Below are 144,179 nucleotides of genomic sequence, written 5' to 3'. Positions count from 1 at the left end.
AAGAAGCAATGGATGGAAACCAATCAAGGAGAGACCCAACCTAGGAGTAAGGAGAAATTTCCTGAAAGTGAGAACAATAAACCAATGGAAAGGCTTGCTCCAAAAGTTGTGGGAGCTCCAACAGTGGAGGTTTTTAAGAAGAGACTCCACAGTCAGGTCATCATATTTGATGCACTTACGACAATTTTAGTGTCTTTGCAGTCATGTTATTGTCATTTGCGATCTTCTGACAAGCAAAAAAAAAATGAGGACCCAGATTGTTGGGGGCAATAAGCTGACTTTGTAATAATGCCGCTGGGGGGGGGGTGTCAAAGCCCTAATAAGCAGGCATATACATAGGATGAAGGCTATTGCTAAGCACATTGATTTGTGCTTTAGACTGTAAGCCGCCCTGAGTCTTCGGAGAAGGGCGGGATATAAATGGGATTAAAAAAAACAACAACCATCCATGTGATGGTTTTCATGGGCTGTAAGCCATAATCATCACAATTATGACAAATCACGGCTTGAACTATCTTGCTTTGCATGTAATGAGTCTATCTTATATATTAGTTTCCCCTTTTAAGTTGCATTACTGAAATAAATGAACTTTTGCATGATATTCTAATTTTTCGAGTTTCACCTGTATATTTCATTTCTAACTCTCTTTCCATGCAAACCCAAATCTCACCCCCCACCCTTGGATTCTGCCATTCCCAAGGAGAAAAGGGAATAAACATGGGAGTTTATTGCCTCCATTTCCCCTCCTTAGATGTAACATTTTGTTTATCTAGCCTGCCTGTTGCCCCTCACAATAAGATCGATGAGAAGCAGTCTTTCTCTCTCTCTGATCTTACAAGCAGCTAAGAAAGGGGGTGGGGGAATTCTGGTTTGTTTCTCTGGATGGAATGTGAAGGGGAGGGAGTGATTGTGCTACGAATGGACTGATGGTTCTCCTTTTCCCACAAGGGGCTTGCCACCTGAAACTTGACTGATCTGGAACTGACCAAATGGACTGAGGGGTGGGGTTTTGCTTGAGGACACTTTAAAAATATCGATCGTTGAGGAGATTTTTCAGGTCCTGTCTATTATACCTTCTATCATCTATGTCTTGGCTGGTGACCCCCAGGGGGAGGGCCTTCTCTGTTGGGGCACCTGCTTGGTGGAATCAACTCCCCCGGGAGCTCCGGATGGCCCCAGACCTTCGGTCCTTTCGCCGTGACCTTAAGACATATCTTTTCCAACAGGCCGACCTGGACTGATGATAATGGGGTTTTTAATTATGATTTTAAATGTTTTTATTGGTTTTAGTGGGACTTTGACACAATTCAATTCTTTTTTAATATTTGTATTTATTTGTATTTTGTTGTTGTTAGCCGTCCTGAGTCCTTCGGGAGATAGGGCGGCATACAAGTCTCATTATAAATAAATAAATAAATAAATAAAAAGTTCCTGCTTACACAATCTTGTCTCCAAGAGTCTTTCTTTCTTAAGATGTGGATTGGAGTGGGTTCTGACACACAGTAAGCCAGGCCACAGGCCCTGTCTCATTGACAATCATGTTTCAGAAGACCAGTTCAGTCTAGGTCACAAGTGTTAGCAATCAAGTAAGAGTTTGTTTTTTAGGCCTCTGAGCTTGAGGCTGTTCTCTGATTGTCCTGGTTTTCCAGCACAGAGAATACTTTGGTATGGAGGAGTTTTCAGTCAAGATATCTCAGGGGCTGCCACAAAAAAGAGGGGGGGGTCAACCTATTCTCCAAAGCACCTGAAGGCAGGACAAGAAGCAATGGATGGAAACTAACCAAGGAGAGAAGCAACCTAGGAGAAACTTCCTGACAGTTAGAACAATTAATCAGTGGAACAACCTGCCTCCAGAAATTGTAAAAACCTCCAACACTGGACGTTTTTAAGAAGAGAAGGGACAACCAGCCTGAACAAGGGGTTGGAAGGGAATCTCTAACTCTGTTATTCTTATATTCTGTTAAGATCATCCCCACCCCTAGCAAGAGAGAGAGAATGATTCCTGATGAGAGACAGTCCACATCTCCATTTCACATGAGGTCCCTCTTGGTCCAAGGAGTTTTGTATCCGAGCTCTTAATTCATATTGGTGATTGCAGTCAATTGAACTATCACTTAAGTTTTCTTCTGTGTGCATAAAAAAAATACTTTGAGTTCCATTTTATTCTCCGTGTGGGTCAAAAATGTTATAATAAAACCTAACCATACCTGTACCTCATTCAAGAAACTATTCTAAAGCAGGCTTCGATCAATGATATGAGATCTTTCCACCACTCCTAAGGTTGTACAAACAGGCAAATACATAGACTTGTAGCTAGAATGTGGCCATAGAAATTTTGGTATGTATTTATGCATGCATAGTTGGGAAATAATTGAGACAGCAATCACAAATTTTGAATTCTCATATGGAAACCATATTATTCTGTTTCTTTTATGATTCTAGCTAAGTCACACCAAGATTTTACATCACTTAATGTTACATCCAGCTGGGCCAGGAGCAGTATAATCATTTCTTAAATTTAATTGCAGATTCCATTTTAAACAGCAGGGAAGTTGAAAGAAGAAGTTTTCTTTTTCATTGGAACTTTATTCACAAAGTAAATACTGAAAGAATGACTTAAAGAGATTGGGGGAAAGCCTGCCATTGTGTCTTTTAATTGTTGCAGCAAATGCATGTCTTTTCAGCATCTCTGGCAGCTCAAAAGATTGTTTTCTGGTAAATTCCCTGTAATTCACTTCATCTGAGGATAAGGTAGAGGCAGACTATGAGATAATTAAGGGTGTTTGTAGGTGTTTTCTAGGGTGGGCTGTGGGATTCAGAGACCAGTCATTGCAGGGTGTCCAAAATGGCTGTCTGCCTACGCAGAGTTTATTACTTTTATACAGTTTTAACAAGCAGGAAAGAGCACACAGCAAAAGCATTGTTTATTGGTGTATTCCCTTGTCAATCTTTAAGAACATCCCAGCCAGGGTAGAGTCTCACATATCTTGATGGTTCCTGGCAGTCCTTGGTGGTGCTAATTGGAGTGAGCTCATAGACATGCGGTAAACAAGATACTGAGGCAGGCAGTTTTCTGCACATGGTCCCTTCGTATCCTTGACCTCCATCTCTACAATGGGCCAAACCTGGTGATGATCACCATGCAAATATTGTGTCTATAGATGAACAAGAGTAAAGAAACTACAGGTAGTCCTTGACTTACAACAGTTCATTTAGTGACCGAAGTTACCACGGGTCTGAACAAAATGACTTACGATCGTTTTTCACACTTACAACCATTGCAGCATTCCCCACAGCCACGTGATCAAAATTCAGACACTTGGCAACTGATTCATATTTATGACAACTGTAGTGTCCAGGGGTCACATGATCACCTTTGGTGACCTTCTGACAAGCAAAGTCATTGGGAAAGACAGATTCACTTCACAACCATGTTAGTAACTTAACAACTGCAATGATTCACATAACCACTGTGGCACAAAATGTCGTAAAATGGGGCAAAATTCACATAACAACTATTTCGTTTGGCAACATAAATTTTGGGCTCAGTTGTGGTCCTAGGTTGAGGACTACCTGTACTCTGAAGTAACTCCTCATGTTGTTCTTGGTTCCTCAGATCTGTCATGTATAACATTTCTATAGGTTATCAGGAAAAAAAATCTTACAGATTGAGCATTTCCTGGCCCTATAGCACTGGCCCTATAATATCCTTCTCTTTTATTTTAATGGGAAAGGAAAACCACAATAATTGCCATCTCTTGGACCCAAACCTATTTAATTATTGAAGGCCACAAATTCCATGAGATCGTTAAAACATTCACAGAGGCACTCAATTCATGCCACATTATTTTTCCGTCACAGACATTGTTCCCATTGAAAACATGTCAAAACATCTTTCAGACAGTCCTTGCACTGAATACCTTCTGTGCTCATGACAGCACCGATGGTCCCAAAGGACATGACCACTGTTCCCTCAATGGCCCAGCTATCACACAGAACGTATTGCAACTTCCCACTTTTGAATAAATTGATCTGAAAGGCTCCATCGCTAAATGATACTTGAAGACCCAGCTGTTCAGTCCACCGTTGTTGATCAAGGATAGGATAAAAATGAATAGATTTCCTTTGCAGTGATTTCCATTTCTCACATCTGTCCCTGACCTTCCATTTTATGTCTTATTCAAGAACCAGCTGGAGAACAAACTAAAGAATATCTAAAAGACCACAACGCATCTTCTCCTAAGGTCCACTTACAACTATAAGAGTATACTTATCTGAGGATGCCTGTCTTGAACATAAGGGGGTGGACACTTTTAGGGCAGAGGTCTTCAAACTTGGCCCTTTTATGACTTGTGGACTTCAACTCCCAGAATTCCTCAGCCAACATGCCAGGCATGCTGGCTGATGAATTATGGGGGTTGAAGTCCACAAGTCATAAAAGGGCCAAGTTTGAAGACCCCTGCTTTAGGGGCATCTAATTATTGGGGGAGGGGCAAATTGCAGTTATCTTTAATCATCACTAGTCACTTAAATTCTCTGGAAATTACTTGTCTCATCCGAGGAAAGATCTTTACATTAACATGTAAAGAAAATAAAATAATTTTCTTGATGCCTTACCTAAAGCAAAAGCTTATCCCTGGTAGAACCTGACTGCAGATTTTGACAAATTAAGATTGCTATGAAAGGGTAGAGCAATAACTCCTTCTTAATTAGCATTTCTGACAAAATGCACCTCATCTGCTCATTTCTTTTGTGCTTTGTTCTTGCTTCCCCGGAGGGAAAGGGTGAAGGGCAGCCTTGCCAGCTCTCTCTTCAGGTCAAAATGTATCTGTTTCTGCCAATTAAGCCTCTAGGGATTATTATTATTATTATTATTTACAATTCCATTATCTCATGGTTTGGGCAAGCCTAATTGCCGAATGTCACTGCGTGTTTTTTTAGTTTTGCCAGCTTCGCTCATTTCTAATTGTACATCTCTTTCTGCTCTGCACCTGTGTTATTATCTTATCATGTAACCATAGTGAATCCAGCTATGTCCAGCTATGTTTTTGGTTTTAAACAGTTTTGTGCGCATGCCTAGAAAAAGTTTCTCACAGTTACTACTTTTTACTTTTCTCTTCTGCCTGATGAGAGAATGTAGTCAGTTTAGGACTTTTGTTTTCTCATTAAAAGTTTTACTATAGAATATGCCTTGGATTTCTTTTCTTTGATATTGACCATGCAAATGAACCACGGTCCATCCTCCTCTGGTCGGACTGTTAATTGTTCCACGACACCGAAGAGGGTAAAAAGATACTGCTTGAAATTAGATGCAGCTGCTGCAAAGTGGGAAAGCTCTAATGAACAATTACACCTCTATGTGGGAATCTAAGGGGGAATTGTCATTTGGTGATCAGAGTGGCAGAAAGGCAGGCAAGGGTCAGGATAGCATAGAGAAAAATTAAAATTTGTATGCAAAGATACACACACACATGCATATACATACTGAGAATTCTTTCTCTGAGTATGTTTAAAATTATCTGTATGTGCGTATCTATCTATCTATCTATCTATCTATCTATCTATCTATCTATCTATCTATCTATCTATCTATCTAAGTCTGTGTGTGTGTGTGTGTATATATATATATATATGTGTGTGTGTGTGTGTGTGTGTGTGTGTGTGTGTGTGTATACACACACACAAACACACACATATATGTAATAGTGTCATTGATGAACATGAACTTGGGCAAGCTCCGGGAGACAGTGGAAGACAGAAGGAGTGTAATATGCTATGGTCCATAGGGTCAGGAAGAGTTGGATACAATTTAGTGACTGAACAACATATATTATATGTTAAATGCTTGTTAACTATTTAGATTACCTTGCTAGGCCCCAAACATGTGTGTGTGTGTGTGTGTGTGTGTGTCTGTGTGTGTGTGTGTGTTGCCAGTGGCCTAGGGGTTAAAACAATTGCCTAATGTGCAATCAGCCCAGGTTCGAATCTCAGAATGGTATGGCTGACTGATGAGAACAAATAAGTTTGAAATGCATATCAGTCTCCCTTTAATATGTATTTGTGGCCAAGTACCGGTTCTCCAGTACAGGCTCAACATAGACATGACCCCAACTGAAAAGTATTAGGTTCAGTTTTGCTAAGAAAACCATCTGCAAATAATAAAGAAGAAAAAGGAGGCGAATATAAGAAAGCTAAAGGTGAAAATAGGCACAGATGAAATTTCAGTCGGGCAACACATTGTTCAGAAAACCATTTTCCTCACCTCTGCTGCTGAAAAAATGCTTAGGGAGCATTGCCTATTAAAAGCAAATAGAAAAATGTCAACAGAAGGCTGTATTGATAAGAGTCAGTGTGGTAAAAAGATATTAAACTTGGATTGAGGGGGTCATTTTTCCAGATGCACTGGACTATAACTGCCACAATTCATAGTCAATTATAGTGCAATACATTTGCAACGCACTAAATTGCAAAAAAAAAAAGGTTTCAGCAGATAAAGCATTAGGAGATTCACATCCCATCCATTCTTCAACAGAAAATAACCACTGAGCTACAACTAAAATTCCTTTGATGTTTGTTAGAACTAATCTTTGATTGATTCTCCCCCCCCAATTTTTTGCTCCTGTTCTTACCAACGAATGCTTTCTTTTTGAAATGTTCTCCATTTTTATGTTCTTCCTTTCTATATGTGAAGATTTTTGAAATGATTAAAATTTTTATTGCTTTAGCATATAGGCCAGGGGTGGAGAACTATGGCCCTATTATTGTAGATATCCCAGTCTCCCAAAAGACCTTTTTTGATTCCTATATTAAAAATCACAAAATTCTCCCTTCCTGTCTCTAGTGATAATATTTCTGCCAGTGTAAAATCTGCTTTCCTCTGCCTGCAAAAGACCTTCTTTGAAAAAGTTCAACACTTCTGTCTTTTCCCCAATTAGCAATCGTTAAGTCACATTCCTGCATTCAGTTTGGCACTTCTACCTGATCTGCAATTGTAAGGCCACATTCCTACATTCCATCTCTGCCTCTGGTGATAAAACTCTTTTCTTATTTACAACCACATTCCTGTCTCTGATTCACATGTGTATACAACAAAGACTTGTTTCATTTAAATTGCCCAGTATATAGTTTTCCTGTCTCCTGAAGTTGTCCTTGCTTCAAGATGGGGCCTCTGCCTTCCCCCATTTAAGTCTGCATTCCTGTGATAAACCTTTGCTCCTTGCTTCATTTATAACAAAGACTTGTCTTTTATAATTGTCTATGTTTCAAGTTATGTTTCAAGTTATGTTTCAAGTCATGACTTTCAAGTTATGACAACCCTTGTATTCTCTGTAATATGATAAGCTATGCTTTATTGTTTCCTGTGATGACTTTTGCTCTATTCATTAGCAGATGTATACAATGAGTTATGTTTTCCCTTTGACCTTCCATGAGTGTTCTTTCCCCCTCCCAAATGAAACAGCATAATAAAAAGAGGGTTTCCAGACCTGTTCAGGGGCACACCATCCACCCCGAGCACTCCATGCTCCCTCACCTTGAGCAAACTTGTATTGGTGCCTCAGTTTGTCTTACTCTGTCTCTAACTCTGCCTAATCATCGCAGTTCCCAAGTGTGACCGTTGGAACTTCCGGCATACTGGGTCGGTGGTAAAGGGCAAGATCCTTCCATATTCAAGGTGTTCACCCTTGCGAGGGTCCCTCTAAATTCTCACCCCTGTTACGGGGCTCTAAGAGTTGAGGCCAGAACCCTGACCGGTCGCTCAGCGCAACAACTGGGGGCTCGTCCGTTGGATCGCTCAGCTTCAACTCCATAGTACGACTCCTGTCTAGGGGTGTGCTACCTGCATTCCTGTTCTCATGCACCTCGGAGAAGGCTTTACTCGTGAGTAACGGGCTCATCACCTTTCAAAGTTTTGTCAGGTCATAGGGACGAACTTTTTAATATAATGCAGAAGGCTAATTTTGTTCAAAAACACAATGGCACCATGGTCCATCTTGTAGGAAGGAGACTTTTAACAAAACTTTTACAATATATTAATAAAAATTGTCTGGCTTATCCGGAATCAGGCACTTTGTCTGTTATAACCTGGGAAAAGCTAGGTAAATATCTTCACAATCATCCCAGGGCGCCTGCTGACATTTTGTCTGCGAGGCAAGCAATGATGGCAGCATTAAAACTCTTGCCATCTCCTTTAGATCTAACATCTTCTATCTCTAAACCTCTTGATCACTCTTCTGATCTTCTGCCTTCATCCGTGCCGCCCCCACCCTATGAAAAATCAGAGAAACTTCCTCCTATTGCTGTGCCTGTCCCCCCCTCTGCTCTGCCTCCGGAGAATCTTCCTTTTGCCTTTTCTTTTTGCCCTGCTCCCGGCAAAGAGGAAAAAGCCTCTGAGCTTGTTGCCATTAAACCCCCCCCTCCCCCCTTCCCTCCTCCTCCTTCTCCAAATCTCTCTCCTCACTCAAGAGGCACCTTTTGTTCACTTTATGCTTGTAGCTCATGCCTTCGGGACATTTCTTTTCCTCTTAATGATTCTCTTTTTCATTAAGCCTTTTCAGTTTCTCCCCCTCCCCCTCCTTATGAGGAAGATTTGTCATCTTGTTATCTTGTTAATTTTTTGCCGCCACCAGCAGCCGGAGGTTCACCAATCCACCCTTGCATCATGAATTCATCAACTATGTGCAAGGATTTTTAATGAGTATAGGTAAGCTACTCTATCACAATATCTTGTTTGGGAATCTGAATATAAATAAAAAAGAAATAGAGAAAAAATTCTTGCTGGATTACCTCAAGGAATAAATAGGGATCAATTATTTGGCACGGGACAATTCATTACTAATGACCAACAGGCTCAAAGCCCAAGGGAGGCTTTTAATTTGAAGGGGCTTTAGCAGCTTTCCACAAGATATCCTCACGGAAAAGCTAAAATGTCTTTTGCAAAAGTTTATCAAGATCCCAATCAGGCTTATTCAGACTTTGTGGATAGATTGCAGGAAGAAAATACAAGGAAAATAGACAATGAATATGCCCAAAATGAACTCCTGTTAAAATTGGCTTATGTGGGGCTTGAAAGAGCCTCTTGGGGCGAGCTGTTCTCAGTAAAGTCCAGGGGCGCGCCTGTTGATTTCAACTGCCTGGAGTTTTCTGGGATCTAGCTTCCCATAGCAGGCTCCAAGCCAAGCTAAATTGATAATTATGGTCTACCAAATCAAAGAATAGGAAAGTAGTTGTTGTTGTTAACCTAAAGAAAAGAAAAATCAAAGAAATAAAATCAAGTTTTTCTTCTATCTTTTTCTTTTAATCTAGCTCTTTGGATTATTGTTTTGGCCTAAAACCCCAAATTGATATGTGTGTTTTGTTCTGTTTTAAATAAATGTTGTTTTATATGTGTGTTTTGTTCTGTTTTAAATAAATGTTGTCTTAATAGTATCTGTGTATATATGTCTGTCTGTGTTGTTCTGTGTTATTTCCAAGACTTGGAAGAGGGTCAAAATCCTCTCTGATAACACCAAACAAAAAGGCCTTATTTAATAATGTATGGTTTGTCTGGAGAAAGTATGAAATGGAATTTTTGTAATGTATGGTTTGTCTGAAGACAGTATGAAATGGAATTTTTGTATGTGAAATTGTTTATGCAAGCAGTCAGAATGGAAGTGAATGAGTTAATTTGCTGATATGTAAATGTGAGTGTGTTACCCTCAAAACTGCAGATTTTATTGTTGTAAAAGCCATGGATGATGTGTGAGAGAAAATGCATGTAAAGGAGAGCAAACTATTTTTATTTTTTATTTTTTTGGTGGTGAGATTTTTGTAAAGTTTCTTTTACTCACCCCCCCCAACCCTGCTCTGTTACTTTAAGAGTGAGAAAGGGAGAGACAGCCAGAAGGAGGGGGGGTGGCTGGTCCTTTTAACCATTTTTTTTTCCTCTGCTTAGAATTCCAGTCTGAGAAAGGGGGGTGGATGTGAAACTTGATGCCCACTCTTGCAGTTTCAGCTTGCAATTTTTTTTACTCGAAAGAGGAGAGATTCTTTGTTGGACAAGTTTTTTGAATTCTTTGAGTTTTAGTTAAACATCACCCAAAAGAAGTTTTTGGAATTCTTTGAGTTTTAGTTAAACATCACCCAAAAGAAGTTTTTGGAATTCTTTGAGTTTTAGTTAAACATCACCCAAAAGAAGTTTTTGGAATTCTTTGAGTTTTACTTAAACATCACCCAAAAGAAGTTTTTGGAATTCTTTGAGTTTTAGTTAAACATCACCCAAAAGAAATTACTCTGATCTTTTTGTGGAGTTGTTGTTTTTTTTGTTTTTTGTTTTTTTGCTGTTTTTGTGTCTGTGTGCAGGACACATTGATAGAAGGTGATATCTGGGAGAATTTCCCTCCCTTAATCAGCACTAACCTGTGGATTTTATACCTTACAACAGGCTCTGAGATTGTTAATACAGGAAAGCAGGAACATATACACTGACTCCAAATATGATTAGAAATGTAGAGGATTGATTAATAGCTAAGAGAAACAGTTGGCTCATGCAAAAGTTGATAGAAGCTGCAGAAGTTAGGCCAGAATGGCAGAAGGGCAGTGAATGAATGGAAAAGAGAAGGGAGAAACAGAAAAGTGGTTTTTAAGTTGGTTTGCACAGATTTGTGAATTGCATGCATGAATTGTATGCCTTAACACAAGCCTTAGAATGCTGAAGGAACAAGAATGTACTAATATGGATAGGGAGAAACATGGGAAGTACAAGAAAGTGAGAGGTGGATGTTGCATGATGGGAAACACGCCTGGACTATTTACTGCTGAACCAATTGAAAATTTTAGAGTGGATTCATTTATCCCACACGCCCAAAGTTTCTGTTTTAACCAGAGAAGCACAATTGGCTCAATTGATTTTTAAATTTCATCACCGAACGAAAGCCTTGATTGGGCTGGAGATAAACACTCTTTTTGTGCCTATGTCTTTGCAAATTTGGGAATCATTTTTTCAAACCTCGAGTGAATTACAATTTTCCTTAGCTGATTGGCATGGCAAGGTTTCTTGCCACCCACCACCCGATTATCGTTTGCAATGCAAATTGTTCGCACTAACCAAGCAAACAACACCCCAGCGGTCAGCTCAAAAAGCTGAACTGGCTGCTTCAATTTTTGCTTGTCAACTTTTTTCCTTTCAACCTTTGAATCTTATTGTGGATAGCTTTTATGTTTATCACACAATTCAAGTGATCTTATTTATCCCCCTCCATTCAACCAGATTTGTTACAACTTTTTTAACCTTGCAAAATTTGCAGTGCTGGGATGTCCAAAAGAACTCAAACCAGATAATGGCCCTGCCTACAGCAGTCAAGCCATGGCAAAATTTTGTCATCATTGGCAAATCACACACAAATTCGGAATTCCATATAATAGCCAAGGCCAAGCCTTGGTGGAAAGGGTTAACCAAACCTTGAAACATGCTTTAGATCACTAAAAATCAGAACAGGGGAAAACGAAACCCCAACCTCCCAGCAATGCAAGAAAGTCTTAATCTTTGCCTCTACACTCTAAACTTTTCCAACTTGACTGGCTATCCCTTAACCACAGCTGCAGAGCAGCATTTTTCTTCTTCTTCTTCTTCAGATCTCCCTAAGCCACAGGTGTGGTATCGCCAACTTCCAGACCTAACTTGGAAAGGCCCTGCAGACCTTCTCACTTGGGGAAGAGGCTACACAGCTGCTCAACTGCCAGACAAAGTGCTGTGGATCCCAGGTTGCTACGTTCATCCGTATCATGCCTCCACAAACACAACTGCAGAACCCATTAAAGATGACAGCATGGTTTGTGACTTTTTTCAGCTTTTACACCACTGACTGATGCCACTAAAACACAATTCCATCTGAAAGCTAACCCCAGACGTCAAAGTCTTGCCGCCTCTCACACCTTTGACATTGCTTCCAGTCAAAAATGACTCTTTTCACACTGTTTTTGCCCATCGCATGGACCCAGAAGGAACAACCTGTTGTTAACAACGAGTCTACCATCATCATCTATGTGAACTCTGTAGCTCATGTTCCTGTCCAAACTTGAAATGGTTTCAACTTTCAGGAATTACTTGGCTCCTGGTTTCCCAAAGTACCTGGTTTACAAGCTATTGTAGTTTTTATTAGTATGATAGTATTAGGATGTATTATTTTACTTTGTGTCTTGCCTATTTTTATCAGAAGTATTACTAACAGTATTTCTTTGATTGTGCTTGACTCCATGGCAGAATTATACTTGGTATCAAGGAATGTTTAACTTTTCTCCCTGGCTGACCACCCTTTTCTCAGCTATAGCTGGTCCTTTAATTTTATTATTACTTGCATGTGCAATTGGCCCATGTGTTATGGGTAAACTTTTAGATTTTCTACAACGAAGGCTGAGCAGCATTAGCGATGACATTCTGTTGATGAAACACACTGTTGACAGTGAATACAAACATCCTCTTTTAGAATTCACTTCTGACCCAGAGACTGATGCACCCTCACACCAACACTCTTTGAAAGGAACACTGACGCCGGCACAGGAGTTGTCGGAGGATTTCTCTTTTTCCAGCGTAAGTATCCTAGAAGAGAAAGTTTTGGATCTTGAGGGGCCTTCTCAGTAATTGGCTTTAAAAAACAGAAAAAGAGGAGTTGTAGATATCCCAGTCTCCCAAAAGACCTTTTTTGATTCCTATATTAAAAATCACAAAATTCTCCCTTCCTGTCTCTAGTGATAATATTTCTGCCAGTGTAAAATCTGCTTTCCTCTGCCTGCAAAAGACCTTCTTTGAAAAAGTTCAACACTTCTGTCTTTTCCCCAATTAGCAATCGTTAAGTCACATTCCTGCATTCAGTTTGGCACTTCTACCTGATCTGCAATTGTAAGGCCACATTCCTACATTCCATCTCTGCCTCTGGTGATAAAACTCTTTTCTTATTTACAACCACATTCCTGTCTCTGATTCACATGTGTATACAACAAAGACTTGTTTCATTTAAATTGCCCAGTATATAGTTTTCCTGTCTCCTGAAGTTGTCCTTGCTTCAAGATGGGGCCTCTGCCTTCCCCCATTTAAGTCTGCATTCCTGTGATAAACCTTTGCTCCTTGCTTCATTTATAACAAAGACTTGTCTTTTATAATTGTCTATGTTTCAAGTTATGTTTCAAGTTATGTTTCAAGTCATGACTTTCAAGTTATGACAACCCTTGTATTCTCTGTAATATGATAAGCTATGCTTTATTGTTTCCTGTGATGACTTTTGCTCTATTCATTAGCAGATGTATACAATGAGTTATGTTTTCCCTTTGACCTTCCATGAGTGTTCTTTCCCCCTCCCAAATGAAACAGCATAATAAAAAGAGGGTTTCCAGACCTGTTCAGGGGCACACCATCCACCCCGAGCACTCCATGCTCCCTCACCTTGAGCAAACTTGTATTGGTGCCTCAGTTTGTCTTACTCTGTCTCTAACTCTGCCTAATCATCGCAGTTCCCAAGTGTGACCGTTGGAACTTCCGGCATACTGGGTCGGTGGTAAAGGGCAAGATCCTTCCATATTCAAGGTGTTCACCCTTGCGAGGGTCCCTCTAAATTCTCACCCCTGTTACGGGGCTCTAAGAGTTGAGGCCAGAACCCTGACCGGTCGCTCAGCGCAACATATTATGACTTGTGGGCTTCAATGCTGGCTTAGGAATTCTGGAAATTGAAGTCCACAAGTTATAAATAATTCCCCACCTCTGATATAGACGACAGAGGGAAGAAGCTGTGAATCCTGTAGGACTCTCAGTAATTAACAATGATTTTAAACAGAACAATGACCACAGAGTGTAACATTGGTCAATGATTCCATGTCAGGGATACAAGTCAGCTCATTACAGAGCAAACACACATCAATCCAAGATTGCAAATCTAAGGTAGTGTCATCTTTCTGTGATAAAATAATAATCTTTTTTCTCTCTTTGCTACACCTCATGCTCAGTGAATTCATAAGTTTTAATATAGTGATAAATTCCAAATTCATGTTCATATCCTTAAACCATATTGGTAAATTAAGGGATGTAATTTCTCTTCTATTATTTTACAATCCCAGCATACTGAAGTTAACAACTAATCCTTTTTAGCATTCATTCTGTGCGGTGTTCTAGTACAGAGATCCCCAACCTTTTGGGCACCAGGGACCGGTTTCACGTTGAAAGGTTTTTCCATGGACCAGAGAATGCATGGTTTTGTGTGCTGCCTACATCCCACAGGTGGGCCTTTGCTTGTTTGTGTGGACTGGTTGCTGGCATGCTGCTACTGGTCCACAGCTGGGGACCCCTGTTCTAGTAAACATGAAACTAGATCTTTCCTTGAATTAAAACCATCTTAAATTCACAGGAGACATACTTAATCTGTAAAATCCTTAACTAGTAAATTGTAATAATCCAACTTTTTATTCCAAAATTCTTAGAAAAAGTGTATATCTAGTTTAGCAATACACTTTAACTGTGCATAGAAAAATATGATCAATTTAAAATTGTCCAAAACATCTCTATGGTAATAAAAGATCAGGAGTGCTAATAGATCTGGACCAAATTGCAAAGATTAAAAGTGTTTTGAGAATTCTGCCATTCTAAGGTTTTAGCCAATTCAGGATTTCGAGACTGGTTGTTGTGTTTTATTAGTAAGAATGCTGCCTTCTTTATACATTTACTGGAATACGTCACTGCTACTGAAAACTACAGGCCACTTATAAGAGGGAGAAAATGTGCTATGAATAAAATGAATCAGATTAGATCTTTTGTGCACTCACCTAAAATGCAAATTAAGGCGACTGAAAGGCAAATATCAAATATCTCTTAGCAAGCAAAGAGGCCAATGAAATGAGCACGCTAAAAGCTAGCAAAAAGTTACATTCAGTGATACCAACTAGCTGAGATAATGCAATGCAGCTTTCCTTGGAGACCACTTGTAAGTTGCAGCTGGTTCAGAAAGCAGTGATATGAGTAATTATGGTTCCACTTTGGTATGAGATATAATTTTATTACTACATTGGTCTTCAATGGATTTCTGGATGCCATTCAAGATGTTGGTGGTCAGCTATAAAACCATGCATGGCCCAAAGTCAGGATATTTGTCACACCATCTCTAATAGTCTCTGCTTGCCCTGTAATATCTGCCTGGTCAAGCATGTTCCAGGTCCCATCACTGAAATAACATCATCCAATGAGATAAGGAGCATGGTTGCTTGTATAGTTAGGATGCTGGAGGTGAGCAAGCCTGCGTTCAAGACCCAAGTGCTGCCATGGGAAGGGTTGAGTTCCTGTCCTTTGCTCTTGGTCGTGTGCTCTTGATCCTGCAGGAGGCATGAAAGGAGCCCCAAACTGGGTGTCCCCCTGCAACGGTGATGTCACCGGTTAACCCTTTCAATCTGGAAATACCTCAGTGCTCGGTGGCTTCTGACCTGAGTGCAAGCGAACTTGATGAGATCCAAGAGAATGCCTTCTCAGTTGTCTTGTCCGTCCTTGGAACAGTTTCTCTACACCCCCCAGCCCCCCCCCCCCCGATCATGGCTGGGTTTTGGAAAGAAACTTAAGACTCTTCCCACAGTCTCTGGGCTAGGATGGTGTGCGTCTCCACTAATCAGCCTGTGCAGTTGATGGAGCTGTACTTGTTACATTGTGATAACTGATTTTAGTTATCATGGTTGTCTTCCTAATACAATCTTTTCATTGATCTTTTAATCCTCTGTAAGCCACCCAGAGTTGCAAGCACTCGGATGGATGAAATAAATAAAGTTCAGAGGGGAAAATGAATAAAAGGAAGTAGCAGCAGCTGAGAGACGATGGGATCCATCACAGACCGAAAAAGATGAACAAGCAGGAGAGAAAAGGAGCTTAAGGGTGCAGCTGTTATCAAAGTACTACTGGGAAGCAGAGTGGCTTAGGATGAAGGGATACCTGAGTTTGAGTTCAGGTTCTGTGGAGATGGCACAGGGGCATCTTTGGTGGGTTGGCAAAGAAAAGAGGGACCAGTCCTGGCACAACTGTATTACTGTTGCTGTGAAGAAGTTCCCCTTCTCAACAAGAAGTCCATCTGTTGAGACTCTAGAAAGGGTGCACAGAAGAGCAACTCAGACGATTAGGGGATGAGAGATAAAACAGATGATGAACTGGGTACATCTAGCCTAATGAGGAGAAGCACTAGAGGTGACAGTATAGCAGTCTTCCAAGATTTGAGAGGTTGTCAGAAAGAATCAATCAATCAGAATAGAGCTATAAGGGATCTTGGAGGTCTTCTAATCTAGTCCAACCCACTGCTCAAGCAGGAGACCCTGTACCATTTCTGTTATGTATGCAGGCATCTGCATAGCAACAGCCATCAGGGGGCGTGGCCTGGACACTTTCGGCGGGAAACCTAGGGCCAACCCCATTGGCTGTTAGCTTACCTGGCCAGGTATATAAGGAGGCCAGGTAGCCCTCATTCCTCAGTTCACTTCCCCTTCCAATAAAGAGCTGAACTCACACACCGGCTGGCATCTCTCTTGCGTCGGACCCACTACACAATAGTGGCGACGAAGGTGGGATTGCTGCCGACCAAGAGCTGAAGTCACTGGGGAAACGCTCCGCGAGCTGAAGGGAAAGGCATTTTTCCTTCTTCCCCCCACGACCGCCAGCCGAACCGGCAACGCCAAGCGCCACATCCACGACCAACTGCCGCCATGGCTAGAGCCGGACAACCCCGCGAATTCGAGACCCGCCGCCCCGAAACCTGGACCCGTTACCTGGCTCACGTTGAACTGTACATGCGGTTCAATCAGATATCGGAGGACGGTGCAAAGGTGGCCGCCCTGCTCTGCCTTGGGGGACCAGCGCTGCTGGAAGTCACCGCGAACCTGTTCCCCCAGGAGGCCATCAACACCGTCGCGTACCGAGACCTCGTGGCCAGGCTCAACGCACATTTCAGGCCCCGGCGCTCCAAGGTGGCCGCACGGTCACAATTCGAGAAAAGGGACCAGCGCCCCGACGAGACCGGCGCCGACTTCCTCGCCACCCTACGGGAAGCTGCTGTCGCTTGCAGGTTCACAAATTTGGAGGAGCGACTACGGGACCGGCTGATTTGCGGCCTACGCGACAGGCGGTTGCAGGAGCGCCTGTTCGAAAGAGAGGAGGTCTCTCTCCAGGAAGCCGAGGACGCCATCCTAGCCCACGAAGCGGCCTGCGGGGCCGTCCAAGCCTGCCAGGGAACCCGGCCCGGCAACCAGGCAACCAGCGTCCACCGGCAAGGGGCCACAGAGGAGGACGACCTGAGCATCGACCTCCTCCAGTGGAAGTCGACCCCCGACCAGCGAGCCAGACGCCCAGACAGGCCCAGGCCTCCCAGCAACACTGCCGTTCCCCAGAGGTGCGCAGGGTGTGGTGGGAACCACATGCGCAGCCTCTGCAAGTTCCGGTCCGCCACGTGCCAGGCCTGCAAGAAAACAGGCCACATAGCCGCCGTCTGCCGTAGCCGCCCCCGAGAGGAGATCCACGAGCTGCAGCCGGAGGAACCGCCGTTCGAAGGTACTGGGGCCCCCACCAAAACAACAATTGGCTATGTCGAGAGCCGGCTGGCCATTAACCACACGGGTAGCCGCCGGCTGCTCAAAACCAAAATTAGATTAACAATCCGTTTGCAAGGTGTCCCTTGCAGCATGGAGCTTGACTCCAGATCAGCGGTCTCAATTATTTCGGACGAGACCCTTAACGACATAATTAGCCGGAGCAAGCAACGGATTAAATTACGGCCTACTAAATTAACCCTGACCGATTTTCAGAATTCGCCGGTCAAGGTGAAGGGGGAGGCCACCATTTCAGTGGGGTTTAAGGGTCGTGAAGGGCACCTGGATGTTGTAGTGGTAGAGGGCCGCAGAGCCAGCCTGGTCGGGCTGGACTGGTTTGAGGCCCTGGGAATCTCAGTATCCGGGATCCATCGGATCCAGGGGGACTCCGTTGAGGCCGTTTGCCGGGAGTTCGCCGACGTCTTCAACGGGTCATTAGGCAAGTACACCGGAGCCCCCATATCGTTCAAGCTTAACTCGAACGTCTCCCCCGTTAGGGTCGGGCCGCGGCAAGTCCCGTTTGCGCTCAAATACAAAATCGAGCGCGAACTAGACAAGTTGGTGGCCCAGGGAATCTTAGAGCCTGTAGATGGAGGGGAGTGGGAAACCCCCATCGTGACCCCCCCCCAAATCCAACGGGGAAATAAGGATCTGCGCCGACTATAAGTGCTCGGTGAACCGCGCCCTAAACCCGCACGCTTACCCGGTTCCTGTGGTCAGCCACGTTCTTGCTTCCCTCCAAGGCGGCGCCATTTTTGCAAGGCTCGATCTTGCACAGGCGTACCAGCAACTCACAGTCACTAGGGAAACAGCTGACATCCAAACCATAGTAACCCATAGGGGGGCGTTCCGGGTGAACAGGCTGCAGTTTGGAGTCAGCGTTGCTCCCAGCATTTTCCAGGAGGTTATGGAAAAGACACTCAAGGGCATTCCAGGAGTCTGCCCCTATTTTGATGACATCCTGATCGCAGGAGCATCAGCAGAGGAACTGGCAGGGAGGCTTAGGGAAGTGCTGGCAAGGCTGCGCATAGCTGGCCTCAAACTCAAAAAGGAAAAATGCAGCATAGGCGTTCCTTCCACAGAATTTTTGGGGTTCAGAGTAGACGCCAGGGGAATCCACCCCACAGAATCCAAGGTGAGGGCCATAAAACTAGCACCCACACCCAAGAACAAAGCAGAGCTTCAGGCATTCCTGGGTCTGCTGAATTTCTACCATACATTCCTCCCACACAAGGCAGCCATCGCTGAACCGCTCCACAGGCTGCTAGACAAACAGGCAACATGGGCCTGGACGGCCACCCATGATCAGAGCTTCAAGGCCCTGAAGGCATTGCTGTCGGACAAGTCCACAGTAACCCATTTCATCGAGTCCAAGCCCATTTGTATCGCCTGCGATGCATCCCCTTATGGTGTGGGCGCTGTCCTAAGCCACCTTGAGCCCAACGGGGCACAAGTCCCCATAGCATACTATTCTAGGACACTGTCTGGAGTAGAAAGAAACTACGCCCAAATAGACAAAGAAGCCCTGGCAATCGTGGCAGGAATCAAGAAATTCCACGATTACTTATATGGCAGGGAGTTCACTGTCTTCACGGACCACAAACCACTCCTGGGCCTGTTCACCACAGACAGGCAAACCCCCCAGATTCTGTCCCCCAGGATGCTCCGGTGGTCCATCTTCCTTGCAGCATACAATTGCAAGCTGGTACACAAGCCAGGGAAGGAGATGGGCCACGCAGACGGTCTAAGTAGGCTCCCCCTAGACACACACGACCCAGACCCAGCACCAGCCACACAGATCCTAGCCCTGCAGGAACTACCCGAGTGCCCAGTTCTTGCCAAGGACATTGCCAGACACACAGCCACAGACAACATCATGGGCAGGGTGCACTCATGGGTTTGCACAGGGTGGCAGGACAAATCCCCGGGACCAGAGTTTCAGGCCTATTTCATTAGACGCGATGAAATCTCCACACACAAAGGGTGCCTCCTTTGGGGTAGCAGGGTCATCATTCCACCCGCACTACGCGCCAGGGTATTGGACTCCTTACACGAAGGGCACCCGGGGGTGGTCAGGATGAAGGCACTGGCTAGGAGCTACCTCTGGTGGCCCGGGTTGGACAAGGAGGTTGAGGATCGGGTCAAGGCCTGTTATACGTGCCAGAGATCCAGGCCAGAAGTGCCACATGCACCAGTACACCGGTGGGAGGCCACACACACGCCATGGTCCCGCATTCACATTGACTATGCGGGGCCATTCCAGGGTCAACTATTTTTAGTAGTGGTGGACAGTCACTCCAAGTGGTTAGAGGTAGTCCCTGTCCCCAACATGACCTCGGGGAGGACAATCCAGGTGCTCAGAGCTCTCTTTGCCACACACGGCCTCCCCGACGTAATTGTGTCTGATAATGGGCCTCAGTTTACTGCTGCTGATTTCCAGGCGTTCTTGAAGGCGAACTGGATTAGGCACGCCACCTCTGCGCCTTTCCATCCATCTACCAACGGGCAGGCCGAACGGATGGTAAGGACGACCAAAGATGCACTCCGGCGCATCATCAGCGGGGACTGGCACCACAGACTGGCCAAATTTTTACTAGCCCAACACACAACACCATGCGTGGCTACCGGCAAGAGCCCAGCAGAACTGCGATGGGGACGGCGCCTCATCACCAAGCTGGACCACCTACACCCAGACCGGGTAGCAGCCGAAACCGGTAGGGCAACATCACCATCATCACCATCATCACCATCACCACCATCATTACTACCATCACCATTGCCATCATCACCCACACACAGGGTCCTCAACCTGGGGGACCTGGTCTGGGCAAGGAACTATGGGGCTGGACATCCTTGGGTTCCGGGGACAGTGGTCGGAAAAACAGGACCCCTTTCATACATTGTAGGGGTGGAGGGGGACAGACGCATAAGGCGACACATCGATCAGCTCAGAGGAAGAGTCCCTGAGCACGTCACACATGCCCCTGAGCGCGTCACACACGTCCCTGAACTCAACGCACACGATCAAGAGGAGGACCACACTCCAGGAGGGGTCAACCCAGCTGAGGACGTCACAGGGCAGGGACCAGAGGAGGAGGACTTCCTGATGCCGGCTCCTTGCAGCCCTGCACAAAGGCCTCAGGAACCCACGGTCCAAGCCCAGGGGCCAAGCACACCCAGACGATCCACCCGTCCACGCAGGACACCAGCCTACCTGTCGGACTATGTGTGCAAGTGACCCTCACACAAGGACACCACTGTTTTTTTTTATATATATACTCATAGTTATAGTAGTTGCATGTTGTTGTTGTTATGTGGGTCTTCTCTAAGGGGGGAGGGGTGTTATGTATGCAGGCATCTGCATAGCAACAGACATCAGGGGGCGTGGCCTGGACAGTTTCGGCGGGAAACCTAGGGCCAACCCCATTGGCTGTTAGCTTACCTGGCCAGGTATATAAGGAGGCCAGGTAGCCCTCATTCCTCAGTTCACTTCCCCTTCCAATAAAGAGCTGAACTCACACACCGGCTGGCGTCTCTCTTGCGTCGGACCCACTACACAATAATTTCAGACAAGTGACTGTCCAGTCTTTTCTTAAAAACCTCCAAGCACCCACAACTGCTGAAGGCAAGCTGTTCCACGGGTTAATTGACCTCACTGTTAGGAAGTTTCTCCTTAATTACAGGTTGCTTCTTTCCTTGTTTAGTTTCCATCCATTGTTTCTTATCTTACCTTCTGGTACTGTACTTTGGAAAATAAGTTGATCCCTTCTTCTTTGTGGCAGCCCCTCAAATACTGGAATACTGCTATCATGTCACCCCTAATCCTTCTTTTACCTAAACTGGCCATACCCAATTCCTGCAACCGTTCTTCATATGTTTTTATCTCCAGGCCTTTAATCATCTTAGTTGCTCTCCTTTGCACTTCTTCCAAAGTCTCAACATCTTTTTTTGTAATGTGGTGAAGAAGAAGTCAATATATTCTTCAACGCACCTGAAGACAGGACAAGAAGAAATCCAACCTAGAAATAAGGGGAGATTTCCTGACAGTGAGGACAATTAATCAGTGGACTGGCTTGCCTTTAGAGCTTGTGGGTGCTCCATCATTGGAGGCTTTAAAGAAGAAATTGGACAGCCAATCCCCTATTCTATTCTATTCTATTCTATTCTATTCTATTCTATTCTATTCTATTCTATTCTATTCTATTCTATTATTCTATTCTATTCTATTCTATTCTATTCTATTCTATTCTATTCTATTCTATTCTATTCTATTCTTCTATTCTATTCTATTCTATTCTATTCTATTCTATTCTATTCTATTCTATTCTATTCTATTCTTCTATTCTATTCTATTCTATTCTATTCTATTCTATTCTATTCTATTCTATTCTTCTATTCTATTCTATTCTTCTGTTCTATTCTATTCTATTCTATTCTATTCTATTCTTCTATTCTATTCTGTTCTGTTCTGTTCTGTTCTGTTCTGTTCTGTTCTGTTCTATTCTATTCTATTATTCTATTCTATTCTATTCTATTCTATTCTATTCTATTCTATTCTATTCTATTCTATTCTTCTATTCTATTCTATTCTATTCTATTCTATTCTATTCTATTCTATTCTATTCTTCTATTCTATTCTATTCTATTCTATTATTCTATTCTATTCTATTCTATTCTATTCTATTCTATTCTATTCTATTCTATTCTATTCTATTCTATTCTATTCTATTCTATTCTATTCTATTCTTCTATTCTATTCTATTCTATTCTATTCTATTCTATTCTTCTATTCTGTTCTATTCTATTCTATTCTATTCTATTCTATTCTATTCTATTCTATTCTATTCTATTCTATTATTCTATTCTATTCTATTCTATTCTATTCTATTCTATTCTATTCTATTCTATTCTTCTATTCTATTCTATTCTATTCTATTCTATTCTATTCTATTCTATTCTATTCTATTCTATTCTTCTATTCTATTCTATTCTATTCTATTCTATTCTATTCTATTCTATTCTATTCTTCTATTCTATTCTATTCTTCTGTTCTATTCTATTCTATTCTATTCTATTCTATTCTTCTATTCTATTCTGTTCTGTTCTGTTCTGTTCTGTTCTGTTCTGTTCTGTTCTATTCTATTCTATTATTCTATTCTATTCTATTCTATTCTATTCTATTCTATTCTATTCTATTCTTCTATTCTATTCTATTCTATTCTATTCTATTCTATTCTATTCTATTCTATTCTATTCTATTCTTCTATTCTATTCTATTCTATTCTATTCTATTATTCTATTCTATTCTATTCTATTCTATTCTATTCTATTCTATTCTATTCTATTCTATTCTTCTATTCTATTCTATTCTATTCTATTCTATTCTATTCTATTCTATTCTATTCTATTCTATTCTATTCTATTCTATTCTATTCTTCTATTCTATTCTATTCTATTCTATTCTATTCTATTCTTCTATTCTGTTCTATTCTATTCTATTCTATTCTATTCTATTCTATTCTATTCTATTCTATTCTATTCTATTCTTCTATTCTATTCTGTTCTGTTCTATTCTATTCTATTCTATTCTATTCTATTCTATTCTATTCTATTCTATTCTATTCTATTCTATTCTATTCTATTCTATTCTATTCTATTCTAATTCTTCTCATTTGTGAACATAACCGGTGGGAAAAATTGCTTAGAAAAAAGATAATTTAACTCGGGGGAGGAATTACAGAGCTGCAGTTTGGAGTAGAGAAAATTGATGTGCTCTTCAAATGAGAAGTTTTGACTTCCAACCCAAGAAACTCTTGGTGACACTGCCCTTTCTTCTACATCTGGTAATATATCCCTCAGGGCTAAGAAGAGTAAATGTAGTCTTCTTTGTACTGTGGCTATGTTTTAACAGGAAAAGCTGAGGAGAGAGGTTGAAGAAGTGACAGTGCGGGTTTAGGTATCCATCCTTGGAGCTTCAATACTATTCCTGGCTTCTCTGAAAGAAAGCCCAAAAGAAAGTCCAGTTGCCTTTTGAAAAACCACCTTTGGGATAATAACCATGATCTGGATGACTGAGAATCTCCATAGACTACTCTGTTTAGTGACTGTTTGAAGTCATGATAGTACTGAAAAAGTCATTTAATGGCCAAACATATGGCTATCGCAGTGTCCCTGCAGTCGGGATCATCATTCAGGTGCTCTGCAACCAGGGTGCATTTGCAATAGTTGCAGTGTCCCACAACCTGGTGACTACCATTTGTGAGCTTCACAGCTGGTTTCTGGCAAGCAAAGTCAATGGCGAAGCCAGCAGTAAAATCAAAAGTTGAAGTCACATGATGTCTCACTTAATGACAGCAACACTTAGGAACAGAGTTGCTGGACCCAGTTGTGGTTCTTAAGTGAGGTCAACCTGTACTTTCTGTCCCATGATTTTTTACTTTTCAGAAGTTTGTGTACAGTGAAACTCAATGTTGCAAAAACACCTACGTCTACTTTGATTGCAGCTGGCTATATATATTTTTTTCTGAGCAATAATAGCAACCACATCCTTCAACAGCAGCAGACGTAACAGTTTACTCTGGAGTAAACTTGACATTTAATTAATTTACTTCTGAAATGTCAGTGTTCTAAGCAGCCTGACCCTCACCTTGCTGTCGTATAACCTTTCGGAAAACCAAGAAGAAAGATTTCTTTGGAAGTGGGAACATTGCTGTGCAACTAAAAATGTCCATTGTTGTTGCTTTCTGTATATTGCAGTAGGAAGAGTGGGAGATGCAAAAGGTATCTTATTGCCTTATTTAATTTACCAGGATGGCTTATTTACTATCAAGGATTGGCATCTTGAACATCTTACCAGTCTTCCACCAGCAAATACCTTCTTTATTTTAGTAACTCTTGTGTGGGAAAGGGCTTCACACTTGGAAAAAAAAATCCTCCATAGTACAGGTCTCTTATCAGTTCTAGTGCCATCCAGAGGAGGCAGAGGAGGACCTGGAGCTTATGGAGCGAAGGAACTGGATGAGGCTGTCGGCAGGCCCAGAGGAAGGGAGAGAGGCTTTTGGAGGAGTTGGTGGCGGCAGCAGCGTGCTCCAGGGGCGAAAAGAAGCAAGGCCTCTTTAAGGAAAAGGTGGAAGAGTCAGGATCAGAAAAAGGAAAGAAGGCGAGGTTGTCAGAATACAAGCTAACTTGAGGGCTAATCCACATGGAGCCCCATTTCCATCTGTCCTGTGTGCCATCGTTCACTCCCTAGAGACTAAAATGGACAATGTGAAATTTGAGCGGGCCCCGAACAAGGAGTATATATCGGAGGTGGTGACCCTTTGAGAGCTGTATGCAACGAAATTTCATTTTGATGTATGCCGATTGGTATACATTCAAAGTGACAATAAAGTTATCATCATCATCTATGTTGGCTTGGCAGCCCTGCCACTCAATCCATTGACAGGCAGGAAGCACTAGTATAGCCACACAGCCCAATAGGATTGTTTGCATTAAAGCTACTCAGTCTGTAACCCCAAGACTGCATTGCGTTCAGCCGGAACAGTCCTTGAAGATGTGTTGTCAAATTCTAATTTTGACTCTAATGGGAGAAAATGGATTAAAAGCACAGTGGGCAATCTTATTCACATTTCATTGCACTGAATTCCAATTGGGTTAAAATTAAACCTGTCAGGCCTCAAAACCAAAAGAGAGACACGGTGATTCTTTCAAGCTAAGTTCTTTATTTTCCATACCTATAGATGGGATCTTGCCAAACTTAAGCACTCTATCTGTATCTACAATATACTGTGAGATCTGTTAGGCAGGGGCTGTCTCTTTCTCTCACACAAAATATCCGGAATAAGCTGCCTCTTATTCCTCTGGAATGCCCCCTCCCTTCTGGGAATCCTGCCTACTACAATCCATCACAAAATCACATAACATTCTTGTTGTTGCTTCTAGTACTTTATTCTGGCCCAGCGCACCCTTTGAATACCTGTATTTATCCCTTTCCAACATGCTATTAAAAGGTCAAAAGATTAAAACTGACTCTCTTCCTCCCCACTTGGTGGTACTGAGACACCATTCCATTGTTACCTCTAATGGCTAAGATCACAATTGCCAGAACAGGAAACAAAAGCAATCAACCAAGAAACCATCTTACAAAATGGCTTCCTTTGTGGATATTTTCAGAAAACAATCTGTCTACCTCCCACTCTATTTGCACAGGAAAAAATAGGTCAGCATTGTTCAAAAAGAACTTTTATTTGTGGTTGAACATCATTTCAGGCTGTAAAATGACTGAGAGTGAAGGACTGGCAGAAATAAGGAACAATAGTCTTTAAAAGATTTACCTAGGTCAGGGGTAGGCAACCTTGGCTCTTTTATGACTCGTGGACTTCAACTCCCAGAATTGGCTCAGAAATTCTGGGAGCTGAAGTCCATGAGTCATAAAAGAGCCAAGGTTTATTTATTTATTTATTTATTTATTATTTAATTAAATTTTTATACCACCCTATTCCCGAAGGACTCAGGGCGGTTTACAGGGCAGCATAAAATACAATATAAAAATAGTATAAATTAAAATAGATTAAATTACTTAAGCCCAACAATTAAAACAATATTAAAAGCTAAAACCCCTTCAGTCCAGGCCTGATAGATCAAAAAACCAGGTTTTCAGGTCCCGGCGAAATGAACGCAGATCGGGGGCAGTCCGAAGTTCCACCGGTAAATCATTCCAAAGGGCAGGTGCGCCCACAGAGAATGCCCTCCCCCTGGGGATCACCCACCAGCACTCCTTAACCGCCGGCACCCTGAGAAGGCCCTCCCTGTGGGAGCGCACAGGACGATGGGAAGTTGATGCCGGCAGCAGGTGTTCCCTTAGATAATCCAGACCCAAGCCATTTAGAGCTTTATAGGTCATTACCAGCACCTTGAATCTCACCCGGAGGGCAACCGGAAGCCAATGCAGCTCACGGAGAAGAGGTGTTACACGGGAGTATCGGGAAACTCCCATAACAACTCGCGCAGCTGCATTCTGCACCAGTTGAAGCCTCCGCGTGGTCCTCAAGGGCAGCCCCATGTAGAGAGCGTTGCAGTAGTCTAGCTGGGAGGTCACGAGCGCATGGGTGACTGTGCATAGGGCATCTCGGTCCAGATAGGGCTGCAACTGGCGCACCAGACGAAGCTGTGCAAAAGCCCCCCTGGTCACGGCTCCTATATGGTCTTCGAAATTGAGCCGTGAATCCAAGAGGACGCCCAAGTTGCGAGCCCTATCGATGGGGGGTAACACCTCACCCCCCATCATTAGTGATGGAACAACCTGGTTAACCCGAGATGCCGGTATGCACAGCCACTTAGTCTTGGCAGGATTGAGACGAAGCCTGTTTCTCCCCATCCAAACCCGGACCGCCTCCAGGCAACGGGACATCACGTCGAGTGCATCACTGGGTTGGTTCGGGGTGGAAAAAAAAGTTGGGTATCATCAGCGTACTGATGATACCCCACCCCGAAACCACGAATGAGCTCGCCCAGCGGTTTCATGTAGATGTTGAACAGGATGGGAGAGAGGACCGACCCCTGAGGGACTCCGCAAACGAGAGATCTCAGGGCGGACCTCTGCCTTCCCGTCAACACCGACTGCGAGCGGCCCAGGAGGTAGGAGGAGAACCACCGCAAAACAGTGCCTCCCACTCCCAACCCCCTGAGACGCCGCAGTAGGATACCATGGTCGATGGTATCGAAAGCCGCTGAGAGATCTAAAAGGACTAGGACAGAGGAACATCCCCTGTCCCGAGCCCGCCAGAGATCATTCACCAGTGCGACCAATGCTGTCTCCGTGCTGTACCCGGGCCTGAAACCCGATTGGTACGGGTCAAGATAACCAGTTTCCTCCAGGAACAGAAGAAGCTGATGCACCACCACACTCTCAACAACCTTCGCCAAAAAGCGGAGGTTGGAGACCGGACGGTAGTTATTTAAAACAGCCGGGTCCAGGGCAGGCTTCTTGAGGAGGGGTCTCACCACCGCCTCCTTCAAGGCGGCAGGGAAGATACCCTCCTTCAAGGAAGCAGATATTACTGCCTGGAACCAGCCTCGTGTCTCCTCCCGAGCCGCATAGACCAGCCAGGAGGGGCACGGGTCCAGTAAACAAGTGGTGGAGCTCAGCCTTCTCATGATCCTGTCCATGTCATCGGGGGAAACAGGATCGAACTCAGTCCAGATAACATAGGTTGCCTACCCCTGACCTAGGTCTAATACCTAAGTCTACTTTTTGGCTTATTGCAGAGCTTTTTCTTCTAATAGTAAAGCAGACCTTTGCAGCAGATATGAAGATTGATGTGCAGGTTGCAATTCTAGATGTCATCCCTTTAGTATAAAAGATAGAGGTTTAGCTTAAAGTCGATCTTCAACATACTTACTTTTTAATGTCTAATACACGTGTGTCCAACTTTGGCAACTTTAAGACTAGTGGACTTCAACTCCCAGAATTCCCCAGCCAGCATTCTGGGAGTTGAGTGCACAAGTCTTAAAGCTGCCATACTTGGACACACTTGGTCTAATTATAGTATGAAACCACTCAAGAGGAAAACTTCATCCTATCTTCACTGATAGAAAAACAAAAACTCTTATTTTCTTCTAAACCCTTAAGAATTTAAGGTTTTCTTGGCCTATCCACTTACCCAACAGTTCAATTATTTGTTCCAATGATTGATCAGAACAGTAAATGCCACATCTCTGTAGCTCTTTCTCATCCATCAAAAATACTATCAATGGAAGATCACTTTGTCAAAGATAAATTAAGATGCCTCAACCTTTGTGTATTGGCAAGTGGATCGGGGTCACAAAGACTCTGTGTGTGTGTGTGTGTGTGTGTGTGTGTGTGTGTGTGTGCGTGTGTGCGCGCGTGCGCACGTGTGTCTCTAAAAGTGTGAGGTGTATAATGCAAAATCAAGGTATAAAGATTATATCAGTAGAATCCTTGGCTCTTTTCATGCAGGTCCTTATATTCAGCGCCTAATGTATTGGGCAGGGCAATGAAATTACAATTCCCACAATCCATGCTGAATTTGAATTTAACATTTGGGAGCTTTCTCATTCCATGAAGGCTTGGTTTATAGCCAGAATGTGCAAGGGGAAGGGGAGTACAAAAAGTCAAGTGGCAGTTGCAACTAGACAATCCATGTCCCTTTTTTACATGTACATATTAAAAGGGGCAGGGCTTCAGTCCCTTAGCTACAGCCATAATTTTGACATTTTTAATCTCCTTTATGGATGCCTGTTTAGAGATAATGCCTGTTTAGAGCCTTGGTGGAGCAGTGGCCTAATGCCTCCTTAAGTAACACCAGCTGCCTGCAATTAGTGCAGGTTCGCATCCCACCAGGCTCAAGGTTGACTCAGCCTTCCATCTTTTCGAGGTAGGTAAAATGAGGACCCAGATTGTTGGGGGCAATTAAGCTGACTTTGTAATAATGCCGCTTGGGGTGTGTGTGAAAGCCCTAATAAGCAGGCATATACATAGAATGAAGGCTACTGCTAAGCTTGTAAGCCGCCCTGAGTCTTCGGAGAAGGGCGGGATATAAATGGAATTAAATGGAATTAAAATAAAAATAAAATAAAATAAAAAAATTAAATTGTTTGGGAAGACATTACTGATGGAGGAAAAACATTATTGCTTCTCCTTCTATGATGTACTCTTTTCTTGAAAATTCCTTTCCGGTATTATATTAAGGTTTTTCTAAAAGTGTCCCCTGGTAGCAATCGAGTGTTCATAAATCCTTATTGATGTGTATTTTTAGTGAGATCACTGCTTGGGGAGAAAATAACAATGTAATCCCATTTTTTAAAAAAAACAAAAACAAAACCCTGCTACAGCAATTCAGCTTCTTAAAAGCTTGGTCTGATGTCAAAGCAGCTTCTGAAAAATTGAGTGGTAAGTGTTGGGAGAACTATGTCTATGGAGATTCTCAGTCATCCAGGTCATGGTTGTCCCAAAGGTCCTTTTTTTCAGGAGGCAACTGGACTTTCTTGTTTTTCTTTGAAGACGTTTCACTTCTCATCCAAGAAGCTTCTTCAGGTTTTTTTAATCCCATTTATATCCCGCCCTTCTCCGAAGACTCAGGGCGGCTTACAATTTAAGCACAAACCAATGTGCTTAGCAATAGCCTTCATTCTATGTATATGCCTGCTTATTAGGGCTTTTGGGGGGGGGGCCAAGCGGCATTATTACAAAGTCAGCTTATTGCCCCCAACAATCTGGGTCCTCATTTTACCTACCTCGGAAGGATGGAAGGCTGAGTCAACCTTGAGCCTGGTGGGACTCGAACCTGCACTAATTGCAGGCAGCTGGTGTTACTTAAGGAGGCATTAGCCCACTGCTCCACCAAGGCTCAGTACTGTCTGAATGGTGGAGGTTGAAAGAATTGATATTCCTTGCAGTCATCTTGTCGTTAGTACTCTTTCTGAGAGCTGTTGAGGCCACTTGGAGGTTTATCTGTGCCCTCAGGGTCACCTGAATAGTGCAAATGGGTGTGGAGCCTTCTTGGAATTGCTGAAAGGACTGTGTTGTATACAGGAGATAGAAGCTTCTTGGATGAGAAGCAAAATATCTTCAAGGCAAAACAAAATCCAGCTGCCTTTTGAAAAAGCACCTTTGGGACTATTAAGGGAAAAACAATGCCCCCATTATCCCTTACATGGCAAGCTACTGTATATAAACAGAATGCAAACCCCTCTTCCTTTTAGCACTGAAGATTTTAGCTAGTTAGGTAATGAAACATCTGCAAGAAAACAACCAAGCTCAGAGACCAATAAGGACTCCACAGGATGAGAGAAATATGGAGAGGAAGAAGACGGAAGAAAGAAAAACGGGAGTAGGACAGAAGAAAAAAAGATGTTGGTTAGGAGGCACATCAGTTTGAAAAAGGGAGGGTTATGATGGAGAACCTTGAAAGAATGCCAAGGAGAACCTTTAATTCTCAGACCATAATCATAATAGTAAAGTTGGAAGGGACTTTGGAGGTCATCTAGTCCAATCCCCTGCTCAGGCAGGAAACCCTATACCAGTGATGGTGAAGCTTTTAGAGACCAAGTGCCCAAACTGCAACCCAAAACCCACTTGTGTATCGCTGGGTGCCAGGTGGGCGTGGCCCATTGGGTGGGTGTGGCCCATTGGGTGGGTGTGGCTGCGGTGGTAATGGCAGACTGGGTGGGATTAAAAAGTTCAATCAATCAATTCCAATTTTGCATGATCTTTTTTTTTCTCAAGAGAAGTTGAAATTAATTGGTTGATTGAACCTTTTTTTTTTGCACATGGCAGCAGAGGCCTAAAGTGAAAAGGTTTTATAATAAGTTGGAAGGGACCTTGGAGGTCATCTAGTCCAACCCCCTGCTCAGGCAGGAAACCCTATACCATTTCAGACAAATGGCTGGCCAGTCTCTTCTTAAAAACTTGCAGTGTTGGAGCATTCACAGCTTCTGGAGGCAGGTTGTTCCACTGGTTAATTGTTCTAACTGTCAGGAAGTTTCTCCGTAGTTCTAGGTTGCTTCTCTCCTTGACTAGTTTCCATTAGTTTCCATCCGGTGCTTCTTGTCTTGTTGCTTCCATCTCTTGCTTCAGGTGCTTTGCTGATCCAACTTCAAGATTGCCTGAGTGGAACATTTTACCTGGACCCAGTTTACTCTAACTTTGGGATGGCAGTCTCCTTCTTAGCCTAGAACAGGGGTAGGCAACCTCGGCTCTTTTATGACTCATGGACTTCAACTCCCAGAATTCCTGAGTCAGCTATGCTGACTCAGGAATTCTGGGAGTTGAAGTCCATGAGTCATAAAAGAGCCGAGGTTGCCTACCCCTGGCCTAGAACAAGGTTTTTCCAGAAGCAAGATATATAGAATGATTTTGCTGAACCTCTTAGCAGCTTCTTATATTATTGACCAGGGGTGGGCAAACACCCTTTACCACCTGTGAACTTGCTTTAGAATTCTGGGAGTTGATTGTTATTGACTAAAGCAGGGGTAGGCAACCTTGGCTCTTTTATGACTCGTGGACTTCAACTCCCAGAATTCCTGAGCCAGCATGGCTCAGCTTGGAATCCTCTCCCTTTCCCCTCAGCGTGGCTGGCTCAGGAATTCTGGGAGTTGAAGTCCATGAGTCATAAAAGAGCCAAGGTTGCCTACCCCTGGACTATAGTATGCTTCTGAACAACCTTGCTGGACTGAAGCAAGATCCTGGGGGAGGATTTTTGTATGGTGATTCCACAATTGCCTGTGTGGATGGATTTTAGATAGTATGGATTAGGATTTAGGATTTATTAAATTTATCTGCCGCCCTTCTCCCCAAGGACTCAGGGCGGCTCACAACAATAAAAATTAAGAGACATAAAATACAAAAATTAAAAAAGAATTAAACAATGAATATAAGAAATACGGGACAATTTAACACCATAAAAACCAAATTAAAAACCATGGTCAGTCCAGGCCCGCTTGTTGGAACAACCATGTCTTCAGGTCATGGTGGAAGGATCGAAGGTCAGGGGCCGTCCGCAGCTCCAGAGGCAGTTCATTCCAGAGGGTCGGTGCGCCCACAGAGAAGGCTCTCCCCCTGGGGGTCGCCAGCCGGTATTGCCTGGCCAACGGAACCCTGAGGAGGCTGACTCTATGGGAGCGAACTGGGCAATGGGAGGTTGACATTGGCAGCAGGTGGTCTCGCAAGTACCCCAGGCCTAAGCCATGTAGGGCTTTAAAGGTAATTACCAGCACCTTGAATCGCACCCGGAGGGCAACCGGAAGCCAATGCAGCTCACGCAGGAAAGGTGTAACATGGGAGTATCGAGATACTCCCATAAGCACCTGCGCGGCTGCATTTTGCACCAGCTGAAGCCTCCGGGTGCAGTTCAAGGGCAGCCCCATGTAGAGAGCATTGCAGTAATCCAGGTGAGAAGTGACAAGGGTGTGGGTGACCGTGCATAGGGCATCTCGGTCCAAAAAGGGGCGCAACTGGCACATCAGGCAAACCTGTGCAAATGCCCCCCTGGTCACGGCGGTTAGATGATCTTCTAGGTTAAGCCATGAATCCAGGAGGACACCCAAGTTGTGGGCCCTTTCTGAGGGGGGCAATAGCTCTTCCCCCATCAAAAGAGATGGAACATGTTGGACAATACAAGATACTGGTATCCACAGCCACTCAGTCTTGGAGGGGTTCAGCCTGAGCCTGTTCCTTCCCATCCAGACCCGCACCGCCTCCAGGCACCGGGACATCACGTCAAGGGCATCACTGGGTTGGCTTGGGGCGGAGATAAACAACTGGGTATCATCCACATATTGGTGATACCTCACCCCAAAGCCATGGATGATCTCACCCAGTGGCTTCATATAGATGTTAAACAGGAGGGGGGAGAGAACTGACCCCTGAGGTACCCCACAAGAAAGGGGTCTCGGGGTAGATCTCTGCCCCCCTGCCACTACAAACTGCGAACGGCCCGAGAGGTAGGAAGAGAACCACCATAAAACAGTGCCTCCCACTCCCAACCCCTCGAGCCGTCGCAGCAGGATACCATGGTCGATGGTATCAAAAGCCACTGAGAGGTCAAGTAGGACCAGGATAGAAGAGCAACCCCTGTCCCAGGCCCGCCAGAGATCATCTACCAGTGCGACCAATGCCGTTTCCGTGCTGTAACCGGGTCTGAAACCGGACTGGTATGGGTCCAGATAGTCCGCTTCATCCAGGAAATGCGGAAGCTGACGCGCCACAACACTCTTAACAACCTTTGCTACAAAGCAAAGGTTGGAGACAGGACAATAGTTATTTAACGAGGCCGGGTCCAGGGCAGTCTTCTTGAGAAGGGGCTTCACCACGGCCTCTTTTAAGGCCGAGGGGAAGACACCCTCTGTCAATGAAGCGTTGACAACTGCCTGGAGCCAGCCCCCTGTCACCTCCCCAGCAGCCGAAACTAGCCAGGAGGGACATAGGTCCAATAAACAGGTTGTAGCGCTCAGTCTACGCATAATCCTGTCCACATCATCCAAAGACACAGGGTCAAACTCACCCCAAATGGTATAACCAAGACCTGCCCTCTCCACTCTGCCGGATTCCGCCCAGTCGGAGTCCAAACCAGTCCGGATCTGAGCGATTTTGTCCTGCAGATACTGTACAAATTCCTCAGCCCTACCCTGCAAGGGGTCATCCCTCGGTCGCTGATTAAGCAGTGAGTGGGTCACTCTAAACAAGGCGGCTGGGCGGTTATCTGCGGACGCAATGAGAGCGGAAAAGTAAACAAGCTTTGACGCTTCCATCACCACTAGGTAAAACTTAAAATAAGTTCTTAGCTGTGTTTGATCAGATTCGGATCTGCTGGACCTCCAACAGCTCTCTAGGCGTCTTTTCCGGCGCTTCATCTCTCGGAGTCCCTCGGTAAACCAGGGGGACACCCGGGATCTGCGACAGGTCAGAGGCCGCAAAGGCACAACTCAATCCAAGGCCCCAGCAGCCGCCCTCTCCCAGGCCGCCACTAGGGCCTTGGCAGAGTCGTGGGCAAGGGAAGCAGGAAATGTCCCAAGCTCCGTCTGGAACCACTCAGGGTCCATCAGGCGCCTGGGGCAGAACCACCTAGTCGGTTCCACCTCCCAGCGGCAGGGGGTGGCGTACTGAAAGTCTAGCCGGAGAAGGAAATGATCAGACCATGACAGGGGTTGGATGGTTAAATCTCCCCTACCCAGACCATTAATCCACTGCCCAGAGATAAAAACCAGGTCGAGTGTGTGCCCTCCATTATGAGTCAGGTCCTGAATTATTTGAGTCAGGTCCATGGCCATCATGGAAGCCATGAACTCCCGAGCCAACTCAGATGCCTCACCCATGGAAGGCAGACTTAAGTCCCCCAGAACTATGAGCCTGGGGTACTCAATTGCCAACCCGGAGAAGACATTGAGAAGTTTGTTTGGGAATCTTCCTGGACTTTGGTCTATGAATCTGGTATTTCAGTTTCTGCACAAAATCACTGGGAGAAACCACTTGATTTCACAAACTCAAGTTCTTTATTGTCAAAACACAGATTCTTGTCTATTACACCCTGAGAGGAAAAAAGAGAGAAAAGCAGGCAGGGAAGAGACATTTCTCAAGAATCTCTTACCCACCTTCCAAAAAACTACAATTAGCTTTACTATGCTACAGCTACTTACAATGAGAACTTCATGCAGTTATTTAAAAATTCTTTAAAATAAGGCAGCAAATAAACCTACTTTTACTAGGTATTCCTAAGGGTGTGCCAGGTTGTTCCATGGGCAAAGATTAAATATAGGTTTCCATTTAAATACACAACACAGTAACACTTCTTTCACATATCTGGAAGGAATAAGCAAATTATCATCAAAGTGATTGTTATCACCTGCAAAGTTCCAGTCCTTTTATTTTCTCAAATGGCAGTAAACTAAACTTATTTCTGATAAACAATAACGGCAATTTGACACTACTGTTCTTATCTTTAAACCAATCTTCTGATTTATTTATTTTTTAAATTCAGAAGTTGAAATTCTGTTCTGCTAGTTGGGAAAGAGAACACTCAAGGAAAGAAGGCTCCATCAGTAACCATTAAAATGAATATAAGGAGGGGGCCGTGGAGGTGTAGAACTTTATCAAAAGAAGCCACCCCTCTTTTTCTAAGCCAGTTGCTCTGTCACATTTGCTTAAATGTCTTTTGCTTCGGAAGTGGTTATTTGGTCTGTTCCCGTGTCACATACTCATGCATTCAAGCTAAGGCTGGCCAGTGAGGCAGGATGATATTTCACCAGCTTTCTGTCTCTGAGCAAATGTGTGTATGTGGGAGGGAGAGAATAAACGTCACCTAACTGGTCTTTCCAGGAAGTGCAGAAGCTGGATCAAAATCCCTTCCTAATTAAGCAGCCCAGCTCCAGCTATGCAGATGAAGAGGCTGGCTTGGTGAGGGGTCCATGGAGATTCTCAGTCATCCAGGTCCCAAAAGTGCTTGTTCAAGAGGCAACTGGACTTTCTTTGTTTTTGTTTGAGGATGTTCCACTTCTCATCCAAGAAGCTTCTTCAGTTCTGAGCCTGGTTGTCTTCTTGCAGAAGTTTCATTACCCTAGCTAGGTAACAGCATCAGTCCTAGTGACTGCCATGAATGACCTTACCTAGTTTGGGTAGTGAAACATCTGCAAGAAAACAAGAGAGAGCACAAAGGATCCCTCATTTCAATCCTGAGCTGCAAATATTCTCCTCTATAAGCTTGTTTGGTTTTTGAAGACTGGGATTAACTAGTCCAAACTCTGATGTACATCCTTTAGTTTTCTGCACAGAAATATCCAGCAACCATTCTTTGGATGAGAAAAATGCATTTCATACAGTCCTCAGGTAAAGACAGAATATGCATGATTTGATCCTGGCACTCAACTATGCATGCTCCACGTACAGAAATACACTGCAGTTCCCAATAAACTTTTATCGTTTAGAAATTTCCACTCCTTTTATTTTGAGAGTGGCATTTGGTGAGTGTTTCTAAAGATGCTTCTGCCACTACAACAAGCTGTCAATTCAAGTTGTAGTGTAACAAGGAATGAGATGGAAAGTAATCCTGGGCTTTTTTCTTCAGGGCGAGATTAAGAAACCACAGAGCAATTCATTTCAAGAAAGATACAGCTAATGATGCTTTATAAATAAAGGGTATAAAATCCATGAATCACCTTTTTGAGGTCACGGATTACTGGAAGCACAAACCACAGTAAATCAAATCACTGCAACAGATTTAAATATTGCTTCATACAGCACAAGAATTATCAGAAGAATTTACTTCCAGGTGGATGATAATAGTTTTGTATTAGAATTAGATTTACACCCTCTTAGTTTAGGTAGGCAAACAGCAGGTGGAGCTGGGGGGATGGAGTTAAATGTGTCATCAGCTTAGAGTTGTTATGTTCTCAGAAACGGTCTAAGTCTAACCCCTCTTAAATTCTGTTGTCGCTTATCGACAATTAAGTTCTGAACTTTAGTTGACTAGATTCTTGCATATAGGCTTGAATACATTTTTTTGTGTTGCAACTTAGTATATGGTCCTGATCCTTTGCGCCTGACAGCTAATAGGTTATATTTTATACTCTTGAGACTACATTAATCTTTAGAGTGGCTTCAAATCTAGATGTATAATTATCCTTGATACACTTGATTTAATTGTCCCTTGCAAACCCTGTAAGTAAAGAAACAAGTCCTCCTTGGGTTTCCTTGCATATAAGTAGAGAAGATAAAACACACACAAAAAATGGAATCTGAATTCACCCAAGTTGAAAATGGTTCTTTTTTTCATGAACTTGCAAACAATTTTCCAACCACAGATTGATTTCCTCTTTTCTCAGCTTTGCAAGGTGCCCATCTACACCATCTAGGCCCGGGGTAGGCAACCTCGGCTCTTTTATGACTCATGGACTTCAACTCCCAAAATTCCTCAGTCAGCATATGCTGACTGAGGAATTCTGGGAGTTGAAGTCCATGAGTCATAAAAGAGCCGAGGTTGCCTACCCCTGATCTAGGCACACAGTTGGTCACTTTTGCCCTTCCTTTTTATTTTATTTTTTAATTCCATTTATATCCCGCCCTTCTCCGAAGACTCAGGGTTATGGCCTAGAAAGGCAGTGTCCTCCCTTTTCTCCTTTTCATCATTGAAATGTGCCCTCTCTAGTCACATATTTTCTATGGATCCACGGTTTAGCAGATGACCGTTCTGGCTGCAACCACCGTCACTTTGCAAAAAAAAAAAAAATAATCACACTTTTTGCAACTCTGGAAGCTCATAAACCTAACTCATGCAGAGCAATGCAGCTTAGGAGTGTTTTAGCTCGGCAAACATGGCATTTCCTTTCCCTCTTTCACTACAACCTCCTACGGCTACAAATCCATCACTTCAGACTTAGGGAAGAGCTGGAGATGTCAGAAGATCAAACTTGATTAGTGGCTTGGCAATCACCCGAACCTCCTCATTTAATGGGTTGGATTTTAAGTTCACACACTGGAGAGACTCCATTGAAGCAAGTTTCTCAACAGGAACATCTGTAGGAAGAAGAAACATAACATCAAATGTAATTGATGGACCAATGTCTCTTTTAAAAGAGAGAAACTGGTTACTATTACTAACAATCAAGGTATGTATTCAATATATTCAAAACATTAATTTGAAGTGCATGTAATGCAGTGACTCACTGGAGAAAAGCCTAATGCTGGGAAAGATCGAGGGCAATAGAAGAAGGGGACGACAGAGAATGAGGTGGCTGGATGGAGTCACTGAAGCAGTAGGCGTGAGCTTAAATGGACTCCAGAAGATGGTAGAGGACAGAAAGGCCTGGAGGAATGTTGTCCATAGGGTCGCGATGGGTCGGACACGACTTCGCAGCTAACAACAACAATGCAGTGACAAAACTAGTGATATTTTTATATGCCTTCCCTGCAGAAGGCCCCAGGTTCAGCCTTGGACAGCTTTAGTTGGGCTGGGAAAGATTTTTACATTACATCAGGGTAGGTCACTGCCAGTCAGCTATTCTGATCTAGGATGCACCTTTGCCTCTCAAATATATTTAAGGACTCGTTGCATATTTCTCTTTTAAATTTACATCTGTACAGAGTTAGGGCAGGTGCAGCCACCTATGCATAGGAAGGTTATAAGCCGGACTCCTGGGGAAGCAATGGTAGATTAAAGACAGCTTTGCTTTTGGCAGAGTTGATGACTGCCTCACAATAAGACGCCAACAGATGGATTGACACATCAAAACCTCTCCCCAGATAAAGGACAGGAGCTGGGATCACCCATAAGTGCTCCATACAGTTGCTCCCTGCAAATAGCAGTCTCCTACACAGTGCTTTTTTTGTAAAAGAAAAAGGTGCCGGAACTCACACATGTCATACAACCCGCCTTGCCTACCCTACAAGGTTCCATCCAAAAAAAGGTGCCGGAACTCCGTTCTGAGCGTTCTATGAGGAAAAAAAGCCCTGCTCCTACAGATTAGTATCATTGGAAAAGACTCTGATGTTGGGAAGGGTTGAAGTCAAAAAGAAAAGGACACGGCAGAGGATGAGATGTTTAGATAGTTTAGCGATGCAATGAGCATGAATTTTGGCAAACCCTGGAAGATAGTGGAGGACCAGCGGGCTTGGCGTGCTATGGTCCATGGAGTCACAAAGAGTCGAACACAACTTGTGATTCAACAACAACGATGACACAGGTCTGAAGTACTGGGAGCTGAAGGACAGTCAACTTTGTCCAAGCTGCAGCTTGGAGCCTTCAAATGAAAGGCTGGTGTGATTTTTTATTTTTTATTTGGGGGGGGGGGGCGGACACTCTTTCAAGAGACTAAAGATGAAGATTTTAATTTGTTGCTATTTTCGATAGCTCCAAATGAATTTTTCTTGAATAAGTTCAAATGATGAGGCTTTAAATATTTGTTTATGCATAAGAGATAAGATATGGGGGCAAATGATTTTTTTTCTTGTGTTTTTAAAGAAAATAAGCTACTGTATTAAAAGTAAAAAATAATGAAACTGATTTATTTCATTAAAGTTAATATATATACATATTGTCATTTCTGGTAACTCTTAATGGAGTTTTGCTAAATAAAATTGAATGACAAGGCTTTATAATTTGTGTATAGATAAGAGATAAGATATGCAATGAAGAGATCTTTGGATGTCCCAAAGCTGCTTTTTTTCAAAAGGCAACTGGACATTCTTTGTTTTCCCTTGAAAATGTTTTGCTTCTGATCCAAGACACTTCTTCGGTTCTGGACAGAACAGGACAAAACCGAAGAAGTTTCTTGGATGAAAAGCAAAACATCTTCAAGGAAAAACAAAGAAAGTACAGTTGCCTATCCATGACCTGGATGATTGAGAATCCCCAGAGACATTTAACAATTTTTGGTTGAAATAAAATAAGATAACTTTTGTTGTCATTTTTTTACTGTGGGCACACTGGCATACAATAAAAATGAAATTCTGTTGCCTGCTCTCATACACCTACAAAACACACATATAAACATGCTATATACAATATAAGTATATACCACGGGTCGGTAACCCGCGGCTCCGGAGCCGCATGCGGCTTTTTCAGTCATCTCCTGCGGCTCCCAGTCCTCCTCCACCATGTGCAGTCCCGAAAAAAAAAGTGGGACTAAAAAAATTCAACCAATCAATTCAAACTTCTCACAAAAAAAAACAACCAACCTCGCGAAGTTTGAATTGATTGGTTGAAATTCTTTGGTTTGTGGGACTGCCCACAAACCTCTTTTCTTCTTTGGACTGCACATGGCGGCAGTGGAGGAAGAGACTGGAGGACTCTGCTGGAAAGGTGAGTGGGCCCTTTTTCCACCTACTGCGCCTTCCTCGGGCTCCCCTCCTCCGAAAATGCTGCTGCCGTCTTGCCCAACTCCCTCTCCACCCCACTCTTTTGCAGCAGCGCCATCCGGCCCTTTTTCTACCTGCTGCGCCTTCCTCGGGCTCCCCTCCTCCGAAAACGCTGCTGCCGTCTCGCCCGACTTCCTCCCCAACCCACTGGGTGAAACAGTGGAGGAGGGCAGCCCCAGGGTGGCTGAGCGCCCCCCGTGTCCCTATTAAGCTCTCCTCTCCCTCCCTGAGTCCCGGAACGTTCCCCCTTCCCCACTATTCTGAGCGCTGTTGCGAAGCTTCGGTGCAATTGTGAGGGGGGCAGGCGAGGGGACTGTGAGAGTGTCAAGGCGCAAACCCCGTGCGGTGCCAGGCTTGGGTGTTGTTGTTTTTTGAATGTGGCATAAAATCAGGAATGGGGAGCTGGCTGGCTGGCTGGGAAGACTCCCCTCTTTTGCCTGTTCCCCCCCACGTCTGCCTTCCCAGGAGGAAAACAGCAAATTCTCTTTCCAAACTGCAACGCCAACCTGACTTCTCTCCTGCTGGCGCCCTGCTCGCAGATCCCGACACCGCTATTTCGGTCTTTTTGGGTAGCCCCCGCCTGGCCAGGAAGAGAACTTCTGGGGACGGTGTCCCGGAAGTGGGGCTGAGAGCTTGGGCAGGCAGCAAGCTTGCGATCGTGCAGAGAGAGAGAGAGAGAGAGAGAGAGAGAGAGAGAGAGAGAGAGAGAGAGAGAGAGAGAGAGAGAGAGAGAGAGAGAGAGAGAGAGAGAGAGAGAGAGAGAGAGAGAGGCACTTGCATTTCCCTTCTCCCTCTCTCTTTCTTTCTGGGTTTTCTGAGGCGAAGGAGGAGGAAATGAAGTGCGGGCTGCTCACCATCGCATTTCGGGCACGGACACCGCAGGCTTAAGCGGCGGACAGAAAGGGCGAGCCGAGGTGGACTCTGCTTTCATTGTTTAAGTTTGCCTGCTTGGCTTCTCTCCAGCCCTCCAATCGCGTGGCTCTTCCCTCCTGCACAGTTGCGTAGCGTGGGGGGTGCAGGGGGGGCCGGCCGCACCGGCCGCAACATCTGGGGGGGCGCGCTCGCACTCGCAGCTCTCTGCCCCTGCCTGGCTCACTCACTCTCTCTCACTTCAGTGCTGGCTGTGTGAATCCGATCCGAGCCGCCGGGTCGCCGCCCACTGTGGAGGGGGGGGAGTGCCAGGCGTGCGGTGCGGTGCGGAGAGAGAGCAAGGGACTATCTGGGGGAGGGACAGTGCAGCGGCCGGGTGCTTGCCCCGGGTGCTGACAACCCACGCTACGCCACTGCTCCTGCAAGCCTCTTATTCCTTGATAAGATTAAAAATGCGAATCCCAGGCATATTAAAATTAACAAACTAAGCGAACACTGGGATGGAATGAAAAAAACTAAAAGAGTTTTTATTGCTAAAAGATCAAGCTTTCATTGGCTAACTGCCAACATCGTCAGGATGGAAACGCTGGGGTGGGGAGATTGCGTTTATACTGTTGGTGTCTGCACCTCTGCTCATGGAGCGCGTCACCGGTCTTTTTTTTTTTAGGCCAGCCGTATTGCTTTGAGTTGTCGCGCATCTGTTTTTGGGGGATGTAGTTGTCTCTGGGTGTCTGTTGTCAAAAGTGGATTGCTGACAGTTCCATGTGTTATAGCCATAGCTCTAGTCATTGCTCGTGTTCTTACATCAGAGGTTCTAAATAGTTGTTTCTCTTCTTCCCTGTGTTCTACAATGCAGAGTGGTTGTGTGTTTGTGCAATCTTGAATTTGATACAATGAGGTGCTCTGAAAGTGCTTGCGCTGTTTGCCTCCATATCGCGCACGTTGTTCCTCTTCCCAATTCCTTAGTGCCTGGTATGCAGGGGGAAGGTCTATGTGCCAGTTGATAGAGGAGTGGCTTGAAAACCAAGCTTCCTTAAACAAGCGGCCGCCTTTAGTGTTGTCACTGGCAATTGTCTCGGTCCCTGTTAGATTAAAGACATGGTTATGTGTAGCCATGTGTGCCCACACCTGTGAATGTTGTTCTTGTCTTCTAATAGTGAGCTTGTGTTTGTGCACAATAGTCCTCAGTTGTTTTGCGGTCTCCCCAATGTAATTGCAATTGCAATTTTGACATGACATCTTGTACACGACCGAGGATTTTTCTTCATTGGGGAGTGGATCTTTAGGGCGCATGACTACACATAACCATGTCTTTAATCTAACAGGGACTGAGGCAATAAATGCGATCTCCCCACCCCAGTGTTTCCATCCTGACGTTGGCAGTTAGCCAACGAAAGCTTGATCTTTTAGCAATAAAAACTGTTTTAGTTTTTCTCATTCCATCCCAGTGTTCGCTTAGTTTGTTATATAATATATACATTTTTTCAAAAATAGGAATGCTTTTGCTAGAATTGATGGGATGTCTTTATTTTTATTTTTAGGGCAGCAGAGAAAACCTCCATAGAAAAGGGGGGGAGAGTAAATAAAGTTGTGAAATAAAATTAAACTTCCTTGCATTTAAAGGTAAAGGTTTCCCCGCACATGCGTGCTAGTCGTTTCTGACTCCAGGGGCCATTGCTCATCTCCGTTTCAAAGCCGAAGAGCCAGAGCTTGTCCGAGGACGTCTCCGTGGTCATGTGGCCGGCATGACTAGACGCCAAAGGCGCACGGAGCGCTGTTACCTTCCCACCATAGTGGTCCCTATTTTTCTACTTGCATTTTTACGTGCTTTCGAACTGCTAGGTTGGCAGAAGCTGGGATGAGTAACAGGCGCTCACTCTGTTACGCGGCACTCGGGATTTGTTCGACCCGCCAAACTGCCGACCTTCTGATTCTGATCTACAAGCTCAGCGTCCTAACCCACTGAGCCACCGCGTCCCTTCCTTGCATTTATACAAAGCTAAAATACTTGGCTTTTGCTGACTTTTGAAGACTGACCTTTCCTTACTTCAATTACACAATTGCCTGCCTCCCCTCACTTTGAACTTAGCAGTTTTATCCGGTCAGATGACAAATTCTGAAAGAAGCGTTCTTTATTCCCTTAACTGGAAAATCATTTAAGGGCAGGAGTCATTCAAAGCTTTTTGTTGACCACTGCAGACATTAAATAAAAAAAAAGTTAATGGAGTCAAGGGAAGTGACAGGTTATCAATGACTTTTTATTGCTCCCTCAAACAACACATATTAAGACAGAGGACTCTGTGGTACAGTATCCTTTAAAGCTGAAATAAGAAATCAGAAAGAACAAGATGGAAACAGGTTATAATTGTTTAGCAGAGGAGAAAATTAAGAAAGGTCGTAGAAGAACATAAATAGTAGAGAAATAGATTATCTATCTAAAAAAGTGAAATGATGGCACCTGGAGCAAAATTTGTTAATCTGAGACATTCCATTACTCATCCAAGTAACTTCATTAGTCAAAATAAAAAAAAAATAGTACATTACAATTAGTACAATCCAATGACTTTCTGACTCTCTGCCTAACTATTTTTTTATTTGTGTCAAGGTAAAAATCACCTTTGTAGAGGGCGACGGACCGTGCTTCAGAGAATGCATGATACACTTGCAGGAAGGCAAGAAAAACAAGACGCATAATCTTACTAAATACCTTTTACTTACAAAAATATAAAAACTAAATATATATTATACAGAGCTAGCTGGGCTACATCCTAACGTAACAGTCAGTAACAGCAAAGGGAAAAAAACAATACAGATAATATCCCAGAACTTTCTCTAGACATGCGCACTAAACAGACTGAAACCATAACATAGCTAGTCATATGGGATTCACTATGGTTACCAGATAAGTTATCACAACAGGTGCAGAGAACAGGGGAAAATGTACAGTTAGAAATGAACTTTCTGACGAACATAAAAAAAACGTGCAGTGACATTCCCCTTCTTTCGTCAGCAAAGTGAAGACTCAAGTAAGGCACATCTTCTCACGCAGATACTCATGCTGGGCTGTAGGAAGTGGTTTGTTCAGCATGTCAGCAATTTGATCACGTGTAGGCACATACTGTAATGACACAAAACCTTGTTTCACCAGTTGCCTTATGTTTTGATATCGGATGTCAATGTGTCTGGACCTTGAACCTGTAAAACGTGTTTCAGAAATATAAACCACAGATTCATTATCTTCCATCACTGTGATTGGTCGAATCGGATGTGTCCAGATATCTGTGACTAAAGCATCAAACCAGGTTAAAGAATTGCATGCATCAGACACACAAGCATACTCAGCTTCTGTAGAGGAACAAGAAACAAGATTCTGTTTACGCACATGCCAGTAAACAGGACATCCATTTAAGAACATCATGTAACCTGATGTACTTTTCCGTGACTTCTTATCACTCGCCCAATCTGAATCTGCATAACAACATAACTCTGCATAGTCAGTATGTGTGGGTTCCAACAACAACTTCATGTCTTTGGTGTGTTTTAGATACCTCAATAACTTTTTAACACATGTCCAATGAAACTGTTTTGCCTTGCCTACGTGTCGTGATAAAAGATTAACACTAAGTGCAATGTCGGGTCTAGTCCAACTACTAATATACAGCAGCGACCCAATGACTGAGCGATATAGTGTTTGATCTTCGAACTCAGGACTTGGTTCATGTGCCAAAATGTGAAAGTCAGTTTGCATGGGTATACTCACAGGCTTAGCGTCCTCCATGTTACAGTGATGTAACAGTTGTTCAATCTTCTCTTCTTGTGTGAGACTAAACCCCTTCTGAGTTTTGGCAATTTGAACACCTAAATAAGTGTTAATACACCCTAAACACTTCAACGTGAAAAACTTTTGTAAAGCTTTAGCAAAAACCTCACTCATCTGCTTATTTGGACCAATATAAACAATACCATCGACATAAACAAGAATTATCTCATACCTATTACCGGATCTTTTAGTAAACACGCATTCATCTGTTTCGGACTTAATAAAGCCCATTGAATTTAGTTTGTCAGAAAGACATAAGTACCACATTAAACCAGACTGTTTCAGACCATAAAGACTTTTGTGTAGAAACCAGGTATCCCCTTCTTGCTGTCGGAAACCTGGAGGACCTTTGACGTAGATGTCCTCGTCAAGATCAGCGTGAAGATAAGCCGTTTCAACGTCGAACTGGAACACTTCCAGGCCAAGGATAGTTGCAGTGGCTAAAGCAATTTTCACACTTTCAGTTCGCACCGTGGGTGGGTATGTATTTGTATAGTCCTCAGGATAACGTTGAGCGAAACCCTGGGCTACGAGTCTGGCCTTGTACAACGACTCACCATTCGGCTTCTTTTTGATCCTGTAGACCCATCGAGTACCAATACCTTTCTTGTTTGCTGGAGGGCTTGCAGGCGTAAACACTTGAAGTTTCTTTAGACTGTCCATTTCAGCCTGCATCGCCTCAAACCATTTATCTTGTTCAGATTCAGGAAGATGTTTGATCTGTGTGAACTTCTCAGGTGGAAGTGTAACATTACAAATCAAAGGTACAGGTGTTTTTGTTACTTGCCACGAATACCGTTTTGGAGGGATTCCCTTTGTGGTCCTCTTGGAACGTCTCGGGCCAACCGTCCATTCTTCTTCTGTGTCGTCCTCGTCTTTATCATCGCCAGCAGCAACATCGGCGGCTTGCGAAGACGGAACAGTAGGTTGAGAAGAACTCGTGGAAGGAACAATATCCTGTGAATCTTGATCATCAGGTTGCGTGGCATCAGCAACATCATCTCTAGGAAAATAAACTCCAGGATCGTTAGAATGAATCCTGGACCAGTCAGCATCTTCCTCAAAAATAGCAGATTGTGAAACCACAATAACATGATGAGAGTCAATGTATTTGCTCCATTTTGAATTATCATCAATGCCCATAAATCTCATCCTTTTTGCTGCAGGACCCCCTTTCTTTCTTTGGGCTAAAGGAATATTCACCATAGCATATGAACCAAAAATATGGAGATGTGAGAGATCAGGCTTGTGTCCATACAACATGAAATAAGGGGTCTGATTTATCACACTACTCCAAGTACGGTTGATGATATGGTTAGCATATTTGATAGCTTCACCCCAGTATGGAAGACCAAGGTTAGCATCTTCAAGGAGGCAACGCATCATGGTTTGCAAAACTCCATTTCTGCGTTCTGCCACCCCATTTTCAGCTGGCGTATAAGGAGCAGATGTCTGCTGTACTATCCCATTCTCACGCATCCAGTCCTGGAAACGCTGAGACATGAATTCAGCACCACGATCACTCTGGATTCTGGCAATGTTGACCTCGAATTGGGTATAGACAAGACTAGCAAAGTCTTTAAAGATCTGAAAGGTCTCAGATTTTTCTTTCATAGGATATACATATCCATATCTAGAATAATTATCAACGATTGTCAAGAAATATCTTTTACCACCAAGTGTGGGTGCAAAAGGACCAACTATGTCAGTGTGTACCAAATCAAAAATGCGTGTTGACAGGCGTGTAGCGCGTTTTGGAATTGCTGCTGCCTTGGATTTGGCTTTCATGCAGACAGCACAGTCCAAGAACACCTTACACCCCTTTAGATCCAAACCTCTTGCGAACTCTGGCATCTTCTTCAGAACACGGAAACTGGCATGACCCAATCTTCTGTGCCACTTATGGATACACCTGGAATGCAAAGGTTTACCTGTTAGTGAATTCTCAACATTAGCATTTTTATTAGGAACCCCAGGCTTGCTGTGAGCAACCTGTGTCTTTTTTGTATTTTTATCATTATTAGGAACCTTTGGAGTAGCAACAGGATCTCTCTCTGGGACGTCTCTCTCTGGGCCTGTGCTTTTTGGAACGTGTATACTTGCCTGCTCTTGCTGCTTAGACTTTGGTTTTAAATAATAAACACCACCAATCAACATGGTTTCAGCAACAATATCTCCGTCTTTGACTATATAACTTGCTTTTTCAAGATGGTGGACCTGAAAATGAGAAAACCTAGACAAATGACTCTGACTAAGCAAATTACTACTGGCAGACGGAACATAGTAAACATTTGGAATGAGAGCACCGAGCTCTTCAATATAAACAGTTCCTTTTCCCATGACCTGAACAGGATGATTGGAAAAAGAGTAAAGTTCACGAAGTTCAGGTTCAGGCTCGTGCATCTCAGTGTAAAGCTCTTTTCTGTAGGTAACATGTAATGCTGCTCCACTGTCCAAAGTCCAAAGAAGTCGTCTGTCGTACTCTGGTTGAGGCTGTGGATCGTTGGTCACAACCAATGTGACAAGTGGAGCTTGTGAATCACGCCTAGAACCACGACCACGACCTTGTCGTCCGCCTCTACCTCTGCCTCCTCTGGAATCTGTTCCTCTGGGCTGGTATGTGACGGGCGCTGGAACTCGTTGGGGACAATCCCGGGTGGCATGTCCCACACGATTGCAGATGTAGCATCTTGGCATCCTTGGAACGTAGGTACTTCCACGGAAGGCACGCCTCGCTGAAGCTCTTGATGCAGGTGGTTCCCTTAAATGTGGCGCGGCATGCATAAGTGCCTCTTCTTCGGCTAAAATTCTGCATACATGATCCACTGTGCGTTGAGCAATAGGCACTTGATTAATCTTGGAAATAGCATCTTTCCACTCATGATTCAAAGAATTGATGATAATGCTGATCATTTGAAAATCATCAATAGGATAGCCTTTTTCACCCAGTTCTTTTCTAATACCTTTCATTTTAGTCAAATGTGCTCCAATATGTTCACCAGGTTTTAATCTGGAACCATGGAACTCAGACAAAAGTAAACATGTAGACTCAATTGATGTAGGCCGATAACATGCCTCTAACTGAGTCCAAATTTGTTGGGCAGTTGCATCATGTGAAAACGTGAGCTGCAATTCAATGTCCATTGACATCAATAATGTTGTGCATGCTCTATTATCCAAGTCCCATATGTCAGGAGTCCATGGCTGGGCAGGAGGATTAAACACCATCATGTGAGTACCTTCTCTGCGTAACAAAAGTCCAACCTCACTGACCCATGCCCTGTAATTCTGTCCTGACTTCTTTAATTTTGAATCACCAGCCAGTGGTACAATGGAAGGTGTTTGATGAGGAATATACAACTGAGGTACTGGCTGTGCAGGTTGTGCAATCCGACCATAACCTGCAGTGGGCACCAGTGGCGTCTGTGCCTGGACATGCGGCAGTTGCATTGAAGCTGCCGGTAGTCTTGGTGCTGGCTGTGCCTGTCTTTGAGCTGCTATTCCACCCTGGCCAGCAGGAGGCTCTGGCGCTTGGACTGGTGCATTAGCATAATCTGCAGATGACACTGGCCTTCGCATATAAGAACCCGGTGGCAATTGCATGTGGGTTAAATATGGCTGTGTTCTGCCAGGTAGAGGGGCTTGCATAGAAGCAATATTAACAGGAGAAGCAACAGTAACAGGAATCCTAGCACCATCAGGGGCTGGAGCCTCAGATAACGGCAGAAATCTTGTATCTCTGAGCAAAGACTCCTCCATAGACAATTGCGAGAGTGAGAGCTCCAATTCATGTCTTAATGCAGCTTCACCAGTAGATGGTGCTATAACATTTGCTTCAGGCATCACTGTGGCTCTGTATGGCCTTTGGGACAGCCCATAATCATGTGACATAGGAGCCTCCGGTTCCCAATCGTCTTGCATGACACTCAATGATGGGCGTGACTTAGGCTTTGGGGAAGAAGGAGGCAATATGGCTTCTCCTTGTGGGTGTGGCAATATGGCCGGTTCATGCTCATAATTCCTCTCATATTGCTGAACCATTGACACATATTTCTTTGCCTGCTGCAAACGCCTTTCAAAAACCCCAATTTGTTCACAGTAGCCTTGCATAGCCCTATCTCGCATAGTTTGCTTGGGGCTTGAAGGAGCAGAAGAAATTTTCTTTGGCTGAACTTTAGGTTTCGCTCCAAGCCTTTGAAATTCATCTTGAGCCCCTGGAGTGTGAACATTTCCAAAAGCAGCTGCCAGGGAGCTTGGAAAAGTAGAAAAAGGAGTGACTGACCTTGCATCGTAGACAGGAGCAGGTGCGTCTTCTCCAAGGCGTGTGGCCGAAGCTATCGGAGTTCTTAAGGTCGAAGGGAGATGCCCAACAGACAAGCTCCTGGCCTCCCGTTTCAGCCGTGGCTTCCTTCCTGACATGTTTCAGCAGTTAATCACCGCTGCCTCACTAGCACTAACTAACTGATAACAGCCGCAGAAACATGCATCTCCAAAAACATAAATCAAACCATCCTCGATACCAAAATGTCAAGGTAAAAATCACCTTTGTAGAGGGCGACGGACCGTGCTTCAGAGAATGCATGATACACTTGCAGGAAGGCAAGAAAAACAAGACGCATAATCTTACTAAATACCTTTTACTTACAAAAATATAAAAACTAAATATATATTATACAGAGCTAGCTGGGCTACATCCTAACGTAACAGTCAGTAACAGCAAAGGGAAAAAAACAATACAGATAATATCCCAGAACTTTCTCTAGACATGCGCACTAAACAGACTGAAACCATAACATAGCTAGTCATATGGGATTCACTATGGTTACCAGATAAGTTATCACAACAGGTGCAGAGAACAGGGGAAAATGTACAGTTAGAAATGAACTTTCTGACGAACATAAAAAAAACGTGCAGTGACAATTTGGACTGATGAAGTTACTTGGATGAGTAACAAAACATCTCAGATTAACAAACTTTGGTCCAGTTGACATAATTTAACCTTTTGAGATATTTTTCCCCAGATGATTGAGTCTTCATTGACATAGAACAGGGATGTCAAACTGCCGGCCCGCGGGCTGGATGTGTCACGCCAAAACCGTGCCCACCCCACTGCCGGCAATGGGGAAAAAGTCACGATACATCACGCGATGTCACATGACATCGCGAGTTTGACATGCCAGACATAGAGAAACAGATGTCACATGTTTCTGTGGCTCCACGTCACTAGACAGTACAATGGTTAAAGTGTTGGAGGACAGCTTGAGGGACACAGGTTTTCCTTAGCTATGAAAAATCATTTTTCCTTAGTTCAACCTTCCCCTCAAGGCTGTGGTAGGATTAGAATTTGGGGATAAAATTAGGTTCCTGGGGAAAAAAACTAAATAGACATGTAATCACTAAATATTTCCTATATCCATTGGAATTTTGCATGTTGGAGTCAAGAATGTGGTTGAGCCAAGACTTTGATTAATTCCCCTTTGCTAAAAAAATGAGACTAAAAAAGAAAGATGCAAGATATGAGCTTTGCATTTCACAAAGCTTTTTGTACTGATAGTGGTAAATTGCTCAGCCTCAATTATTCCTACTCTACTGTCACTACTACTTGGTGTTTTTTTTAAAAAGATCAGCTGTGCTAGAGATGCTCTTAGTCCCAGAATTTCAGGCAAATTTCAGGCAAACGTGATTCCCCATTCAGGTGGTCTTTGACTTACAACCATAATTAGGACCAAAATGTCCATTCTAACAACAAGTCGGTGTTAAGTGAGTTGCGCTCAATTTTACAACCTTTTCTGCCACAGTTGTTAAATGAATCATTCCACTTGTTAAGTGAATCCTGCAGTCATTAAGCAGATCTGGCTTTCCCCATTGACTATGTCAGAAGCCAGTTGGGAGGGTCACAAATGGTGATTACATGACCTCACAAGCTATAACTATTATAAATACATGCCGGTTGCCAAATGCCCAAATTCTGATCATGTGACATAGGGATGCTGCAAGAACTGGTCATCAGTCAATGTTTCAGAGCTGTTGTAATTTTGAATGGTTGCTAAATGAATGATTGTAGGTCAAGGATTACCTTTATAAGGATAAAGATCAGAGCAGAATCTATTCTCCAAGACCTACTGGCCCCCTCTGAATATGCAATTGCCAACCTCATTGTCTCCTAATGAGAAAAAGTGTGTGTTAGAAAGCAAAGGGTCCTCCAGGAGTTGCCATGCTAGAAAATGCTACAGACAATCCGAAAGAAATAAATTTAACTATCACTCAACAATTCACCAATTTCTTGCGCTACTTGGAGCATCAGATCTCCCTTGTTATGACACAGCCATATATTAATCCTAAAAGACAGATTTACAGTTTATGGGGATGTCTATGAGAAGACAAGAAGGCAGAATAGATTATTTCTCATTAAAAACACTAAAAAGCCTCAGATTTCTTCACCTATATTCATTATTTCAGGAAAAAAGTTTTGAGATTATCTATTAATTCTATAGGGACGCAGTGGCTCAGTGGGTTAGGACGCTGAGCTTGTCGATCAGAAGGTCGGCAGTTTGGCAGGTCGAATCCCGAGTGCCGCGTAACAGAGTGAGCGCCTGTTACTCGTCCCAGCTTCTCCCAACCTAGCATTTCGAAAGCACGTAAAAAATGCAAGTAGAAAAATAGGGACTACTATGGTGGGAAGGTAACAGCGTTCCGTGCGCCTTTGGCATCTAGTCACCACGGAGACGTCCTCGGACAAGCGCTGGCCCTTCAGCTTTGCAATGGAGATGAGCACTGGCCCCTAGAGTCGGAAACGACTAGCACGCATGTGCGGGGGAACCTTTACCTATTAATTCTATAGAAATATACAGAACAGATCAGTTGCTTTAAACAAGCCTATGAACAACAACAACAAAGCTGTACCTTGCTTGTCCATCTTAATTCCTAATATGTTTGTCTAATCCCAGACACTTTGTGGGTTGCGCGGTGGCTCAGTGGTTAAGATGTTGGGCTTGTCAGATGGAAAGCCGGCAACCCGGGTTCGAGACCTGAGCACCATACGATGGGTTCGTTCCCCCCCTTGCCCCAGCTTCTGCCATAATCTAACAGTTAAAAAGCATGCAAATGTGAGTAGGTAAATGGGTACCACTTTGGTGGAAAGGTAACAGCGCTGTGTGATGTTACGCTGCCCACAGGACCATGGAAATAACTTCAGGGACTCCTGTCTCTCTCTGTACCATCCATTTGGTACTATCCAGTACCAAAACTGCATATGCTTTGTGTATATTAAAAAAAATTAATCAGTCACATTGGATATGGTCTTAGAATAGATCGATTGAAAAAAACTCAGCAAATGGCACAGTTTGGTCTAGTCCTCAGGCACCAGGCTAGAAACCAGGAACTTTGGGCCAGTTACTCTCTATCAGCTCAACTCACTTGACAGGATTGTTGTTGTGAGGGAAATAGGAAGAGAAAGGAGTATAGGTAATCCTCGACTTACAACCATTCATTTAGTGACCGAAATTACAGCGACACTGAAAAAAATGACATGACCATTTTTTCACACTTACGACTGTTGCAGCATCCCCATGGTCACGTGATCATAATTTGGATGCTTGGCAACTGGCTCATATTTGTGACGGTTGCAGTGTCCCAGGCTCATGTGATCACTTAACAGCCATATTACTAAATTAACAACTGCAGTGATTCACTTAACAAGTGTGGCAAAAAAAGGTTGTGAAATGGGGCAAAATTCACTTAACAAATGTCTCACCTAGCAACAGAAATGTTCGGCTCAGTTTTGGTAGTAAGTTGAGGACTGCCTGTATTGGGTATGCTTGCTACCTTTGACTTATTTATAAAAATAATAAAGGTGGGAAATAAATAAATAAAATAAATAACATTCAAAACTGCCCACCCCAATACTATTTTTCTTGCTGAATAAACTAGCAGTCTGAGGCCCCTTTACAAATATCTGCACATCAGGTATGGCTGTGGAGAAACACAGAAGATAACTCATCAAGTGGTGTTAATCAGAGTATGTAGGCCTTATTCATCTATCACTAAAGGCACTTAAAGAATAAAGCTCCAGTCAGGGGAATGGAAGCAAAGAAAGTCCTAATCAATTTATTTTGAGTAGATTATCACTACCCAAACACATCTGTGCCTGGGATTTTACTCAGCCCTTTGTGAGATATTACATTCGCACCCCTCCTTAACTGTAGAGTTAAAATGGGCCAGGCTTGCCTGAGGCCAAAAAAAAAAACCTGCAGCAAAAGGAATTAAACCCATGCAATGAAAACAAATTGAATTACACAGTTATACAAACAATGCCTGAAAGCTATCATCCTCATGATGTTTGCTAGTGGGGAACACGTTGCCACATGGAAATGATGAGTTTGATTTTTTTTTTTGCAAGGTTTTTCAAAGTGCCAAAACTAAGAGAAATTGTGGAAGGGTCTCACCAAAAAATCTTCCTCAGTCAAAAGGCTAAGGATGGCTTGACCTAAAACTTTTCTTATCCTTCTAATCTAATCCATCTAGACTTCCCACTAGAAGTTATTTAATCTCCACTTCTGACTGGCTTTATGGAACCAGTCCATGTTCTTTAGAAACTTTTCATTTTTTCAGACAAGAATAAAAATCCATATGGGTTATGAAGTCCATGGTAATTCATGCCATACTAGATTTGCCCGTATTTAAGGTGCCAAAATCTGTCTTTCTTGTGTGCCCACAAATTAGTTCATTTACTTCTCAAGAAGATGTGCTTTTAATGTTATTTATTGAATCATAATTTTTAGAAACAATTTTAAAAATGAATGATTGAATGCCAATCTTTTTGTGATGACTTTGTAAGCTATGGAAGTCTCTGTTGGTTTGTATTCTCTCCTCAGTTCATAAAAGGATATCACTAGAATAAAATTAGGCTGTTTTAGAGGTAAAAATCAATACCTTTTATTGCTTAATTTAATTTTTAGGCACCCAATCCTCTTCAGTACTGTGTGTTCAGTTAATGTCTGATTTTATTACAATTTTCTGGAATTCAAGAGAACACTTTTTAAAGCAAATCAAAATGACCCCAAAATGCTGGGATTGATGTTCTGCGATTACCTGCATCAACTGCATAAAAAATAAGTAACTTTATTTGATTTTATAGTCCAGAATGATTCATGATTCTTAATTGAAGAAATAAAAGCATCTCTATCTCTAAATTATTTGATAAGAAAGATCAATATAAATAAAATCTGTGATTGCTCTCTGCCACTGCCACTATAACCTGGCAGGGATCAAAGATTTTTTTCACACAGGAGAGATTCGTTTCCAAACTAACGATGTTTAGCTACAACAAAAAAGAGAAAACTATACCATTTTTGCCATTTTTTTTACAATGCACCATGCAAACACTTATATTTTAGGAATCTACAAGCACAAATAAATACAATAAATGAGCAGAGTTAAATTTTGCTGATACACCTCCCACTGTGCTCCTGCTTCATGGCACTACAATTTTTTAAATAAACATTAGCATTTATAGCCACATAAATAAGTGATAGCTATGCTGGAATGAATGAATGAATGAATGAATGAATGAATGAATGAATGAATGAATGAATTTGATTTATTTATTTATTTATTAGACTTATATGACTGGGCGTTTTCTGCTGAGGTAGTCCTATATGTCAGGGCTTTTCAACCAGTGGTACGGGTACCACCAGTGGTACATTGGCACCTGGCAGGTGGTACGCGACCATGCTAGAGAAGTGGTAGCGGGGGAAGGGAATGAGCTGAACCAGTGGCAGCACTGCACGAGCCTGAGCAAAAGATGGCTGGATCTGCAGGGCTCAGTGGAAGTGCCAGGATCAGCGCCAGGCTCCAGCTGGAGCTTGGTGCTGATCCTGGAGCTTCTGAGCCCAGAAGAAGCGCCGATCAGCTGGAATGCTGCATCTCCAGGTTCTTGTGATTTACATTCAGATGCTTGGCAACTGATTCATATTTATCACGGTCACAGTGTCCCAGGGTCATGTGAAGTGACCAAAACCTGCTGCAACCACCCAGCATAGCGGGGGGAATAAAAACCAAACACCCCCCACTCCACTCCCACTGCTAATGCTCAACAGAAATGCTCATAACAATGAAAACCTTGGACAGGAGGAAGAGCGCCACCAGGCAGGCAGGCAGGTGTCTTGCTCGGCTGTGGCTTGGGGGCACTTTTTTCAGGTCCACCCGAACAATCACTAAGCGAACTGTTGTAAGTTGAGGACTACCTGTACTTCATCACTTTTTTCCTTTTTTGGGGGGGCATCACGTTTTTGACACCTTGCTAGGTGACTGGTGGTACTCGGATGTTGCCATATCCTAAAAGTGGTACAATGGGTGAAAAGGTTGAAAAGCCCTGCTATATGTAACTCAAACCCTATGCTGGACATTGAATTTAAATACTCTTTCATTTTAGATGACTATCTATAGTGCTTTAAGATCCAAAACCTGGTGTTAAGCAGTGTTACAGGAAGATCTCTTTATCACTCTCCCCCTCTCTCTTCCCCCCCATCTGTCTGTCTGTCTGTCTGTCCCTCCCTCTTTATATCTCTATCTAACTTTATCATCTCTCTCTCTCTCTCTCTCTCTCTCTCTCTCTCTCTCTCTCTCTCTCTCTCTCTATATATATATATATATATATATATATATATATATATATATATATATATATATATATATATATATATATATAATTTTTTTATTTTAATTCCATTTATATCCCACCCTTCTCCGAAGACTCAGGGTGGCTTACAATTTTAAGCACAAATCAGTGTGCTTAGCAATAGCCTTCATTCTATGTATAGGCCTGCTTATTAGGGCTTTCACACACACCCCAAGCGGCATTATTACAAAGTCAGCTTAATTGCCCCCAACAATCTGGGTTGTATGTATGTATGTATGTATGTATGTATGTATGAACAGGAAAGAAAGATTTAATTAGCAAGGCATATTCAAATGACCTGACAAATATTTAACACATATATCTCCCTTGCTTCTTAGCTAATAGAGAAAGAACCTGTGGCTCAGGAAGTTAAAGCAACTGCCTAATATATAATCAGCCCAGCTTCAAATCTCAGATAAAAAGGGTATGACTAACTGATGAGAACATAAGAAGTTCGAAATGATCATATTAGCCTCCCTAAAATTCTTTATTAGCAATTTGAATATGTGTGTGTGTGTGTGTGTGTGTGTGTGTATCATCTAACCTCTTTGTATCTCCATCTTTCTTCCATTGACCACACACACACACACACACACACACACACACACACACACACACAGAGAGAGAGAGAGAGAGAGAGAGAGAGAGAGAGAGAGAGAGAGAGAGAGAGAGAGAGAGAGAGATGTCACACCCAATGTAAAGTCTCCTATATAGACACATACCAATAAAACATTTGTATATTTCTGTCCCACAGAGCTTAAGGGAAAGTGGACTGTTTTGATAAAAACACTGAGGTATTTTTTTGAATGTTTACCTAATGTTTGTTTTTATTTGCAACATAAATATAAAGCAACTTTTTTTTTGCTTTTTATGCTCACTTTAATCAGGCTTGCCTCCCAATACCATGTTACAGACAGCATAAATCTCTGATTTTCTCCTCCCTAATGAAACAATGGCTATGGCTGCATGATACAAATTAGCTGACCACATTTAGCTTAGCGTGTTATACATTCCCAGTCCAGCTTTGTTGTGCAACCCCAAAACTGTGTTGAGTAAGCCATAGTTAGCAAACTGTACAATTGGGTAGTGTGTGACCTCTCCTTCTCCATTGGTTTCTTTGCAAGGTAGTGGCTTCTCGTATCATTTGATTTATCAGTTTCATGTTCAGTAGATCCTACAGCAGCCTCACCATTAAAAAGCTGAACTTAAAAAAAATGTTGTGAAAAGATAGATAAAAAGCTGTCATTCATGTTTCATGTTCTACTCAGCTCGATGTAAGAAAAACACGAGGCTATCTAGTTGTTCAGTGATACATTCTGCCTTCTTACAAATTATTACTCACATCTCAATTATGATTTGGCAGCTTAACTGTTAAAGGTCCAGTACCAAATATTATTACTATTTTTGACATGGTTCAGGCTTCCAGAAAACCACCAGACCAGACCAGTCTAGGGGAGGAATCCAAGTGCCTGGAATCTTCCAGGAAAATTCTGTTCTCAGAATGATAAGATTGAGTATAGCCCAGCGGTCCCCAACCCCCACCTAGTCCGTGGACCCGCACTGGGCCATGGCATGCCAGAAACCGGTCCGCGCAAAGCCCCATCTGCGGGATGCAGGCAGTACATGAAACCACGCCTCCTCCGGTCCACAGAAAAACCTCTCTCCACGGAACCAGTCCCTGGTGCTCAAAAGGTTGGGGACCTCTGGTATAGCTAATTCGGAATAGCCTACAGCAGGTGGCAACACCTAATCAACACTAATGCCAAAACCTAGTGTCAGCATTCCAGCACAAATTCAGTTGTAGCTACCGAAAAATCTTGAAATGGCAATGCTGCCTGATAAATTCCTTCATTACATATAAATTATTCTAAGCAATTGGCTGATACTGCTTATCTTCCTTGTAGTCTAAATCTAAGGTCTTTTTTTCTCACACATTTTGTGGCTTAATAGATATCTTGCCTTGTGTTTCTCAGTTTAAAAGCGAGATGGGTGTTCGGTGTTGACTTGCCTTGCTTCGCCTTGCCTCTTGCCTTGAGAAACTGTAGCTCCTGGATCTGTCCCAAAGATGCTTTTCCAAAAGGCAACCTGGATTTTTTTGGGTTATTTTTTTCCTTTTCCTTTCCTTGAAAACATTTCACTTCTCATCCAAGAAAGTCCAGCTGCCTTTTGAAAAAGCACCGTTGGGGCAACCATGGCCTGGATGATTGAGAATTTCCATAGACTTCTGGACCTGTGTTTCTCAACTTTGCTTCTTGAAGATGTGTGGACTTCCGCTCACAGAATTCTCCAACCAGCAGGGAGAATTTTGAGAGTGGAAGTCGACACAATTTGAAGTAGCCAAGGTTGAGAATCACTAACCTAGACATTCTTTTTTTAAAAAATTCCATTTATATCCCGCCCTTCTCCGAAGACTCAGGGCGGCTTACAAGCTTAGCAGTAGCCTTCATTCTATGTATATGCCTGCTTATTAGGGCTTTCACACACACCCCAAGCGGCATTATTACAAAGTCAGCTTAATTGCCCCCAACAGTCTGGGTCCTCATTTTACCTACCTCGGAAGGATGGAAGGCTGAGTCAACCTTGAGCCTGGTGGGATGCGAACCTGCACTAATTGCAGGCAGCTGGTGTTACTTAAGGAGGCATTAGCCCACTGCTCCACCAAGGCTCTGTTCTCCTGCACCTGCAGGATAACAGACTGTCAGAAAAATCATAGGACGATAGATTACATTGAGAAATTGAATAAAAACCACACAAAAAGATAAAATGGAAAACCACTTCTATCCTGTTGTTAAGAAGCTCACCATAGGAAGGTCATTGCAGAGAATAATATTTTTACTTTGCGAACCTAGATAGAAAAATGCAGGCTAGCTGACTGTAGCTCTATCTCTTCCCAGCTATCTCTTTTTGAAAAAGCAGCGCTATTTCCTTTAGTGTACATAATGGATTCAGAATCAATTGCTGTGTAATTCCTCTTCTTTAGCTACTGACAGATGCTGACCACATCATTTCATATTAGCAGAGCAGTCTGTTAGATGGGAGGATTTTTATGGAAATTGCAGTAAAAACAAACTGTAATTTAATAGGCCAGCATAATATTTGCTTAAGATTATATATCTGCTTTCATTTTTAATGTTTAAGACTGTGTGACACAGGAAGTCCTTTCTTTCTCTGTAACTTCTCCTGGCTGAGAAAACAACTTAGTTCATCACAAAATGCAGTGCTTCTATGAACTTGAGTTGATGAGTTCCCACTTTATCCCCATTGAACATGACAGCTGAGGACCCAGAAATACATTACTCTGCAGCTTTGGTAGTTGACCTAGATAAATAATGAGGATGGCATAGGCAAATATGCAATAAAGGAAAATCTTTGGACTTGTCAGGGAAGTCCAAAGGAAGGTCAGTCCTGGTTGGCAGGGCTGAGCAAAGCTCTGGAGCTGAAAGGCAATATCTGATTTTGGTTGCATGTCAATCACCTGCTGGAATGCTCCAATTCCTGAAAAAGAAGCGTATCATTTATGGTGTATCGGAGCAATACTACACGTACACCCGTGCGTGCTCCATCACATTTTCCTTTCCATTCCATATCTCTGCACAACCAAGTAGGTTTTAGTATTTGGATGGGAGATTTCTAGGAAACTCCAGGGCTGTAGGCTAGATTGGGAAGTCAAAAAAATGCTTAAAGAAAGGAATAGCAAACCACTTGCATGTTATTCTCGAGAAACCATAGGGATGTCTCTAGAATCTAGATAGTTTCCAAGAGTCCAATTGGATTCCAAGAAGCCTTCCCCCCCACACTTTTATAGGGGGGAAATCCTATTTGGAAAAAGGCAGCCGCACATTGTACTCAGAAGAATGACAACAAACAACTCAGAAATCCCTCTGCCTACTGATCAACATTCTTGCAACTAATTAATTTTGCCTAATGGGCTTTTCGTTCTCCATTGTTTATCTCAACAAACATTCATTACATCAGGAGAATGAAAAGGATGGACATTTCTGCTTTGAGGTACTTTTTTTTAGCTAAACAATGCAAGTCCAGAAAATAGGAGTGTATTGATAACACTTTGCCAGAAAATGTAACTTAAAGGTTGACACTACTGCACTACTAAAAAACCATAGCATTGAATAAAACCTATAATGTTATTTTAAGGCTTTGAAATATTTCATATAATCCCCTAGTTTGCGTGTAAGTGTCAAGTGCCAGGGAAATCAGGAGATTCAGGCAGTTCAAATGAGTGTAAAGATTTATTCACACTTTCTAGAAGAAACCGAGCTACTAACAGTGAAGGGAAATGAGTGGGAATTAAGAAGGCTTTCAAGGTCAGCCAGACTTTGATTTCATGTGGTTGTGCAAAGATTCATGACTTATGATGCATTTGACCCCTCCCTCGGGCTCAGCCTGGTCATCTCCTACAATATGCAAGGGATGGGATGGGATGGAATGATAGACAAGACAGACAGACTTTATTTTTTCCTGTGGGCACAATGGCACACATTAAAAATGAAATTTAGTTGCTTCCTCTCAAAGTGTACACATACATAACACACATTTAAAACATACTATATATGACATATGTATAGACCTACACCCTTACATATAAGTAACATATAAATATTATTCACTGCCCATCTTGAATATATAACGGAAGGAGGAAGCTTGAGAGTTCACAAGGTTAATGCTGTATGGAAACAAAGCTGTGACTAAATCTGGATGTTCTGCTTCGCATACCACGGAGACCCCTCCTCCCAGAAGGTAACAAGGAAAACAGGTCGTGAAGAGGATGTGTAGTGTCCCAGATAATCTTACAGACCCTGCTCAAGCAACGCTTCTGTGCTATGTCCTGGATGGAAGGGAGGGAACTGCCAATGATCTTTTCGGCCATCCTCACCACTCTCTGCACTGCCTTCCTCTCTGAAGCAGTGATGCTTCTAAGTTGTAAAAATGGAATGGAACGGAACGGAACAGAACAGAACAGATTTATTTGGCCAAGTGGGATTAGACACACAAGGAATTTATCTCCGGTGCAGAAGCTCTCAGTGTACATACAAAACAATATAATAATAAATAAATAAATAAATAAATAAATAAATAAAAATAATGGTAATAGTAATGATACCAATAAGAGAAGGTAGTAGAAAAGATGAGAAGAAATACATACATTGACTACTATTAAGTGTGTAAACCAGTGCTTTCTAAAGATAAAATGTTTGACTGCAGGGCCATTACTGTATTTTATGTTCCCTACAAGATATTTTCCCTCAGCCTTCCTGCCCTCCCCATCTCATCTGTCTTTTGTTGTCTTCTAAATTCTTAGAAGCAGTCTCATCTGGAACAGGCAGCTACAAATACAATTCAGGGCATTTCTTTTGTAAATTAAATGTTCTTTCCTTGACACCTGCCTTAGATTTGCTTCCTTCCTCACTGCTGGTTTGATTTAATGAGGATTTTAAGCGGTTGGGGAAAATAATTACTATGTTAGACACCAGCTAAGCAGAAGAAATGCACTCATACATAGTTTGAGATTGCAATATTTTGTCAACGCAAGGCGCGCGTAGGCAAGCTTTCATGAATCAAACACTACCCCCCAAAAAAATGTTATTGGGAAATCATGAAAAAAACCAGGCACTGAATAAAAAGGCATGAAAACGCAAAGGGCATGGAATAAGGGCTGCATGGAAACCAGCCCTGCCTCCTTGAAACTGGATGAACTAATGAAGGATCACTTTGCAACTGTTCCCTATTCATATTGCTTATGGAAAAGATGCTCTCCACCAAGTTCTTGTCTGTGCTTGCCTTCAATAATGATTACCTGTCCATCTCTGGCATTGCAGGCAAAAAACAATGTGTAAAACTGCAGTTGACATAAGAGGAAAATTTTGCATGGAAAACCAGGTAATGCTAAGGGCAGAAAGTCATCTCAAAGAGGAATCTGAAATTCCACTTCAAGATAATGCTCAATCTTTCTTGATGGGATTTCTTTCTAGTTGAAAACAGTGCAATTCTACCCAAAATTAATAGTCTATTTTCTACAGCAAATGGTCCTCTGGCTGTATTACAGTATTATCTATGCCTAATATGTTTGCTAAAGCTCAATATTTTCAAATAGCACTGGCTTATTTTCTTAATGTGGTATTATGCTTCTTGCTTCTGTCTCACAATAGGTTTCCCCCGCCCCTCTTTAACAGAACAGGCGACCAATTAATCAGCAGGTGGCAGAACTTAGCTACCCTTTTTTAAGCTTAGTAGCTAAGCAAAGTTGAGCCTGCATGATTAGTTACACCTATAGTTATAGACCAGAGTATTAACTAAAACATTCAAATCAAGCATTCAAATCAAAACCAGATACCGTAAAGAGATTTCTGGAAGAAACACATGGATTTATATGTGTGTCACATAAAAGATGTGGAACTTAGCTATAATCTTTCCTTTCTTCCACAGGCATTATGCAGCAGCTCCTGGGAGGACTTATAATTAAGAGCAATTGAACTATGCTGGATCATAGGGCTGGAAAACAACTCTGCTATGATCATATTGGGCAGGGGTCTTCAAACCTGGCCCTTTTATGACTTGTGGACTTCAACTCCCAGAATTCCACAGCCAGGCACGCTGGCTGTGGAATTCTGGGAGTTGAAGTCCACAAGTCATAAAAGGGCCAGGTTTGAAGACCCATGACATTGGGTAATTGCTGGTCATATTAAGCAGTACTGCAACAAAAGCCAATGATATTCTCAAGCTAACTGTAGTTGCAAAAATCCAGAAAGTGGGGGCAAAAGAAAAGATACAGAAAAGACCGGTCTTATTTTGGGGGAAACATGGTAGTATAGCTGTATTACTTTTATCCTTCTCATCTGTTCCACTACCTTCTCTTATTAGTATAATTATTATGAGTATTATTACTTTAATATTATGATTATTATTACTTTATTTTGCATGGGAGAAATTCCTTGTGTGTCCAATCATATTTGGCCAATAAAGAATATTCTATGCTATACTAGGCCACGCCACGTCATTCCATTCCATTCCATGAGAAGCTAAAAAGAAAGCTCTGAGTTTCTTATCTGCCTTCTACTTTTCAAAAAAACTGGGTAAGTTGAGGAAAAAATACAAGATTTCTAAGTTTAAAATCATATATAAGATGGTTACTATGTGAAAGAAATTGGTCATGAATAATAACATGAATGAAGAAATGGACATGAGAAAGTTAGGGATGCTTGTCCCATTTTTTTGTAAACCAGAATATACCAATTAAAAAATCAAGAGAAACAGAATTTCTGGAAACGAAAATATTTCTGATTCACAAAATAGCATTGTAGGGAGTCAGCACCCCCCCCCAACCTCCCAGAGTATGAAATATTTTGGGGAATATTAAAAAAGCAGGACAGAATATTTCCCCTGAAGGAGAAATGGAGAGAAAAAAATCTTCGGCAGAAATAGCCCCAGTCTCTCTTTTCTCAGGCAGAAACCTGAGGAGGCCACTCTTCAAAAATGCAGATTTGGTAATTCATTCAGAAAGACTAGGACCCAGTAAACATCTGATGGGATTAAGAATTTACTTTCGCCCACCCAGCTCCAAGGACAGGACATGCTTGTGGTGATGGTAGAAATGGGGTCATAAGAAAAGCAAAATTATTTGTAGTGAATGTCAAATAGAGTGCATGGTAAGGTATGGACTAGGAGTACATTTCCTGAATTTGACTGGGAAAATGGAAATCTATAATTATATATATCTCCAGATTCTATACCTCAAATAAAAATACACAATCATCTAGTATTTCCCCCGTTGAGATTAAATCTTCTATTTTGTAACCATGAATACCAGGAGTCCCAACTTTTATTGAAAAGTGATTCACTTTTCCCTTTGAGAATATATGTCATTCGATCTGACTCTGCGCATAGTAATACTTTCTCTATTACTTGATAGTCCGTTGGGATTTCCATCGTCTTCCAATATTGCGCATAAATCATACGCGCCGCTGTTGTAATATGTATTACTAAATACCAAACATTTTTTGGTACTTCTTGTGGCTTCATCCCCAAGAGGAAAATAGCTGGGTCCAATTGAAGATCATATCCTGTTATTTGAAATAACCAATTTTTTATATTGGTCCAGTAACGCCTAACCTTTGGACAAGTCCACCATTGATGGTAGAAAGTGCCCCTGGCAGAATCACATTTCCAACATTTGTCATTTGCATTGGGAAACATTTTTGAAATTCGTGCGGGAGCTAAGTACCATCTATACAACATTTTGTACATATTTTCTTTAAATGCTGTTGCTAACGTTAATTTTATATTTTTCTTCCAAATCTGTTCCCACTCTTCTAATTCTATAGTGCGACCAATATTTCTCCCCCAGGCATTCATTACGTCATTTATTGTTCCCCCTTCCATCCCATGGAACAAAAGTAGATTATAGGTCTTAGATAAAAATTTAGCATCACTTCCCCATAAAATCTTGTCTAATTTTTGTGGGATTATATTTATTCCAAATTCCTGCTTATCCCTATTAAACCTTGAGCTCATTTGAGAATACGACCACCAATCCAACTCTATACCCCCAGAATGTAACTCCTCCCTGGATTTAAGATTGCCTCTCAGATCTATGAGATCTTTATACCTATAGTTTCTGTCTGGATTATGTAACGTTGAGTAAGTTACAGCTTCCAAAGGAGTAAACCAGCCAGGTATCTTTGTATAGATCCACCCTCTCACCGTACGCCAAGAGTTTATCAATGCATCCCTAATATAATGATTAGAGAAAACTTTATATTGACTATCCTTCCTTGGCCAGAGATAGGCATGCCATCCCTGTGTTAAGTTATATCATTCAAAAGTTAACACCCTCCTTCTAGATAACACAACCCAGTCCCTAATCCAAGCCAAGGCAGAGGCATGGTAATACAGCTCCCAATGTGGGAGCCCCAGTCCTCCCCTTGTTTTGTGCTCCTGCAGCGTTCTTCTTTTAATACGCGGCTTTCGGTTATTCCATATGAATCTACCAACCATCTGTTCTAGTTTTTTTAAAAATTTCTTATCTAGTTTTGCAGGAGCAGTTTGGAATAGGTATAACCACTTTGGCAAAATATGAGTCTTAATCACTGCGATTCGTCCTAGGATTGAGAGTTGAATGTTTTTCCAGCTGTCTAATTTCTTCTCCATCTCAGTCATCAATTTTTGATAATTTAATTCCTTTATAGATGGACACCTTGAAGATAGCCAAATACCTAAATATTTAACTTTTTTAACTATTTGGATCCCCATCACCTCTTGTAATTGTACCTTGGATTCAGTTCCAATATTCTTTACCAAAAATTTAGTTTTATCTCGATTAATCTTTAAACCTGCTACTTCTCCAAAGGCACTAATTTCCTCCAATAATTTAGGGCCTGATTCCAACGGGTCTTCCAAAATAAAAACTAAGTCGTCAGCAAAAGCTTGAAGCTTATATTGCTGATCATTTATTTTTAATCCTTTAATATTATTATTTTGCCTAATTATGATCAATAGTGGTTCTAAAGTCAAAATAAACAGTAGAGGTGAAAGGGGGCATCCCTGTCTCGTACCTTTTTGTATATCAATTTTCCCAGTCATTTCACCATTGAATAATACTCGGGCAGATTGCGTAGTGTAAATTGTTTGTATAGCTCTTACAAAATTTGGTCCAAATCCCATTTTAATCATCTGACATATTAAAAATTCCCAACTAACCATGTCAAATGCTTTCTGAGCATCAAGAAACATCATTGCCAACTGTTTGCTAGGGTGCATCTCATAATATTCCAACGTATTCATTACTATTCTCAAATTATCTCTTATTTGCCGATTTGGAAGAAAACCATTCTGATCTGGATGTATAAATTCTCTTAAGAAAACTTTAAGCCTGCCCGCCAGAATTGAGGAAAAAAATTTATAATCTGCATTCAATAGCGAAATGGGTCTATAATTTTTAACCAAGGTATGATCTGAATCTTCCTTTGGGATCAAAGATATATAAGTACGAGAAAAAGAAATTAGGGGTAGTATTACACTCCCTGGTCCTGTCTAAAGTTGTTGTTCTTGTTTTTTTGGTGTCTAGGATGTCTTGGTGTTTTTCTATTTGATGCACCTTTTAGTACTTTGTAATAATGTTCTTGTTTTTTTATTTAAAATTTGTTTAATAAAATTTTTAAAAGACTGGGAAAATGGGAGTTTTGCAAGACATATGCAAGACATATGCCTGGTGCGTCAGTTGCGGCCCTATCTGGACCGGGATGCCCTGTGTACGGTCACTCATGCGCTCGTGACCTCTCGTCTGGACTACTGCAATGCTCTTTACATGGGGCTTCCCTTGAAGACCACTCGGAGGCTCCAACTGGTACAGAATGCGGCCGCGAGAGTTGTCTTGGGAGTTTCCCGGTACTCCCATGTTACACCTTTGCTCCGTGAGCTGCATTGGTTACCAGTTGTCTTCCGGGTGAGGTTCAAGGTCTTGGTGATGGTTTTTAAGTCCTTACATGGCATGGGTCCGGAATACCTCGGGGACCACCTGCTGCCGGCGTCGACTTCCCTCCGCCCTGTGCGTTCCCACAGAAAGGGCCTCCTCAGGGTGCCTCCGGTCAGAGAATGCCGGCTGGTGGCCCCCAGGGGGAGGGCCTTCTCTGTGGGCGCCCCAGCTTTATGGAACCAACTGCCGGTTGAGCTCCGGACGGCACCGGATCTTCGCTCCTTCCGGCGCGGGCTAAAGACCCATTTATTCGAACAAGCTGGCCTGGCCTGATGGGGGAACGTTAGGGTTTTAATGGGTTTTATATTGTGATTGTTTTAATTGGGCAATTATTTAATCCTTTTTTTAACTTTTGTATTTCTATTTATATGCCCTGTTCACCGCCCTGAGTCCTCCGGGAGAAGGGCGGTATATAAATTTAATAAATAATAATAATAATAATATGCAAATATTGACTTACGACCACAAATAAGCCCAACATTTCTGTCGCTAAGTGAGATGTTTTACAACCTTTCTTACCACAGTTGTTAAATGAATCACTGCAGTTGTTAAGTTAGTAACCCAATCTGGCTTCCCCACTGACTTTGCTTGTCAGAAGGCTGCAGAAGGTGATCATGTGACCCTGGGGCATTGCAACCATCATAAATGTGAGCCAGTTGCCAAGCATCTGAATTTTGGCGCAATAGTTGTGTGAAAAATGGTTATAAGTCGCTTCTTTTAGTGCCGTTGTTCACTCAACAAACTGTTGTAAGTTGAGAACTACCTGTACTGTAAGCAAGCAGATGAATTTATCTACCTCGGCAAAATATTTTTTTAAAGATGGGCAAACAGATGGAAAAATTGTGAGGTGTGTAAATTCTGATAAGAAGGTAACAGACCATATGTGGTTTACTGCAAGAAATGCAAGTTTGTCAAACTAAACAAAAATAGCTGCCTGTCAGAATACCCTTTCACCCACTTCATTATATTGGCAAAGACGTGAAGGCGAGACATACTTTGCTTTCCCCCTCCCCCCCCCAAAAAAGCTGTGTTTTTTATGTACTTTCTTGCTGTGGAAGCAGGACACCGAACGAAAGATAATGGATGCTTTTGAATTATGCAAGCAGGAACTCAGATACTTTGGACACCTGATGTGAAGGGATGATGGACTCGAAAAATGAATACATTTGCCAAGATAAAGGGAACTGGAAGCTATCTTAACAAGGCAACTGACAGCATCAAAGAGATTACTGGAATATCCTGGGAAGAAATTATTTATTGCTAAAGATGAGGGTGGGCTTTAATCCATCAGTCACTACGGAGCCTAACTCAGTAGCAGATAATAAATAACTATTAAGTATTTATTTCTGTTGAAAATCTCCAACTCCCATACATCTAAACAAATTATTTAAAACATTCATATATGTGTGTGTGTGTGTGTGTGTGTGTGTGTGTGTGTGTAAATTTTTTTGGCTTGCTAACAAAGAATAAAGGGAGACTTGTTAGCAAGCCAAAAAAATTTACACAAATATGAGCTGCCACTGCTGTGGCTACTGCCTGTAGATGGCCTTGGGCTAGGCTGAAACAGGAAATAAGATTTGTCCCGTGTCTGTGACTAAGCAAGTGTATTCTGAATGCTTAACAAACATTTAAAACATACATATATATATGTTATATATATATATATATATATAGTCTCCCTTTAATTCTTTGTTAGCAATCTAAAAAATTTACACAAATATGAGCTGTCACTGTTGTGACTACTGCCTGTTGATGGCCTTCGGTTAGGCTGAAAGAGGAAATAAAGATTTGTCCCATGTTTGGGGCCTAGCAAGGTAATCTAAATAGTTAACAAGCATTTAACACATATCTCCCTTGCTTCTCAGCTAACAAAGTGAGATAGAGCTTGTGGCCTAGAGGTAAAAACAACTGCCTAATGTGCAATCAGCCCAGGTTCGAATCTCAGAAGGGTATGGCTGACTGATGAAAACAAATAAGTTTGAAATGCATATCAGACTCCCTTTAATTCTTTGTTAGCAATCTAAAAAATTTACACAAATATGAGCTGTCACTGTTGTGACTACTGCCTGTCGATTGATGGCCTTCGGTTAGGCTGAAACAGGAAATAAAGATTTGTCCCATGTTTGGGGCCTAGCAAGGTAATCTAAATAGTTAACAAGCATTTAACACATATCTCCCTTGCTTCTCAGCTAACAAAGTGAGATAGAGCTTGTGGCCTAGAGGTAAAAACAACTGCCTAATGTGCAATCAGCCCAGGTTCGAATCTCAGAAGGGTATAGCTGACTGATGAAAACAAGTAAGTTTGAAATGCATATCAGTCTCCCTTTAATTCTTTGTTAGTAATCTAAAATATTTACACAAATTTGTGTAAATTACTAACAAAGAATTAAGGGAGACTGAAATGCACTTCAAACAGTCTCCTGTCCGGTGTGACTACTGCCTGTTCGATGGCCTTCAAGATAGGCTGAAAACAGGAAATAAAGATTTGCCCCATGTTTGGGGCCTAGCAAGGTAATCTAAATAGTTAAAGTATTTGACACACACACACACACACACACACACATATATATATATATTGTGAAAAGGTGCAGTATTCTAGGCTCAAAGTGTCCCACTCTAATCAGCTAATTAAGCCATAACACCTGCAAAGGGTTCCTGAGCCTTTAAAGGGTCTCTCAGTCTGGTTCAGTAGGAATCACAATCATGGGGAAGACTGCTAACCTGACAGTTGTGCAGAAAACCATCATTGACACCCTCCATAAGGAGGGAAAGCCTCAAAAGGTAATTGCAAAAGAAGTTGGATGTTCCCAAAGTGCTGTATCAAAGCACATTAATAGAAAGTTATGTGGAAGGGAAAAGTGTGGAAGAAAAAGGTGCACAAGCAGCAGGGATGACCGCAGCCTGGAGAGGATTGTCAGGAAAAGGCCATTCAAAAGTGTTGGGGACTTTCACAAGGAGTGGACTGAGGCTGGAGTCAGTGCATCAAGAGCCACCACACACAGACGGATCCTGGACATGGGCTTCAAATGTCATATTCCTCTTGTCAAGCCGCTCCTGAACAACAAACAACGTCAGAAGCGTCAAACCTGGCCTAAAGAAATACAGACCTGGTCTGTTGCTCAGTGGTCCAAATTCCTCTTTTCTGATGAGAGCAACTTTTGCATCTCATTTGGAAACCAAGGACCCAGAGTCTTGAGGAAGAATGGAGAGGCACACATTGCAAGATGCTTGAAGTCCAGTGTGAAGTTTCCAGTCTGTGTTGATTTGGGGAGCCATATCATCTGCTGGTGTTGGTCCACTGTGCTTCATTAAGTCCAGGGTCAACGCAGCCGTCTACCAGGAGATTTTGGAGCACTTCATGCTTCCTTCCGCAGACGAGCTTTATGTGGATGCTGACTTCATTTTCCAGCAGGACTTGGCACCTGCCCACACTGCCAAAAGCACCAAAACCTGGTTCAATGACCGTGGGATTACGGTGCTTGATTGGCCAGCAAACTCGCCTGACCTGAACCCCATAGAGAATCTATGGGGCATTGCCAAGAGAAAGATGAGAGACATGAGAACTCTCTCAATTTGCCAACCTTCGGCATTCTTCTTACTGGTTCCTGTGTTTTCCGGATCCTGCTTCAGGCTCAGGGAATGAGTCCACCGAGCACGAGGTTGCTAGTGTAGCTTGCTAGCCGACCTTGGGGGGGGGGGGGGAAATGCCTCTTCCCTCTGGTGTGTGCTGCCTTTCCCTCGAATACTTCAACTCTTTAGTTGGTGAAGCAGGATCCCACCCTCGTCACCACTGTTAAATAGCGATTTCTTTGTTGCAGGAATGAAGACGCGGAATAAGAGTACAGGATAACTCATTGTTTATTTTGTGCTTGAACTGTACTGGGAAAATGCCTGCAACAAGCCACAATATATAGTCTAGCCCCTAGGCGGCAGCCAATAGGTTTGAATCAACCATTGCTGCCTGGAGATAGCCAATTGCAGCACAGGAGACTTAAAGTCTGGGTTGCTGGAGAGCCGTTAGCTGCTCTAGCAACCCACGTGATGTTAAACAAGAGCCCAGTACATAACACTTAACCCACTACTTTGATTCTGGAGACAAATAAGGTTCCAATGCAGAATGTATTCTGGGCATCATCTTAATACAGGTTTAATACTGAAAGCTTTTTTCTGAGGTGCAAAGTAAAAGCAACATTTGGGGCTGCAAGAGGAATGCGTATATGTTTCATTATTAAATGAATGTAGAGTTGTTGAAAGGCAGGCAGCCTATAAGTGGTATAAATAATAAATTAATAAATTTGAGATTGTTAAGTCCTTAGGCAGCTATCTTTAGAACCTTTTTGTAAAGCACATGCACATTCAAGTGACCACAAAAATAATATATACTACAAACATACTACATACAAATAACTATTAGGTTGGATCCTGAATTATAGTTAAAGTAGAAATTGAGTCATGTTGATTTCAATAGAAATGCTCTAAAATGATTTGTCTGGCAACTTTGACCTAAAAATACCTATAAATTTTCCACAGATCTGCAATATTCCTACAAAATTCCTATAAAAATACCGTACTTAAAAAGTTAGGTACTGCCTCTTAAAAATAGTTTTTACTGATTCAAATGAATATGAGTATTCTGACCTTCAAATATTGAATCAAACTCACCAGTGCACAGTAGTCTTGATTACATGCTGTTTATTTGGACTCTGATAAATTTGCCATCTTAAAAAAGGTAATTTCAGTGAAAATAATTGCTGAGACCAATATCAGCACAGCAGGTTACCAGCAACTTAGCAGTTAACCAGAAAGCCTGTGATCCATTGGGTCATTGTTTCAGAGATATTTCCTTACCTAAACAGAGAAACAGAATGAACCCAGATGGGCAAAATAAACTAGTGGGAAAGGAGGCACTTCTGATTTCCTGCTGGCTTCCCCATTGAGTTTCCTTGTAAGAAGCTAGTAGGGAACATCTTCCTCCTCCTGGGCTGACTCAAAGAACTAATCACTACTTTGCTGGGAGGAGAGGGAACAAAAAGAGCTATGGACCATGAGGAAAACTGCATTCCCACTCCTCATCCCAGCATCTTCCCAAGAGCCCTCTCCTTCCAGGAAGGACAAAAGCTTATTCATCAACTGCTGGCTCCCTCCAGCCAGACCTATCATGCCAGCAGGCATCTGAGTAGATCCCTCATCTTTCTTTCAGAGCTTACTGTTGTTGTTTGAAATTTCAGCTTTGGTTCCAAAGCAACCAATTGCTACTTATCCATCAGACCTTACCACCAGCCACTTGGGGCAACAATGATAGCAGCAATGACTTTCTGTCTTCCTGCAGGCTTCCCCATTTACCTGTGGGAAGCTGGTAAATATCATTGGAAATCACTCCTCCTCTTTCTTGACTAACCCACAAAACTGCCTGTCACTTTGCTGTGGGGAAGGGAAACAAAGGGAGCTGCTGACTACAAGGAAAGCTGCATCCCTGTTTTCCACCCTGGTGTGTCTAGCACCCTCAGCCAGCTCCATTTTGCCAGCAGGCTTCCAAGTCATCCATTCATCCTTCCCTTGCTGCCCACCATCATTAAAGAGTTTTCAAATTTCAGTCTCAGTTCCAAAGCAGCCAATTGCTGCTCACCTGTCAGGACTTGGCCCAGACAATTGCCTGTGGGGACCAGAGGAGGAAAGAAAAGAGGCAGGGATAGACCCCTCCCATCTTTCCTTGTACCAAATAACCTACAGATTTCTGGGAAGTCCACAACCTAAGATTTCTGGGAAGGCTTGATGGTGCTGACAAGTTTCAATCTCATTGGACTAATGGGCCCCAGATTTTGTTTTGTTTTAAGTTGGCCCATTTGAAGTTTATTGATTAAAAACAATTGCCCCGTGATGCACTGTTTTTCCCAAATGAAGGTTACAAAAAGGCAAACACTGAGAGTTTTAATAAGTAGACCTGAATTAGGAGAAGATAACTACACTTAACTTGGTCATCTTCAGATAAAGTAGTTAAAATATTTCAAGAGAACATGATCAGAGTGAATACTAATATACATTTTATAATTATGATCATTTCTAGCTTTCAACTTTTATTATGGGCAATCTCTCAAAAATAACATATTCTAACAAAATTCAGTAATATTTCTCAGAAGTTGCCCTGGAAAAAAAGAAAAAGCAAATTTGAAGCCCAAACTATTTTAAACATCAAATGTGTAAATATTTCATATCAATACCCAATATCTTTTTCCTTTTTTTGAGTAACTTCCTGCAGCTTTTTAATCTTTCATCCAGTATTTAATATTTCATTCTCCCTCCTTCTTCAGGTGCAGATTCCATCACAACAACATCCTGTAATAACCCATACAGACACAATACTATATGGAGTTGAACTTGGATTATGCCCCAATTTAATACTGTTTGGACTTAATCAACATTCCTCAGGACAATCTTTAAGTCCGATCTATATAACAACTCCAAACACAAAAGTCCAAGAAGGCATAAAAACCCGCCACTCCCAGCTAAATGTGGTGAGCTTTCCCACAGCCACATTTCTGTCTGGCTCTGCTCTTCAATAAACTACAACTTTCTTTCTAAAGCAGTCTCCATTTTGTTTATTCCCAGCTTGGACTGGACCCTGATGAAGATTTTTCTTTCAACAGTATAGTTTCCACCCTCTGTCAAGATCAGCCAGGTGAGGCACAGCAAGGGAGATTGTTCTTTTAAATAGCTTGGGAGAAATGTTACGTGTGAAAACCATAACGTTCACATGACTTCTAGAATCTGCCTGCAAAGAAAAAACTGCAAAGAAAAAACTGCAATACCTGCCTGCAAAGAAAAAACTGCAGATGTTACAACAATGTTAAACCTTGAGGGCAAAAATTTATCTGTTTGAAAAAAGAGACATTTGAATGCAAAAGCACTTTTTTTTTACCTGTAATCTCATTCTCTTCAAGATTAATCACTTCAAGAGCCTGCAAAGAAGTCAGCTGGTCAGGAAAAGTGTGAAATTTGTTCCTAGACAGGTTGATAATTCTCAGATGTAACAGGGTTCGGACCTCTTCTGGCAAGTGATGAATATAATTCCCTTCCAGATTAAGTTCTGCAATTAGACAAGATGGACAATCAATAAAAATGCAAATTGATTCTTACAATTATTCCTAATTTTTTTTACTTTATATACCTATTTTTAATTATAGTGGAAGAAAGAAAATACAGGAAAATAAATATCTGCATATGTTTTTGGTTCATTTTATGTAGTCTTGGGATGTGTGGAGAACAGATGTCATTTTAGGTCATATTTTTGCAGAAATATTGAAAATTCAAAAGGTGTCACAAACACAAGCACCATTATAGAAGGCTTGATTTAAAAATGCTTAAAAGACAACCTAGTCCCAAAACCTCTTATAGTAAACTCTTGGAAGATAACACATTCTCTTCTAATATTATGTCTAATCAGAAATCATTGCAATGTAGGTCATTTTACACAATAAATACATTGTGTCATGGTTCCGACTAATGAAACACTTCAAAGAACATTCAGGTATTGTTTATCCTAAAATGTCTTTAGTAATGAAAGCAAAGTGTCGGCACAGCATGGTGGAATGCCAAAATCTGAATTCCCCTCCCTTCAGCACCTAATATTTGGGACAACTCCCCCCTCCAATTAGCAGTCATAAATCACATTCTCCAATCAGTTTGAAGGGCAAAGCTTCCCTTCTGTTCTGTAACACCATTTCTTATCTTATTAAAAACAACTGGGAGAAACATTCTCCCTCCTCCCCCCAGCTTCATCTAATTCTAAGAGCAAAACAATTTAAAGGAAAAGGCTGCCTCTTATATTGTCAAAGCAAAAACATCCAATGTTAGCAGCATTGACATCTGCCCCCCCCCCTTACAAAAAGGATAGATCCTGTAATGTAAACAAAAGCATATGTCAGGGATTATCTCTTGGTTTGTTGGGTTTTTTTTCATGAAACCTTTTGATGAGTCAGTCAGCCTTCACATTGCTAGATTTCACCCAAGTAGCTTCAGACAGTGAGTACCCCTTTCACTGTACTAGGTACTGCAATTTTCCTTTAAAAATTCTAGAGTCAAGAATACATTTCACTTCATAGTGTGTCTGACCCACTACTACGAGGGACCCGGGTGCCTCCTTAGGGGGAGGTCTTAAGATGGAGTCCCAAAAAGTTTTCAGCAGGCTGCAATGGAAGACAGGGTGAACTCTCCCTAAAAGCCTAGGGAGTTTTAATTCTACTGTGACGGGGTTGATGATCCTTACAATGGGGAAAGGCCCCAAGAATTTCAGTCCTAATATCTTTATTTTTATTTTATTTTATTTTATTTTATTTTATTATTTTAATCCCATTTATATCCCACCCTTCTCCGAAGACTCAGGGCGGCTTACAATCTAAAGCACAATGTGCTTAGCAATAGCCTTCATTCTATGTATATGCCTGCTTATTAGGGCTTCCCCCCCCAAGCGGCATTATTACAAAGTCAGCTTATTGCCCCCAACAATCTGGGTCCTCATTTTACCTACCTTGGAAGGATGGAAGGCTGAGTCAACCTTGAGCCTGTTGGGATGCGAACCTGCATCTTGCTGGGTAATTTGAGGCATAAATATTTAGTTGACAGATAAACCTTTTCCCCAACTTGGAATGTTCTTTGGGGAGCCCTCTTTTTATCAGCCTGCTTTTTGTAGGTCTCGGAAGACTTTTTTAACACTGTTTTCGTGTTTCTCCAAACCTCTTCCCACCCCCTCACCCATTGATCAAATGTCTGGGAAGCGGAGGGCACCTGAGGGTATTCAGGTATCGGGCTGAACTCTTTTCCTGTGGCTACTCTGAAAGGCGTGCAGCCGCTGCTGCTCAACAGAATTATTGTAAGCCACCTTGGCAAAAGGGAAGAGGTCAGTCCAGTTTGTCTGTTAGTAGGAAACATAGCATCTGAGATACTGCTCCACCATTTTGTTAACGGATTCTGCAGCCCCATAGGTAGGCGGATAAAAAGCAGATGATAAGCCTTGAGATGATCCAATTAAGAAAACTCCTCCAAAGTTTTGCTGTGAACTGCACTCCTTTATCCAAAATTATTTGCTTAGGGGTGCCATGCAGTCGGTAGATATTTTTCAGGAACAACTTAGTCAGTTGTTGGGCAGATGGGTGTCCTTTGCATGTGATAAAATGAGCCTGCTTCGAGAACAGGTCTATCACAGTCCAGATGATAGTATTTCCTCTACTTTCGGGTAAGTCTACTATAAAGTTCATAGCTATTTCTTCCCATAGTTGAGAAGGGTCTGCCACCGGCTGCAGTAACCCAGGGGTTTTCCCTGGAATTCTTTGCCAGCTTCTCTCAAGCCTAGAGACAGTGGCTGGAGCTCAGGATTCCAGATAGTTTGAAAAGAAAGTAGATCTTGGCATGATGTCATGGTTCTGACTAATGAAACACTTCAAAGAACCTTCAGGCATTGTTTATCCTAAAAAATCTTAATGAAAGCAAAGCATCAGCACAGCATGGTGGAATGCCAAAATCTGAATTCCCCTCCCTTCAGCACCTAATATTTGGCACAATTCCCTCCTCCAATTAGCAGTCATAAATCACATTCTCCAATCAGTTTGAAGGGCAAAGCTTCCCTTCCTTCTGTAGCACCATTTCTTATCTTATTAAAAACAACCGGGGAAAACATTCTCCCTCCTCCCCCCAGCTTCATCTAATTCTAAGAGCAAAACAATTTAAAGGAAAAGGCTGCCTCTTATAATGTCAAAGCAAAAACATCCAAAGTTTGCAGCGTTGACACACTGCCTATAATACAATGCTTTTTAAAAGCATTTATAATCAGCCATTACTTTGATGAATGGAATGTATTCTTGTATACTATTATCTGCCAACCATTTCAGTACAGTGCAATTGATGTAATAAACTAATGGGAGTTTCTTCATATCTGCATATTTGGGAAACTGCATATTTTTAGATAACAGATAGCGTCTGCCTTTTAGGATCAACCACCAACAGTAAAGGATCAAGGAGTCATAAAATATAAAATATGCTGGAGACTAGCACTTGGTAGAGCAGTCATAAAGGGCTTGAAAAGGTATTCAGATGCCTACAAAGATCAGAGCATTTCAAGTAAATTCCTTATGACACTCTGTTGAAGTCAGAATGGGACTTTGAAGAAGCAGAGTAGGAACAGCATGAATGTTTTTGAACTTTGGTATTGGGAAAGACTTCTGAGAATATCACGAATAGCCATGAAAACAAATCAATATACGGTAACACTGAACAAATCAACTCAGAGTTCTCACTAGATGCACAAATGATCAGGCTCAAATAACTACTTCAGACACATTATGTGAAAACCTAATTCTCTGGAAAAGCCTTTAATGCTGGGAAAGGTGGAAGGAAAGAGAAGAGGAGGACAAGCAGCAGCATAGTAGGTTACCCACAGTAGTGATGGGTACATTATTGGAAGTAAAAGGAACACCAAGTAGGCAGCTTTTGTCATGGTGAAGGTATCATCACCAAGAGTTGGCATTAATTTGATGGTGCATAATCAAAAATAATTCAAATTGGATTGCAGATGTTTTCGTTGTTATGGTCCTTCAAGGATGCCCTGAACTCATGGTGGCTAAGAGAACAAGTCCATGGAATTTTCAACGTTTTTCTAAAATGGCTTGCCAATATCTTTTTCCCTCAGCCAGATTTGGCACCATAAGAACTCTATTTTTTTTACAACCTTTTAATCCTTGTTCAGGGTGGAGTGAGGGCAACTGAATGGAGCTGAGCGTTTACTGGCTGGATGCCCTTCCTGACGCCTATGCGAAGTTCACAGCAGATATTTTCTATTTGTGCCCTGGTAGAGAAACATCTGCCGCTGCCTAGGAATGAACTCTCAAACCTCCTGAGAGGGAGGTGAGTATCTTCATTTCTAGGCCACGGCACCACTCCACCATAAGAACTCATAATTTCCCCTATATCAGTCCAGTACCTTTAACCACGACACCTAAATGGTTCCCTGCGTTTCAGATATACTAGCATTTTACTATGTGGATACCATAACCTCTTTGAAAAGCAAGGGATAAAACTGATTTAGATGTAGGCACAAGTAGTATTCTTTATAAAAGGTAAACTTCATAAATATTCATCTACTTTTCTCAGCATTAAAAGCGATATAAAAATATCTTAGAAAAAGAATAAATAGCAAGAACAGTATCAAAATTCTGTAATATGATAAAGCTAAACAGCAACAGTGATCCTTTATTAATACCAGTAGTTCAAAGCTTTGACTTCAATTTTATGTTCATTTTCAACAAGAATCATTTTTTAAAGAAACAAAATATGTATCTCCAGCACTTCTGTCCCCTCTAGAGTGTTCTTTAGATTTAGCACCGGCAGGAGTTTAATTTACCAGCTGGAGTGAACAACAGTACACTTGAAAAGTAGACTCAGGATTATATAGAAAAAATACATTGGAAACATCGTAGGAAGCCTGAAATGCTAACATTTTTATTTTCAGAAAAAATGAATTCCAAATACCCTAAGCGTATGTCCAGAGAAGGACCAATGTCTCTTGTATTTGTCCAAAAGAGATTTACAACCGGTCATTTAGGGACCATTACAATGGACCCTCCCCCAAAAGCTATTTATAATCCATTTTTGAAATTATGACTGCTGTACACAATCATGTGGTGACACATTCACTTGCTGGGCTTTTGGTAATCAGTTTATCTTTATGATTGTTTGCAGCATCCCATGGCCACACGATTGCAATTTGTGACATTTTTTAATCAGTTTTTGGAATAAAAAAACACACACACTGGAGAAAATGGATTCACTTAACAATCGTGCATTCACTTGACAACCACTGCAAAAGATGTCCCCCCCCCAAAAAAAAATCTGGTCTGGTTATTTGATCCCTCGATTTACAACCACAATGACTTAAAACTATAATTCTGGACTCATTTACAATTGTATGTTGAGAACAATGAGAAACAATGGTTGGAAACTGATCAAAGAGAGAAGCAACCTGGAATTAAGGAGAAACTTTCTGACAGTGAGGACAATCAACCAGTGGAACAGGTTGCCTTCAGAAATCGTAGGCACTCCATCACTGGAGATTTTTTAAGAAAAGACTAGGCATTCACCTGTCTGAGACGGTACAGGTCCTCCTGCTTGAGCAGGAGGCTGGACTAGAAGATCTCCAAGGTCCCTTCCAGCTCTATGCTAACTACCTGTATTGGAAAGTCTCTGAAAGTCAACAGTCTGCCTACTGGCAGACCATAGGAAAGAGGTCCAAGCAAGCCCACTTCTATTATCCATGTTGGCCACAACACTGAAGCAGACAGATAATAGAAAGATAAAAGAGGAAAATGTAATCACTGAGTGCCATTTCCTCCAGAACACTGATATTTATTTGCATTCCACTGACTTTCTGTTGACCATCTTGTTGTGATTCAGGGTCAGCCTGTGGGTTCGGCAGTTGGGTCGGACGACTCAGAGGAGGAGGAGGAGGGGGGTGTTGAAGAGCTTGCTGAGGGGGTTGGACAGCTTGATGAGAGCCCTCAGCCAGGCCCCTCTCACCTGGTCACGACGCAGACCCAGCTGTGTGAGCCTGACAGCGTGGATGAAGATGACCCACAGCTGGCCCTGTTCAAGGACGCCCGACGCAGGAGGCAGTCAATCAGGAGTAAACAGAGGAAGGCAATGGGGCTCCTCGGAAGGAGGCAGAGAGAAGCCACGCCCTGAACTGTATTTAAGGGGGAATGCGTGGGAGGGCTGGTTTGCTGAAGGCAACCGCTTGAAAAGCTCCTGTTTCTTGGTTTGTGTCTTGTTCTATTTGTTTTTGTAGCAATAAATTTGGCAGGCGTAATTCCAGCCTCTTGCCTTCTTGTAAAAGGGGTTGTCCCTGCCTTTTCTGCAGGGCCGGTAGCAGGCTGGTACAGAACACATCTCCCCTCCAGGGTCGCAATACCGGGTGTTAGGTTAAACATTCTACACGATTATATCAAAAGCCATCATACCATTTCTCTAGACTTCCATGTACCTATTATCATGTGGAATGCTCTACACCAGGGGTAGGCAAACCTGGCTCTTTTATGGCTCGTGGACTTCAACTCCCAGAATTCGGTATCCGGTAGGAGATATAGGAGTATAGCCAGCCGTACCAACAGGCTGAAAAATAGCTTTTATCCGTGGGCTGTTAGGCTTTTAAATGGGATATAATCTCTGTGAACTTATGCAGAATTGACTTGGGAGGCCGGTGTGTGGTGTAGTTGGTTCACATGGTGTGGTAGGATGGAGGGTTTGTTGTCTCTGTGTGTTGGGGGGAGAGAGCACGGGGGGAGGCTCAGCTAATCTCAATGTACACATGTTGTACTTTGACAATAAAGGTTTATTATTTATTATATTTCAAGCTTTTGGGCTATGCATGTATAGGTAATCCTTAACCTACAATGGCAGTTAGGACAGGGATTGTCATCTCTAAGTGAGGCAGATATAAAGTGTGACCACTTTGTTTAGCAACAGCAATCCAGGCAGTCCTGATGGCTGGTGTTTTGTGAGTGCCCCAGTTGTTAGGCAACTTCCTGCCGGCTTCCCATAATCAAATTGATTGAGATGGAAGTTGCAAGCTCCAGGCCCTGCAGGGTGGGGGGATGAAGCAGGTGGAGGTGTGGAGGTGTGTGGCAGAGTGCACAAAAGCCTTGAATTTCTGAAGCCGTCTCATTCTGGAGCTGAAATCCTCTATGGCTGAAAATTCTCCTTGTATTTTGGCATGGGGCTTTCTTAGCCCACAGAGATGAGAGGAAGTCCTTTTGGCAGATGGCAATGACATGTGACTGTTCCCTACTGGCTTCCCCACTGACTTTCTGGGGAAGCCAGCAGGAAAGAGTGCAAATGGTAATCACATGATCCCGGGGCGCTTGGCAACCAGGTGGAAATGCAAATGGAAAGCCCAGATTACAATGATGTGACAATGAGTGCACTGCAATGGCTGTACTTTCAGGGACTAGTCATAAGTCCCTTTGTACAGCACTGTTGTAATTTTGAACAGTTGCTGAACAAATGGTTGTAAATCGAAGACTACCTGTGCCAATACTCATGGACAGAGACATTTGTGCCCTTACTTTTACTGTGATATAGCATATTTTAAACAAGGTTGATTCTGTTCACTAGAACTATGGTGCTGTTGTACATTTGGTGGGTCTTACCACCACAATTGCAGCTGCATTTTTTAAAAGAAAATTTTATTGGTTTTCTATTTTTACATTTAAATATTTGAAAAGCAATGTGGTGGCTGAGTTGGTCAATAATTCAATAACATACAAATATATTTAGTACAGATCTCAAACTGTTATATTAAGTGTTTCCTCTCTTTTCCCCTTGGTATTTACTGTCTCATATTTAAATTAATACAATTCTTATATCAATTAAATAAAAAATAACTTCATATGCGGACGGCATGCATATGAATTTTCTCCAGTTCTTTGATGAGTCATCATTCAGGATTTACATCCATAAACAAGAGAAGAAATAACCATAGCTCTGTAGTCTTTCAGCTTTGTGGAGACGTGGACGTTGTGTTGACTGAACACCATGGTATGCAAAAGCCCCAAAGCCTGGCTGGCCATGCTGATCCTGGAGTCAATTTTTGTCCAAAGAACCATCACTAGAGATGATGCTTCGCAAGTATTTGAAGCTGTTAACATTTGTCATCTAGGTTCATCAACAGTTATTTTTGGTTCTCAAAGCTTGGTATTTGACATGGGTTGGTAAAGTACTAAAGTTTTGTTCAGGCTGATAGGTTGAAGAACATAGCAGCATCTGAGGATTTGTTCAGTATCAGGAGTCTGCAGTTATCAGCAAGAGCTTTCTTGAATGATTGCATGATCTAGTGCTTTGATCCAACCCTTTCATGTATTACATTTAATAGAATACATTTACTCCTATGTTCCACTTTGGTAAAATTGCAAGCCTGCAGCAATTTTGGGAACAGTGAATTTTTGGTACAGCCCTTGGGCTCACATTTAAGTTTATGTATGAAATTCCAGGATATAAATTGGGTCCCATCCTCTGGCACCAAGTCATTGCCATGTGCTACCTCAATTTCACCTTTAGAACAGAGGGTAACACCATCTCTCTTGAATGGGAGCAGAGAATGATATGGGAGTGAAATTTAAGAGAGATGAAGTGTAATTTTACTTAAGGACCACCACTCATAATTTCTGTCCCTTTTGTTGCAATACATAAAGCACTGAATGTTGGTGAGATCGTCTGTCTAAAATGGCAGATGAAGCATTTAAAAAGTGAGATTAACTTGCCCAAACAAGTCTTTATATTAGGAGATAATGTCAAATCTCTGGTCTGTGTGGTGGTGTAGAGCAGGGGTAAGCAACCTTGGCTCTTTTATGGCTCGTCGACTTCAACTCCCAGAATTCCTGAGCCAGCAGGGTGTGAGTCATCCCTGAGAATCTTCCTCACTCTTCCAAGGCAACGAGCCCTGGCGATGTCATCCAGTGGTGTCAGGGAACAGCCCACAATGTCTTGTGCTGTGCTCACTACCCTCTGTAATGCTTTTCTGTCCGCGGCTGTCAGACCAGCATACCAAACCACAATACCATACGAGAGGACGCTCTCTATAGTAGACCGGTAAAAGAGGGTCATTAGCCGTTGTTCTACCCTGTTCTTCTGCAAGACCCTAAGAAAGTGAAGCCTCTGTTGGGCCTTTCTAGCCACCTGGGTTGTGTTAACTTTCCAGGTCAGATCTTCACAGAGGTAGACTCCCAGAAATTTAAAGGAGGAAACTCTCTCCACACAGTCCTCCCCGATGTAAAGTGGGGCAGGTTCCTCCTTTTTTCTCCGGAAGTCTAACACCATCTCTTTCGTCTTGCCAATGTTTAGGTGCAAGTTGTTGTTACTACACCATATGGATAGTTTTTGTACCTCCGCCCTATATGCTGTCTCATCCCCACCTGTAATAAGACCCACCACAGTTGTATCATCTGCGAACTTGATTATCGCAGTGGATGGGTCAGATGATACACAATCATAAGTGTATAAAGAGTACAGGTAGGGGCTAAGCACACAGCCCTGTGGCGTGCCGGTGCAAAGCTTCAGGGGGGTGGACAAAGCAGACCCGACCAATATGAAGTTGGTGGACACTAAGCTATTAAACTAAGCTTTTTTGTAATTCCTGCAACAATTTTATCAAACTAATGCCTTTTAGGTATGTTCCCATCATTCCTAGCAGGGCCTCCAAAACCTATTTAGGCTTGGAATGATGGTAGATGGATTGAGTTAAAAGTAGAGTATTCGGAGAGCTCATCCATGCTTGCTCCTTTGGTAAATTATTACAGTATTAAGGTTAATGGCTTTCATAACATTACAGCTTTTCCACCCCATTTGCTATGATGTTTCCAGGCACTGACTAAAAGTCTCTATTATGAAGTCTCACTTCTATAATGTAAAATTTTGGAAGAGCTACATTTATTTTAATTGCAGAAGCTTCTCCCAAAAAAATTCTGGGAAGCGTCAGTTAACAATTAATGACTGTAATTGTTCAAACAGTAAGTCATGAAATTGATTCAAGAAAGGACAAGGAAGTTATTGGTTTGGTGGTTCTGTATTCCATCTCATGCCTTTGAATGCCAGGCTGTATGTCTGTGGATCCCCTAACTTTAAAACACACACACAAGCTGGTGATAAGAGTGGCAAAGAGTCCATTCTTCTCCATTCTTACTGCATCCACAGGAGCCCAGGAGCCCTGTTTAGGGTCACTGGGACTCTCCTTGGGACCGGGAGCCTGGATGCCTATTTGCAGAGCCAAGCAGAGGAATTTTCTATTCCTCTAAAGCAGGGGTAGGCAACCTTGGCTCTTTTATGACTCATGGACTTCAACTCCCAGAATTCCTGAGCCAGCCATGCTGAGGGGAAAGGGAGAGGTTTCCAAGCTGAGCCATGCTGGCTCAGGAATTCTGGGAGTTGAAGTCCACGAGTCATAAAAGAGCCAACATTGCCTACCCCTGATCTAAAGGATAAAATCGCCTAGATCTATTCCCAGCTGGATGCCAAGTGTGAGGGAAGTCCTGTGGAGATGCCCAGGGAGCAGACTTTGAATCTGTTAGACCTGTAGAACTGGGCAGGGTCCACCTGTGTGCTAGATCCATGCCCCTCCTGGCTGGCTAAGGCTACCCAGGAGGGATCAGGAAGGTGGGCCCAAATGATGGTGAATTCATCCTTGTTAGAGGGTATGTTCCTGGATGGATTTAAAGAGACTCTGGTACATCCCTCTCCTCAAGAAGCCATTAGTGGACCACATCATTTTGGACAGTTTTCATCCAGTCTCTCAACTTTCCTTTTTAGGGAAGGTGGTTGACAAGCAGTGATGTTACAATGTCATAAGATTCTGGAGGAAACAGATTATCTGGACCCTTTTCAGTCAGGTGTCAGGCCAAATGTGGGACAGAAACAGTGTTGGTATTATTATGGATGATCTCTGATGGGAGCAGGATGGAGTTGGGCAGTTTTTAAATAAAATAAATAAAAATAGTAACATATTTTATTTAGTTAGCTGTTTAATTTCTCAGTAAAAACACACTTGTTGAATTCCAATTTCTCTAAAGCATCTATGCTATAAAACAATAATCAAATATAAGAAAGAATTTTAAAAATAACACAACTACCATCTAATAAAAAAATCTGTTCAAAAACCCACAAAAATTAAGCAAAACATACAATTGATACATTGATATTGATATTCATGCTTCAAAACCTCTCCTTACTGGGTTTGTTTTCAATAATTTCTGAAAACCCAGTAAGTCAGAAGCTTATTCTGAAGGTTGCGAGCATCCATTTTCCTTTCCTCTCAAGTAAGGAACTATTGACAGATTCTTCTGGGACCTTCATGTCAGTGGGTTGATAATGGATGGAGAAGATAGTCTTAATTGATGAGAAAAGCTAGAGCCAATTACCATTGTTTGCTTTTTATACAACACTTTTTGTTTCTTCTCATCTTTAGATCCAAGCATCTCATGAAACCGACAAAAACAGATGATTAGAACTTTTTCTCTGGGAATACCACTGTGTTTTCAGATTTCACAGCCTTGTTTCTTTCATCAGTTGGACAGGGACACTAATAATGCCTGTGGTAGAAACTGGACACAGAGTTTGCTCAATTCTTAAGTCTTTTTAGACTCTTTCCCTCAGGACCAGCATAGAAAGGGTTTGGTAAAATAAAATGTATTTATCGTATGTTAGAAACGCTGTTTGGTTTCTGACCTTTGCTTGAAAGCTCCAGGGTGACTCAGCTGAAGCACTATAGGAATAACAATATACACACACAAAAAAAATCATACTAACAGCATGTGTGATTATGCCTCCTATCTTTATATCTGCTGTGTGGAACAGTCACATCCAAAGAAGTCTTAAGACATTCACCTTTTAGTTCTGAACAACTTAGTTGCACTCATTTTATTTATTACATTTATTAAATTTAATAATTTTATTTATTAAATTTTATTTATTTGTTGTTGTTAGCTGCGAAGTCGTGTCCGACCCATCGCGACCCCATGGACAACATTCCTCCAGGCCTTCCTGTCCTCTACCATCTTCTGGAGTCCATTTAAGCTCACACCTAATGCTTCAGTGACTCCATCCAGCCACCTCATTCTCTGTTGTCCCCTTCTTCTCTTGCCCTCAATCTTTCCCAGCATTAGGCTCTTCTCCAGTGAGTCCTTCCTTCTCATTAGGTGGCCAAAGTATTTGAGTTTTAGCTTCAGGATCTGGCCTTCTAAAGAGCAGTCAGGGTTGATCTCCTCTAGGACTGACCGGTTTGATCGCCTTACAGTCCAAGGGACTCGCAGGAGTCGTCTCCAGCACCACAGTTCAAAGGCCTCAATTCTTTAGCACTCAGCCTTTTTATGATCCAACTTTCACTGCCATACATTGCAAATTTATTTATTCAATTTTATTTATTTCTTAAATTTACATGCTGCCTATATCACAGGTCATCGAGAAGGCCAGGATCATGGGAGCCAACCTCACATTCCAGAGGGCAGGGCCCACAGCAGAAAAGTCTCATCTCCCAGACACCACCAGTCAAATTTCTTTGACAGACAGGATTCAAAGTAGGTCTCTTCCGCTGCAGCAAGTGGGACAAGGCCAATCCATTAGCTCCTGAGATACCCTGGACCCATGCCACATTTATTACACTTGCCATTGTAATAGTACTTGTAGACTATGCCGTAGTTTCAGTACTTCTGTTATCCTGTACCAGGTCATTGTTGTAATACTTCTAAAACAGGGGTCCCCAACCCACGGTCCGTGGACCAGTACCGAGCTGCAGCATGCCAGCAACTTGTCTGCACAAAGAAGTAAAGCCGCATCCACAGGATGCAGGCAGCACACAAAACCACACACTCTCCGGTCCACAAAAAAACCTTTTTCCATGTAACCGGTCCCTGGTGCCCAATAGGTTGGGGACCCCTGTTCTAGAAGAGTTCCCCTTTAGAGTTATAACCTGCCCTACAAAATAGTCCTCTATTTCAAGTTTGCCTCCTACGTACTTTTTCTTGTGAATCTACACATTTTCACATAGCAGGATCCAACTTTGAAAATATTGGCTTTAGTGAAACGAATGGTAGTATTTTTCAAAAGAAGGCAGTTTTTGTTTATTGTTCAACTCCTCTGAGTTGAAAGCAATTTTCACTGATGTATTGACCAAGGATTCTATATTTGTTTCCCCAACCACTCTTGGACAGGTTCAAAGGCAAGTGAAAACCATTTTAGGCTGCTCCAGCTAAAATTCCTCTTCCCTTCTCTTCATCAGATCAGTCCTTTGAGGGAACATTCTGAAAACGTCTTTAAAGACATCATTTAAGATGACTTTAATTATGATTGTTGATATTCCCTGGAAACCTATTTTACAAGGGTATAGATCTCCAAAGGGCAGCTATAGAAAACAAATAAATAATTAAAACCCTGTAGGACATGGACATCACCAGATGGTCAACACAGAAATCAGATTGACTATATGCTCTGCAGCCAAAGATGGAGAAGCTCTATACAGTCAGTAAAAACAAGACCAGGAGCTGACTGTGGCTCAGACCATGAGCTTCTCCTTGCAAAGTTTAGGCTTAAACTGAAGAAAGTAGGGAAAAGCACTAGGCCACTCAGGTATGAATTAAATCATATCCCTGTTGAATATACAGTAGAGGTGACAAATAGATTTAAGGAATTAGATCTGATAGACAGAGTGCCTGAAGAACTATGGACAGAGGTTCGCGACATTGTACAACAGGTAGCAACCAAAACCATCCCAAAGAAAAAGAAATGCAAGAAAGCAAAATGGCTGTCTGAGGAAGCTTTGCAAATAGCTGAGGAAAGGAGGGAAGCGAAAGGCAAGGGAGAAAAAGAAAGATACACCCAATTGAATGCAGAATTCCAGAGAATAGCTAGAAGAGATAAGAATGCCTTCTTAAACGAACAGTGCAAAGAAATAGAAGAAAATAATAGAATAGGGAGGACCAGAGATCTTTTCAAGAAAATTGGAGAAATGAAGGGAACGTTTAATGCAAAAATGGGCATGATAAAGGACCAAAATGGCAGGGACCTAACAGAGGCAGAAGAGATTAAGAACAGGTGGCAAAATTACACAGAAGAACTATACAAGAATGAGCTTAACGTCCCAGATAATCACAATGATGTGGTCACTGACCTCGAGCCAGACATCCAAAATGTGAGGTGAAGTGGGCCTTAGAAAAGCTGAGCAACAACAAAGCTAGTGGAGGTGACAGTATTCCAGCTGAGCTATTCAAAATCTTAAAAGACAGTGCAGTAAAAGTGCTACACTCAATTTGCCAGCAAATTTGGAAAACTCAACAGTGGCCACAGGATTGGAAAAGATCAGTTTACATTCCAATTCCAAAGAAAGGCAGTGCCAAAGAATGTTCAAACTATCGCACCATTGCACTCATTTCTCATGCTAGTAAAGTCATGCTTAAAATCCTACAAGCTAGACTTCAGCAGTATGTGGATCGAGAACTACCAGAAGTGCAGGCAGGATTTCGAAGAGGCAGAGGAACTAGAGATCAAATTGCCAACATACGCTGGATCATGGAGAAAGCTAGGGAGTTCCAGAAAAACATCTACTTCTGCTTCATTGACTATGCTAAAGCCTTTGATTGTGTGGATCATAACAAACTGTGGCAAGTTCTTAAAGAGATGGGAGTACCAGACCATCTTATTTGTCTCTTGAGAAACCTATATGCGGATCAAGAAGCAACAGTGAGAACTTGACACGGAACCACTGATTGGTTCAAAATTGGGAAAGGAGTCCGGCAAGGCTGTATATTGTCGCCCTGCCTATTTAACTTATATGCAGAGCACATCATGAGAAAGGCAGGGCTAGATGAATCAAAAGTTGGAATTAAGATTGCCGGAAGAAATATCAACAACCTAAGATACGCAGATGATACCACTCTAATGGCAGAAAGTGAAGAAGAACTAAAGAGCCTCTTGTTGCGGGTGAAGAAGGAGAGTGCAAAACTTGGGTTGAAACTTAACATTAAGAAAACCAAGATCATGGCATCTGGCCCTCTCAATTCCTGGCAAATAGATGGGGAAGAAATGGAGGTAGTGACAGATTTTATTTTCCTGGGCTCCAAGATCACTGCAGATGGGGACTGTAGCCAAGAAATTAAAAGACGCTTGCTCCTGGGGAGGAAAGCCATGGCAAATCTAGACAGCACACTAAAAAGCAGAGACATCACCCTGTCAACAAAAGTGCGTATAGTCAAGGCTATGGTCTTCCCAGTTGCAATGTATGGCAGTGAAAGTTGGACCATAAGAAAGGCTGAGCGCCAAAGAATTGAGGCCTTTGAACTGTGGTGCTGGAGAAGACTCCTGCGAGTCCCTTGGACTGCAAGGCGATCAAACCGGTCAGTCCTAGAGGAGATCAACCCTGACTGCTCTTTAGAAGGCCAGATCCTGAAGCTAAAACTCAAGTACTTTGGCCACCTAATGAGAAGGAAGGACTCACTGGAGAAGAGCCTAATGCTGGGAAAGATCGAGGGCAATAGAAGAAGGGGACGACAGAGAATGAGGTGGCTGGATGGAGTCACTGAAGCAGTAGGCGTGAGCTTAAATGGACTCCAGAAGATGGTAGAGGACAGGAAGGCCTGGAGGAATATTGTCCATAGGGTCGCGATGGGTCGGACACGACTTCGCAGCTAACAACAACAACAACAAGGACAGGGGTGTCAAACTGCCAGCCCGTGGGCCGGAGCGTCATGGAAAAACCGTGCCCATCCCATTTTCGGCAATGGGAAAAAGTTCCGATACGTCACGCGACGTCACGTGACATCGCGAGTTTGACATGCCTGCTGTAGGAGATTATGCACATCAACCTTTATAAAGTTGGTCTTGGCATTTCACCCAGCAGGAATTAATGGCAGGCTAATACCTTAACAAGCAGAGGAAAACAACATAGCAGATGATAGTAAGATGCCAACTTGTGCCTTTTTTCAGGAGAAAAAAGACATCTGGAGAACATTGTTTTTACGTGTCCTGAACTCCCAGTGAATTCCAAACTCAATTTGGAAAATGATCTGTAAATAAAAGAACTGGCCTTAGCAGGATACACTGGAAAACCACAGCCTCTTTAATAGAGATAAATCTCAACTTACAACCATTTGTTTACCAAAAGTTCAAAGTTACCACAACATTGAAAAATGTCGGTTCCTGCACTTACAACTAACAGAGCATCCCCAGGGTGACACGATCAAAATTCAGGCACTTGGCAACTGACCTGATTTATGACTTGATTGTTTTAATGATGCTTGCAGCATCCCAGGGACACGTGATCATCCTATGCAACCTTCCCAACTGATTTCCAACAAGGAAAGTCAATGGGGGAAGATGGCTCATGATTCATTCATAATGACCTCATGATTCATTTAACAACTGTACCGACTCACTTAATATAAGATGGAATCTATCTATGAGGGTATCAAAAGGATTTTGACAAGTTATCTGAAGTAGGCCACCCTTCACAAATTATTGAAGGGAACTGAGATAGTCAGGGACAAGTAGTTTTGATCAGAAAAAAAAGATTACAACAGAATCCTGGTTGTGAAGAAATAAAGTATTTAACTGACATATGCAAGACATTTCTTTAAGCAATGAAACAGAATTAATTTATAAAGAGAACATTCTTCTAAAGTAATTATTTTAGAGTGAACTGTGAAATGATGGGATAGTATAAAGGTAAAGGTTCCCCTGCACATGCGTGCTACTCGTTTCCGACTCTAGGGGCCGGTGCTCATCTCCGTTTCAAAGCCGAAGAGCCAGCGCTTGTCCGAGGACATCTCTGTGGTCATGTGGCCGGTATGACTAGACGCCAAAAGCGCACAGAACGCTGTTACCTTCCCACCGTAGTGGTCCCTATTTTTCTACTTGCATTTTTATGTGCTTTCGAACTGCTAGGTTGTGTTCTGTACCAGCCTGCTACCGGCCCTGCAGAAAAGGCAGGGACAACCCCTTTACAAACGGCAAGAGGCTGGAATTAAGCCTGCCAAATTTATTAAGATAAAACAGAGCAAAACAAGACACCAACCATGAAACAGGAGCTATGAAACAGGAACTAATCAAGCGGTTGCCTTCAGCAAACCAGCCCTCCCACGCATTCCCCTTTTATACAGTTCAGGGCGTGGCTTCTCTCTGCCTCCTTCCGAGGTGCCCCATTGCCTTCCTCTGTTTACTCCTGATTGACTGCCTCCTGCGTTGGGCGTCCTTGAACAGGGCCAGCTGTGGGTCATCTTCATCCACGCTGTCAGGCTCACACAGCTGGGTTTCTGTCGTGACCAGGTGGGAGGGGCCTGGCTGAGGGCTTTCATCAGCAAGATCTTCAACCCCCTCAGCCAGCTCTTCAACACCCCCCTCCTCCTCCTCTGAGTCATCCGACCCAACTGCCGAACCCACAGGCTGACCCTGAATCACAACATTATCCCGCACCGCAGGGCCCTTCCCCCGGGTCTGCCGATCCGGATGCGGTCGGGATGGAAATTGTTCATGAAAAGCGGTCACCAAAGCAGGGGCATGAACGGCGGTCGCGTCTTCCCAGGTGAACTCCTCTGGTCCGTAGCCTTTCCATTCAATCAGGTATTGGAAACGACCTTTCAGCCAACGGGAGTCCCTGATGCTGGCGACCTCGTACTCGGGGGTGCTGTCTCCATCACGAGGTCCTGATGGGGGAGGTTCTGCTCGGCGGAGTGGACAGGCCGGTTGCTCAGGGACCAACAGAGACCGATGAAAGACTGGGTGCACGCGCAGGGAACGTGGCAGAGTTAAGCGATAGGCGACCGGATTGATGACAGCCTCGATTGGGAATGGTCCTAAATATCGGTGATCTAACTTTCTCACCGGCCGTGTTGACGGTAGGTTCCTGGTGGACAACCAGACCCGATCTCCCACCGATAGTGGAGGCGTATCCCGTCTTGACCGATCAGCAAACCTTTTGTAATCGGCCTTGGCCTTCTCTAACTGACGTCGCACCAATTGATGGATCGCCTGTAACTCTGCCATGAAGTCGTTCGCTGCCGGCTCCGGTGAGTCCACGGGAGAAAGGGGGAAAAACCGGGGGGTGATATCCCACATTGGCCAAGAATGGTGTCATCTGTGTGGAGGTGTGCTGCAAATTGTTAAATGCAAACTCAGCTATGGCCAGATAGTCCACCCAATTGTTTTGCTGCAGATTGACGTAGCAGCGCAGATATTGTTCCAGGATACCGATGACCTTCTCGGTTCCCCCGTCAGTTTGAGGATGATGCGCGGACGAGAGGCAAATCTTGATATCCAACGCATGCATCAACTCCTGCCAGAAGCGGGCTGTAAACTGGGCCCCCCTATCAGAGACGACTCTATCAGGGAGGCCGTGCAGCCGAAACACCTGCTGAATAAACATACGACTAGTGGCGCGGGCTGACGGTAAGCCGCGACAGGGGATGAAGTGCGCCATCTTGGTCAGCATGTCCACCACCACATACACTGTCGTAAAACCAGAGGATGAGGGTAAATCCGTCAGAAAGTCCATGGACACAGCCCCCCAGGGTCTTTTGGGTGTCAGCAAGGGCTGCAGTAATCCAGGCGGGGCCCCTGTCGCTGACTTGGCCTGCCTGCATGGGATGCAGGAAGTGACATAGGACTGGACATTGTGTCGGACTCGGGGCCACCAGAAGGTACGGGAGACCAGGTTCAGGGTCTTGAACAGGCCAAAATGCCCCGCCGCCGGGTTATCGTGACACTGGCTGAGGATGAGTCCCCTGAGTGGCCCTCCCGGAACGTAGAACCGGTCACTATAATACAAGAGTCCATCTGTGACCGTCCAAGGAGAATCTGGCCCCACCTCCTCCTTCCACTGAGCCACCCACACCTCCTGCTGCTGTGCCTCCCGGATCCGAGCCCGTATATCAACCGGCTCCTGCACCGCAGCAAAAGACTCGACGGGGATCACTGTCCTGGGCAGAAGCTTGTCTTCCACTCGGGAATATTCGGGCTTCCTGGACAGAGCATCCGCTCTTTGATTGTGCCCGCTAGGTATGTACCGAACTCGGAAGTCGAACCTCGAAAACAAAAGAGACCACCGGATCTGGCATTGGTTCAAATTCCGAGCGGTCTGCAGGCTTTCCAAATTCTTATGGTCTATCCGGACCTCGATTTGATGCCGCGCTCCCTCCAGATGATGCCTCCAGGCCTCGAACGCCACTTTGATGGCCAGCAGCTCCTTCTCCCAGATTGTATAATTGCGCTCCGAAGGGTACAGTTTTCGTGAATGGTACGCGCAAGGGAAGAGGGTACCGCTGGGCGTCGTTGCCTGGAGTAACACCGCCCCAATGGCAATGTCGGAGGCGTCCGCCTCCACGATGAACGGCTGTTGCAGGTCAGGATGCTTCAAGATGGGCTCCTTCATGAAGGCTTCCTTCAAAGTCTGGAAAGCCTGTTGTTCTGGAGCGTTCCACTGGAACCGAGTCTTCTTCTGCAGGAGCCGGGTGAGGGGGGCTGTCAAGGCAGCAAACCCAGGGATGAAAGTTCGGTAATAGTTGGCGAACCCAAGAGGTCGCTGAACATCCTTCACGCGACGCGGGGGTTGCCAACTCTGCAAAGACTCAACTTTACTCGGCTCCATGGCGATGCCCTCAGGAGAAATGCGGTGACCCAGGAAATCGATGGTCACCCGATAGAACTGACACTTCTCCAACTTGGCAAACAGCCGATGTTCTCGGAGTCGCTGCAGGACCTGATGGAGATGCTGATGGTGCACCTCACGTGACGGGGAGTAGATCAGGATGTCGTCCAAGTAGATCACGACAAATTGATCCAACAAATCCCGGAAAATGTCATTCATGAAATGCTGAAACATGGCGGGGGTGTTGGTCAGGCCAAACGGCATCACCGTGTACTCAAAATGTCCATAGCGAGTACCAAACGCCGTCTTCCACTCATTACCCGGCCGAACCCTGACGAGGTTGTAAGCTCCACGCAGGTCCAGTTTCGTGAAGATCTTAGCCTCCCGGAGTCGGTCCAAGAGATCGGGGATGAGGGGCAGCGGGTAACGATTGCGCACCGTGATGGCGTTGAGTTTCCTATAATCGCAGCAAAGCCGTAATTCGCCGGACTTCTTTTTGACGAAGAGCACGGGTGCAGACATTGGCGAGGATGAGGGCCGGATGAAACCGCGAGCCAAATTCTTCTCCAGAAAGTCCCGCAATGCAGCCAACTCGGGGTTCGACATGGAGTACAAACGCCCCACTGGGAGAGGCGCATCAGGGACTAAATCAATGGGGCAGTCATAGGGCCTGTGCGGGGGTAATTGATCCGCCTCCATCTCGCTGAACACATCAGCAAAGTCGGACAGTTCGGGAGGCAAGGAAACCCCTGGGGAACCCTCCACCTGGCCGGCACAGATATGGCGGGAGTGGTCCACGCACTGCAAGCTTGGGAAGGTGACCAAGTTCTGTGACCAATAGATCTGTGGGTCATGCGCCCGGAGCCACGCCAGTCCCAAGACCACGGGGAAATGCAGATCTGAGGTGATATAGAACTGGATGGCCTCCACATGGGAACTGATGGCCATACATAATGGTTGCGTGGCGGCCATAATTGGCCCAGACAGGAGCACTCGACCATCGATAGTCTTCATTAACATGGGCAGATCCACCGGTCACTGGGGAACAGCCCATTTGGCCACAAATGCTGAGTCCATAAAATTTGTGGTGGCCCCAGAGTCAATTAAGGCATGGACTGGAATCCCCTCTGGCTTGCCAGGAAGGATCAGACGTGCCTCCAATATCAGATGCCGTGGAGGTCCACAGGCAGCATCGGAAAGACATCGCTCAGTGTTGTTGTGGGACGCACGATATCACACCGTCTAGATCGGGCTCGGGGCGTTTCCCGACAGAAAAGTAGGGGACTTTCTCGGGGCAGACTTGGTCACTGATGCCCGCTGTCGCTTCTTTGGGCAAAAAGCAGCCAAATGCCCAGGGTCCCCGCAGTAAAAACACAACCCCCCCGATCGTCGTCTGTTCATTTCAGTCACCGATAGACGAGACCTGGCGGCACCCAGCTCCATTGGCTCCTCCCTTTGAACTGGGGGCTCACACACAACAGGGGCTGCAGGGGTCTGTGGGGTGGCACGGCGACTCCTTCGCTGCTGCAACCGAGCATCGATCCGCAGGCAGAGATGGATCAGCCCATTCAGGTCTGAGGGAATATCCACACGGGCCAGCTCATCCAACATCTCCTCCGACAATCCATCCTGGAAGGCATCCACAAGTGTAGCCTCATTCCAGGCGGAATCCTGGCTAAGCAGCCAAAAATCGCTGATATAGCCCTGTAGGGGGTGTTGACCCTGCCTCAGAGCTTTCAGGCGTCGAGTAGCAGTCTGCGTCTTAATAGGGTCCTCATACATCAGACGCATATGATCACAAAACCCCACAAAGTTGTCCAACAATGGACTAGGTTGAGCCAGCAGAGGCGTGCCCCAACGAGCTGCATCACCCGAAAGAAGGCTTAACACAAACCCCACCTTATCCCGGTCAGTGGGGAAATCAGCTGCTCTCACGCTGATAAAGAGCTGGCATTGTCCCAGGAAAGCAGGAAACAGTTCTAGATTGCCAGTAAATTTATCCGGCATCGCAACTTGGCATTTTCTCCTGGGTGGGGTTGATGGTGGGGGTTCAGCATGGACCTGAGCTTGCAGTTGAGCCACCTGTGTTGCCAGCAAAGTGAGTTGCTGGGCGAGCTGGGCATTATCAGCACGTAGCTGCTCCATAATAATAGTAAGGGGTGGGAGGCTGAAGGCAAACTGTTCTGTACCAGCCTGCTACCGGCCCTGCAGAAAAGGCAGGGACAACCCCTTTACAAACGGCAAGAGGCTGGAATTAAGCCTGCCAAATTTATTAAGATAAAACAGAGCAAAACAAGACACCAACCATGAAACAGGAGCTATGAAACAGGAACTAATCAAGCGGTTGCCTTCAGCAAACCAGCCCTCCCACGCATTCCCCTTTTATACAGTTCAGGGCGTGGCTTCTCTCTGCCTCCTTCCGAGGTGCCCCATTGCCTTCCTCTGTTTACTCCTGATTGACTGCCTCCTGCGTCGGGCGTCCTTGAACAGGGCCAGCTGTGGGTCATCTTCATCCATGCTGTCAGGCTCACACAGCTGGGTCTCCGTCGTGACCAGGTGGGAGGGGCCTGGCTGAGGGCTCTCATCAGCAAGATCTTCAACCCCCTCAGCAAGCTCTTCAACACCCCCCTCCTCCTCCTCTGAGTCGTCCGACCCAACTGCCGAACCCACAGGCTGACCCTGAATCACAACAGGTTGGCAGAAGCTGGGACAAGTAACAGGCGCTCACTCTGTTACGCGGCACTCGGGATTCGATCCGCCAAACCGCCGACCATCTGGTCCACAAGCTCAGCGTCCTAACCCACTGAGCCACCGCGTCCCTTAGATAGTATAGCACATGTCTAATTCCAAAATAATGAAGTAGAAAATGTGCTGACGAATTATATGCTATCAAATCATTGTTGACTCTTAGTAATTACATCTTGGATGGGGAACTATGGCTGGCCCAGGAATTCTGGGAGTTAAAGGTCACAAGTCATAAGGGGGCCATAGTTCCCCACCCCTGAACTATATAAATTGATTTTCTCCATAATGATCTGTCCCTCATCTATCCTTTAGCATTTCTGACCATGCACTCATTGCTACTGTAACTGAGTCTATACATCTCATTACTGGTCATCCTCTTATCCTTCTAGCCATCTTCTTCTCTTTCTTTCCCAGCTTTAGAGCCTTCCCTAGAGAACTAGATCTTCACCTTATGTGTTCAAAGTAGGATAATCAGAGAACTGTGGGTTGATTTGTTCAATGTTTTTAATATGTATGCTTTAACTTTAATAATATACAGTGGTACTTTGGTACTCAACTGTTTTGAACTCATCAAATTTGGCACTCAATGCATTTTGATATGAAAATTTTGTCCCAGTACTCATCATTTATTTGGTACTCAATGCACAAGCTAGAATTTGTCAGTGTTGGCTGCCTTGTGACTCACTACATCAGACATGTCAAACTCATGACGTCATGTGACCTCGCACAATGTATTGGGACAGTTTTGCCATTGCCGGCAATGGGGTGGGTGCAGCTTCTGTGTGAGATGTCTGGCCCGTGGGCTGGCAGTTTGACATCCGTGCACTACATTATTCCTTATCAGAAAATTTGTTTAGTACTCATAATTTTCGGTACTCACCATTGGAACCAATTAATGATGAGTACCGAGATACCACTGCATATGCGTAGTTACACACACACACACACACACAATCAAATGATTGATTATAGTTGATTTCTGTTTCTAAGCTTTTGTTTTTAAAATTATAAGCTACTCTCCAGACATGAAATGACATAGGTTTCAATAAACAAATAAAAAGAAGCATCCACTTACAGTTAGTCCATGACTTACAATCGTTTGTTTAATGACTGCTCAAAGTTACAACAGCACTGAAAAAAGTAACTTATGATCATTTTTCACATGACCATCAGGTGATCAAAATTCAGATGCTTGACAATCCATATTTATGACAGTTGCAGTGTCCCGAGGTCATGTTGTCCCCCTTTTGTGACCTTCTGAGAAGCAAAGTCAATAGGGAAGCCAGATTCACTTAAAAACCAACAACCACAGCGATTCACTTAGCAATTGTGGCAAGAAAGGTCATAAAATCGGGCAAAACTCATTTAACAACTGTCTTGCCCAGCAACCGAAATGTTGGGCTCAATTGTGATTGTAAGTCGAGGACTACCTTTATTCAAGGCAGCTGCAATATATACAGATGTGAAAGCAGTCTTCCTCAAAAGGTTTTAAACAGAGGCAGAGGGAATCTACCAAAACAGCCCTCCAGGACTTAACTTATTCAGAGAGTTTCAACAAAGATGGGATGACTGTTAGAAAATGAGAAATGGAATGGGTGTTATGAATAGAGGCATTCCACAATGCAATATTTTGAGAAAAGTTTAAAATTTCTAAAACATCACAGATGAAGATGACAGAGAGAGAGAGATTCACAATACTTAATAAAACAACTGAAGTCTAGAATGTAGAATAAGATTATACAGATCAATGTGGTAATCCTTCATTTTATTTGCATAAGCTCCCAACTAAGGTATTTTAGCCTTCTTGATTAAGTACGCTGTACCTGTATACAATTATGCAGATTAATAACATATATATAAATAACATTTACATCTAGTAAATCTATCCAATTTTGTATTGCATTTATCTTTTGTTCTAAATATGAGACTGGATTAAGCGTTCCTTGAATACAATTATTCCAGATCATTCAGTAATATATTCTTCTATTTTTGCACACCTTTCTTTCTACTGATGCCAGAGGGATAAACCAATTTCTCAAAAATGCTTTTGCTAGCATCATATATTGTACATAAGGAGACTTGAGAGAGTACGTTGATTTGAAAGAAGCTGTTTATTCCAGCTGGAATCCTCTTGTAAGAGCAAAAAATAATTGAATCCTACTTTTTGATCTGAAAATGTTTCTGTTTAGCCTTAAAATTATCAGATTATCATCTGCATCGGGAAGAGCTCCATATGTGCAATTAATTAAGAGTAAATTCAGTGGTGGGATTCAGCTGGTTCGCACCACTTCGGCATAACCGGTAGCTAATTTTTTGTAGCCCAGGATCAGAATGGACTTCCAGAAGCGGCATCCACACAGAGAACCAGTTGTTCACATATTTGAATCCCACCACTGAGTAAATTAGAAACCTAATATAAATCTCTCTTCGAACAAGTTATATTAAGCTGGAGAACATAAATTATACTCTTTCCCTTTGAAAGGTGTTTAGATCTCCACGCATCCAGGAGAGATAGTAGCAAAATATAGAATAAGACATTTTGAGGAAATTTACCATTATTTCTATTAGATAAAACTGCTTTATCCATGTATGGTAAAAAAGAACAGCCCTCTAGATCTCCAAAAATTAAGAAAGCACCTTCTGCATTTTCAAGAAGTACTTTACATAAAATAATCCTTCATGTTGTCTACATTTCAATATAAATTTGAATTATCATTTTTTTCTGTTTTTCTTTCCACAGTTTTATATGTCAACTATTTATTTTCCTAGTCTATTTGCAAATTCAAAATTCTTTTGTTTTATGTAGTTCATTTTTACCTCCATTTCTTGTGCTGTTAACAGACAACTGCTGTTATAATTGCTATGGTAGAAGTTTAATTTCTTGTCAAATGGTGTTTAATGGAGATTTTTTAATACTTCTTTCATTTTTATCTCATCTAAAATTGCTCTCTTTTTTAAAGCCTGTTATAGAATAGTTCCTCATAAAAGCTTTACCTGTGTCCTAAATCATCTTTATGTCTGTACCTTTACTAAGAAGAAAAAAATATTTCAATTTCTTTTTACAAATTTGTGTTACCTGTTTCTTTTGGAAACATTTCACTTAACCTCCATGTTAAGGAACTGATTTTTTTTTAAAAAAGGCTAAGGTCATTTGGTTGTGGTCTGAAAACATCTTTGGCTGTATCTGTATTTTCTGAACACTGGTAGCCAAATTCTTAGATATCCAAAACATGTTGATTCTTGAGAAATGTTTATGTTTTTCAGAAAAATAAGAGAGGTGTCCTTGATGCTCACTGAGTTTGTTTTTTTGCAGACATTTCATTGCCCAAACTAGGTAACATCATCAGTGCTCATCAGAAAGATAAGTGTATTTTTTGCATTACCAGTTTTATATCTCCATGCATTTCCAAGCTCTAAATTGTCCACATTTTTTTTAAAAAGGCAATTTACACCTTGTGTTGTTTGAATGTTTTTCTCCAAATTCCATCTTTTTATGGGCAGATTACTCCATTCTAGTCTCTCATCGAACACCAATTTTCATATAGTAGATCCATTAGTTTATCCATAAAGCCTTTATAGAGTGTTACTTTTTCCTCGCTTTGTGCATAAATTCCCATTATCAAAGTCCCAATTGGTCCCATGCAGAGTAACTTCAACCTTCACATATCTACCATAAACATCAATAAAAATAAGTTCTGGCTAAAATTGGAGGTGTACATTCAGAACCATCTTGTTTCTCTTTAGGACTCCCACTAACATAAGTTCTTCATCCAAATTTTTGCTGATCAAATATTCGCTATCCTTTTTTCAATATGCATTTCTTCTAAACACCCTATACCTCGTTTCAATTTTTAAAAATAATTAAATATTCTTCTTTTTTGAAGAGTATTTGCTCCCTCTGTGAGAGGAATATAAATTTTAAAATCCACATTTGTATCCAAAACATTAAAAAGTCAATATCTGTCTTGACTAGTCAAGATTTTCAAACTGTGTATATTCTCTTATCTGTTTACGGAGGTTCATCTGGTAAAATCTCAATTACTGTATCTCCAAGGTATAAAGGAGTTTAATTTTTCTAGTTCTTCTATTGCCTCTTCAGTCTACAAAAATATGAATTTGACACTTATATGCCATGGCACTTTTGTCCTTTGTGCCACTAAAAAAAAATAGTCTGTAGATTTACTAAATTTCCAGTAGTTTGACTGTGCCAACATGAATCTTTTTTCTTTTCCCAGTCTTCTTTATATTAATTCTCAGGTAGAGATTGAACTTTAAATATTTTTTGCCAAATATAATGTGGCTTCTTCTTTGTTAAGTTCTGCTTGCTGAGACTTTAGAACTAAAAATTGCAATTCTGCAATGTCTTTGCAATATGTTCCAATATTTGAGGGGCCGCCATAAAGAAGAGGGAGTCAACGTATTTCCAAAGCACCAGAAGGTAATACATAAAAAAATGAATGGAAACTAATCAAGGAAGAAGCAACCTAGAACTAAGGAGAAATTTTCTATAAGTGAGAATAATTAATCAGTGGAACGGCTTGCCTTCAGAAACTGTGGGTGCTCAGTCACTGGAGACTATTAACAAGAGACTGGACAGCCATTTTTTCTGACATGCTTGAGCAGGAGACTGGACCAGAACAGGGCTTTTCAACCTTTTCACCCACTGTACCACTTTTAGGATATGGCAACATCCGAATACCACCAGTCGCCTAGCAAGGTGTCAAAAACTTGATGACAAAAAAAGAAAAAAGTAAAAAAGTGATGAAGTACAGGTAGTCCTCAACTTACAACAGTTCGCTTAGTGACTGTTCGAAGTTACAATGGCACTGAAAAAAGTGCCCCCCCCCCAGCCACAGCTGAGCAAGGCACCTGCCTGCCTGCCTGCCTGGTGGCGCTCTTCCTCCTCTCCGAGGTTTTCATTGTTGTGAGCATTTCTGTTGAGGATTGGCAGTGGGGGTGGGGTGGGGGGTTGGTTTTTATTCTCCCCCCCCTCTGCTGGCTGCTTGCAGCAAGTTTTGGTCACTTTATACGACCCTGGGACACTGTGACCGTCATAAATATGAATCAGTTGCCAAGCATCTGATTCAACATCTTCATTAACGATTTGGATGAGGGGATAGATGGGGAACTCATCAAATTTGCAGATGACACCAAGCTGGCAGGAATAGCCAATACTCCAGAAGATAGGCTTAAGATACAGGAGGATCTGGACAGACTCAAACACTGGGCACTATCTAACAAAATGAAATTCAATGGTGAAAAAAGTAAGGTTCTACATTTAGGCAGGAAAAATCAAATGCACAGGTATAGTATAGGTGGTACCTTGCTCAATATTAGTAACTGTGAGAGGGATCGGAGTCCTAGTGGACAATCACTTCAATATGAGCCAGCAGTGTGCTGCAGCTGCCAAAAAAGCCAACACGGTGCTAGGCTGCATTAACAGAGGTATAGAATCAAGATCACGTGAAGTACTAATACCACTTTACAATGCCTTGGTAAGGTCACACTTGGAATACTGCATCCAGTTTTGGTCACCACAATGTAAAAAAGATGTTGAGACTCTAGAAAGAGTACAAAAAAGAGCAACAAATATGATTGGGGGACTGGAGGCTAAAACATATAGGGAACGGTTGCTGGAATTGGGTATGTGTAGTTTAATGAAGAGAAGGGTGAGGGGTGACATGATAGCAGTGTTCCAATATCTCAGGGGCTGCCACAAAGAAGAGGGAGTCAAGCTATTCTCCAAAGCACCTGAAAGCAGGACAAGAAGCAATGGATGGAAAGTAGTCAAGGAGTGAAGCAACCTAGAACTAAGGAGAAACTTCCTGACAGTTAGAAATAACCAGTGGAACAACCTGCCTCCAGAAGCTGTGAATGCTCCAACACCAGAAGTTTTTAAGAAGAGACTGGACAGCCATTTGCCTGAAATGGTATAGGGTTTCCTATAGATGACCTCCAAGGTCCCTTCCAACTGATTATTGTTATTAGCATCTGAATGTAAATCACAAGACCCTGGAGATGCTGCAACATTCCAGCTGATTGGCACTTCTTCTGGGCTCAGCAGAAGCGCCAGGATCAGCACCGAGCTCCAGCTGGAGCCTGGCGCTGATCCTGGCGCTTCCACTGAGCCCTGACAGCCCTGCAGCTCCAGCCATCTCTCGCTTAGGCTTGTGCGGTGCTGCCACCAGTTCAGCTCATTCCCCTCCCTCGCTACCACTTTTCTAGGATGGTCACGTACCACCTGCCAGGTGTCAATGTACCACAGGTGGTACCTGTACCACTGGTTGAAAAGCCCTGGACTAGAAGACCTCTAAGGTCCCTTCCTACACTGTTAGTATGTTATTCTTTACTCTGAGGTTCTATTTGAGCCATTAATTTATGAGGTTTAATATTAGCCTTAACAAAATCATGTGCTGTTTCTAAATATTAATATGTTTATTCAGTTAATTTAAAAAGATCATCTTTCCTTGTATGCAATTTCCTGTAAGAAATTCTTCAAGCTGAGGAAACAAAGAATCCAGCAGGGTTTTGTCTGATTTTTCTATTATGCTTCTTTCTGCTTTATTAGGAAGAACAGTAAGAAATTCTATTCATTCAATTCAAGCAAAGCAAATTATAACATTAAGAGTAGAAGAAGAAAAAAGAAAGTTCTAAAAAAAGAAAGTCCAGTAATTCTTTATAATTTAACGAATGACTAGTATGAGGGGAGATGACACAAAGAAATTTACTTAAGCTATACTAAACATTAAATAGAAATTAAAATATTTTCAAATGAATATTGTAATTTCATTTCAGATAAGCATTCATTATGATGGAGCTCCCTCTTCAGGTCAAAAGAGAAAATTAAATTAATTGAAGAGAGCAGAAAGAAATTAGCATAATGGAGAATTTACAGGTAGTCCTTGATTCATGACCAGTTGCTTAGCAACCATAACCAAATGAAAAATGGGTGTTATGACAGTCAGGCCCTTCCATAGTCACAAGCTTGGCAAACATGGCTGCATTTGCAGCATTCCATAATCAAATGATCATGTTTTATAAAGGTTTTGCTGAAAACCAGCACCTATCTCTGATTTTTGGCAAAACTACACCCATAGAAGACCACCGAATTGATTTAACAACTGCTGTAAAAAAAGACCTGTTTTGCAACCATTTATAATATAACAGAGGAATAGAATCAAGATCACATGAAGTATTAATACCACTTTACAATGCCTTGGTAAGGCCACACTTGGAATACTGCATCCAGTTTTGGTCACCACAATGTAAAAAAAGATGTTGAGACTCTAGAAAGAGTACAGAGAAGAGCAACAAAGTTGATTAGGGGACTGGAAGCTAAAACATATAAGGAACGGCTGCTGGAATTGGGTATGTCTAGTCTAATGAAGAGAAGGACGAGGGGGGACATGATAGCAGTCTTCCGATATCTCAGGGGCCGCCACAAAGAAGAGGGAGTCAAGCTATTCTCCAAAGCACCTGAAGGCAGGACAAGAAGCAACGGATGGAAACTAATCAAGGAGAGAAGCAACCTAAAACTAAGGAGAAGCTTCCTGACATTTAGAACAATTAACCAGTGGAACAACCTGCCTCCAGAAGCTGGGATCACCTTTTGTGACCTTCTTACAAGCCAAGTCAGTTAATTCACTTAACCACCATGTCACTAACTTAACAACTGCCACAATTCGCTTAACAACTGTTTCACTTAGCAACCAAAATTTTGGGTTCAATTGTGGTCGTAAGACAAGGACTACCTATACTGAATAGATACGGAGTTGGTCTTCTGTCACCACATTTCATTCAACTAGTTTAAAACCTTTAATTGAAATTTAATTCATCAGGAAATATGATCCAACCAAACGGGGTTTTTGTCTTGCTTACTTGCCTGCCTCACAAAATCTCCTTTTTCTGAGTCAGGCCCTTGCACTTCACTATGGTTTACAGTGTGGAAGAAGCCCCCAACTCTATAAGGTTTCCTAATTTATATTCTTGGCCTTCCAGCTAAATGTTTAGGTAATGACAATGCTATAGATATTTATTTCAACAGTATAAGACAGACACAGCTAGGATACTTGATAAATATTGTTGAGAGGGACACTTAAATTTTCCTTCCACGGATTCTTTCATCATTTCATATTTTTTGCATCAAAGCTTAATTGATGATTAAATGATTTATAATTTAATTTAATTTAATTTTAATTTAATAATATTTCTATACCGCCCTTCTCCCTGAGGACTCAGGGCGGTTCACAGGGCAAGAGTAAAATACAAAATACAAATATTAAAAAGAAATTAAATGATTGCCCAATTTTAAAACAATTGGTATACAATTATAAAACCCCAAAGATAAAATTAAGAATACAAAAAATAAAAAACCCCACCAATCCCCATCAGGCTAGGCCGGCTTGTACAAACAAAAACGTCTTGAGATCGCGACGAAAGGAGCGAAGATCGGGCGCCATCCGGAGCTCTACCGGTAACTGATTCCACAGCTCCGGAGCGCCCACAGAGAAGGCTCTCCCCCTGGGGGCCACCAATCAACATTCTCTGATCGGTGGCACCCTGAGGAGGCCCTCTCTGTGGGAACGCACAGGGCGCAGGGAGCTTGATGCCGGCAGCAGATGTTCCCTGAGGTACTCCGGCCCCCTGCCATGGAGGGCTTTGAACACCATTACTAGTAACTTGAATCTCACCCGGAAGGCAACTGGTAACCAATGCAGCTCACGGAGCAAAGGTGTAACGTGGGAGTATCGGGAGACTCCCAACACAACTCTCGCGGCTGCATTCTGTACCAGTTGGAGCTTCCGGGTGGTCCTCAAGGGCAGCCCCATGTAGAGAGCGTTGCAGTAGTCCAGACGAGAGGCCACGAGCGCATGAGTGACCGTGCATAAATCATCCCGGCTTAGATAGGGCCGCAACTGGCGCACCAGGCGAACCTGGGCGAAAGCCCCCCTAGTCACAGCTCCTATATGGTCTTCCAAGGTGAGCCGTGAATCTAGGAGGACTCCCAAGTTGCGAGCCCTATCTACGGGGGGTAATAGTTCACCCCCCATAGCAAGAGGTGGAATGTCCGAATAAACCCGGGATGAAGGTATGCAAAGCCACTCAGTCTTGTCGGGGTTGAGTTGAAGTCTGTTCCTCCCCATCCAGACCCGAACCGCCTCCAGGCAACGGGACATCACGTTGAGGGCATCACTGGGGTGGTTTGGGGTCGAAAGGAAAAGCTGGGTATCATCAGCATACTGATGACACCCAACTCCAAAACCACGAATGATCTCACCCAGCGGTTTCATGTAGATGTTGAACAGGAGAGGCGAGAGGACCGACCCCTGAGGAACTCCACAAACGAGAGACCTTGCGGTCGACCTCTGCCCTCCTGCCAACACCGACTACGAACGTCCCTGGAGATAGGAGGAGAACCACTGTAAGACCGTGCCTCCCACTCCCAATCCCCTGAGACGCCGCAGCAAGATACCATGGTCGATGGTATCGAAAGCCGCTGAGAGGTCTAATAGGACTAGAACAGAGGAATGTCCCCTGTCCCGAGCCCTCCAGAGATCATTCACCAGCGCGACCAATGCCATCTCCGTGCTGTGCCCGGGCCTGAAACCCGATTGGTACGGGTCTAGATAATCCGCTTCATCCAGGACCAGAGGGAGCTGATGTGCCACCACACTCTCAACAACCTTCGCAAGAAAGTGAAGGTTGGAGACAGGACGGAAGTTATTCAATACAGCTGGGTCCAAGGCAGGCTTCTTGAGGAGGGGCCACACCACCGCCTCTTTCAAGACGGCGGGGAAGCTACCCTCGTTCAAAGAAGCCGATATAACTGCCTGGAACCAGCTGCGTGTCCTCTCCCGGGCTGCATAAACCAGCCAGGAAGGGCACGGGTCCAATAAACATGTGGTGGTGCTCAGCCTCCCCATGATCCTGTCCACTTCCTCCGGAGTCACAGAATCAAACTCATCCCAGGTGGTATCGACAAGACCGCCCGTGTCCTGATCGCCAGACTCTGCCCAGTCAGAGTCCAGACCGGTCCGAATCCGAGCGATTTTGTCTGACAGATGTTGGTTAAACTCCTCGGCACGACCCTGCAAGGGATCCTCCCTCACCTCCTGATTTAGGAGGGAGCGAGTCACCCTAAACAGGGCGGCCGGGCGATTATCTGCGGACGCGATAAGGGTGGCGAAGTGGTTAGACCTCGCCTCCCTTATCGCAGCGAGATAAGACCTAATGTGGGCTCTTAGTCGCAATTCGGATCGGCTGGATCTCCAACCGCTCTCTAGGCCCCGTCTCCGACGCTTCATCTCCCGGAGCTCCGCAGAGAACCATGGAGCTCAACGGGATCTGCACCGGGTCAGGGGCTGCAGGGGTACAACTCGGTCAAGAGCCTCAGTGGCCGTCCTTTCCCAGGCTTCCACTAAGGCATCTGCCGAGCTAGGGCCACACAACGTACTCCAGCACGTATGAATGGCTAGCAGTAGGTAAAGCTTTAAAAAAATAAACATAAGCAACAATATAAATCTTTCCTCTATAAATATTATTTTCTCAGTCGAACGTTTTGTCTGTTGGAATTGGTTTATCAAAACAGACTATGAAGTTTTGTTCTGTGCCTCTGTTGAATCTCATTACAACCACATATTGCTGCTTCCTCAGTATATATTTCATCAAAGCTCACATTATTTGTACATAGCAATTTGGTTATACGTTCACTCTAGATATTCCTCAAATGCCCTCTAACTTTTACAACTTTTCAGCAAAAAAAACTTTCAATCTTTGGAGGAGGTAATTAAATCTGTCAGGGAATAATCATTTATTCGTCTTAGAAAATATTATGCTAGTTCTTCTTCTCATTTATTAAAAAATCATTCCTATCTTCCGTGTACAAAATCAGTATTTTACACACACACACACACACACGTTTCCTGAACTGTTGACAACAGACATCAACACTATCAACTACTTTACTGGCAACAGAGCTGTGCCAATATTCTGCTTTCCACAAATGGGATACTAGCTCGTTCTCAAGCTTTGTGATAAAAGATTTTGAGTGACCTCCCTCCAAATGTAACTAATGTAGCTGGCATGAGATAATATACCCCTTGCTTTTAAAAATTAAATTTTAATCTACCTATCAAGAGATTCTCACAATTGCCTGCAGCTAGCTTGTACAGAGAAAGGGAAGACTAGTGAGTTTTGAAAGTGGTTCCATTTTCCCCATGTAAGTTTGTTTGTTTTTTAAAAAATGCCCTAAGCTGTTCAGACATTCATGGGAATGAGACCTGTTTGGGAACCTCTGGCTTAAATGAAAACAATAAAAGTGGTAGGTTGCTGAGGGACATAGGAGTATTCTACACTGCAAAGAACTCTATTAGAAAAGGAAAGATACAGCAAAACCTCAACTTGGCTGCAAGGCAAAGTAACAATGTGATCCCAACAGTAAGAAGGTTCAATTAGCAGTGGGCTAATGCCTCCTTAAGTAACACCAGCTGCCTGCAATTAGTGCAGGTTCGCGTCCCACCAGGCTCAAGGTTGACTCAGCCTTCCATCCTTCCGAGGTAGGTAAAATGAGGACCCAGATTGTTGGGGGCAATAAGCTGACTTTGTAATAATGCCGCTTGGGGTGTGTGTGAAAGCCCTAATAAGCAGGCATATACATAGAATGAAGACTACTGCTAAGCTTGTAAGCCGCCCTGAGTCTTCGGAGAAGGGCGGGATATAAATGGAATAAAAATAAAAATAAAATAAATAAAATAAATATATATATATATCTTACAGAAGTCTCCCCCCAAGTAATTTTTCTTTTGCTTGGATTCACATCTTACCTGTCATACATTTGAGGCTGTGAGAAGCTAAGATTATCACATTGCTGATAATATTTGATACTAGCACGCATGTGTGGGGGAACCTTTACCTTTACCTTAATTTTATTTATCTATTATTAATTTACTTGCCACCCATCTCTCCCCAAAGAGACTCTTTTATAGGTAGTCCTTGACTTACGATCACAATTGAGCCCAACATTTATGTTGCTAAGTGAGGCGCTTCTTAGGTGAGTTTTGCCACATTTTACCACCTCTCTTGCCACATTTGTTAAGTGAATCACTACAGTTGTTAAATTAGTAAAAAGTTTGTTAAATAAATCTGAAAACCACACTGACTTTGGTTGCAGAAGGTGATCGCATGAATCCAGGATTCTGCAATCATCATAAATATGAATCAGTTGTTGAGCATCTGAATTCTTCTCACATGACCACGGGGACGCTGTAATGGTCGTATGAAAATCGGTCATGTCACTTTTTTCGGTGCCGTTGTAACTTCAAGTGGTCACTAAACGAACCATTGTATGTTGAGGACTATCTATATTTTGATAATTACTGATCTACTGTCAATCTATAACATTATATTCATGGTCACTGAGAAAAAAATATGTAACACACAGAATAAATACATTTTTAAAGTCCTAACATTTGAAAAAGGAATAGCAACCACGGAGGCACCTCCTCGTTCTTGTTACCCTCAGAAATGCACACCTACCTCTCAGCTGGCTAAAAGTGATAATGAATTTGCTGGTTACAAACTTCAGCTCATTATTGGCCAACGTGATGAGATGTATGCCTTCAGCCACATGCCTCATGACTTTATAAAGGGCGATGGGAAATGTCATCAATTTGCAATCTGCCAAATCTAAAGAAAAACAGCAAAGGAGGAAAGGAAGGGTGAGAGGAGAAATATTGAGTTTTCCAGAACAAAATAAGTTGCGTTCTGATGCATCCAATTTTTATTAGTTGTCTGTCCGTGAGGATTAGGTACTTGCAGTAGAAGAATCAGGAGCAGATGCACTTAAGGTAACTTTGAAATAAAGTCTATTTGGATAAGATAGGATGGAGTGTTGCAACAGACTAGAATATCAAAATAATAGTGCTGCCAGGAGGTTATAATGCTGTGAAAATCCTATCACTTAATTATGTTTTTCTTATCACTTAGTTATGAACCCTATTCACTGACAAACATAGCATGCAGGTAAGAAATGAAAAATGAATTATTGACAAGATAAACACAGGTAGGTAGCTATTGTCTCCAATTCAGTTCAGAAATCAGTAAAAAGTCCACCCCATCTCTGCTCTGGATTCTTCTATCTCACAGGTCTGCAACCCGCGGCTCCGGAGCCGCATGCGGCTCTTTCAGCCGTCTCCTGCGGCTCCCAGTCCTCTGCCATGTGCAGTCCAAAAAAAAAAGTGGGACTAAAAAAGTTCAACCAATCAATTCAAATATGCAGGGTAGGTGCATATCTCGCCTTGGCTCCACTCTTCAGTCAAACCCTGTCCCGCACATGTGTGCGCATGCGCACACATTTTTTGCGGCTCCCAGTTTTTCCTTTTGTGAGGGAACCGGTTCCGAGTGGCTCTTTCACTGTTTCAGGTTGCTGACCCCTGTTCTATCTCATCTCTCTGAAGGCCTTGCTTGCCCTTCAAAAATACTTAAAAGTTCAGTAAATGTAGGAATAATATTCCTTCAGCAAAGGAATATATAATGAGCACATTTTCTTCCTCCTCTTGGTAAAAGTGGTTTTTGCTCTTTTGAAGCAAACTGGCGGAGAACTTGCTCTCATCTATACGTGAGAAGAACACTCAAGTAACTCCTCCCTATCCTACGTTAATCTAGCCAGCATGTAGAAGAAACACAGGGGGAAAAAGCTATGGAATTGACTCAGTCTTCCATCCTTCCAAGGTTGGTAAAATGAGAACCCGCGATTGTTGGGGGCAATATGCTGACACTGTAAACCGCTCGTGCCAACCTAGCACTCAGATAAATCGGCCATTAACAGAGTACATAGAGATAAACAACATCTACACACCGCTCAAAAGAGACAGTCAAAATGCCCAAAAGGAAGCCAAAAGACCACAGAACCTCCTCACAAGCAATCAACATCCATATGAGTAGAAATTAACACGAAGACCAACACTAGACTGACAATCAAAAAGTAAACAATGCCACAATCAAGGAACTACCAATACAGACAAACAAGCCAACTGTAAACAGTAGTGTAATCAAGGAATCACCCATACTTCCAAGGCAAGCCACTGGTACAGTATATAAAAATAAAAGCAAACCCTTTAAGCACTGGGGAAGTTACCTAGTTTGGTAATGAAATGTCTGCAAGAAAACCACCAAGCTCACAGAGCACCGAGGATCCCACAGTGATTTCCTGTTTCTACAATACTTAGTACTGTACTATTTCACCACCAAGAAGTAGAATTCAGAGTTCTTCTTAGAGCCATCTTAAAATAGAGAGGTTGGCTACATAGTCTTAGTTAGTAGTAGATAGCAGAAACATAGAAACATCAACTCAAAATCAAATTGTTCATGTGCCAAATAAATGAAAAGAAAGTGTTATTTCATTAAAAGTGAATTAGGTGAGTCTAAACAAACTAGATGGGACGTGGTGGCTCAGTGGGTTAGGACGCTGAGCTTGTCGATCAGAAGGTCGGCAGTTTGGCGGGTCGAATCCCGAGTGCCGCGTAACAGAGTGAGCGCCTGTTACTCGTCCCAGCTTCTGCCAACCTAGCAGTTTGAAAGCACGTAAAAATGCAAGTAGAAAAATAAGGACCACTACGGTGGGAAGGTAACAGCGTTCCGTGCGCCTTTGGCGTCTAGTCATGCCGGCCACATGACCACAGAGACGTCCTCGGACAAGCGCTGGCTCTTCGGCTTTGAAATGGAGATGAGCACCGGCCCCTAGAGTCGGAAATGACTAGCACGCATGTGTGGGGGAACCTTTACCTTTAAACAAACTAGTGGAGCACATTTTATTGTGAGAATAATCTTCTGAAGATGCTAACAAATGGAGCAATATGGAAGAGAGGGAATAGTTTTTATAGCCTCAAAACTGACTTCTCTAGCAACACTATGCCCTTCAGAAACGCTGCGTTAATCACAATATAAGATCACAGGTTTTTATTTACGTATTAAATTTATATGCCCTTCATACCCCATGTATCATGGGATAAACATATATTTAATGTTTAAATAAATTAATGTTATTATTATTAATAGAACATAAAGGTAAAGGTTCCCCCACACATGCGTGCTAGTCGTTTCCAACTCTAGGGGCCAGTGCTCATTTCCGTTTCAAAGCCGAAGAGCCAGCGCTTGTCCGAGGACGTCTCTGTGGTCATGTGGCCGGCATGACTAGACGCCAAAGGCGTACGGAACGCTGTTACCTTCCCACCGTAGTGGTCCCTATTTTTCTACTTGCATTTTTACGTGCTTTCGAACTGCTAGGTTGGCAGAAGCTGGGACGAGGAACAGGCGCTCACTCTGCTACGCGGCACTCGGGATTCAACCTGCCAAACTGCCAACCATTTGATCGACAAGCTCAGCGTCCTAACCCACTGAGCCACCGCGTCCCTTAATAGAACATACGCACTGCTAAAATGAAGAAAAAACTTGTACAAAATATACAACCTAAAACACAATGCACACCCACACACATAAAATATCAGTCAGTTTTCAAGTCTCATCATGGGCAGAAGTTACCTGGGACATCTGATGAATGAACTTCACAGGGACTTAGATGAGGGCAAGTACTTTTCTGAGACCCACAGATTCTCAAAGGGATGCGGTGGCTCAGTGGGTTAGGACGCTGAGCTTGCTAATTTTAAGAGGTGTGGACTTCAATTCCCAGAATTCCCCAACCAGCCATGCTTCTGGGAATTGAAGTCCACACCTCTTAAAGTTGCCAAGATTGGGACATCCTGACTTATAACAATTAGAAGTTGGAGTTCATCCATGATAATTTCAGTCCAGAATCACTAGCTCAGTGCTTTCTCCCCTGCCATGTTCTTCAGCGCCTTTATGAATCTGAAAATATGTGCATCTTTATTACTAAAAACATATTTGATTCCTTTTCAAGCAGAAAATATTTTGCTTTAGCACAAAATGTCGTGATCGCAGCCCCTGCCCCCCCCCCAAACATCTGATTAAGGTCCCTTTTCATTCATAATGTTGCTTGCCTTTGCAAGCATATCTCTAGCAGATCTTGTTTGATCTCAAAAAAAATGAGAAGGGCTGGATCTGATTAGTATTTGGATGGAAAAACCAAGAGGAAACCCACAAATAAGGCTAGACTGAGATAGCCCTCATTTTTCCTCCACAAGGCAGCAATGGCAAACACCTGTACCAGGGGTCTTCAAACTTGGCCCTTTTATGACTTGTGGACTTCAACTCCCAGAATTCCTCAGCACTGGCTTAGGAATTCTGGGAGTTGAAGTCCACGAGTCATAAAAGAGCCAAGGTTGCCTACCCCTGCCCTAGAATGATAAATGAGACTGTGTTCCTCCCTATGAATAAAAACTAATGAACGGGTGCTCAGTTATGTTCACGGTGCCAGCTCTCATTTTAGCATCAATGGATTCAATACAGTATCTTTTATCTTCTCTGCACACACCAAATTGACTCTCAATCACAATTTGGTTCTGCTCCTAGCAATTTCAGGAAAAGCACATTGAGTTTTGGGTTCCTGATCTTAAGAACCAGATCTTAGAAGAGGATTGTTGGCTGTACAGTCAAAGAAATGAATTCAAAGAACAGATTAGAAAGAGAATTCTTAGAAGCCCAGATGGGCTTTTAGAGGAACAAATGTAGAAACACTTGGAAACCTGTGATGTTTGATCATGATCCCACAGCTGGACAATCCCTGTAGTAAGCCATAACAAATAAACACTGATGAAATATCACTGGGATAAGTAAACCCAGTTAGCTACTATTTCCTATACATTAGCTTTAATCTTCAACTATCTATATTTATATCTATATAATTTTTAGATATATTTTTTTAATTCACACTGTGACTTAGTATACATCCACTTAGCTTTTATTTTAGTCACCTGTAAATGTACAGGTCTAGTAAATGAACTAGACCTGAAAAACAGTACTGTTTAAAATATTTCTTACAGAATAGCTTTAACATTCAACCATCTATACAGTGCTCATAGAAGTATAACATTTAGTGATTCTTATCTACATTTTTAATTCAGATCACTTGTGGTTCTTAATGCATAGCTCTCCTCTGCTAATATATGGAACCCTATGTCATATTATAAATTATTACATGATCTTCTGTTTATATCACTTAATTTTCTGTTTGAATAGGCTAAGTTTTATATATTCCATTTTCTCTGAGCTTAACTGTTTTCCTGTTTTATTTGTAAGCTCTGTAATATCATCAGGGAAGAGGGTGTGTGTGTGAAGTTTGCTGGTTGGGAAATGCAAAGTGCAGGGGTCTTCAAACTTGGCAGCCAGAACTGGCTGAGGAATTCTGGGAGTTGAAGTCCACAAGTCTTAAAGTTGCCAAATTTGAAGACCCCTGGCATAGTGGCGTTGGGTTGTCTTTTAAATGACAGAGATGGAGTGTATCTCTTGGCATCTGTTGATAGCCAATTTGTCAAAATGTCAAATTCCTTAGCAACTTTGCTTTTGTTTTGCTCTAAATAGATGTACTTTCCCAGCTGAAATTGGGAAATTTATGCTGTATAATCCTGGAGACTTCAACTGAATTAACACTGACTGCTGATCACGCAGCACCAGAGATCAGCCAGCTGAATTCAATTTGTTTCAAAATCTAATGGAAAAGTGCAGCTAACACTCCCCAGATCCATTCTCACCCAGTGCTGCAGTTAATAATTTTGAGTAGAACAATGGAAGAATTCAGAGGTGTTATGAGAGAAAGGGCTTATACAAGAATATAATTTGCAAAGCTCGGTTTCCAGGTGTTTCTCCTTTTCTGATGCCCAATTCTTTGCAAAACAATTATCTATTATTTAATGTTGGAGTCATGAGCCACCACATTATGCTGTAGTGACCTGGCAGGATGAGGGAACTGTGGTTTCTGTTCCTGCTGGTTAGGAACATTAGAACAGATTGCGTGCTTCTTTTAAGCTAAATGGATTCTGCTTGCTTTCATAGATATGTTTCAACCCTTTGAGGTAGACCAGGTCAAGAAACTGACTCCACAATAAATATTGGAAAATTACTTTATTGATGTAAAAAGGTAAAGGTTCCCCTGCACATGCGTGCTAGTCGTTTCCGACTCTAGGGACCGGTGCTCATCTCCGTTTCAAAGCCGAAGAGCCAGCGCTTGTCCAAGGACGTCTCCGTGGTCATGTGGCTGGCATGACTAGACGCCAAAGGTGCACGGAACGCTGTTACCTTCCCACCGTAGTGGTCCCTATTTTTCTACTTGCATTTTGATGTGCTTTCGAACTGCTAGGTTGGCAGAAGCTGGGACGAGTAACAGGCGCTCACTCTGTTAACGCAGCACTCGAGATTTGACCCGCTAAACTGCCGACCTTCTGATCGACAAGCTCAGCGTCCTAACCCACTGAGCCACCGTGTCCCTACATTTATTGATGTAGACTACAGTAATAAGACTCTTGAAAGCCTGTTAGAGTTTCTCTTCCTTCCTTCTCTTACACCAGAGAGTCAAGCGAGGTGGGGTCACTTTAAGTTTCTTTCAGTTTCTTTGTAAATTTCTTCTTCCATTCCCAGGGTTAATCCATGCTTTACTAACACTCTCTGCATGCCTTCTCCAGAATCACCTCTCTGACTCTCTTCTTGAGAAAACCAAGGTGGTGATAAAAGGGTTATATTGGCAAGTTAGGAACCAGAGTGTCACAGGTTACAGCAGAGGTCCCCAACCTTTTGGGCAACAGGGACCGGTTCCGTGGAGGGAGGTTTTTCCGTGGACTGGAGGGTGCATGGTTGTGTGTGCTGCCTGCATCCAGTGGATGGGGCTTTGCTTGTTTGTGTGGCCCGGTTGCTGGCATGCCGTGGCCCAGTACCGGTCCATGGACCAGGGGTTGGGGACTCCTGCGCTAGAGAGAATATTACGTAGAAAGCATTCAACTGCTTCCCAATACACCAGCAAGAGATTGGTGCAGTAACTCAGGAAAAGGCCTAGATTTTAAATTCTGGAGCATATTTATTTATTTAATTAGTTTTATCTACCGCCCTATTCCTGAAGGACTCAGGGCGGTTTACAGGGCAAAGTTTAAAAAACAATATAAAAGTTAAAATAGAAATAGAATTAAAATAAATTAAATTAATTACTAGCCCAACAAATTAAAACAAACTTTAAAACTTAAAACCCCTCAGTCCAGGCCAGATAGATCAAAGAGCCAAGTTTTCAGGTCCCGACGAAACGAATGAAGGTCGGGGGCGGTCCGGAGTTCCACAGGTAAGTCATTCCATAGGGCAGGCGCGCCCACAGAGAACGCCCTCCCTCTGGGGATCACCCACCAGCACTCCCTGACCGGCGGCACCCTAAGGAGGCCCTCCCTATGGGAGCGCACAGGACGATGGGACGTTGATGCTGGCAGCAGGTGCTCCCTAAGATAATCCAGGCCCATGCCATTTAGGGCTTTATAGGTCATCACCAGCACCTTGAATCTCACCCGGAGGGCAACTGGAAGCCAATGCAGCTCGTGGAGAAGAGGCATTACACTCCCATCACAACTCGTGCAGCTGCATTCTGCACCAGCTGAAGCCTCCGAGTGGTCCTCAAGGGCAGCCCCATGTAGAGAGCGTTGCAGTAGTCTAACCGGGAGGTCACGAGCGCATGAGTGACTGTGCGTAGGGCATCTCGGTCCAGATAGGGCCGCAACTGGCGCACCAGGCGAACCTGGGCAAAAGCCCCCCTGTTCACGACTCCTATATGATCTTCCAAACTGAGCCGTGAATCCAGGAGGACGCCCAAATTGCGAGCCCTATCAATGGGGGCTAACACCTCACCCCCCCCCCATAGTTAGCGATGGACAAAGCTGGTTCTCCCGAGATGCCGGTATGTACAGCCACTCAGTCTTGTACATAAGTTGCCTTGTGCTGGAACTTGAAAAAGGGACAGAAACTAATCCAAACAAGCCCAGTGTTCTTCTACCAATAATACTACATTATCGCTTTACTGTTACAATGCAAAACAAGAAAATAATTTTTGCTTATACTTCTGCTATATAGTAATTTTATGTCCTTAGGACGCTGAGCTTGTCGATCAGATGGTCGGCAGTTTGGCGGGTCGAATCCCAAGTGCCGCATAACAGTGAGCGCCTGTTACTCGTCCCAGCTTCTGCCAACCTAGCAGTTCGAAAGCACGTAAAAATGCAAGTAGAAAAATAGGGACCACTACCGCTACGGTGGGAAGGTAACAGCGTTCCGTGCGCCTTTGGCATCTAGTCCTGCCGGCCACATGACCACGGAGACGTCCTCGGACAAGCGCTGGCTCTTCGGCTTTGAAACGGATTTGGAGAAGGAGAAGGAGGGAAGGGGGGAGGAGGGGGTTTAGGGATAGTGATGGCAACAAGCTCAGAGGCTTTTTCCTCTTTGTCGGGAGCAGAGGGAGAGACAGGCACAGCAGGGCAAAGAGAAGAGGTAGGAGGAAGCTTCTCCGGAGGGAGATCTGAGGAAGGAGGAGGAGGGAAGGGGGGAGGAAGGGGTTTAGGGATAGTGATAGCAACAAACTCGGAGGTTTTTTCCTCTTGGTCGGGAGCAGAGGGAGGGACAGGCACAGCAGGGGAAGGAGAAGAGGCAGAAGGAAGATTCTCCGGAGGCAGAGCAGAGGGAGGGACAGACACAGCAATAGGAGGAAGTTTCTCTGATTTTTCATAGGGTGGGGGCGGCACGGAGAAGGCCAATGTTTCGCCCGTCTCTCCTATCTGGTTAAAACATGCATAGTGGAGAGTTAAACATTCCATTATGATCCTCCACAAGTTTAAAATTTTTAATTTGGTCCATGTAGCCAATTTGAGTGATCCCTTTTCAGGATATTTTGGGCATTGTTCCCACACGTGCTTGCTTGTTTTAAAAGCAGCCAATTTCCTGCCATTATCAATTAATTCCCTCAACTCCTGCAAATACGCTGTCTGCTGTTGAGAGAATTTTCCACCCATACTCATGAAAAGTCCTGCGTCTAGCAACGGACGAGGATGAGTCGTGGCCGTCGGGCGAATGAGAATGGATGGCTGAAGACGTATTCTGCAGAATCACGTCGGGGTCACCAGTTGCTGGGAACCTGCTGCTTGTGCAGCCGGGTTGAGAAATTAGCTGCTGGTGAAGCTGGGCAGAGGCTGCTCCTGCCCAGGGTTGGCGCCCATGAAAGAAGGACACAGAGATCTCTCGGGGGAAGGGCCCCGCTGCTCCTGGGATGCACACTGAACCTGGGATGCACTCTGAACCACGAGGAGCAGTGGACCTTGTTTATTTATAGTAAAAGCAACCAATCATGTTTTATTATTGTTCAAATAGACCAATCATGATTACACATGTGTTCTTTTAAACTATCCTGAAAGGACATAGGTGTTAATGGTAGATTCAAATACAGTAATGACCAATCACTTGCAGGAGGCATCAGAATTTGCCTTGTATGGAATAGCCAATGGTGTGAAGGAATTCTGTGATTATGCCCTTATCTGGCTGTAGCCAATGACATCTCTCCTAGGTTTCTTTGTCTACAAGGTTTATGGCTTACTTCCTTACACATGGTTCACTGAAGACTTTCCATGGCAGAAAAGTACTAGCCAGAAAAGTACTAGCCAGCTTCATGTATAGGAACAGAGATCATGGTTATTCCAACAAGCGGAGATGAGCACCGGCACCTAGAGTTGGAGACGACTAGCACGCATGTGCAGGGGAACCTTTGTGTACCTAATTACAAGCCCAACTTTTAAAAAGTACACATTTCTTTACAGAGCTTCCTTGAAGCTCCTTAATTATTTTAATCTCTTTTACGGCTCTTATACATATAGTTGCTAAACGTAATAACTTGCCTCTGTTAATTCCTTCTCTGGGAAGCTTTGCATTACTTTTTGCTTTTGCTTTTTTTTTAGAATTAGGTGTGATATTGGAAGAAGTGCCCTCTGCCCTGTATCAGTGGGGATGGAAAGATTCCCCTTGTTGCGAGTGTGGAGCTGATAAGCAAACTATTAAATATATTGTGCAATATTGCCCCAAAAGTGCATTCTCTGGTTCCCTACCCTAGAAGATCTGCACAAAGCAACATCAGAGGCAATCTCCTGGATAGCTGAACTGGACATCCAGTTCTGAGTCTACTGTGATACCCCCATAGAAGTTTAATTTAGCATTACATCGACTGTGTGTGTTTGCTTACTTCTCTTCTGTCGTGTTCTCATCATACGCTAACTAATAATAATAATAATTTGCTTTATCTAGGCTTCCTGTACCTAGCCTTTCCTATATTATTATATAGGTTCGAGTCCCACCAGGCTCAAGGTTGACTCAGCCTTCCATCCTTCCGAGGTAGGTAAAATGAGGACCCAGATTGTTGGGGGCAATTAAGCTGACTTTGTAATAATGCCGCTTGGGGGGGGGGGGTGTATGAAAGCCCTAATAAGCAGGCATATACATAGAATGAAGGCTACTGCTAAGCTTGTAAGCCGCCCTGAGTCTTCGGAGAAGGGCGGGATATAAATGGAATTAAAATAAAATAAAATAAATAAAATATATTAAAGGGAAGAGGAGGAGCAGGAGCAGAAGGAAGAGAGAGAAAAAAATCTGTTTTTCTAAGCCTTCTTGGAAAGCGAGCAGCTGAATTGATCCACTGCGCTCTGCTGCTTCATTACTTATCCATCCTCAACAGCATCTTTCTCCCACTGTTCAATATTTCACCGGCTAATGTGTGTGGCTGTGCTGGAGTCATCAATAACACTTCTGTCTTTTTTTACCCAACACCACTGCCTATTTTCTTTCAGTAACATCAGCCACTCAGCTCCGTGTGCTGTAGGCAGAATCCATCTGTCGTTCTCTTGGCTGTTTGTGGTATTCCTAGGAATCTTCTTCAACGCCAAAGTTCAAAGCATCAATACCCTTTTCTATCGTGTTTCTCCCAAGTTCAACTTTCAGTGTCAGGTTTTAACCTGCACACACGCGGGCGCGCACACGCTTAATTTTGTGCACTTGCCTTGGTCACCATAAGCACTCGCTTTATTATCGTGTTTCTGTTTTCCCTTCCAATCTGAATCTTCATCTGATGATCATTCTCTTCTTGCTTGTTACATATTTGCTTGGGGCCCTCCAAAGTGGCAGCTCAGGCAAAGAAACTTGTGCAATTATTTATGGTTTTGCACATGCTTCAGCGTTGCCGTTGGAAGTTTTCCCATAATGTGATCTGAGCAGCTCATGGGCATTGACTGAACCACCTGTCACGAGATTTACCCTGGCATTTATCTTCCTACATATCGGTTTTATTCCAGAGCTACAGAAAACAGGGATTTCCTTTCTTTTTCAACCTTCCTTGGGAAGGAATAGGAAGGAAATATACTGCTCAAAAAAATAAAGGGAACACTTAAACAACACAATGTACTGTATTTAATAGTAGGATGTCTTATCTTGTGTTCCCTTTATTTTTTTGAGCAGTATATATTTGGATATCAGAACTTTACGAAATCTGCACGGTTGGTAATTATAACTCCAACATTCATCACAGATTTAATAACTCTTCGCCCCCTATAAGTTAAGCATTACACATCCCATCCTTCATAAAAAGAATCCATAAAACATTTTTCTATCATTTCAAGTTACTACAAAACTCCATTGTACCAATAAGCACATTGTCCAACCCATTCTAATATCAATTCACTGCAAGGAGCCTCTATGAATTTTACTCCACTAGTTGTTGCTGACTATCGGTGGTGGTGCTCATCTCCATTTTAAGGCCATTGAGCCAGTGCTGTCCGAAGACATTTCCACGGTCACATGGCCAGCATGACGCAACAGAGTGCTGTTACCTTCCCACTGAAATGGTACCTATTTATCTACTTGCATTTGCATGCTTTCAAACTGCTAGGTTGGCAGGAGATAGGGAGACAAGGGGAGCTCACCCTGTTGCACGGTGCTCAGTGCTCGAACGCGGGCTGCTGGGTTTCCAGCCAACAAGCCCAGTATCTTAACTACTGAGTCACTGTGCCGTCCCTATCAATTAAAGAGCCTTGGTGGAGCAGTGGGCTAATGCCTCCTTAAGTAACACCAGCTGCCTGCAATTAGTGTAGGTTCGAGTCCCACCAGGCTCAAGGTTGACTCAGCCTTCCATCCTTCCGAGGTAGGTAAAATGAGGACCCAGATTGTTGGGGGCAATAAGCTGACTTTGTAATAATGCCACTTGGGGGGGGCGAAAGCCCTAATAAGCAGGCATATAAATAGAATGAAGGCTATTGCTAAGCACATTTGATTTGTGCTTAGATTGTAAGCCACCCTGAGTCTTCAGAGAAGGGCGGGATATAAATGGGATTTTAAAAAAAATACTATAGTCCTCTGTATAATTACAGTATGGACTCAGAAGCCTTTTTCTTCTCTCTACCATCTCAGAAAGGCTTCTGATATTTTTATGATTCCATAGACAAAGTACATCAATTAAGCTAGCTAATTAATTATGCAGCGATCCAGACTGCCTGAATTCCATGAGGGAAATTCAGTGTCTTTAGTAGTGCCCTGGGTCTTTGGAGTAACGTTAGCTGCCCTTTCAGTAGTAAACATTGAATACTTAAGAATATAGGTCAGTGATGGCGAACCTTTTAGAGACCGAGTGCCCAAACTGCAACCCAAAACCCACTTATGTATCGCCAGGTGCCGGGTGGGCGTGGCTGCAGTGGTAACGGCAGACTGGGTGGGACTAAAAAGTTCAATCAATCAATCAATTCCAACTTTGTGAGATCTTTTTTTTTTTCCCAGGAGAAGTTGAAATTGATTGATTGATTGAACGAACCTTTTTTTTTCTTTTTGCACACGGCGGAAGAAGCCTAGGGCGAAAAGGTTTTATAAAACCCAGCTGAAGGCCTAGGACTGGGGTGACGGCACACATGCCCACAGAGAGGGCTCTGCGTGCCACCTGTGGCATGCGTGCCATAGGTTCGCCACCACGGATATAGGTAATCCCCGACTTGTAGCCATTCATTTAGCAAAGCTGTAGCAGCAGTGGGAAAAAAGTGACTTATGAACGGTCTTTGCACGTACACACGTTGCAGCATCCCCACAGTCATGTGATCAAAATTTGGGTGCTTGGCAACTGGCATGTATTTAGAATAGTTGCAGCATCCTGGGATCACACGGTTGCCATTTACAATCTTCCCAAATGGCTTCCGACAAAGAACTCAATAGAGGAAGCCAGATTTGCTTAACCACCGCATGAGTCACTTAACAACCATGGCAAAAGAAAAAGGTCATAAAACTGAGCCCAACTCGCTTAATAACCACCTTGCTTAGTAACAGAAATTGTGGTCCGAATAGTGGTCATAAGTCAAGGACTACTCTACTTAAGGATGCTTTCAGTGGTACTCCTACAAGGGTTTTGCTTCCTTTTGGTGTTCGTTTTGGGCGGTGGGCTCACCAGCTGTTTCTCAAGAGTAAAAGTGAGAGGATGCTTTGACTTTGAATAATTTTGACTGGCTCCTCAACTAAATCTAAGATTTGCCCAGAACATTCACTCTCTCTCTCTCTCTCTCTCTCTCTCTCTCTCTCTCTCTCTCTCTCTCTCTCTCTCTCTCTGTGCGTGTGTGTGTGTGAGAGAGAGAAAGAGAACCTATTATGTTATGCAATGAAGAAAACTTTGAAAGTGCTCACAATCCTTACATTTCTAAATGAAACATTCAATAGAAAAATATCAAAAAGCAGAGACAGAGAGACTAGGATATAATTGCATCTTCAAGCCAGCTTCAATTTTGGTATTTTTCTTGCCAAAGTTTACAATATGCTTCCTGATTTACTGGGAAACTACTCCACCTTCTGGAGTTCCAAGCAGAATAACTTCTGTTTGTTTTCAATGAACTCTGAGAGCAACTAATTCTGAAGCACTTTTGAAGCTTACAAAGGAGGGGATCTAAAGACTCGTTTTGAAAGTATTGGCCATCTCTCAAATCATTTCATTTAACAAGCATTTGAAATTATGACGGCATTGAACGAAGGGACTTGCGACTGGTACTCAAAGTTACGAATGTTGCAGCACCTCTGCAGTCATGTGATTGCGACCAGAGCTCTTGGCAACCAATTCACACTTACAACAGGTTGACAAGCTCTCCATGATCGTGTGTGGTTGCCATTTGCAATTTTAACTGCTGGCTTTCTCAGAAAATGAACAGGGAAACACTAAGGAGCGGCAGAGGTTGAGGACCTGGCTCACATCCTATTTCACTGCTGCCCGTATAAGAGGGTGAGAGACAGGCACCTTGGCCTATACACTAAACCACAGGTCTGCAACCTGCGGCTCCGGAGCCGCATACGGCTCTTTCAGCCGTCTCTTGCGGCTCCCAGTCCTCTGCCATGTGCAGTCCAAAAAAAAAAAAGTGGGACTAAAAAAGTTCAACCAATCAATTCAAATATGCAGGGTAGATGCATATCTCACCTTGGCTCCACTCTTCAGTCAAACCCTGTTCTGCACATGCACGCATGTACGCGTATGTGCACACATTTTTTTGCGGCTCCCAGTTTTTCCTTTTGTGAGGCAACCGGTTCCGAGTGGCTCTTTCACTGTTTCAGGTTGCTGACCCCTGCACTAAACGAATGACTCATTGGGACCCCCATATCAAAATAACCTATCTTATGTGCGGCCAGAATTTGAAAATTACATTTAACACAGCACAGCACCTGAGCAAAATGGTTCGGCTGAGATCGGCATATGTGAGACTGATTGGGGTAGACGGTAGGGGTGATAGTGAAATATAATTTTATCATATTTTATCTATCTATATCTTAAATTGCCATATTTGATTCCAATTTCATTGTAAAAATGTATTTTATCCCAAAATTTCATTTTAAATTGAATTTTATTTGTATTTTATCCTAAATTATAGTTTAACTAATTCCATTCTAAATTGCTTTTACTGCATTTTAGTATAACATGTGTTTGGAACTCTGCGCCTTGATATGGCCCACGGGCTAATCAGTAAGGATTATTATTATTATCTGCTCTCCTTGGGAGATTTCTCCACAGTGTGCACCACCTTCCTTTCACATTGTGGACTAGAAAGATTTCCTACCCTTCTGTCACCTAAGGGGGAGGGGAGCCGGCATGCCACACCGGAGAAAGAAGTTGGGGTTCATCAGGATCCGGGGCTTCGCTTCTCCAGCCCAGCCTGCCTGTTCTGTGCCCAGAGGGGAACTGCCTGCCCTTTTTCAGCAACCAGCTCTTTCACTTCATTCATGGTGGCCGTCGAATGAGGTGGTCATATGGCTGCCTGCCTTAATAACTGCAATGACTATGTGGGACAATTCTACGTGGGACAAATGTCACGTCAATTAAAAAACAGGATCCACGAATCCTGGCTGGCGGTCAAACACCACAATCCCAAATCCTTAATCTCTACCCACACTGACACCAAACAAGACCAATTGGATTGGAGCAACACCAAAATCATCGGCCACGCTACCACCCGCCACGCTCATGAAGTTCATCGAAGCCTGGCCCTCCACAAGCAATTCCATGAAAAGACACGCCGACCTACAACCAAGCCTACGAACCCCTCAGAATCCAAATCAACTGCCCAGCCAACCAGAGACAGCACTGACCCTCAACCATCCCACGCAAGACTCCCGCAACCAGCGGTTCACCTCCCAATGACCCTCACCTGATTTAACCTATCACAAGACCCAGCACAAGACCCTCACTTGACACACCCACACCTGACCCACCACAAGATCTACTGACCACCTACTGACCAGAAACAGAAGAAAACTGACACTGACATCCCCCCTAAACTCCACTGAAGATGTCACCTAGCCTGGTAACCCACATGCTTGGAGGACGAACCTTCACCCTCCTCCTACACCCGAGCTACAGGTATCCGCCACTGTTGCAGTGAGTTAATGTTGTAATAGGTAGACTCCAATATAGTCATAAGTCGAGGACGACCCCTCGCAAATCTGAAATACAAGTAGTCCTCAACCTATGACCACAATTGGGACTGAAGCGTTAGTCACTACGCGATGCAATCATAAAGCAAGGTGTCAGGAGAATGCCTCACTTAGTGACCACAATGCCAGCACTCATTAATCCCCATTGTTAAACGAGAATTGTAGATTGTGAAGCAGAAGATGTCCCAGATAGGGCGTGCAGGGGTGCCTTTGGGGGTGGGGCAGTCCAGGTTGCACACAATTTGGAGGGAGGGACGCTGCAGTACTGCACAAAGACTCAGCCACTCCGGGGAACCTCAGCTACCGCAGCCTGGCCCAGCAGTGCAGCACAAAGCTACCACACCCAGGAAACCTCACCGCTCCCCCCATCTGACCAAGGCAGTTCCCTGCATTGTCTATCTCTTCCCACCCCTTCTAACCCCTTTTGGTTGCCCTACACAGTGGCACCCATCAGTGGCAGTGCTGGCACTGAGGCTGAAATAAAGGTTTCCAACCCACTGACCCACACCCAGTGGTGGGATTCAGCCAGTTCGCACCACTTTGGCAGAACCGGTAGCTAATTTTTTCTTTCCCAGGCTCAGAATGGACTTCTGGAAGTGGCATCGACGCAGAGAACCGGTTGTTCTCATATTTGAATCCCACCACTGCCCACATCTCTACTTCAATCCCAGAGCCTCTGTTGCTGCCAAGCGCTGCTGTGCAGGGGGGTCAAAAGGGCATAGATCAGGCGGGGAGGGAGATGGAGGGGAGAGATGCAGTGTCCCAGGAATCATAAGCGTGGGCAGGCTGCCAAACCCCCAAATTTTGATGGTGTGTCTTTGGGGGCCCTGCAACAGCCGTAACTTCAGGCACAGAGGAACAATTGGTTATAAATTGAGGACAACCAGTATAACCAAGTGAACGTATTAGACATATTAATTTACATTTCTAGACAGTCATACCCGACTTAAAAATAGCACTCGGTTGGCTATATTCCCAGCAATTAGTATTCAGAGATACACTGCTAAATGGGATACTATCCAAACTGTATATTACTTTGAATTCAATTCCAAAAAAGATGCTTTAGAACATTGGCGGGCTGGGGGGGGGGGTGGAACATAGTACTTGCCTACAATTCTTTAAAAACAGATGTGCTTTTTCCCCAGATGTCAGCTCTGATCATTTAGAAGCCATAAAATTGATAAAACATTCACAACTTAATGGTTAATTTCCTTCAGTAATTTAGGATCATTTTTTAAATTCTGCAGAATCTATTGGTAAAAGATAATATTATTATGGTAGGTTGCACGGACATTTAGACTGGATTTGGCATTTTAATCCACCTATTGAATCCTCATTATTTATCATTCAATAAATGTGCATGTTGCTTGATTCTTAAATGACTCTGGGTAGCTCAGTCAAATAAGTTACAATAAAATAAACACAAATTAAAAATAAAAATAAAGATTACAGATTCTCACAGCCCATCCTACCTCTAAAATAAATTGTGGAGATAAAAGAGATATCCAAGGAAGTGACAGCGAAAGCACTATATAAAATAAATAAGCACATAAGAAAAATCCTACTGAATTGGGCCAAGGAAACATCCAGGCATTAGCCAAATATATTAATTTAAAAAGCTCACAAACATGGATAGGAGGGTGATGGTCCATCACAACTTTGAGTGGTCATAGGCAAGGACTACCTATATGTAGAATGGTTATTTATAATTACTGGTTTGTTTAACTAGAGTTGAATTAAAGGTTGTTTATTCAACACGCTATACCACCTGCACTGGTCTGCAAATCATGAGATGAATTTACCACCCATATTAAGCCAAAATATAACAAAAGTCATTATAGCTTAGCATCCTCTCTGGTTTAAGCAACAGTAATGTACCTGGACTTTTAGTTTAAAATCTCCATTTTCTATTAGTTGGTACACTAAATTCTTAGCTATTCCTACACCCCAATGATGTAGAAGTCCTAGGCAAGTGTCTGAAATTAATAAGGACCTGGTGCAGATCTGAATAAAACAAGCTGAGATCAATACCCACGATGAATGAGTTCCTAGTGGTGAGTAGACTTCTGCGCACCCCTATAACACTATCTTCAGGACCCAGGAAATGGCTGTGCAGCTCTCACAGATGGTCTGTGACATCAGTACTCATGCGTGACCACCAATTAGACCAGGGGTCTCCAAACTTGGCCGCTTGAGGACTTGTGGACTTCAACTCCCAGAATTCCACAGCCAGCATGGCTGGCTGAGGAATTCTGGGAACTGAAGTCCACAAGTCTTCAAGCGGTCAAGATTGGAGGCCCCTCAATTAGACTATTGTGACATACTTTATATGGGCTGCCTTTGGAGACAACCTGGAAGTTGTATAGCTGGTACAAAATGTAGCAACAAGATTTACAGGACAAACCTGCCAAAATACATTTGTAATTTAAGTTGCTACATTCGTTGCTATTAGGCTTTCTGGGCCCGTTCAAAGCATTTTAATTTTCTTTTTAAAAATTATTTTTAATGGTGACATACAAAAAAAATAATCCCACATCAATAACAGAGATAATGATTATACAGTGATTATACAATGATTATGATTATACATTGAAGAAAATACAGGTAGTCCTCAACTTACAACAGTTCATTTAGTGACTGTTCGAAGTTACAGCAGCACTGAAAAAGTGACTTATGACCGTTTTCACACTCACGACCATTGCAGCATCCCTATTGTCACAGGATCAAAATTCAGATGCTTGACAACTAGCTCATATTTATGACCGTTGCGTGTCCCGGGGGTGGTGGTCATGTGATCCCCTTTTGCAACCTTTTGACAAGCAACGTCAATGGGGAAGCCAGATTCACTTAACAACCAGGTTACTAACTTAGCAAATGGAATGATTTACTTAACAACTGTGGCAAGAAAGGTGGCAAAATTCACTTAACCAGTGTCTCACCTAGCAACAGAAAGTTCACGCTCAGTTCTGGTCATAAGTGAAGGACTACCTGTAATAGCATCCAACGTTCTAGAAAAAACAACAACGGTGGTTAACTTACCCAGAGAATCTGCTTGATTTTCAACTGTTTCATTCACCTTCTTAGCTACTCTGGCAACAGCTTCACCCATTTTTTTCTCCATGCAGGTATATCCAGTCACGTAAATCCTTTCAGGAAGGTCCTACAGCTAAGCAAACAAAATACAAAACAATCAAAACAAGCTCCACAGTGCTAATACTCCACAAAGGGTTATTTATTTATTTATTTATTTATTTATTTATTAGTTGAATTTATATACCGCCCTATTCCCGAAGGACTCAGGGCGGTTCACAGGGCAGTTAAAACAATACAAAAAAGAGAATAAAATGAAATTAAATTAGTACAAGCCCACAATTAATAATAACAGTAAAAATTAAAATTTTAAAATTAATTTAATTTAATTTGATTTGATTTAATTAAAATAATTTACAATTTAAAATCCCTCAGTCCAGGCCAGACAATTCAAACAACCAGGTTTTTAAGTCCCAAAAGCAGCTCATCTGAAAGAAAAAAATATCAGTGTGCACAGTACTCAAAATTCACTGAGTTCTGCTCATGTTTAACAGATTAACAGCCCTGAAGGAGCAACAGGTTGTTTCTTCCTATGAGCTGGACATTTACAGAGAAACAAATTCAATAAGCAGGTACATCTTTGAATGCAGCTCTCCATCAGGATGGGCACGTGTACGCAAACGTGAATGTTCAAAAGAAAGTAAATTTGGAAAAAGCTTATATACTAAAGGAGGGGTCTTCAAACTTGGCCCTTTTATGACTTGTGGACTTCAACTCCCAGAATTCCTTAGCCAGCGTGCCTGGCTGATGGATTCTGGGAGTTGAAGTCCACAAGTCATAAAAGGGCCAAGTTTGAAGACCCCTGTAACTGTTTATAGAGGCTATGGAGTTTATCAGGAACATTCATTAATAGGAAATCCCTTTATTTTTGGATTGCTTGTTAAAGTGCCTCTTCACTTTAATGTCTTTCATTCTGTCTCCTAACCCTAACCACTTAAACATGTATAGATGTGGGAAGTACCGATAAAATATGATTCAATCACAATGGCTGTGGAAAGAAACAACATTAGACAACATTAGCCATGGTGATATATGATTCAGCATTTCTGGCTGGTTTTTATTTTTAAATGAACAAGCCGGAATCAGAAACCAAGGCCAAAGCTCCTTTTATAAGCAAAGAAAGTCAATAAATTACCTTCCACATACCTGTGGCACTCCAGATCCACAGAACAGAAGCTGCTATTTCATTTCAGAATGGAAGCTGAGTCATTTCCAAAGACTCTGGCAGATTTTTCTAAGATGGAAGCCAAAAACCTACAGTATATATTGTTGCCTGTTCAATGCCATCAAACCTGAATTCTCTCAAACGCGTCCTTGATTGGAGGTCTTCTAGTCCAGCCCCCTGCTCAAGCAAGAGAACCTATATACCATTTCAGACAAGTGACTGTCTATTCTCCTCTTAAAAACCTCCAGTGATGGAGCACCCATGATTCACTGGAGCAAGCTTTGAGTGTATACTCACCACAAAGTTGGCAGCATTAGCCCTTGCCCAGGTCATCAGCTACATAATTGTAGGTCTGAATTTGAGACAACCAACATCAGGGGTCTTCATACCTGGCCCTTTTATGACTTGTGGACTTCAACTCCCAGAATTCCTCAGCCAGACACACTGGCTGAGGAATTCTGGGAGTTGAAGTCCACAAGTCATAAAAGGGCCAAGTTTGAAGACCCCTGACCACACACAGTACCAAGGAACCAATTTGTGCATGTACATATATATCACAGAAAAAAGCAGAGTATATTGTACCACCTCACAAGATGCATTTTAGTTGATTAGGATAATACAGAAAAAACATACAGGCAGTCCTCAAGCTATGTCCATAATTAAGACCATTTCTGTTGCTAAGTGAGAAAGTTGTTAAGTGAGTTTTGACCCATTTTAGGACCTTTCTGACCATAGTTGTTAAGTGAATCACTGCAGTTGTAAAGCTAGTAACAGGGTTAAGTGAATCTGACTTCCCCATTGACTTTGCTGGGTCAGAAGGTTGCAAAAGGAGATCACGTGACCCCGGGACACTGCAATCGCCATAAATATGAGTCGGTTGCCCAGCATCTGAATTTGATCATGTGACCATGGGGAAGCTGCAATGGTCATCAGTGTGAAAAAACATAAGTCACATTTTTCAGCACCCGTTGTAACTTTGGCCACTAGTTGACAACTACATAATTACACATTACTTGTAATTGTTTTATTGCATTAATTTGGAGGCCACCAATGATTTACAATGGAGACCTGGAAAAGTTGTAGCATTGATCAATGCAAAGATCAAGAGACAGAACTACTCCTAAGGCAAGATTACAATATCTGGAGTTTCTTAATAGGAAAAAAGGGAGGGAGATGTAAGATGTGTAAACTGGTTTGGAGAAAAAAAATAAACAGGTAGTCCTTGACTTACAACCAGGCACTTCAAAGTTACAACAGATCCTGAAAAAGCTAATTTGACCCAGATTTAATGTTCCAACAGCAAACCCTCCTCCCCACCCCCAACCCCACCCCGCCCCCACCCCCACCCAGATAATCACAAGACTGCATTTGGAGCAGTTGGCAACTAGCCCATATTTATGGCTGTTTGCAGCACCTTGTGGTCATGTGACTACAATTTGTGGTGTTTTTCCTGAAAAGTGGCATTTCCTTCTGGTTTCTGGCAAATAATGGATTCATTTAACAGTGGAGTTTTTTAACAACTGTTGCAAAAAAGGTCAAAGTCAGACATGTGGTTATGTGGTAATCCACTTAAATGTCATGACTTCAAACTCACGTTACGTGACATGTCACGATGCATCGTGATTTTTTCCCCATTGCCAGCAATGGGATGGGCACGGTTTCGTTGTGACACATCCGGCCCACGGGCCCGCAGTTTGACACCCCTGCAGGTCTCCAACCTTGGCAAATTTAAGACCTGTGGACTTCAATTCCCAGAATTCCTCAGCCAGCCAAGCTGGCTGAGGAATTCTGGGAGTTGAAGTCCACAAGTCGTAAAGTTGCCAAAGTTGGGGATCTCTGCACTAGAGGCTTCTTAACAAATGTGTAATTACTGATCTTTTATCTAAACTCTGTAATCTTGTTTTAAAATTGTCATCTATGTTTTCAACATATATACAAAGGCCAATCTAACTTCATATTTTTTGAATGTGAAAGGACTGAGGCAGGGTACAGAAAGTTCAGAACAATTTAACACTTAACCTGAATATATTGGGAAAGGAATAATAAAGTGGGTTTTCTGGAAAAAGAATCACTATTCAAAGCTACTGTTCCTACAGGCATTATAAACATCACTTTTCAAACCCCGTTTGACAAAGTTCATCCTCAAAGCTGCTGAAGAAAACATATTGCCTGCTCTGCAAAATGCATGAAAAAAAATCAAAGCAGTCAATGAGAATAAATGTACCCAGTTTTGTACAGGTGTCCCATAAAGATCTGTATTTTGGACCAGTATTATTTAATGAGTTTGTATATGGCCAGGAATTACAGGTGACAAAAGTGAACCAGATTAATTCATGGACATAGGTGCAAATAATAACTGAGCTGAATTATGCCCAGATGACCACTTGATGGCACAAATCCGTTAAAGTTTTTTTTGTATATCGTTACTGCCACCTAGTAATTGGAAAAGGCAAATGTATACAGTATTTAGGATTGGAGGGGGGGAAGCAACTAGTGCTAACAGCTGTGCTATTTCTGAATCAACCTTCTTCAAGGAAGCATAACACACATCCATAATTGTGTGCTCTCCAAATATATCTGGACAGTCATAACAGTTGAAGTTAGTATGGCATCAGTCAGTGTTTCTTAACCTTCCAACCTGAACAAGTGTGAACTTCAACTCCCAGAATCCCCTAGTTGGCTGGGAAATTTTGGGAGTTGAAGTCCACACACTTTAAAGTTGCCAAGGTTGGGAAACACTGCCACAAGTAGACAGCATCCAGTTTCATTGCTCATGATAGCTGAATCTGTTGGGAAGAACATAGCAACAGCTGTGATGTCATAGTTGGTTTATTATCCTATGCTAGACTAGTCTAGGATGTACAAATAGTCATAATCAAGCCCCAATTTTCTGTTGCTGAGACATTTGTTAAATGAGTTTTGCCCCATTTTACGACCACAGGTGTTAAGTGAATCACTGAGTTAAGTTAGTACATGGTTGCTAAGTAAATCTGTCTTCCCCGTTTACTGCTTGTCAGAAGGCTGCAAAAAGTGATCACATGATCCTGGGACACTGTAACCATCATGAGTCAGCTGCCAAGCAGTCAAATTTTAATCACATGACCAAGGGGATGCTGCAATGGTCTTAAGTGTGAAAAACAGTCGTATGAACTGTTGTAAGCTAAGGACTACCTGTTGTTAACAGACCACGTTTTACAGCATTCTGTATTATACAATTCAGGCCAGATGTGATTACTCAGCAAATTTATAGCTGACAAACCATTATTTTTTTTTAGAATCCTGCATTAAATCCAGTGCAATACTGGAAGTCTCAGCACAACCTGTGTTTGCACGGTGCACTGAAATAAAACTTAGCCAACCACCTTTTCGCCTACGGTAAGGGTCCAGCTTTTGCCATTCATTTGAGGCTCAGCGTTTTGAGAGAGAGAGAGAGAGAGAAAGAAAAGGGATTGAGTAAAACGCAGCTAAGCACAACAAAGAAGAACATCCTCGCTCAACACAAGCCAGCCTGAGCAGACAGACAAGCCACCCGCAGAGAAAGCCAGACTGAGCTGTCCACCACGCAGGGCAGGGGTCTTCAAACTTGTCCCTTTTATGACTTGTGGACTTCAACTCCCAGAATTCCTCAGCCAGCAAAGCTGGCTGAGGAATTCTGGGAGTTGAAGTCCACAAGTCATAAAAGGGACAAGTTTGAAGACCCCTGACGCAGGGGGAGCAACACCACAGCCACTCTATAGAAATTAAATTATTATTATTATTATTGTACGTGCTGGAACTCAACAGAGCTTCGCACCACTACCGGAAGTTCCAGTTGTGCGTCACCCTTCTCTTTCCCTAACTCCGGGAAGGCTGACACGTTGTCCTCCCTTCTCCAGTCCGTTTTGCCTGGTTGCAACGAGCGGCTTTTTGCGCGGGGAGAGGGGCAGCCTCCATCCTCTGCGCCCCCTCCCCAGACAAGGCTTTCCGAAGTGCAATGAAGGTGGCGGGTCTTTGCTTTCTCCCACCTGGGCGGTTGCTTTTTTTTTTCCACGCTTACCGCAAATGCACAGCAGGCTTTTCTTCCGCCCTGGGCAGCTGGAGAGTGGCGCACCTGCGACCCCCGCGCTCTCGGCTGGCCTCCCCCAGCCATGGGGGAAGGACGGGAGCAGCTGGGCCTCGGTTGAAATCCGCAGGCCAGACCGAAGGGGTGGGGGAATGAAAAGCTCTCCCGACGAGTCGGACGGAGAACGGCCCCGAAGCCGGGACCAATCGTCAAGCGCTTGAAGCCGCGGCCGGGGGAAAGCCAAGCCAAGCCGGACCGAACGAGCGCCCTCTCTCGTGGGTGACCGGGGATTTTAAAAGGCAAAGCTCGGGCCTTCCCCACCAAACGGGGGAAATCGCTTTAGTCAACTTCTTCTACCTCAGGGGGTCTTCAAACTCGCCCCCTTTGTGACTTGTGGACTTCAACTCCCAGAATTCCTCAGCCAGCCTGCCAGGCTGAGGAATTCTGGGAGCTGAAGTCCACAAGTCATAAAAGGGCCGAGTTTGAAGACCCCCTTGTTCTACCTTGACCGGTCGTCGGCGGCCTGTTTTGGCATTCCAATGGGAGACCACCAGGATGAGCGCGGTCGGAGGGGAGGGGAGAGCATCTTGGAAGAAAATGATAAGGATAACTTTATTGTCACTTTGAACGTACACCAATCGGCATGCATCAAAATGAAATTTCGTTGCATACAGCTCTCAAAGGGTCACCACCTCCCGTATATACTTCTTGTTCTTGTGGCCCGCTCAAATTTCACATTGTCCATTTTGAGTCTCTAGGGAGGGAACGAAGGCACACAGGACAGAGGGAAATGGGGCTCCATGTGCCTGTTTGGCATTCCAATGGGAGACCACGAGGATGAGCGTGGTCGGAGGGGAGGGGAGAGCATCTTGGAAGAAAATGATAAGGATAACTTTATTGTCACTTTGAACGTACACCAATCGGCATGCATCAAAATGAAATTTCGTTGCATACAGCTCTCAAAGGGTCACCACCTCCCGTATATACTTCTTGTTCTCGTGGCCCGCTCAAATTTCACATTGTCCATTTTGAGTCTCTAGGGAGGGAACGATGGCACACAGGACAGAGGGAAATGGGGCTCCATGTGCCTGTTTGGCATTCCAATGGGAGACCACGAGGATGAGCGTGGTTGGAGGGGAGGGGAGAGCATCTTGGAAGAAAATGATAACGATAACTTTATTGTCACTTTGAATGTACACCAATCGGCATGCATCAAAATGAAATTTCGTTGCATACAGCTCTCAAAGGGTCACCACCTCCCATATATACTCCTTGTTCGTTCGTGGCCCGCTCAAATTTCACATTGTCCATTTTGAGTCTCTAGGGAGGGAACGATGGCACACAGGACAGATGGAAATGGGGCTCCATGTGGATTAGCCCTCAAATTCTGTTGTGTCCATAGTTAATGGGAGTGGTTTCCCAAGGCGGGAAAACCGGGTGCAGTTATTGGTTGTTACATTCTCGGCGGGAGATTCTGGGCCGGGGATTGGTTATGTTTAAAGGCACCTTAGTATATAAGATAGGGCTCAACGGCTGTTAGCCAGTTGACCCATGTGCATTCAATAAACGTTCTCTTGTTCAACCTTGCTGTCTACGCTCGTCATTCCGAACTTAACAGTGGCGACGAAGGTGGGATTGACGGCGGAACAGCGAAGGAGCCGCGGAAGCCAGCTGAGTGAAAAGCGGGAAATTTGAATCGCAGTCAACCGAACTACTGCCGCGTCTAAACTCACAGAATGGCGCAAGTCGGATCCCTGAAGGAGTTCGACCCGAACTACCCCGAAGACTGGGAGGAGAACGTCGGCCAAGTCGAGGGGTTCATGCTGGTCAACGGAATAACGGAGGACCGGAAGAAAGCGGCGGCTCTCCTCACCATTAGCGGCACGCCGGTTTACCGAGTTGCCGTCGGCCTGTGCCAGCCCTTGCCGGTCTCCAGCGTGTCATACGCTGACCTGCTGGCCAAACTAAAGGTCCACTTTACTGCGAAAAGGTCCGAACTGTTCTGGCGAAGGATATTCGAAAAACGGAACCAACGGCCGGGCGAATCCATCACACAGTTTGTGGCGGCAGTCAGAGAAGCGGCCCTGCGTTGCAAATACGATAACCTCGAAATTCGCATAAGGGACTGAGTAGTTTTGGGACTGCGAGACAAACACTTGCAAAACCGGATAATCGCAAAGCCCACAGGTACACTGCAAGAAGTCTTAGACGAGCTACTCACGTATGAGTCTACAGGCAGACGCGACCCCCCCTACAACAGCATGGCTGCCTCGGCCGAAATAAACCTCGAGAGCCATGTGGACGGTGGGGAGGTGGACTACCAGTGGGAAGCCGACGTTGCAGAGATCGCCCAAAGGTTCGGAAAGATGGCGCCGAGACCTCCACACTACGACGGACCCGACCAAGGAAGAAGACAGCAGACCCCAGCACCACAACGACCCCAGAGGGACAACCAATCCAGGCCTCGCGACCCCGAAGCGAGGTGCGGCAGCTGCGGCGGAAACCACCTCCGAGCAACTTGCAGGTTCCGAAACGCGAAATGCCGAGGGTGCGGAAAAACGGGCCACATCCAGGCCATTTGCAGAAGCCGACCGCGCGACAACCGTCTCCACGAGCTCGACGCATGGGCCACAGGTGAGGTAACCCCCGAAGGGAGCGGCGGAGAGACCCCAAGACCTAAGGCACGCACTTCCAACCCTGGGCCGGGGGTGGGGGTCAACCACGTGGGAACCCCTAGAATTAATCACATTCTGAGGCCTAAATTAAAAATTGGAGTCCAACTGCAGGGCATTCCCTGCAAGATGGAAGTGGACTCAGGGGCCTCAGTATCTATAATTTCTAGCGACACCCTCAAACACATCGAGAGGAAAAGCGGCCGTAGAATTCCCCTAAAACCCACTAAACTACAGTTAGCCGACTTCCAAAAAACCCCCATTGAACTAAAGGGCGAGGCCACGATTAAAGTAAAATATAAGGGGTTTAATGGATTTTTAGACCTCTTAGTCACTGAGGGCCAGAGAACCAGCCTAGTAGGCCTCAATTGGTTCCCGGCCCTGGGGATTTGGGTAGGGGGAATTAACACAATTACTAGCAAGACCCTTAAGACTGTCTGCGATAACTTCGCAGACGTGTTTGATGGGTCGTTAGGGAGATACAAGGGACCCCCCATTTCTTTTAATTTAGACCCCGCTGTTAGGCCCATCAGGCTTAAGGCCCGGAGGGTGCCTTTCGCCCTTAAACAAAAAATCGAGGCCGAACTAGATAAGCTAGTAGGCCAGGGCGTCCTAGAACCCGTAGAGGGAGGCCTCTGGGAGACACCAATCGTCACACCCCTTAAACCGAACGGGGATGTGAGGATTTGTGCCGACTATAAAGCCACCCTAAACTTAGCCATGAAAAAGCATGCTTACCCGGTCCCGACGGTGAAGCAGGTCCTCGCGACGATCCAGGACGGCGCCATTTTCACCAAGCTCGACTTGGTGCAGGCGTACTTGCAACTCACTGTGTCTAAGGAAGCCGCCGAGGCCCAAACGATAGTTACCCACAAGGGGGCGTTCCGCGTTCACAGACTTCAATTTGGAATAGCAGCAGCTCCAGGCATCTTCCAGGAGGTGATGGAGAGGACCTTAAAGGGCATACCAGGTGTATGCCCTTACTTCGATGATGTCCTAATCGCTGGAAAGACTGAAGACATCTTAGCAGACAGGCTGGAACAGGTATTGGGGAAATTCAGGGATGCAGGGCTTAAACTAAAAAAAGACAAGTGTTGTATAGGGGTAAAATCAACTGAGTTTTTAGGATTCAGAATTGATGCACAGGGTATACACCCTACTGAGGGGAAAATTAAGGCAATCAAATTGGCACCTGAACCCAAAAATAAGGCAGAACTACAAGCCTTCCTAGGCTTAATCAATTTCTACCACACCTTTTTGCCTCACAAAGCAGCCATTGCTGAACCTTTACACAGGCTGTTAGATAGGAAGACACCTTGGCAGTGGCAGGACAAGCACAGAATCAGTTTCCAAACATTAAAGGACATCTTGTCCAGCAACTCCACAGTCACCCATTTCATTGAAAACAAACCAATCTTCCTAGCATGTGACGCCTCTCCTTATGGAGTAGGGGCAGTCATAAGCAGGGTCAACAGAGGCCTATTGCATATTATTCCAGGACTTTGACTAAAGCAGAACGGAATTATGCACAAATTGACAGGGAAGCCTTGGCCATCGTGGCCGGCGTAAAAAAGTTCCACGATTACCTGTATGGTAGGAACTTTACAATTTACACAGACCATAAACCCCTCCTAGGGCTATTCACCACAGATAAACAGACACCCCAAATCATGTCCCCAAGGATGCTGAGATGGTCAATTTTCCTTTCAGCTTACACATTCTCTATTAAACACAGGCCTGGCAAAGAGATGGGGCACGCAGATGCCCTTAGCAGATTGCCACTAGCAGACACTGGCACAGACCCAGCACCTGTGGGCCAAATCATGTCTCTACAGGAACTCTCAGAATGCCCACTGACAGCCAAAGACATTGCAGCAGCTACCAGAAAAGACCACATCCTTAGCAGAATAGCAGCGTGGGTACAGGGGGGGTGGCCTAACAAGAATCCTGACCCCAAATTCACGCCATACTTTAGAAGGAAGGATGAATTGTCTTCACACCTGGGATGTATTCTGTGGGGAAATAGGGTTGTCATTCCAGAGGGCCATAGGAACGCAGTGATGGGGGAATTGCATGAGGGACATCCAGGGATTGTCCGAATGAAAGCCCTGGCAAGGAGTCATTTATGGTGGCCTGGGTTAGACACAGCAATCAAGGACAGAGTAGCCGGGTGCTATCAGTGTCAACGGTCTAGGCCAGAACAAGCACACACACCTGTACATAAGTGGGAAGTGGCTAGGAACCCTTGGTCTTGCATTCATATTGATTTTGCAGGCCCATTCCAGGGCCTCACATTCCTAGTTGTCGTGGATAGCTACTCCCGGTGATTGGAGGTCGTGCCTGTTAAGTCCATGACTTCAGCCAAAACCATACAGGTCTTGCGGGGACTCTTTGCCACCCATGGGTTACCTGACGTGATTGTTTCTGACAATGGGCCCCAATTCACATCCAATGAATTTCAGGACTTCCTCAAGGCCAACTGGATTAGGCACGCGACATCAGCACCCTTCCACCCCTCCTCCAACGGATTGGCTGAACGAAACGTCAGGACAACCAAAGACGCCTTAAGAAGAATCATCCAGGGGAATTGGCATCAGAGACTGGCTCAGTTCCTGTTGGCCCAACACACGACACCTTGCACGGCCACAGGGAAAAGCCCAGCTGAAATGAGGTGGGGCAGACGTCTAACTACCAAATTGGACAGATTACACCCTGACAGGCTACCTGCGGAACCTGAAAGAGACATTCCGACCCGGTCTTTAAATATTGGGGACACAGTCTGGGTGAGGAACTATGGGCAGGGGGACAAATGGTCACAAGGGGTAGTCATTGACAAAACTGGACCGTTATCTTAATTGAGGGGGAAGGGAATCAGCTGATCAGGAGACACATCGATCAGCTAAGAAAAAGGTCCCCTGAAATTGTACAGACCAACAATGACAGGAGCATCACTACACCAGACAATGCATTCAGTCATGACCAGTTAAGGGCAACATCAGGGGGTGAGGGAATGGGAATACAAATCAGTGCAGCTGAAGCAACTCCCCTTAGTAGCACAGCAGAAACTGAACCACGTCCCCAGGGCAGGCCAACAGAGTCCCCTGAACGGCCCAGTGAACCCCAACAACCCACTAGTGCGGCTGTGCCAGAGTCAGTGCCACAAACCACAGGGCCTGAAGCAGAGTCTAACTCCAGAACAGTAGACACCCCAGTTGTCAACACAGCTGGCAGATACCCAGCCAGGAATCATAAGCCACCAAGTTACCTAAAAGACTATGTTAAGTAATTAACATTTATCTGGGGGGGAAGGGGTGTTGTGTCCATAGTTAATGGGAGTGGTTTCCCAAGCCGGGAAAACCGGGTGCAGTTATTGGTTGTTACATTCTCGGCGGGAGATTCTGGGCCGGGGATTGGTTATGTTTAAAGGCACCGTAGCATATAAGATAGGGCTCAACGGCTGTTAGCCAGTTGACCCATGTGCATTCAATAAACGTTCTCTTGTTCAACCTCGCTGTCTACGCTCGTCATTCCGGACTTAACAAATTCGCTTGTATTCTGACAACCTCGCCTTCTTTCCTTTTTCTGATCCTGACTCTTCCACCTTTTCCTTAAAGAGGCCTTGCTTCTTTTCGCCCCTGGAGCACGCTGCCGCCGCTGCCACCAACTCCTCCAAAAGCCTCTCTCTCTTCCTCTGGGCCTGCCAACAGCCTCATCCAGTTCCTTTGCTCCATAAGCTCCAGGTCCTCTCCTCCTCTGGAAACAGCACTGATTTGCAATACAATCCATCACTGGGCCAGCAGTCAGATCTTGCCACCACCCCCATTTTTTAAAAATAAAAGCAAACACCACCATTTTAAAAAAAAATCTCTGCCAAGGCAATAAGGATGTGGTTGAGAAGTGACCAGGAGCTGAGCTCGATTTGATGGGGGGGGGTTTCCCCCCCCTTTTCCGGTATAGTTACAAGAAAACATTCTGTCAGTAAATTTAGGCACTGAGGAGATCGGTTTCGCTCCCAGGACATGATAAACAGACAAACGATGCAGTGCAGCAGTCCTGTCTCCACGTGCTTGCTTCCCTTTTTCAGAGGGCAGCCAATAGTCTGTAAATACAGAGCGTGCTTAGTTATCAGAATATAGAGAGTTAGAGGTCTTCAGGGGTAGGCAACCTTGGCTCTTGTATGACTCGTGGACTTCAACTCTCAGAATTCCTGAGCCAGCATGGCTGGCTCAGGAATTCTGGGAGTTGAAGTCCACGAGTCATACAAGAGCCAAGGTTACCTATCCAAAACCCCTGCTCAAACAGGAAACCCTACTATTCCAGGCAAACGGTCGTCCAATCTCTTCCTTTAAAATCTCCAGTGATGAAGCACCCACAAATTCTGAAGGCAAGCAGTTCCACTTGTTAATCATTCTCCGTACTGGGACATTTCTCCTTAGTTTTAGGTTGAGTCTCTCCTGGATTAGTCTCCATTGCTTCTCGTCCTGCCTTCAGGCGCTTTGGAGAATAGCTTGACCCCGCCTAAATTGTGGCAGCCCCTCAAATATTGGAATACTCCTACCTATGTCACCCCTAGCCCTTTTCACTAGACTTCTTGGGAAGGAGGGTATTTATTTCCCCCACCCCCCAAAAAGCCCTGCAGAGTTCCTGAATAATGCATATTCCCTTCTACTTAATAGTTCCATTTATTTATTTAGTTCCATTTATTTATGGAACTACTTAATAGTTCCAAATATTTATTCCCTTCTACTTAATAGTTCCATTTCTGGGTTAACTATTAGCAGTTGCAGTGATGGATTTTGCAAGGTGGTGCAAATGTGACGCCTTTTTTTCTCACTCATTTTGGCCAGGCCGTGCAGGGGAATTCACTGGAAAAAGCAACTAGGTTTGGAAGAGTTAGTGGTAAAAGGCCATCAAAGAACACAATGGCTGGACACGGTCAAAACTAGCACTAACTAGAGCATAGAACAACTCAAATGAAACAGTGCAAAATCAGAAGATATGCAGAGAACTGGCCCATAGAATCACCAAGAGTCAGACAAGACTGAACGGATAGCCGTCATTACCTCCCCATCATTAAAAAAAAAGTATATCTCTGTAGCCAATTATCAGGGGAAATTATTATACACTAACCAGTCACATTTCACGAGGATATATAAATAAATAAATATTAGCTAAGCAGTTCCAGATTGTGCTCTCATTCCATCCTGAACAAACATCTGCCATTCCTTTAGCTTTGCTGAAATATTTGGTCCTCTGCTGACTGTTACTAAGGAGAAGGTCCCTTCCATCAATTTGGCTGGAAAAAGTTTGTTGGTTTTTTTTTCTTCCTTATCTCTTCTCAGTTCAGAGTTCAGTTCTTTAACTATATACAGTAATTCGGTTGCTGAAGTCTTGCCCTCTTCCCTCCCTATCCTTTTTCCTTTGTGTTCTCAAATCATAAGCGAAGTATCTTTTTTCATATAGTACAGGTGTGACTTTGGAAGCAGTTGCAGCTGAAGGAGAAAGTAAAAATTAACAGACAGTCCTCAGCTTATGACCATTTGTTTATTGACCATTCAGTGTTGCATTGACATGCAACTAGTTAAGACTGTTGCGGTATCCCCACAATCACATGATCAAAATTCGGGTATTTGGTAATCGGCACGTATTTACAGGACTTTCAGCATTCTGACAAAGTAATTAGGGGAAGCTAATTCACTTAACAACTGCATGATTCACTTAACAACTGCGGTGATTTACTTAACCAGAGCAAAAAAGATCATAAAATTGGACACGACTCATTAAACAACTGCCTTGCTTAGCAATAGAAATTTCCCCAGTTGTGGTCATGTGTTGAGGATTACCTGTAAGCAATTTTGCATAAAAGCTAAAGTCTCCTAGGGCTCAAATTTCATGGATTTATGCATGTAGTTTTCTAGCCAAAAACATGTAAGTGATTTGGTACTTGCTCCTCCCAGGAAGCTGTTTTGACTTCCACCCCGGCCAACAGCCCTGCAATTTCTTGACAAGTGTTATACTTAAGTAATCTGGTCTTGCTTGGTCTTCTGAGCCCAGGCAAGTCAGCCAGATGCCGCATGCTTAGCCTTTAATTTGAGCTGCTCTAATAAGACAATACTGAACAGCCTGGAACATCCCAACTGTCAACTGTATTACCAGGGCAAAAATAATCATATTCTATGGGATGATCGTGTCCATTTTCCTGATACTTTGATAAAGCTACCAGTTACTAGCTTTATTGCATTTCTTCCCTTTTCCCCTTGTTTATTAAGATATTGAAATATGAAGAAAAAAGCAAATATTGAAATAAAGTTTTTAAAAGATGAAGCAACAAGGACCGTTACATTTGAATTATTTAAAAGCCACAGTAAAAAAAAGTAAATTACTTTTTTCTGATAAATCTTCCCCTTCACTTCCATCTGTGTATCTCCAACCACTAGCCACAGTTTAGCTATTTAAACTTCACACCAAACTTTAATAAGTGTGTTAGTTTCTATCTGAATCGTAAAAAATATATAGTCCGAATGTCTGTATCTGCATTGCTGTGTGGCAGATAATTTAATTTAATTTAATAATATTTCTATACCGCCCTTCTCCCGAAGGACTCAGGGCGGTGAACAGGGCAAGAATAAAAATACAGGATTACAAAAGTTAAGAAAATGATTAAATACATGCCCATATACTAAAATACATCTTAAAACCCCAATAAAATAACAATAACAACCCCCCCCAATCCCCTCATCAGGCCAGGCCAGCTTGTTCAAAAAAGTATATTTTTAGGTCGCGGCGAAAGGAGTGAAGATCGGGCGCCGTCCGGAGCTCAACCGGTAGCTGATTCCATAGCTCCGGGGCGCCCACAGAGAAGGATCTCCCCCTGGGGGCCACCAGTCGACATTCTCTGACCGGTGGCACCCTGAGGAGGCCCTCTCTGTGGGAACGCACAGGGCGGAGGGAAGTTGATGCCGGCAGCAGGTGTTCCCTAAGGTACTCCGGACCCTGCCATGTAGGGCTTTGAACACCATTACTAGTACCTTGAATAGTATGTATGTGAACTTGATTATCCCTCTGTTCAAGTCTCCAATAGTTTTTGCTAATGCTAGCAAAAAATTCCTATTTTTGCTCCAAAAGGTCTCACTCACATGTTCCTAGTCAGATTCATGCAGACCTAGGTAATGAAAGAATGTGTAAGAAGGGTTATGAAAGCCGCCTTAAAATTCCTCAGAGTACAGATGTTTGTATAACATCATTCATATGTTTGGCCAAGATGAGAGGGGCCGAGGTGTCTATATTCATGCATAACTGCAAACAGCTAAAGATTCTATTGTTAATCTTCTATTCTGTGCTCCTCACTTCTACATAATAGATTTAGTATGTTCTGTTTAACAGCAATGAGTTGAGAAAAGTGTAAACCCCACAAATAGATTTGGCATTTTGTACTTCCTTCTTTCATCTATCTGTAGCTAAGCCTAAAGCTGTTGTTTTAAGGAAGACTGAATTAAGAGCTTTGTGTGATTTATGATGAGCAAAATGTAGTTAGTAAAGCTGGTTCTCAGAAATTAGTATGCCAAAACCTATGTCATTCTAACCTAAGAGTTTCTCCTGCACTGGACTGAGGGGTCCTTGCTGACTCCTAAGGGACCTAACCAATGCAAAATATTTTCTCCACACACCCTCTGCCCAGAGAATTAATCATGCTTGATTGCTGACTCAAGATTTCTTAATACTTGTCATCAGGTTTGTATTCATTTTCATCGTGACGCACCCACATCAAGTTACTGGCATTTTACCGACCTGAAAAATAATGTTTCTTCCTTGGAGAAAAGCACTAGAGGCATTCAGATCAACTGGGTGCTAAGAATACAGATATTTCTCGACTTACGATCGCAATTGAGCCCCAAATTTCTGTTGTTAAGTGAGATATTTGTTGCGTTTTGCCCCATTTTACAACATTCTTGCCACAGTTGTTAAGCGAATCACTGCAGTTAAGTTAGTAACGTGGTTGTTAAGTGAATCTGGCTTCCCCATTGACTTTGCTGGTCAGAAGGTTGCAAAAGGGGATCACGTGATCCCAGGACACTGCAATTGTCATAAATATGAGTCAGTTGCCAAGCAACTGAATTTTGATCACGTGATCATGGGGAAGCTGCCATGGTCATAAGTATGAAAAACAGTTGTAAATCACCTTTTTACTGCCGTTGTAACTTTGAACGGTCACTAAATAACTGTTTTAAGTCAAGGACTACCTTGACTGCCTTGACTACCTATCTATATTTTATAGAAATATATTTTTATTTATGATTTTTTTTATTTACAAAATAAAAATATACTAAGTACTCAGTAGTATACAATGCCCTGTTTTGTTTTGTTTCTAAGTAGGGCATGACATGGGTTGATCTTGCCAAGGATCCTTTTTCCTCTTCCTTGTAGTGTTGTTTGCCTGAAGTGAAGATTGTAATGGGCCATGGAAGTCATGAGGCTGTGGTTATTCCTACATTTCTAGTGATCAAGGATTATATTCTGATCACAAGAAAATGAAGGCTGGAGCAAATGGCTCAAACCGAAGTCAGAAATTGTAAGAATCAGTGAATTGGGGCTCTAAGAAAGCAATAAAAGAATCTTATGCTGTCCAGCTTTATGGCGGAGGAGATTGTAAAAGACACGATGATTGCCTGGGGGAGAAATATCGGGAGGACAATACAGCTTGATATGTGGCAGAACTTATGGAACAAGACCATGGAACTGACTCTATCCTCCTCCTTTAAGGAAAATTTCTATAAAATGATCTACCGTTGGTATCTCCCCCCTGTTAGAATCGCTAAAATGTTTCCAGGATCTTCTGATAGATGCTGGAAATGTTGCTCGACCAAGGGTACCTTCTTTCACGAATGGTGGAACTGTTTATATGCCAGACGATATTGGAGAAAAATTCAACAGTGGCTATTGGAAATAACAGGCGTGAGTTTCCTTATGCAGCCAGACCGGACAATATCGACAAAAGAGATTGGTATATATTTGTTCATGTCTCAACAGCGGCGAGGATGGCCTTTGCCCAATTGTGGAAGGACCCAGATATACCCCCTGACCATTTGATAATAAACAAGATTCTCCGTTGTGCCAAGATGGGACAGGTTAATGTACATTTTAAAAGATAAACGTGGATCACTATATAGTATAAGTTGGAACAAATGTTTTGTATGGCTTAAAAGAAGGTTCAATTTAGGAGAAGTGATGAGATCACCCACTTAATTGATCTGTGTAATTTATTAGGCTTACAAGGTTGACAAGATATGACCAATGGTAGTTTTGTTTTTCTTTTAATGATAAGGATATTCTATGTGTTGGAAAGTTTAGCTGGGATGATATATTTTTTGTTAATAGGAGAGTAGATATAACTCTCGGTCTGTTTTGTCTTCCACGGTTTGTGTTACGTGATTATATGGTTTGTGTCTTTAAACCCCTTGTCCCTTTCCCTATGTATTATTCTGTTGTCATTCTTATTGTAAATAATTAATAAAGATTATATTTTAAAAAAAAGAAGAGTTGCCTTTGGCCTCCTGGAAAAGGACAACAGAGGAAAAGAACATGGTCATCAAATACAGATACATCCATCAGTGAAATATTTTATTAAATTTTACTGACCCAAAGTAGTTCTTAGATATGTGATAAGAATATAATCCAGTTTCCATTTTACCTATTAACATGACCATTGCTGTACAAAGATGTTAGAAACATAATTCTTTGAGATGGGCAGCATCTAAGGACCGCTATCTGTGCCAGTTTTGTCATGCTTGTACTGAAAAGCTGTGTGTGTATTTGGCAGAAAAAACCTACTGGAAGTGGTTCTTGGTTTTCAAGAGTAAGAGATGGCTATGACTCCCCTTGATAGGACAATTAATTTAATTTAATTTTAATTTTAATTCCATTTATATCCCGCCCTTCTCCGAAGACTCAGGGCGGCTTACAAGCTTAGCAGTGTACAAGATGAGACTACAAAGGGTCACTACGAGAGAACTACAAGGGAGTTATAGCTACAAGACTGAAAAACATGATGGGAAGGTTGACAAACAGGCTGAATTAATTGTATCTGGAGTAGGAACCCACATCCCCCAGCCACCGTTGCTCATGGCACTATGATATTCAAGAGTGCGCAAAGCTAGGATGTTTGAGTTAAGAAATAGTGACTCTTGTTGCACAGCTGCAATCCAGCATATACATTTTGGTGCTGGATAAGAAATTTGCAAGAACACATTTGTAAAAGGTTGAAAAGCTTAATGTTCATCCTAACTTTAAAGTTAGAAAAAGAAAAAAAACCCCATGGGATTTTATAGTCTGGTCTTAAGCATGGTTATTTGGTAGTGAATCACACTGAACACAAAGACACTTCCTACTCGTGAGCACAGAAAATTGTGCTGTTACAGTGCTGGTCTTTACTTGTTTATGATGCCATTTTGTCAGCTGAATATAAGCACCAGTATGAACCTATTATGAAAGTTAAAAATAGAGAATGAAAGGAACCGTGATTAAATATTAAGAAGCCAGCAGGAATATGAAGCTAGATTCCTACAGTTGAGCATGATTTGTCAAAGGTAGATAGTGTGCGATGGACCCACAGA

At 43.1% G+C, this 144,179-nt stretch overlaps 1 protein-coding gene across 1 annotated transcript; it reads right to left on the bottom strand.

Moving 5' to 3' along the window:
* Positions 1 to 37,062: 37,062 nt before the first annotated feature.
* LRRC20 (leucine rich repeat containing 20) lies at positions 37,063 to 131,101 on the bottom strand. Its single transcript, XM_081329319.1, has 5 exons — positions 130,892 to 131,101; positions 125,640 to 125,766; positions 107,229 to 107,378; positions 72,708 to 72,875; positions 37,063 to 37,597 (listed from the first exon to the last, which is right to left on the bottom strand). The coding sequence occupies exons 2-5, from the start codon at positions 125,719 to 125,721 to the stop codon at positions 37,458 to 37,460; spliced, it is 540 nt and encodes a 179-aa protein (XP_081185445.1). The 5' UTR covers positions 125,722 to 125,766; positions 130,892 to 131,101; the 3' UTR covers positions 37,063 to 37,457.
* Between the last annotated feature and the right edge of the window lie 13,078 nt (positions 131,102 to 144,179).

Source organism: Vipera berus (genome assembly GCF_964194415.1).
Source record: "Vipera berus genome assembly, chromosome: 5".
NCBI lineage: Eukaryota > Metazoa > Chordata > Lepidosauria > Squamata > Viperidae > Vipera > Vipera berus.
The sequence above is the reverse complement of the archived record's forward strand: the minus strand, read 5'-3'. Positions and strand labels throughout refer to the sequence as shown.

Coding starts and splice junctions, on each gene's coding strand:
- LRRC20 (XM_081329319.1), bottom strand. CDS start 125,721: ATGGAGAAAAAAATGGGTGAAGCTGTTGCCAGAGTAGCTAAGAAGGTG. Junction 107,379..125,639: donor AAATCAAGCAGATTCTCTGG/GTAAGTTAACCA, acceptor GTTTTTCTTTAG/ATTTGGCAGATTGCAAATTG. Junction 72,876..107,228: donor CACTTTTAGCCAGCTGAGAG/GTAGGTGTGCAT, acceptor GTCTAATTGCAG/AACTTAATCTGGAAGGGAAT.